Source organism: Vipera berus (genome assembly GCF_964194415.1).
Source record: "Vipera berus genome assembly, chromosome: 1".
Classification (NCBI taxonomy): domain Eukaryota; kingdom Metazoa; phylum Chordata; class Lepidosauria; order Squamata; family Viperidae; genus Vipera; species Vipera berus.
Window position 1 is genome coordinate 239,472,889 of NC_138202.1, and position 104,922 is coordinate 239,577,810.

The 104,922-nt window shown below is 39.7% G+C and overlaps 1 protein-coding gene across 1 annotated transcript; it reads right to left on the minus strand.

Moving 5' to 3' along the window:
- Positions 1-29,622: 29,622 nt before the first annotated feature.
- On the minus strand, positions 29,623-80,264 carry ELOVL4 (ELOVL fatty acid elongase 4). Its single transcript, XM_081342484.1, has 6 exons — positions 80,022-80,264; positions 59,434-59,621; positions 52,764-52,844; positions 35,332-35,503; positions 33,427-33,554; positions 29,623-31,247 (listed from the first exon to the last, which is right to left on the minus strand). The coding sequence occupies exons 1-6, from the start codon at positions 80,104-80,106 to the stop codon at positions 30,960-30,962; spliced, it is 942 nt and encodes a 313-aa protein (XP_081198610.1). The 5' UTR covers positions 80,107-80,264; the 3' UTR covers positions 29,623-30,959.
- Between the last annotated feature and the right edge of the window lie 24,658 nt (positions 80,265-104,922).

A 104,922-nucleotide genomic window follows, 5' to 3' on the forward strand; every position in this document is an offset into this window, starting at 1 on the left:
GAAAGGCAGCTAGATCAAATGCCCACTTTTCCAATGTATCATAAAGCTTCTGTTTGCCTAGGCATGTTAAGACATTTCTGATGCAGAAGAATGCAGAAAAGGATGCTTTGAAAAATTGAAGATGTCATCCAGGTAAACTACTACATGTTTGTCCACAGAATATCTCATTGATGAATCTGGAAAAGACATTTGGATACTTAACTAGATCAAAAGGCATTACAGTGTATTCTAATATGCCATAATGAATATAAAAGACGGTTAAGTATTGACTGTTAAGTCAAGGAGAGAAGCAACCTAGAACTAAGGAGAAACTTCCTGACAGTTAGAACAACTAACCAGTGGAACAACCTACCTCCAGAAGTGGTGAATGCTCCAACACTGGAAGTTTTTAAGAAGAGACTGGACAGCCATTTGTCTGAAATGGTATAGGGTTTCCTGCCTTAGCAGGGGGTTGGACTAGATGACCTCCAAGGTCCCTTCCAACATTATTATTATTATTATTATTATTATTATTATTATTATTATTATTATTATTATTATTATTATTATTATTATTATTATTATCTCTCCAAACTCTATGCTCCTCTCGATCCAATTTAATGAAAATGCTTGCCTTCTGAAAACAACCCAGAAGACCTGAAATAAGAAGCAATGGACAGTGGCCTCTAATAATTACCAAACTGAGAAGTTGAGGGTCATGAAGTGGTGTTGAGGAATTTTCTTTTTTCTTTTTTTAAAAATGGCACAGACGTAACAGATGAAAAATAGTGAATATATTGTTTCTTCAGATTGTAATCTGGGAATTCCTTTAAAGATGCTAATTCTTGAATAACCATGGGCTGTTGCTATTTAGCTGGGATTGGGGCTTGATGTAACAAGTTGATAGTACAGTCACATGCCTGGTGGAGGCAGCTTCCTGTTCTTAAAAACATCAGGAAAATTTGCATCCTTTTCTGGCAAGAAATGAGGTTTGGGCAACAGTTCAAAGGGGAGAGAAAGAAAAGAATCTAATGCCTGCAAGTGTTGTTGTTGTTATAATTGAGAAAGAAAATACTCCCTTGCTTCCAGCAGATATCAGCATTATGTTTCTGCAGCCAGTTTATTTCCAAGACAAAAGGAATGTGCAAGGAAGCAAACAAATGCAACTCCAAGAATTGTCTAAGGGGTTTGCCACTGCTTAATTCTTACGACTTATGACTGCAGCAAAGACTGCCGATTACCACTGCAAGTAGTGATGGCCATTAAGCGAGATGGCCTTGCTTAATGACCCCCACCCCCTGCTCTCCCTGATGCCATTAAATGAATGCATGGGTCACCAAGCACAGCATGGGGTGCCTTGGGGTGGGGGAAGCCCTGGGAGGCCTGGTGCAGGCCCAGGCTATGTTTTTAGGGAAGCCCCATAAACTCCACAAACAAATCTTGTGAGAATAGCATCTGCTTGCAGAATAGCATGAGGTTGTCATGAGGTAGCCTCTGTAGGAAAGCTGAATTTTGCATTGTATCATTAGGAAGCCTCTGCAAAAACCAGAAAGGTAAATTGGGTGCTCTGGGCCTCAGAACTGGCTGAGGAGCAGACCAAGTTCTGCAAGTTTCCTGGGTGATGGATAGGAAGTAGGCCTCAGCCTATAGGCTGTAACAGCCCCCAGGCTTTGGTAGCTTCTGCTGCCCAGCTTTAGGCTCCCTTGGATGACTGATTGGGAGCAGGCCAAAGGCCTGTGGGGACTCAGCAGGATAGGTGGATGGGATTGGTGTGCGTGTGCATGGGGGGATGGTGCAGCACTCTTGCAGTCAGTTGTAAGGGTAAACAACTGTTGAGGCATTGTAGTGGTTGTAATTTTGAAACTGAATTGTAAGTAACTTTGGGGGTGTTCTCTCGTAACTTCGACCTTTTTCTAAGGAACTGCTTATAAGTTGAGGACAATCTGTAAATGTCAAGAGACACTTGAAGCTGGCTTTGAGTTCAGTTATTCCTCAAGCCAGAATGTGAGTCAGCCACAAAGAACTGGCATGGTTGGACAGCTGTCCAGGAAGGTGTGAAAAACAGCAGAGTGCAGAAATCATGGGTGGACTGTCCTCGCATTAGTGTGTTAGTGTGTTGGTTACATGGCTGTGTGGAATGTTAGAGCAATGTCTGGGGTCAACACTTAACTGGATTAAAGCTGGACTTGGTCTTGGGCCTAAATTTGTTTGGGCTGTTCAGGATCCAACTCCTGGAGGAGCAGGCTGGAGGACAGGCCACGCTTGCTGCACTGACCACGGCTGTGGCTCTGGTGGTGATGGTGAAAACAGCCTCTGTAAGTAGTGTGTGCTTTCACTGTTGACATCTCTCCCTCTGCAGAAGCCATTTTGCCTTCCCTTCTGCTAGTCCTAGAGAGGAAAAAGACAATGTGTTGATTATTCATCATTTCAGTATGGATTCCCTCTACTAGTTAGATTGCTATGTTTTGTGGAGTAAATAATAAAAACCTCTACCTATGGAAACCATAGATTGTTGCTCAGATTAAGTTGTTCTGTCAGAGTCTTTTTCATCCAATAAATAGATTTATAACTTCCTTTTTCCTTCTCTAATATAGCTACTGGAGCAACATGTAACCATAATCAATGGCTGATTGCAAAATTCTCCATATCGTTTCACCTTTGCAAGTCCGAGAAGCGTTTTTGACTCAGAGGAGATTGGCAGTGAGACACCTAGAAACATTTGAAGGATTTCAAAGTTTTTGATTCCTTTTTTTCAGAATTATGGAAGTCTTTGAAAAGGGTGCCATGATTTGAAGAAGATCTGAGTGAAGCTGGTTCACAAAGCACCATCCCCTTTGCTTTTAGGAAGAAAGTATAGTTACTTTATTATTTCATTCTGCTCTGTTTCATGGCTATTGTTCGATAAAGTACTTGACAAAAGCCTCCTCTGCTGGAGAGGTTTGAGGCTATGCTGTCTTCTTAAATTTCTCCAGCAGTGTTGCTGAATCTGTACATGTTTCTTAAGAGAAGTTGCTTTACTTCTTTGCTTTGATAAAGAAAGCAATATTGACTCAAAACTCCCCAAGAAAATCTAAGGCACCAAGCACAGACTTTGTTACAACCACCCTTCCTTTCCTAGTTTCTCTTTGTGGCAATTTTTTATTTTGTTTACAACATAGAGCATAGTCAATATTGATTTATTATTGTGTACCATTCTCCTGGGTGTATCCAAAGTTTTTTGATATCCATGGGTGGATTTGCAACATACCTTGCAAATCTGTTGTGAAACTGATCAGCGGTTGCTGAAGGAAATCTCATTCATTCAAATCTCCAGGCACATATAAGCAAAGCTATTATGACAAATTCCTCTTAAACTTTATCATTTGAAACAATGGCAAAACAATGCAGGGAAAGAGATAAGATAAAACAATGTGGATAAATGCTACTACAAAAGGCAATTTATTTTGAATACAGAGGAAGCATTTCAAAAAGGAATGTGAGGTGAGAATTCAATAGTTATTTCCTCCCTTAAAAAATTATAGGAAGATTAGAGTCATATAATCATGATGATGTCACAATAATAATCATGAGGACATGGTTTATATGACTTTGATGAGAGCTGGGTGATCCTTTGTGAAAATGGCCATACAGAAAGTAATCCACCAAGATGGCAGCTGCCCTTTAATTATGTGGGATGCTGGCCTTTCTTTGTATGGCCTTTATCTGGTTTATATTTAATTCTTCTTTAGATTATATTCCATGAGTTATGTGCCAGTAAACAATCCTTTTAGCTACTCTGAGTGAGGTTGTGTGTGTGTGTATGTGTGCGCGTGCATGTGTGTGTCAGAGAAGAATTCTGAGTCATTAAACTCTCATATTACCTTAACTACAAGGGACAGGTGACTTACATCCCCCCAAGCTAACCCTTCTCTCACATCAGCCTGTGGGCATTATGATCTCTATGACACCCTGAGATGGTGCCAATGATAGTGTTGCTCTTCCTTTCCTCTCTCCAAATATACGAAAATACCATAAAGAATTCCAAAAGGAAAATTCCTCAAATAAGAACTTCTTTGTCTAAATCACTTCCCTTTGCCAAAATTAAAGAGACTACGTTACTAGGGGTGTTTTTTCTTCAATATGAGGATTCTGAGGCAACTTTACCTCTATATTCCCACAATGTCATCAATGTTGGACAACTGAACTGATTTATTTCCATCTCATCTTTGGGTCTTGTAAGACAGAAGATGAAAGTGATCAAAACCTTTTCTATTGTCTTCTCACATTATTTCAGCATTTTTGTTAAAAAAAATCTTACAAGACCTGACGTTCAATAGCCAGGACAATCTGGGAAGTAGAAGATTTTTCATCAGTAGGGAAATGTGTCCACAGTATCTAAAAAGTCCTCCTAGTTTTGCAGGGCTTTCAATTATACTGTACCTGAGATGAAAATAAATCAGCTCAGTTGTCTAACATTGATGACATTGTGGGAATATAGAGGTAAAACTGACTCAGAATCCTCATGTTGAAAAATCCCAGTGATTTATTATCTTTAATTTTGGTGAAGGGAAGTGATTTAGACATGGAAGCTCTTGAGGGATTTTCCTATTTGGTTTTTTTTAACACGGGGATCCTGTATATTTATCTGTTGAAGCACATATTGTTTATTATGGAACCAAAGGTATTAAGAGTATTGGGAGTGCACTTTTTGTTTCATATGCTTATACTAATTAGAATATAAGGAGGATTGCATGTAGTGACTTCTTTGATAGGAATGGCAGCCAATCTTATCTTTTGCAGCTGAACTTTTTCTTTACCCTCTTAAATTGTACTTTAACAAAAGGGGTTGGGCTAAAAAGGTTTGTCTTCTTCCAGTTGAAAGGGATTTATTTTGATGATGATGAAGTTATCCATTTAGTCATATCCGACTCTTGGTGTTTCTATAGCTAAGTCTCTATAGCAGGGGTGTCAAACTCAATTTCATTGAGGGCCGCATCAGCATTGCGGTTGCCCTCAGGGGGCTGGGTGGGTATGGCCAGAGTGGGTGTGGCCTACTGGGTGGGCATGGCTAGAGTACATATGGCCTACTGGGTGGGCGTGGCCAGCTCTACATCGTTGGCATCAAGGGTGCCTATGGGGGTCTGCATCTGCATGGAGGAAACTATGCAGTGGGATATCCTAGGGCTCTGTCTTAGCCCTAATACTCTTCAATATTTTCATCAATGATTTAAATGAAGGGATAGAAGGGGAATTCAACAAATTTGTAGACAACACCAAGGTGACAGGAATATCCAACGCTCCAGAAGATAGGCTCAATATACAGAAGGATTTTGACAGACCTGAACACTGGGCCCTATCTAACAAAATGAAATTCAATGGTGAGAAAAGTAAGATTCCACATTTAGGCAAGAAAAACCAAATGCACAGTTATAGAATAGGTGGTACCTGGCTCAATAGTAGTAACTGTGAGAGGGGACCTGGAGTCCTAGTGGACAATCACTTAAATATGAGCCAGCAGTGTGTTGTAGCTATCAAAAAAGCCAATGCAGTCCTAGGGTGTGTTAACAGAGAGATAGAATCAAGATCACATGAAGTGTTGGTACCACTTTAAAATGCCTGGGTAAGAACACACTTGGCATACTGCATCCAGTTTTGGTTGCCATTATATCAAAGAGTTAATAATAATAAGAATAAGAATAAGTTGGAAGGGACCTTGGAGGTCATCTAGTCCAACCCCCTGCTCAGGCAGGAAACCCTATACCATTTCAGGCAAATGGCTGTCCAGTCTCTTCTTAAAAACCTCCAGTGTTGGAGCATTCACCACCTCTGGAGGCAGGTTGTTCCACTGGTTAGTTGTTCTAACTGTCAGGAAGTTTCTCCTTAAGTTCCAGGTTGCTTCTCTCCTTGACTAGTTTCCATCCATTGCTTCTTGTCCTGCTTTCAGGTGCTTTGGAGAATAGCTTGACTCCCTCTTCTTTGTGGCAGCCCCTAAGATATTGAAACACTGCTATCATGTCACCCCTCACCCTTCTCTTCATTAAACTACACATACCCAATTCCAGCAACTACACATACCCAATTCCAGACTCTAGAAAGTGTGCAGAGAAGGGGAACAAAGATGATCAAGGGACTACAGACTAAAATGTACAAATAACAATTGCAGTTTAATGTCTAATTTTATGTTTAATAAAAAGGATTAGGGGTGACATTATAGCAGTGTTTCAGTATCTAAAGGGCTGCCACAAAGAAGAGGGACTCAACCTTTTCTCCAAAACACCTGAAGGCAGGAGAAGAAGCAATGAATGGAAACTAATCAAGGAGAGAATCAGCCTAGAACTAAGAAGGAATTATCTGACAGAACAATTAATCAGTGTAATGACTTGCCTCCAGATGTTGTGGGTGCTCTAACAATGGAGGTTTTCAAGAAGAGATTAGACAACCATTTGTCTGAAATAGTTAAAGGGTTTCCTGCCTGAGTAGGGGGTTGGATTAGAAGTCCCCGAAGGTCCCTTCCAACTGTTATTCTGTTTCTGTTATCTCCTACAGGCAACCTTCAAGCCAACTCTGTCGTAGTAACAGGCTGATTTTGTAGGACCATCATAGATGGGTCATTCTTATTGGCTTACACAAGAGTGTGCTGATTTAGTATCTCATTTAAAAAACTGAGGGCACTACACCTGCCCCACATTTGTGAAAAAATTATGCAATTGGACAAACATATAATTTGCCAGTTGATAAGATAATGGCCCTTACAACTCAGATCAGAAATTATATGGGAGTGTTAAAATAATAAACACTTGAAATTTGCATATACAATCACTGCATCTGATTTCATTTTTATTAGGTGATTTATTTATTTTTTGCTGTTACTTTTGGAGTGTGTGCCAGGATAGTAAATTCCTGTAATATTTTCCCCAAAGAGTTGTTTGTTGTTGGGCTAAGATATGGCCTGATAAATTGTTAAGAATCTCACATTTCCTCTGCTCTTCTTTTTAGACGTGTCAGCTCATAGATAGGCAAAGCGACACAAGAATTTCACAATTACATTTTTGAGGAGACCACAATAAAGTTACATTATCTCAGTCACTCCCAACTATTAGATTACAATGATTTCTGACCATGGGTACAATTGTGTAGTCAGTGCAGTGGCCAGAACTACACAAAAATTTACTTGAGATTGCTGAGATCCTACAAGATTTACCCAATTTGATTTATATAATTACTGATGTTTAAAGATTTATTTTCCTACTACTTTAAGATGGTTAGAACAGTTTTTCTCACTAGTTTCCAGAATGACCAGCATAGTTGAAATAGGAAATGATTTTTAAAAAGAGATTGAAAATATTTAGCTGCTATATATCCTCACCCTGTAAACATAGGTAGTCCTCAACTTACAACTGTTCATTAAGTGACCTTTCAAAGTTACAACATCCCTGAAAAAAAGTGACTTATGACCTTTTTCACACTTACAACCATTGCAGCATCGCCAGGGTCATGTGATTAAAATTTGGCAACTGGTTCGTATTTATGACGGTTGCAGTGTCCCGGGGTGATGTGATCCCTTTTTGGGACCCTCTGACAAGTAGTCAGTGGGGAAGCCAGATTCACAACCGTGTAGCTAACTTAACAGCTGCAGTGATTCACTTAACAACTCTGGGAAGAAAGGTTGTAAAATGGGGCAAACTCACTTAACAACTGTCTTGCTTAGCAACAGAACGTTTGGGCTCAACCGTGGTCGTGAGTCAAGGACGACCTGTAACACGATGCAGTTTTAAGTCTTTTCCACCATTACTGCCCAGATGCCAGCAAAATGTGACTGTTTTTGCATTCCAGGTCAAGTTAGAAGATTGATGTGAATCATTCAGGGTTTTAGGATTAGAAATATATTAAGGGACTGAGTGATGAAACATTAATCAAATCAAAATGTGATTACTGAACCTTAGCATTTTTTAAGATTAGTGATTAATCTTTATTGCATTATTATAATGGTTATTTGCTGCATTTCAGAATAACACTTTTAACAAGACCTTAATAGTATTATCAGTATATAATATGATTTCTAGCACAAAAAGGTATTTAAGTGTGGTGTTATCAAACCTCCTCCAGGATGCAGGAAATATCTTTGTATTTCCTGCATACTGGATCAGGTTTGGTTACCATATCCAGAATAAGGTTTCTCCCTATAATGATATTTCATACATCCTGGATGAGGTTTGATAATGCCATCCTTAAATACCTTTAGGTGCTAGAAGTTATATAATAGCTTAATAATAGTCATCATGGACTTGGTAAGTTCTTAGTTAAATTTATCAATTTACTTATTTACTTACTAGACTCTAGCAAATAATAGAATTATTATTGCAATATCTGGAAAGACACAGTACAGTTTCAAAATGATGTGATGCTGTAACATATATTGAATTACTTATTAATGGCTGTCCATTATCTTGGGTAATTAGTACCCCTTAAAAATCTGGGCAAGGACAGACATAATGTAATGAGGATATGAAGCTTTTTGTTAACAATGTACTGTATCATGGGTAGAGAGAATATAGCTTTATACTCCTGTTTATTTAGATGACTGCTTTAGATTTAGATAAAAGATGACTTCCTATCATTTTGCCCCTGGATGTAATATTTCCTTGGGTGTAATATCAAGAACAGATAGATTTTTTTCATGTAGCAGGTTCAGTTGTAGACAGGAAGGAATTAAAGGATAGGCTGTCCAACAAATACTACAAGCAGTGAAGGTGCTAGACTAGGAACAGTTTAAAGATGCCTTGCAGAATGAAATGGGCAGCATATAAACTTAATACATAAATAAACAGTGTAACCCAGATTCTAGTCTTCCCTTAGACATGGACTTTGGATCAGTCATTCTCTATCACATCTCTGGACTGGGAAGTGAAAAAAACATTCATTTACATACCCACACTGGACAACTGGGGTAGATTATGGCCCATAAGCTTCAGTGTAGAGGGTTGGGTTAATAATGATTATAATGATTATAATACAGGCAGTCCTAGACTTACAACAGTTACAATTTAGTGACTGTTCAAAGTTACAATGGTACTGAAAAAGTGACTTCGGACCATTTTTCACTCTTAACCACTGTTGCTGCATCCCCATGGTCATGTGATTATCATTTATGATGGTTACAATATCCTGGGGCCATGCGATCCTCTTTTGCTGACAAGCAAAATCCATGGGGAAGTCAGATTCACTTAAGAACTGTGCTGCTAACTTAATAACTGCAGCAATTCATTTAACAACTCTGGCAAGAAAGGTCATAAAATGGGGCAAAACTCACTTAACAACTGTCTCGCTTAGCAACAGAACTTTTCAGCTCAACTATGGTCGTGAGTCAAGGACTACCTTTATATGATAATGATCATGCACAATGGTGTTTGTTGATCTGAAATGCAGAACTTGCACCTGAGGGAATAACATTAAGATGATGATGATGATACACACACACACAAATTTATATATACTGTATGTACAGACATAGGTATACACACACACACACTCACTCACTCTAGTAGTGTCTTCACAAGTTACCTGAACTGAGTTCATATTTTACAAAAGATTGCTCACAGCAACTCTCTAAATGAAGTCTGTAACAATTATATCACTCGTATCTTACTTTTATTCACAGACTTGTGGGCAAGGGGCCATGAAACAGGACACCAAATGATATGTGATTAAGACTGAAATGGCTGATTAATACAGATAGTGTATATCACTGAATATTTGGCATTGCAAAGCAATTCTGATTTAATAACATATGGAATTGTGTTGCAATTATATAGCTTCTGTAAATGAACTGTATCTTAGAATATTGACCTAATATTAACCATCCACATATTTATATTTAAACATATTATCTAACTTTCATTATTTTCTGCTGTACTATTTAAGACATTCAGAAAACCATTAGCAGAAACCACACTGAGATTTGGAGTATCTATAGGAAAATAATGCCTCCTTCTTTCAGGTGTTTGACTGCAGCAATCATATCTCCCCACCTCTTCTCTAGGCCAAATATTTCGTAGATTTTTCCTCCTCGTATCTTTGTGGTTCTCTAATTTGCTCTTATTTGACACAGTTCTTCCTAAAATGCACTGCCCTGGGCATAATATTCTAGTATGATCTGAAAGCATGGAATATAAAATAATAATGGCTTATTTTGGTCTTTCTATTCACAAAGATTAGGATTAATTTCCTTTTTTTGCAGCTGTATTACATTGGCTTTTGTTTAGTTTGTGATCCACCAAGACACCAGATTCTTTTTACTCAATATGATTCTGTCACCATCTGATCGTCATGTCTTTTTTTCCTAATCATTTTTTTCTGTTCCTCAGTTGTAATTTTGGTTTTTAATTTGGTTTTAAAGGATGTTATTGGGCTTAATGATTTGGGGCTTGTGTTTATTGATTGTGTTTATTGGTTGTTTTTAATTATCTGAGCCATCTAGATTCACAAAGCAAGATGGGCAGCTATACAAAAGGAAGGAAGGAAGGAAGGAAGGAAGGAAGGAAGGAAGGAAGGAAGGAAGGAAGGAAGGAAGGAAGGAAGGAAGAAGAAGAAAAATGTGGATTTCTGAATGTGAATCTGAAGTGGAACCACCGGCTGAAGGAAAAGGGCCTCCTCTAGGTGGAGTAAAGGGACATTCCACTTTAGAGTCTGTTTGGGGGAAGAAACATCTGAGGTCAAACCCTTTCATCTATATTTGCTGTTCCCCCAAAGAAGGCACATAGTCTGGCAAGATTCTTCTAATATAGATGACCAGTAATAAAATATCTGCTTGGGCCTATCCTCAAGTGGTTCTGGTTACTTGTGCCTGACAGAAGCCAATCCATTCCCAGGCCTGTTGGACAATGTAAGGGCTTAAAGAAATTTAAAGGTAAGGTAAAGGTTCCCCCGCACATGCGTGCTAGTCGTTTCCGACTCTAGGGGCCAGTGCTCATCTCCGTTTCAAAGCGGAAGAGAAGCGCTTGTCTGAGGACGTCTCCGTGGTCATGTGGCCGGCATGAGTAGACGCCAAAGGTGCACGGAACGCTGTTACCTTCCCACCGTAGTGGTCCCTATTTTTCTACTTGCATTTTTACGTGCTTTCGAACTGCTAGGTTGGCAGAAGCTGGGACGAGTAACAGGTGCTCACTCCTTAATAATTGTAGTAGAGATAGAACCAGTGCCTTCTGGATTGGTCCTGAGTATAAGACCTGGGTATTAGTTAATAATGTTATGCCCCAGGAAATTGGATTGATTTAATGTTTAGTGCAATAAGAGTTTCTCAGAAATGGCCTTTAGTTGTAATTTCTAAGTCTATTTGGATCTATAGGCTAAGAGCAATGACATTTTGATGCAGAACTCTGCAGGTCTGGGCTACAGAATTTCTGGGTGTTCCAACTGTGAGTTTCTGAGCTTTTGAAGGACCGGACTGACCTGGATTTGAGCAAGCCAGATCTATGTGTTTAGACCATCTGCTAGCAAAACTCTCTCCCTTTCTCACAAGTATGACAGTTGATGCTTTACTAATGAGGTGAGCTGGGTATTAACAGGACACTCATACGTGATGTGGTGTGGTTTGCCACAGAATAAATATGTTGGTGCAACTTTTCTCAGCCAGATAGCAAAGCTGTGCTAATTCCCAGCTACAGGGTTTCAGTTCCCATAAAAAGAAAAAAAAAAGAAAAGGAAACTGAAATAATAATGGCAATTTCCCTTCCCATCTGTATTTGGCTCCAATAGAGATAAAAGTTTCTGCAGAGTCCTGGCAAAGTGTTACTCTTGGATTGTATCTGCAAGTCCCTTTTTAACATGGCCAACTGAGATTCTTTTGTTCCAGATTACATTCTGGGCTAGCAAAGTCAATACTTGTACCTACCCACTAAGCTCTTACTTGGCTAGAGTGGCAGATGACATAGTTGATGCTTGATGGGATCACTGAGATTAACTCTTGGCTGTGTCATAAAATTGACATACTTGTCGAAGACTGAGCTTTTCTTCTCCTGCTTATGCAACTCTCTTTGTATGAAGCCAAGTATAAACCATACCTCATGTCTTAGACTAAGCGAGGAAGATAATATATTTCCTAAGATTCCCATGAAGGAAGAAAATGGACATTTGATGTCTCAGGGCTATGGCTGATGCAGATTAGAGGGATTGCTATAGGAGATGTTGATAGCAGATTCTGTCCCAACTAGGGGGCCACCATAAGGGCTCTCTGAACCATTTGGATTATAATTTAAGTCTGATATTGGAGCAACACATTGAATAGTGGTCAATGGTTTGTAAGATTATAGGAAAATCTTTATCTATTATGTAAGCTTGACGTCAAGGCACATGCTCTTCAGCATATATGCACTGGGGCAAAATGTAGATCTTGTCATTCTGGGCTCAGCCAAAACTCTTAACTGTCTGGACACTTAACAACATACCCAAGTAATTGTTTACAGCAGAAGCCAAGACATTTGGCATTCTCTTCTCAGCCTTCTATGTACTCACAATGCATTTGTATAAAATAATGGCTTGGAATTTCATTCTCCTTCTTTAATGCCGCTTGGGGGGGGGTGAAAGCCCTAATAAGCAGGCATATACATAGAATGAAGGCTACTGCTAAGCTTGTAAGCCGCCCTGAGTCTTCGGAGAAGGGCGGGATATAAATGGAATTAAAAAAAAATTATAATCTCTCCCCTTTAAAAAATAGAAATATGTTCTTATTTCTACGTTTTTAAAGGGGAGAGATTATAAAAGGAGAATGACATTAGAAGCCATTATTTTATACAAATGCATTGTGAGTACATACAAGGCTGGGAAGAGAATGCCAAAATGTCTTGGCTTCTGCTGTAAACAATTTCTTGGATATGCTTCACATTGTTGTGATTGTTACTTGTAGAAATATTAGAAAAATGTTTATATTCAATTGTTATCTATTAAAATACTAATTTAAGGTTGATAAATGGGAATATTATTGGAAGAAGAAAAAATCAAGAAAAGCTACTATGTGTATTACGGAATTATAGAAACTAATTGTTATTAATTGTTTGTAATATAAACGCAGACAACATGCTGTTTAGCAAATATCAAGATGATTATGTTAAAAAAATTAATAAAATACATTTAAAAAAAATAAAATCATAGAAATATGTTTATGTCATTTGTTGTTATATAAAGTTGTAACCTTAAATTTATTTGCTAGGGATTAACATCAACTGGCCAGAGTAGGAACTTATTTCCAAGAAATTGTACATTAGGAAGACAAAATGGTGTTATCATTACATTTAAGAATAGAACAACAGGTCTCTTATATTATCCTTTTTTGTAATGCATATGTTGATATAATGTGGGAAAAGGAGGAAATACTAGAAGATGAATAGTACTGTTTATTTTATTTGTGGCAATTATATACAGTAATCAAAAATCCAAATATATGTTTTTCCCCTCAAAAAGAAAATCTGTTTTACAGACTAAATTTAGATAGGAACATAAAATGGCACATATGTTATTTGATTAGTCTTTATCCCTGATCTTTGAAAATAAGCTGCAGGTAACCATAAAACAGCAAGAAAATCTAAATATGGCTCTTGTCTTATTTGATTCAAGCCAAATCAAAAACACAATACTTTGTATAATTCTAGTTATATGCAAAACAAGCATATAAGGTCACCTCCTCTCATCCTAACTGTTCAATAATGAAGTAATTTTTACAAGTACTATGCACACTGATTTGACAATAATGATAGGTCTTTATTTGCACAACAGTGGGATTTCATTGAATCAGTTATTCAGTTGTTTCCAAGCAAAGTATATAAAGAAAATTATGTATATTATGGCTCTAGATTCTTATGTATTTTGTAATCCTACACAAGTCCCATTTACCTCTGTGGGATGATACAGGCATCCATCAGTGGTTGCCATATTATATTTTTACAGAAAGTTAAGTAAATATGCCATGATCATCTTTGGGCAAAAATTTAATAATAGCTATGGTCAATCACTGAAATGATTAAAGATTAGTGCTACTGTACCTGAACTGCAAAAATCCAGACAAGTGAGTGGCAGGACAGAGTTTTATGTCTGAGTGGTTATTAACATCAGATACCGTACCCTGATTTTAAAAAAGTGAAGCATATATTATTAGGTTTTTAGCAATGAATCTTTCTAATATTTATATACTTCTTCAAAACCTATATGTCAATTCCTTGCTCAATCTATCTATCTTTGCAGTCAAGGAAGCAAGACAAATGCATGATTTTAAATGGCATAGGTTGTAACAGTAAGTACTGTAATAGCTAAGAAATATTTAGTATATTTAGATGAATCATAAATAGAAACATCTGTTATTCAGGCCAATGTTTTAATTGAGATTTACATAAGTGAAAGTGGCCTAATAAGTTTTCCTTAATTACAGCTCTGCTTAGAATATTTTTATTTCAATACATGGAAGAACTTTTTGTCTCCAATTTTCTGAATTGGTTTCAGTTAGGCTTTGGGTCAGATGCTTCGAAAGCTGATCATTTAATTGGGAGGTTTATAAAATCTTTAGTTCTGCACAATGTACGATGCATATTTTTAAAGCAGCAAAAGCATTTACAAGTATTGTAGAGACGACAGGCTTAGCCTTTTCTCATTATAGAGAAAAGTAATATATGTAAAACTGCACCTAAAAATGGTTTCTTTAGTAACTTAAATGTCTCTCAATAATGTTGCTGTTTGTTTTCCCACATGTACATATTTTCCAGCCCTGTTATTTATATTGGAAATCTGCTTTCCATTGCTACAACCCCCCCACCCTCCCACCCCCCCAACCCCCGCAACTTTGAAGATCCAGCTGAGCATTAGTTCTGCATCAGACAGAACACCTGGCATAGGTAAATGCAATTTTTTGAAACTAAGTGTATGGATCATGAGGTCACCAGGATTTTTATGAAATCTGCTTTCAAGACAAAATGTAGTCATAATCTGATTTGCTTAAATTACCGTGAATTTCTGGATCTTTGTTGCAGTTGTGTTGTTGACATTTGTGGGACAGAATGGTGGAACTGCATGATTATGTTGACTGAGATATCAGTTGGGAAATGAAGGACAATTGCAAGGCAGGATTAGCAGATGGGGAAAATGCTTCATTTACAAAAGTAATACATAAAATAGACTACACAATTAGTTTGATTAACTGACTTTCAGGGGAACAGTTAAGTGTCTTGTTAATTTGGTAATCCCTCTAAACTATTGTCTTAGACTCATTTTTGCAATACAAAATAAAGACAGGATTGCCAATCCAATGTTTTTCTTCCAACTTAGGTTATATCTCTTAAGCACAACTAGGCTCAGGATTGCAGTCTTATCTATTGTTCTAGAAATAAATTAGAATAACTGATAAAGGAGAATGTTTGTAACTCAAGGTTGAAATGAGGGGTGCTTGATGCTTTCTGAGCTTGGTTGTTTTCTTGTAGACATTTCATTATTCAAGCACTGATGACATTACTTAGCTTAGATAATGAAATGTCTACAAGAAAACAACGAAGCTCAGAGAGCACCAAGGACCCCTCAAATCAAAAGTAAGCATCAGACTCTATACAATTAAAAATAAACACACCTTTCTCACATTCAAGATAAAGTTCTTCCTCATTCAAAAATTTAGACATTTTTCTTTGTATTTTTATAAAGAGCTAATCTACTACATTTTAGTAATAGTATTATTTTAATAAAAGCTAATGTATCAAATAATAATACGAACTGTTAGTCCTCAGTTTACAGCCTCTGTACTTAATTGTATAAGATATTAGAATTATAATGTAGGAGAAATATACAACTTTTCTTTTGTAAATAGACATATTTACAAAATGTAAACTGAGTATTATAACCAACCTGGAAAAAAATACTAGAATAGAATAGAATAGAATAGAATAGAATAGAATAGAATAGAATAGAATAGAATAGAATAGAATAGAATAGAATAGAATAGAATAGAATAGAATAGAATAAACAGCGTTAGAAGGGACCTTGGAGGTCTTCTAGTCCAACTTCTGCTTAGGCAGGAAACCCTATACCATTTCAGATAAATGGTTGTCCAATCTCTTCTTAAAAACTTCCAGTGTTGGAGCATTCACAACTTGTGGAGGCAAGTTGTTCCAGGAAATTTCTCCTTAGTTCTAGGTTGCTTCTCTTCTTGATTAGTTTTCATCCATTGCTTCTTGTCCTGCCTTCATACCCAATTCCAGCAACTGTTATTTATATGTTTTAGCCTACTGATCATCTTTGTTGTTCTTCTCTGCACTCTTTCTAGAGTCTCAACATCTTTTTTACATCGTAGTGACCAAAACTGGATGCAGTATTCCAGGTGTGGCCTTACCAAGGCATTCTAAAGTGGTATTAACACTTCATGTGATCTTGATTGTATCCCTCTGTTAATGCAGCCTAGAACTTTGTTGGCTTTTTTGGCAGCTGCAGCACACTGCTGACTCATATTTAAGTGATTGTCCACTAGGGTGTTGAGATCCCTCTCACAGTTACTACTATTGAGCAAGGTACCACCTATACTATACCTGTGTATTTGGTTTTTCTTGCCTAAATGTAGAACCTTACTTTTTTCACCATTGAATTTCATTTTGTTAGATAGCACCCAATGTTCACGTCTGTCAAAATCCTTTTGTATCTTAAGCCTATCTTCTGGAATGTTGGCTATTCCTGCCAGCTTGGTGTCATCTGCACATTTGATGAGTTCCCCATCTATCCCCTCATCCAAAACTTTGATGAAGTTATTGAAGAGTACTGGATCTAAAACAGAGCCTTGGGGTACCCCACTGTATACTTCCCTCTATGTAGATGCCGTTCCATTGAAGACCACACGTTAAGTGCATTTGGTCAGCCAGTTATGAAGCCATCTGGTGTTGATGCTGTCTAACCCACATTTTTCTATCCTATCAAGTAGTAGGTTGTGGTCTACTTTATCAAATGCTTTACTGAAGTCCAAGTAAATTATATCCACCTTTTTCCTTTGTTTTTGAGAACTATCACATTCTGAACATGCTGTGACGTGTCATATCTCACTGTGCAATCTGCTCCTGGAGAAAAGTCTATTCTGAAAAGCGTTTTCAATGTTCCAGAATGAGGGGCCAGACAGATTGACTGTTCCTACTACAACCAATAGAACTCACTCTCATTAATGCACGATCAGAGGAGCAGACTTTCTTGGTGCTCTTGATTAGCATCTATGATAAGGCAGGGCTTGTCTTTATCTGTAACTGTCAATCAGCAAACATATGCCCAATATATTGTAATAAATAGATAGATAGATAGATAGATAGATAGATAGATAGATAGATAGATAGATAGATAGATGATAGATAGATAGCAAAGGTAGTATTTATTTCTGTCACATCATTCAGCAGTGTCTGTACATAAATACAAGTTTTAGTAATAGGTATTTTTCAGCATCTTACCTTACTAGTTTTTACCAAGACATCTCATCTTCTTAGTCCCTATGTTCTTTTGATCATGGCTAATTCCACTTATTAACTGGTCCTTTTGGGATGTTGCAGAATATTTCGTATATTAAATTGAAATTTAATTTCTCACTAGGATTAAATAAACTAATTAGATACAGATATTTGAAATTGTCTATTGACAACTTTGTTCCATCCTGTCACCTAGCATTTGTGCAATTACGGCATGTGATAGAATTCAAACATAGCTGGAGGGCCTATTTTTTATACACGTAGTAAGTAAATGCACTTGTCCATATCCAAGAAAAAACTTCAACAAAGCAAAGACATATAAATACTTACGTAAGCATCAGCATTTCAAATTATTATGGGCATTAGAATATATTTTGAAATGACCTCTGGAGTTTTAATCCAGGCTGTCTGTGTATAGATACTCTTAAATATATGCACTGGGATTGTGTCTTTACATACATGCATACACCCAACATGGCATGCCCATAAATAATATTTAGATCTGTGCAAAGCATTTGTAAACATGCGTTGTGAAATGAAGTAAAGCAGCAGTGCATGTGGAGATGTCCAAGGAAAGCCCTTAAAATAGCCACAATAAGCCTTCTGTGGGAACAGGGATGAGGACAAGTGGTTTTCACTGCTCCTGTTATAGTTCTGTCAAAACATAAGAATATGTGCAGAATTATACAGTAAGGATGTTATTGATGTTCTTAACTGTTTTGCCCCACTTACTAGCAGGATCGGCTTGTTGCTATATTGTACTTCCTTGTTTTCAAAGCAAAGCTATCAATGCATGATGAGACAAGTTTTATTTTTTTGTTAGCGGGCTTAGCACAAAACGTCATGCTGAGTGTGGCTGAAAGAGAGTCACTTGCTCAAAGTCACCTGGCTACCTTCCATATCTAAGGTAGGACTACAACCTTGGTCCCTTGAACACCTTAACTACTATACTGTGCTGCTCTTTATATAGGAAGAATACTGGATTAATTTTCCATTGTTTAATGAGAGGAGAGCAATCCCAAATCCTAAGCAAACTTCTATCCTCTGGGCTATCATTTTGTAGCCACAGAGCTCCCAGATCATGATTGCTGACAAGTACCTGCATAGTTTCTGACATTTTGAGATGAGATGAACATTTTGGTGTGTGCCCTAAATAGCATAATGGAGTTAAAAGATCAAAGAAAACTTCCAACCATTTTGTGGTTTGTCTTCCCAAGAATTTTAACCATGGGTTGCCTAACATGTTTTCAACACGTTTTCACCTAGGCTAAGCAGGGCTTTTATGATTTCATATTCTAAGTGATCGAAAAACATACTCAATAATGTTCAAAAATTTTCATGAAAAGTTTTAATTAAGTGCTTTTCCTTATATTGCAATTAAACAAACCATTTTGTTTCAGCCCATTTAATTGCTTATCTACTAGAAACATTCTTTGTTTTTCTTCTGTGTAACCACAACTACCAATTCTGGTTTGCCATGAGCTTCTACCATGCTTGGTACAGTTAGGATTTTATATAAGAGAGCTGAATCTCAGTTGTGATAAAACTTTCAATGTATTAATTTGAATTTTGCATAATTAAATTTGTGTGGCAGTGAAAAAAAACAAGGGGTTAAATAAGGGGTTACAAGAGCAAAAGAAAGAGGAGGACTGGGCTCACCTGACAAAATTGTATTTTGCTATTTTGTTTGGATGAAAGAATGAGCATTGCAGAAAAATAGAAACCTTTTGAATTAACGGCATGAGATTTGGGTGGCATGGATATTTGTGGTACAATAAAGTCAAGGTTAATGTGGTTTTTAAAAATCATTACATTACACCTGCCATACTGAGCGTTTGATACTGGGTTCGTTGCTTCAATGATGAGACCCTCCCTCCTAGAATGTACATACATTATAATAACAAAAGGAGAATGATTACAGCAATACAAGCTTTACAGAGTTACAACAGTCGCATGCAATGTGCACATTTTTCCATACTTGCTAATACAGAGAGTTTCCTGGCTATCAGCACGTGAATGATACAACAACATTATAGGTCAGTTATTTCAGAACAAAATCTTGTAGATATGCAGGAGGCTTGTGAACCCTCGTGGAACGCCTGGGAGACCCAGCCCCCCCCCCCCGGCCTACCAGCTTGCCTGCCAGGCTGGGTAGACCAGGGTCCATAAGTTCCAGTGAGTCTGGCTGACTCGGAATTCTCTAGTTGGCTTTTTCAGGTTGACTGACCCCAGAGTCCAATCGCTCCACAGAGCTAGCGCAGCGGCTGTAGTGTTCTGGTTGGCTTTCTCCGTCAGGGGCCCCATGTTGCATTCCTGGGCTTTGCTCCTGTATGGCCACCTCTGCATTGCTCTTACTGCTTGGTACCTCAGAGCCTATGGATTGATCAGCCTGGTTGCCGGTTTGCAGTCCATGGTTGGGACCTGGGACGAAGTCCTTGCTTTGTGGCCGTTCTGGAAAATGCTTCCTAAACTGATCGATATGGCAACGGACGACTCGCCTGCCTCTAGGCCCACTTCGTATGAGAGAGGGCCTGATGTTTTGGTGATTTTCCCTGGCACCCACAAGTTCCCATGCCCATAGTTCCTGGCCCACACCCCGTCGCCCACTTGCAGTCCCCTTGGGGGTTTTGGGCGAGAGGCCTCAGCTGCCACCCGAACTGGGTGCAGCCTGTCCAGTTTCGTGATTAGTCACCTCCCCCAGCGCAGCTCTGCTGGGCTTTTAACCGTTGCCATGCATGGCGTGGAATGTTGGCAGAGCAAAAAGTCGGCCAGTCTGTGGTGCCAGTCCCCAGTCACTATATGCTTCAATGATTCTTTCGTGGTGTGCACCATTCATTTGGCTTGACCATTAGTAGATGGGTGAAGTGGAACCGATGTCACATGCCTAATGAGGTTTGCCCTCAGAGAAACCTGAAATTCTGCTGCAGTAAATTGGCCCCTGTTATCCGGCAGCCCGTGCGTTGCAAAGAGTTTCCTAAGCACCTGGATGGTCCTAGCAGTCATATTTGCGATTGGTATAACTTCTAGCCATTTAGAGTGGCTGTCGACCACTATAAGAAAGAGCTGTCCCTGAAAGGGCCCAGCAAAGCCTATATGAATCCTTGACCAGGGTGTGTGTGTTTCCTCCCACCTGTGGACGGGAGCATGTGGCATTTCAGGCCTAGATTGCTGGCATGTGTAACACCCATGCACTTGAGCCTCAATGGCTTTATCTAATCCTGGCCACCATAAATAGCTTCTTGCCAAAGCTTTCCTGTGAACAATACCCAGATGACCTTCATGAAGTGATTACAATACCCTGTCCCTTAATGAGGTGGGAACAATGACCCTGTTTCCCCAAAGAATACAACATTTATGAGCTGAGAGCTCATGTCTCCTTGTGAAATAGCTCTGAAACTCAGGACCTGGGCTTTTATCTAGCCACCCTGTGGGTACCCAAGAGACCACTCTGCTTAGAGTCTTATCTGCTGCCGTTTCTGCAGCTATGTCCCCCGCGTGGAGGGGAAACTCCGGCAAGTCCTGAATGGACAAAACGCGGGCCGCTGGGGCCGGATCTGGTTCAATTTGAGGCAGTGGAAGCCTGTTCAGGCCATCTGCATGGCCCATATCCTTGCCGGGTTTGTGAATTAGCTTAAAGCTGTAAGCCGATAAAAAAATGGACCATCTTAGCATCCTAGGGGATAAGATATGGGGTGTCTGTCTGTCTGTCTGTAGTGAATAACCCCAATAGCGGTTTATGCCATATAAGTAGTTGTGGAATTTTTTTACTCCAGCTACTATGGCCAGTGCCTCTTTGTCGATTTGAGTGTAATTATGCTCGGCGGAGGACAGTGTTCTCGAATAAAAAGCAATTGGAACTTGAGTTCCATCGCTCTCTAAGTGATTCAGGACAGCCCCCACCCCATATGGGGACGTGTCACATGCAAGGCATACCGGCATCGATTCCTTAAAGTGAGTGATCGTGGAACTGCTGGACACAAGAGCCTTCAATTCATGAAAGCTTCTTTCATGAACACTAGTCCACTTCCATGCAGCATTTTTGTCCAAGAACTGGTGTAACGGCTCTGCAACTGCGGCCTTGTTAGGAAGGAACACGTAGTAAAAATTTAGGAGGCCTAGGGCTCTCCCTTCATTTTGGGGCTATCTGATTGGCTTTTACTTTAGACTCGGCAGGGTGGATGCCACCAGCATCTATACGGAAACCCAAGAACTCAGTTGAAGGGACTCCAATACTGCACTTATTCTTTTTAAGCTTGAGGCCTGCTTTGCGCAGCCTTTGAAGGACGGCTCTGAGCCTCCTTGCTAGCACCTCAGTGGATTCCCTGGTGATGAGCACGTCATCAAAATAGGGGCAAACCCACGGAATGCCCTTGAGCGTCCGTTCCATAATGCCCTGAAAAATGCCGGGGGCTACGCTGACTCTGAATTGCAGGTGCTTTACTTTAAATGACCCCCTGTGGGTTACAATTGTCTGTGCCGCGGCTGTGGCCTCATCAACAGGAAGCTGTTGGTAGGCCTGAGCCAAATCTAATTTTGCAAAAATTGTACTGCCTTGCAAAGATACCAGGATGTGTCTTACTACTGGCACTGGGTATGCATGCTGTCTGAGTGCACGGTTAATTGTGCATTTGTAATCGGCACAGATTCTGAACTCCCCATTGGCTTTTAGTGGTGTTACGATTGGGGTCTCCCATTCACCCCCATCTACTGGCTGCAGTACACCCTGTTCAACAAGTTTATCTAACTCAGCGTCTGTCTTGTGCTTGAGAGCAAATGGCACCCTACGAGGTTTAATACTGACCGGCACTACTGTAGGATCTAGTTTAAATGTTATTGGTGGGCCAGTGTAAGTCCCCATAGCTGAATCAAACACATCTGCGAATTCCTCGCATACTGTCGCTAGACTCGCGACTTGCGTTTGGTTAATTCCGGTTACTTGGATGCCTAGTGCATCAAGCCAATCAAGTCTGATCAGACTCGTTCACTGACACCCTACTATGACAATGTCCAGGTGCCCAGAAAACCCCTTAAATTTAATGGCTAGTGTGGCCTCACCCTTGACTGCGACTCTGGCATTCTGGAAATCAGTTAGTATAATGTCAGAAGGCCTCAGCTTGGCCCATCTCTTACTGCGATTGCAGACGAAATTAAATGCTCAAGTGAAATGATAGATACTGCGGAGCCTGTGTCCAGCTCCATCTTGCAACTCCACCTGAAGTCTAAACTTCGGCTTAATAGGGCAGTGAGCTCCCGTACAGCAAATGCTTCTGCGGCTGGAGCAAAACCCCATGCTATACTGTCCCGGGGCCCCAGTACCTCTCCTGGTCGGGATGTCTGACTGGTGATTCGATGGCCAGTCCCTCTAGCGACCTCTGCAGATGGACACGATGTGGCAAGTCTTTCTGCAGGCCCGGCATGTGGCTTTATGGAACCTACAGTCCAAACGTTGGTGGTGGCCGCCACACCCTGGGCACCTAAGCACCTGCCTTGTAAGTTGCCCCTTGTTGTCTGTCGCTGTGATGCTGTTGGTAATTGTGTCTTTGTAGCTTGTCAACTTCTGTGTCATCTTCGGGGTCTTCTGTGTGCTTGGCATTCTTGTGGTGGATGGCTTTCTCATGCTGTGCTGTTTTGGTGGGCTGCATGGCTCATACGGCCCCACCGGCGGCTTCGTACGCCATGATTTCTTTCAGCGCGTCTGGAAACAACAGAGTCTCTTTGGCAAAGTTTTTGCTGTAACTCTCGATTCCAGAGACCGCAGACAAGTTGGTCTCGTAGTCTCTCCTTGACATTGGAGAACTGGCACAGGCATGCGGCCTGCCTCAAGTCCGCTATGAATTCAGACGCTGTTTCACCTGGTTGCTGAACTCTCTGTTCAAATGCGTGGCGCCAAGCAATTACCAACAGCTTGGGTTGAAAGTGGTCTCCGAGCTTATTCTTCAAGTCCGTGAACGTTACGGACTCCAATGGCGTCAGCATGAACAAGTTCTCTGTGATGTCGAACGTGGCTGGCCCACACACATACAGGAGTATAGTGGCCTTTAGGCCATCCTCGGCAACTTGATTTGCACGAAGATAGTTCTTGACCCTGGATAGATACGAGGACCATCTTTCTGGGTGAGCTATGTCAAATTCTCCCAGCTTTCCAACCTTGGTCATTTCTGCTGGTCTTTGTGGCTGGGACTCGTCTTCGCGTCCTGCTTCTCCGTGGCCCAGGGACTGGGTGCGTGGTCACTAGCATGGCTGTGCTAGGCTGACTGTAGGGGGGAAATTGCTTTTCCCACCAGGCGTGCTCAGCCTCTCACCTAGTGACTCTTCAGCTCAGTTGGAGGAGCAGGATCCACCCTCGTCGCCAGTGTTTGATACTGGGTTCGTTGCTTCAATGATGAGACGAGGTGAGTGAGTTCAGCAAAGATCATTGTTTATTGCTTGCAGGAACTGAACTGAGAATCAGGACTGCGAATGCAGCAATTTATACCCTGGTCTCTAGGCGACGGCCAATAGGTTTAAAGCAACCTATTGCCGCCCTAGAGGCAGCCAATGGCGGTGCTGGAGACGGGTTGTTTGACAAGCTGGGAGCCGTTAGCCAGCTTTCTGCTTGAGCCACCTTCCAGCAATTAACCCACATGATATTCCTTTAGCAAGACAAAGCCCAATGCATTACACTGAGAATATGGAATAGATACAGACCCAGAATGTGCCCCAAAACAGCTTTGTGGTTCTTAGTACAAGAAGCATTTTATAGATGAGAAATAATAGGCAAATACAAATAGCTAACTTATTGTGAGTTAGTAGAATTTTATCAAGGGGAATGTAAAATAAAATCAAGAAAGGAACTGGTGTCAGAGATATGTAGCTGTCAATGTTTGCCTTATTTACAGTTATTAGAAAGTTTTAAAGTAGACAAAATAATTTATGACTTTGAACATTGTAAGACTGAATTTGAAATATAATACAAATCTGTACATATAATGAATGAATAAATGATAAACATATAGTTGCTAAAATGTGTAAACTTTTATTGAAATTTGAAACAGAAGAACAAATGAATGTATGATAAAATGGGCTAAAATTTTTGGTTACAATATACATTATTCCGTTGGTACAGATGGAATAATGGGAAAACATGTGGCTTAAAGGATTGAAATTCGCATTGTGTTATAATTTGAAAGAGAAGTCTTTTAACATTATGTGCCATTGGTATATGTCAACAGAAAAATTGTTTAGAATGTATAAAGGCACTTCAAATTTCTTCTAGAGATATAAACAACAAGAAGGGACATTTTATCATGCTTGGTGGATGTGAAAAAGAGCTACAAAAATTCTGAATTCAAATATACTGATTCAGAAGATTTTAAAGATTAATGTAGGTAGTCTTTGACTTACGACCACAATTGAGCCCAAAATTTTTGTTCCTGACACATTTCTTAAGTGAATTTTGCTCCACTTTACAAGCTTTCTTGCCACAGTTGTTAAGTGAATCACTGCAGTTGTTAAATTAGTTGTTAAGTGAATCTGGCTTTCCCATTGACTTTGCTTGTCAGAAGGTCCCAAAAGGTGATCACATCACCCAGGGACGCTGCAAAGGTCATAAATGTGAGACAGTTGCAAAGTGTCTGAATTTAGATCATGGGGATGCTAGAAGAGTTTTAAGTGTGAAAAATGGTCATAAGTCACTTTTTTCAGTGCTGTTGTAACTTTGAACCATCAATAAATGAACTGTTGTAAATTGAGAACTCCCTGTATATAATTGAAACCAGTGGTTTTATTTTGGGATTGATGGACAAAGAGTTGGGAAAAAACCACGGAATCTTGTTTTTGTAAATGATAAGATGAGAGATGCAGTGAGATTATTGTCTGCACAAAAATGGAAAGATTCACTACTACCACAATGGAGGCATGGTAGTTGAAGATGATGGAACTTTCTGAGTTGGTTGATTTCTTTGATCAGAGAAAAGACAATATCTATCTTTATTGCTGAGTGGAAACACCTTACATTTTTTTTGCATAAAACAGAAAACAATGAACAAGTGATTTATAGTTTTGATGATTAGACAGAAGAGATTATAGAAAGAAGAGAGTTATGATGTAGCCGCAGAGTAAGAGGTAAATTTATAATTATGCTTAAAACCGATGTAAAAGAGATCAAAAGCTTATATCTTTTTTTCTTTTCTTTTTTCCTCCTTTTTTGCACTTTTAGCTTTTTTTTTTAATCCCATTTATATCTCGCCCTTCTCTGAAGACTCAGGGCGGCTTACAATCTAAAGCACAAATCAATGTGCTTAGCAATAGCCTTCATTCTGTGTATATACCTGCTTATTAGGGCTTTCCCCCCCCAAGCGGCATTATTACAAAGTCAGCTTATTGCCCCCAACAATCTGGGTCCTCATTTTACCTACCTCGGAAGGATGGAAGGCTGAGTCAACCTTGAGCCTGGTGGGATGCGAACCTGCACTAATTGCAGGCAGCTGGTGTTACTTAAGGAGGCATTAGCCCACTGCTCCACCAAGGCTCTTTCTCTTTTCTTTTTCTTACTTTATATTAATTTGCATTAGTTTCTCTTCTTTTTTTAAAAAAAATAATAAAGTTATACGCATGCAAAAAAGCAGACATCAATTTGTAACTTTTTAATTGACTGTGAAGGCAGGAAACTAGGTCAATTAGTGTAAATGTGTACAAATAGATTTGTTGAACGAGAATTTCTTATATTTTATAAAGGCTATTATGGTCTTTACATGTAACAACCATCACATACAGTATTTGTGCTGCTTTCTTACATGGTGGCTGTTTGCAAGTTGTAAGTAAAAAGCAAATTGACTTTTTTCTCTTATCTGCCATAAGGCCTGCATGAAAAATGCATGAGAGTTTAAACTAGCAAAGAAAATGAATTTCACCCCATCCTTTGCCTCCAATTTTTCAAAGAGCTATGGACTAGGACAGTCATGGCGAACCTTTTAGAGACCGTGTGCCCAAACTGCAACCCCAAACCCACTTACTTATCGTTAGGTGCCAGGTGGGCATGGCCCATTGTGTGGGTGTGGCCAATTGGGTGGGCATGGCTGCAGTGGTAAAAGCAGACTGGGTGGGACCAAAAAGTTCAATCAATCAATTTCAACTTTGCGAGATCTTTTTTTTCCCCCATGAGAAGTTGAAATTGATTGATTGAACCTTTTTTTTTTGCACACGGCAGTGGAGGCCTAAAGCGAAAAGGTTTTATAACACCCAGCTGAAGGCCTAGGACTTGGGCAATGGCACGCATGCCCATAGAGAGGGCTCTGCGTGCCACCTGTGGCACTCATGCCATAGGTTTGCCACCATGGGACTAGAAGAGAAAAAAAAATCATTCTAGCAATTTAACAATATATAGTTACTGACTGAGCTGTAATTAGCTGTACTAAATTTAGCTGTACTAAAATTACCTTTTAGTAAAAAATTAAGCAGAAATATTAGCTGAGAAGCAAATGACCACAAAAAACATGCAAATTCACCAAGGTGCTGTTAAGTATAGACTCTCAGCTCCATTAATCTGAAGTCAGGTGCTGTTGTTTGTAAACATGATGTATTTTGCTGTTTGATTTCTGTCATGTTACATTGCATTACAATGAAGGTTTAACCTCCTCTTGCCAGCCTCAAATGCTGTCTTAATGCTTGCAATATAGTCACTTATGGCACATAAACAATAAGCTATTGCTCCCAACCAAATTGCAATGTATCAAAACTGATTATGGCAATTCTGTGCAAGCCCAGCATATATCACCTAACTATTGAGAAGGGAAGGTTGATTTGACAAAAGTGAAAGATTAAAAGATCTTCAGGACACAACTTGTGCATTTCTGTTCTGCATTTTCCTCCCCAGCTATTGGCAAAGAGAATTTGAAAAGGTAAGGTGGTCACAGATTGAGAATTAATAATAACAACAACTCTAGAAAAAGGGGCAAGTAGACAGGATATTATAGGTACTTTAGGAGATTACGTGATTATGTCCCCATCAATATATGTTCTCAAGAGTTGTGGAGAAATGATGGGAGCCTAGAAATACAGAGGCCCCAATATTGAAGAATCACAATATAGGGGCAGGTCATGTGGTATCTGTGGAAATTTCTCTGTGTCCATCTAGCTTAATTTTTCATTAAGAAAAAGCTTACCAATGTAAACAAGTAACATAATGGGAATCTGGCACATTTTAAATCGAATTTATAAAGTGGGAAGCTAGGAAACTATCATCTGTAGCATTATTTTTATTTCCAGCGAAAATCCTCACATCCTTCTCATATTGTTAGATAACACCACAAAAAGGTGTCTGTAGTGTACTTGTTTTTAAAAAGTTCCTACCTACCTAGAAAAGTCACCATGGGAAATTGCATTGAAAGGGAGTAACCTGATAGGGTAGAGCTGGTGTCAGGATTACGGTTTGCCACTAAGCTGTTTTGTGGCCATCAGCTGTTTTGTTCAACAGGCAAACCTTTCCATGAGATCCATTTATGGAGTTATCTATAACATGTCTTTTGAAGGTCGCTATTGGCCCCGAAAGGTCATTTGCTCCTCATTTATTGATATTTAATAAAACTGAATTTCCAGAAGAAAGAAAGTAATACAATCAAACCAACAAAGGCAAATGTTGTCTTTTTAGGCAAATTCAAGGATGCATCCATAAGTAAATGGTCACTGGATGGCTTTCTAACTGTTGTACACCAATACTGGTAGTCCTCGACTCATAATTGTAGGTTGTGGTTGTAAAGCAAACAACAGTTATAAAGCAAACCCATTGTGCACTGTGGGTTGGCTTTCCTGAAAACCAGAAGTTAATGCCGTAAATGTGGGCTAGTTGCTGAGCGCTCAATACGCCATCATGTGATCATGGTTATGTGTGTGGCTGTCAGAACTTTGGAAATGGGTCATAAGTTGGGAAGGGGATCTGTTGTAATTTTGAACTGCTGCTAAGCAACATGTCATAAGTTTAGGACTACCTCATGGACAGTGTACAAATTATGTATACACGTACAAAAATGCAAAAAATAAAATAAAAATAAAAGATAAAAATGGAACAATCTGAAATCTTAGTCACTGTAGTATAGTTTTTCACAAACTCAAGCATGACAAGAAAGAACTTACTGCAGGTGTAATTCATACTTAAAAATACTTTCAGTATTAATAGCAGGTGCCTTACATCAACATAGGCCTTATGTACAAGAACTAAATCATCCAGAATTTCAATAGCAAACCTGAATTAGAATTACAGCTCAGAGTTAGCTGTACTCTCATGTATACGAATCTAGAATACATATAATACATGGAGATTTATCAAATTATGTCAGATGAAATCTGGCTGAAAATATATAGTAAGACTTGCTATAATCAGGCTTAACTATACTTTTCAATACTCTGCCATTGGATAAAAGTAATTATTCAGTCTGGATTATGACAGAACATTACACCACACCATAATGAAATTATAATATACTAAAAAAGGACAGAATACATCTAAACAAATTTTATTTTATTTCCTGGCACCTAAGTGTCTCTAGTCAAAATTATGCTCACAGACGTCCTACTGATTTCAGTGGAAGAACTAAGGAACTTTAGTGAAGGAACTTTATTTATTTTTATTTTATTTTAATTCCATTTATATCCCGCCCTTCTCCAAAGACTAAAGAACCAAGAAAAAACCATAATGCCCCCTCACTGAAATCAACAAAAATTCAAGTTATTAGTATGTGGCCCCATCATTCAGATAATATCTGCTATGTAGACCAGTAGTACAATCCTATATATGTAAATAAATAAGTAAAATTGAATTTATACAGACTTATTGCAGAGTATGTATGAGAGAACTGAAGCTTATCATATTTCATTGCTAAATTGGATTACTATGCATACAAGTCTTAGTCTACAGGTTAATCTGTTACCATCTTCAAAGCCAAGCTATTTACACAAACATTTAAATTACCTTTAAATTTCAAGTCAGAGACATTATGAATATCAAGAAATGTGATTTTGTTTTCCTGTTGTTTATTGTAGACAAGACAAGACAAGACAAGTAAAATAAAACAGAATATTCCGTGAGCTTCTATCTCAACTAAATAACTTTATTTCCATGATATAAAATATGCTGCTAGAAAGAACTGTTTCTCAAAAATACATGAAGATTGGCTCTTGTATTTAGAATGGAGAAATCTAAAGACCTTCTGGGTGATGCAGCTCTCCCTCAAAGTCACTCCAAGCTGGAGCAAATCATGACTTCTCTCCAAATTGCCTGGCTGTGCAAATGAAGAGACATTATTGTACTTTCTTCATTGTAGTGCAATATAATGTATGCAGTTCATAGTGGAGAACAGCTTGAGGTACTCTATCAAACTTTAGAGAGAAGCCACTATGGTGCAGCAGAAGGAATGAGAAGAGCATCCATGGAAATAAGACTTAGAGAAGCTGATATGGAAAGAATAGAATCTTTTTAGGAAACCATTATTGTTCTTGCAGGGATGCGATCGCAAGAACCATCAATACATGCACAGAGCCTGTTTTAAACACATGAATCTGAAGGTTTTACAGTACCAAAGAGCAAGATTATTGTGTGAATAAACAGTTCACAACAATATAGGTACAGTGCATCTGGTCATGGCACTGAAGTACTTGCTTCCACAGTTAAATCCCAGTGAACTATGGATTTCAAGCCTTCAAATGCAAAGTTCTTTATAGTTATGAATCCCTCTCCTCTTTATATTGAATTCATCCCATGCTAAATAAGTAGGCCGTTAGCAAAATAAAAATTGATTCATGTCCTTGATCCACCCACTATTTACATTTGATCATTGAAAAAGCATCACCATGCATTTCGTGCAATTGGATACAAGAATCATTAACAATGTCCAATTGTTGTTTTATGCTTGTTAATAAGAAAATGTATTTTGTTAATGTGAGACAAACGTTTTTTCTAAATAATATATTACGGGCTCCTTATTTCAGAAATGAATATTTAATAGTAGTTGTTATTTTTTTTACCAAATAAAGAGGTAGGCGTATTTTCACACAATGAACAACAATGTAACAGACATAAGGGAAAAATTAGAACAACCTAATACAGCAATACTGTATAATTTAGACTAAGAAAGTAAAAATTATTTAAAAAGAGAGCAAACCTCCCTCTCTATATTTTCATTGAGGGCTTTTTTTTGCTTAAAACATGGATTAGAAATGGCAGAATTTGTAAGCTCTCTTTTTCAAAAAGATGTCTGTTTCGATAAATCGACTGTATCCTTGGTTAACTGCAATTTTAACCATTGGATTGACAGTAAATAATATTGCAGCAATTCTTTCTTACAATACCAACACCCACAGTCTAAAAGTTTACATAAAGTTAACGAATCTCAATAATTACATAATTACAAATAGGATTTTTGTTGTTAAAACAATCTTCATAAATAATGTTTTCTATCTCTTCAATAACCTAAAGGTCAATTGGTAAAGACAGGAGAGTATTTCCTTTTCTTTTATTATCAGATTGAAGTATCCTCACTGCTCGCAATGTTTAAGGCTTGAATCAAGTTACTCTCCTTTGGCTTTCTTCTGCACTTTTCCATTTCCCATAACTGCACCGTTTTCTGATTTGCTTATGCCATTTGCTATTAGGCCATTGGTGATCTTGCCGTTCTTTTCTTTTTGCTTGAGCTCCTTGGGCTCCTTGGGCATCTTGTATGTCCGATAGTAGAAGTTACCAAACAGAACAATGAAAGTGGTGGCATAGAAAATGACACCCCAATGCATCCATTTAGGAAAGGGGCAATCAATATAAATAGACATGGCAGTGTGGCCAATAGTCACATGGAACTGGGCCTGAAAGGTAGAATAATAGAAGGTTCGTTAATCCTGATTAATAAGTTTATGTTACAGTTTCTGTGAGGGGTTGTTGTTTTTCCTCTCCTGAAAAAGTGCCTAAATACCTTTCATACATCTCTTTATTTACTTAAAAGCATGATGGGCTCTCCAATTATTAGTGAACTACGGGAAGAAGGATCATCTTACATCAGGAGTGTCAAACTCAATTTCATTGAGGGCCGCATCAGCATTGTGGTTGCCCTCAGGGGGCTGGGTGGGTGTGGCCTGGGTGGGTGTGGCCTACTGGTTGGGCGTGGCTAGAGTGCGTATGGCCTACTTGATGGGCGTGGCCAGCTCTACATCATTGGCACCAAGGGTGCCTATGGGGGCCTGGGCAGGAGTGGGACAGATCCGAGGGTCTCTGGCAGGAGGAGGGTCTCTGGGCCAGGGCCAAGGCAGTGGGGGCCGTTCCCTCACTGTTTCCAGGATGGCTTCACGGGCCGCATGAAACCACTTCGCGGGCTGGATCCGGCCCCCGGGCCTTGTGTTTGACACGTCTGTCTTACATTATATTGCTGAGAATGCAGTAAAGCGGTTGAAACAGGGAAATGATTGCCACCATTGCTTCAAAGGGGATGAGCAAGTGACTCCTGCCTTCCTCCTGAGGTTCTCCAGGAGAAGGAAGCATTTGCACATCGGAGTAACTCTGAAAAATCAGACTGATAGAGGTCACCGCTCTAGATGGAGCAGGTCTTAATTGCAGACACGAAGCCCCTGGATATGAATGAGAAATGAGAAGAGGAACAGGCTAGCAAGCTAACTGAACGTGACTTGGAACCCTAAGCTTGATTGTTGTTGCTTAGGGGTGTGGAGTGGGGCTATTTTTAAAAATTATTTTTATATCCTTTTATCCTTGTAAGCTCCCCAGAGTCACTGAGAGCGAGTTGGGCTGCCATATAAAATTTCTTAACTAAATAAATAAATAATTTCTTTTCAAGGACTTGCCCATTCTTAGGGTGCTGTCCGGGGCCAGATATACGTACATATTTTTTATTATTATTTATTTTATTATTGGGAGTTATATGCCGCCCTATCTCCCGAAGGACTCAGGGCGGCTAACAACAATAAAGTACAATGATACAAAAGTTAAAAAAGAAATTAAATTAATAGCCCCAATAGAATAAGTTAAAATTAAAGTTAAAAATTTAAAAAAAACATTTTAAAATCCCTGTCAGTCCAGGCCAGCCTGATGGAAAAGAAGTGTTTTGAGGCTGCGTCGAAAGGACATACATTCATATTTATTGGAGGGAAAAAACTCATTAGGATTATTATTTTTTTTACTGAGAATTGAGAGTGTACCAGAAGCGTGTGTGCTTATATGAACTGTACTTAAGTTTAGCAGATTTAAATAATTATAATATCTAAGCTCTCTCCCATTATTCTTAAAACATATATTGTCTGTACAGCCACTCCTCTTTTATTACCTTGGTTAGTGACCATTCACAAATACAATGGTAAAAAAAAATATCTAACTAATGTGCACATTTATGACAGCAAAAGCCTTTGCTGTGAAACTGATTAAGGTCTGATCCGTTTCAGGCAGTAGCACAGTTGGCTGGAGGGTTCTAATTAAGGTCACAGACCTGAGTTTGTTAACTTGTGATTAGCATTTTTTTTAGGGAGGTTGTGCCCTGGGGGGAAAAACAGCTCAGGAAGAGATAGCTTGTTTAAACAAAGACACCACCCTAAAAGCTGGTGGTGGTGGTGAATGAATGGGTCAGACACAGGACTTGTAAGACAGAATTTTATTTGAATGAAACAGCGTCAACTAGTGATCTTCGCTGCATCTTTTTCTATCCATACATGCTCACTTAGTGACCCTTTTGCTTCATGACATGATCGTTGGAATGGAGTGCAGTCAGTAAATGAGGAGTGATTGTATGGGAAAAGGGAGAACAGCTATAAAAGTTCTAGATGAGTATCTTGTTGCCATTCTTGTAATTCTCTATGTGCTGATGGCAACACATAGAGAACAGGCCAGGGTTTCTTTTGTGTGAGTTTCCTCATGTTGAAATAGAGACTCTCTAAAGGTGGTGTGTATGCGCTTACTACTTTCAAAGTTCTCACACGGGAAATATCCCATTTAAAAAATAACTGATAGATTTAAAAAAACAAAACAAAAACAGATATTACTTACTAATTGCATTATGGTCAAGTATCGTTTCCACCAAAGGTACTTGTGGAACTTTGGGCCACAGGCAGCTAGTCCATAATAGAGGTACATAACAACATGAATGAAAGCATTCATATGAGCTCCAAAAAATGCTGTTGGGTAGAAGAAACAAAAGAAGAACATTACCGAAATCATATCAAAGATAATCATATTCAATGATATTTAATCTTTCTCACCAAGGAGAAGAAAGCACAATGTCTTGATAGCAGTTTTTCTCACCGTCTTCTTATAATTTTGAAAAGTTATAATTTCTCAGCAGTAGATCAGAGGATAAGAAGAAGAAAAAAAGCAAGACTCTTCTTTTACCCATATAAAAGCCCACCTATGGGATGCTATAGGTAGCCACTATATAGCTTGAATGCATTGGTACAATTTAATTGCAAGCATAAATTGCTACAAATATCGGAAAATGGAATCATGTTCCCGCATCACTTGTTCTATGTGAAATGTGTGCCTGGAAAACTTATTTTGGAATTTTACTAGACACAGAACAACTAAGAGTAGAAATGTTTGGTGATTACATGTTCATTTTCAGTCCAGTTGAGGATAAGCAATGAATAACTCTTCCATACTCCTAGTTGTACAGGTAGTCCTCAACTTATGACCACAATTGAGCCCAAAATTTATGTAGCTAAGGAGTTTTGCCACAAGTGAATCATTGCAATTGTTAAATTAATAACACAGTTATTAAGTGAATCTGGCTTGCCCATTGACTTTGCATGTCAGACAGTTGCAAAAGATGATCACATGACCCTGGGACACAGCAAGTATGAACCAGTTGCTAAGCATCCAAATTTTGATCATGTGACCATAGGAATGCTGCAATAGTCATTATGAAAAAACTTTTTTCAGTGCTATTGTAACTTTGATGGTCACTAAATGAAAGGCTGTAAGTCATGGACTAGCTGTACTGATAACCTAGCGAAGAAATAGTCTCCACAGTTTTATTGTGCTGGACTGAACATGCAAATGTAAAACTTGATCATGTCAGAAAATTGATATTTGAGTTGGCTCCTTTTTCTAGACTGGAAGGATTGTTGACACAGGCAAATGTACATCTTTTCAAAGTATTAGTTTACAACTTTAAAGTATATAGGAACTGCAGAATAAAACAAAAGGTTATACTATACAATAGAAATTATGAATTTATTATTTAGTATGAGCATAAAATATCTGACATAGGGCAATCTATGGAAATGTATACACAGGGAAACATGCATAATTAAAGACAGAAAATGCAAACTAAGGCTAAGATTCTGATGTTGAGTAGTATGACTTAAGGAACCATAAAGAAATAATGGGGAAAGTGTGATAAGCATTACCACCTGATATCATAACCTTTATGTACAATTTTTATCCACAGAGTAAAATGAAACAATTCAAACTAGTTTTCACAGTGAACAAAAATAAAATAAATACAAGCGTTCTAAGCATAAGTGGAAGTCTTATTAAAATTGTTATGACTTAGTTGACTAGATTCTTTCATCACCATGCTAAATTAAGGAAGGAAGGCACAATCAAGAATTTATCTGCCTGTGGTTGCAGAATTTTAGCTAGGTAAGTTAGATCTATCTGTTGCTTCATGCAGTTCATAGACCTAAACACAAGGGGAAGAATGTGGATTTAAAATCTGAATCATGCATTTATGCTGGTGTGAAAAGAGTTTCAAAAGCCTATAGCAATATATCTTTACTCCCCCTCATTTCCCAGAGAAGGAAGAATATGCCCTTAAATTATTACCGCCACAGAATTAAGCACACACTCATTTTTATAACTGTAGTTTAAAAAATATGTGCATGCTAATACTCTATATGAATATTCATTTTCCTTTCAATATTCATTTTCCACTTAGTAGACAACTTTACTCACCTTGTCCTCCTGCAACCCACTTTATGCCAATCCACCATAAAGTAAACATAGTGAAATGGTGATAGACGTGAAGAAAGCTGATTTGATTGAATTTCTTTCTTAGGATGAAGAATATTGTGTCCAGATACTCAATCCCTTTGGATATGTAGTACCACCATAAAGCTCCTGCTATCTGTGAAACGAAACAAGAATATAAAGCCAGGGTCAGGCCAATGCACCATGTCATAGTATGTAAAGCTTCCACAATGGAAGCTTTAATTATTTATTTATTTATTTATTTGTTTGTTTGTTTTATATACCGCCCTTCTCCCGGAGGACTCAGGGCGGTGTACAGAGCAATAAAGTAAGAATACAATAAAGCAATAAAGTGAGAAAATTTTAAAACCCAAATCCATCAGGCCAGGCCGGCTTGTTGGAATAGATAAGTTTTTAGATCACGCCGGAAGGAGCGAAGGTCGGGGGCCATCCGGATTTCAGCTGGTAAGCGGTTCCAAAGGATTGGCGCACCCACCGAGAATGCTCTCCCCCTGGGGGTCACCAGTCGACATTCTCTGACCGGTGGCACCCTGAGGAGGCCCTCTCTGTGGGAGCGCACAGGACGGAGGGATGTTGACACTGGCAGTAGGTGCTCCCGTAGGTAATCCGGACCCACGCCATGTAGGGCTTTGTATGTCATCACTAGCACCTTGAATTTCACCCGGAAGGCAACTGGAAGCCAGTGCAGCTCACGGAGCAGAGGTGTAATATGGGAGTATCGGGAGACCCCCAAAAGCACTCGTGCAGCTGCACTTTGCACCAGCTGAAGCTTCCGAGTGGTTCTCAAGGGCAGCCCCATGTAAAGAGGGTTGCAGTACTGGGTTAAAAAGTTCCTGCATAATTTGCACAGTATTTATCTCTTCTCCCTGACTATTTGTCTCAGTTAGTAGGTATTTAAATGAAAAGTTGAACATTACTTTGTCAGGTTAAGACAAGAAATATGAAAACATTTTGTACTTTATTCTGTTAAAAAAAGTCTGGTGTTAAAAAAAAAACAAAATCTCCCACATTCTGCTGATTTTAGGCATTTGAAGTCTTATTATGGAACAAGCAGTTTTTGTGACGTGGAAATTAAGATAAAATCAGATATGCACACAACTATATCAGCCCTAGCCATCTTATACTACAAGAGCAGAAATATGATTAATATTTTTATTTTCATTTACACATTCACTCTCTCTTTAAAAGATAATCCCGTGTGTGTGTGTGTATTTCTCTCTGTGTGTTTGTGTGTATATGTGTGTGTGAGAGAGAATGTGTGTATGTGATTTGTTTTTATATTGCTATTTTTATTACTTCTAAGTTGTCCAGAATCAATCTGGACAACAAGGTGGGCAGCATATACATTTCATAGTAAATAAAAATAAATAAATAAATAAATATTATTGAAAGAATCAGAAACAAAATAAAAAATTAATACAAATAAAAATAGAGTAAAAATGAAAAAAGAAATAAATAAAAGAGAAAGCCAAAGTGCAAAAAACAAAGAAAAAATGTAGAAGAAAAATAGAAAAGAAAAAAAGATATAAAGTAGTTTTTGATTTTCTTTATAGCAGTTATAAGTATAATTGTAGAATTATCTCTTTCTCTAAAGTTATACTGTGAATCTATTCTTTCTATAATCTATCTTATTTAAACATTAAAACCATACATTTTGCACAGTTTACAGGCAGCAGTAAACAGATACTGTCTTTTCTCTAGTGAAATTAAAAATATCTCAATATTCCAATCATTACGGTTTCTTAACTGTTATTGCCTGAACCAAGGTTAGCAACTCAAGCATTTACTACTTTTCAGTTTCTGCCCAGAGTATAAGAAGTCAGTGCCCTCAATTTACAAACAAAGTGAGTAGGAGTGATGTTTATATGTAACAGGCTATCACCACTGCTTTTTTTGTAAAAGAAAAAGGTGCCGGAACTCACACATGTCATACAACCCGCCTTGCCTACCCTACAAGGTTCCATCCAAAAAAGGTGCCGGAACTCCGTTCTGAGCGTTCTATGAGAAAAAAAGCCCTGGCTATCACTATGTGAAACATTTTTAAAAATGATTTCTAACACACTATGCAAATATTTAAAACTTTCAGGATCTATAAATATTTCTGAAAAAGAAATATTAAGCTGGAAAACATGGAGCAAGAGTAGAGAATATAAGGTGTTATTTCAGAAGTATCTCTAAAATGTGAGTGTCCACAGTGGACATCTATCTGATGGCTCTCTTTTTCTTAAAAACATAAAAGTTACAGTTCACAGCGTCCCTATGGAACAACATCTTAACTGGTCTACAGCACTTGATGGTGTCCTTTTAACTCAAGTCACTTGCAACACATAACTAGAAGAAACAACCAGGCTTGGGAACCTGCAGGGGACACAAGAGGGGACAAAATGGCAAAATATGTGCGATGGCCTCATTCAAATGTCACAACTTGTATGCTTGCATCAGATGGTGGCATGCAAGTAAGTAATGACAAAATCTGTACAATGCTGCTGCACAATGTTGTCATTTTGCTGTCATCAAGATTTACCATGGACACTTCCAATTACTCTTCCACATCAGGTTGTGTTCATAAAACTATTCAAATATCGTTTAATGGCACAATGAAGACACAGTTAATCCTAATCGTAGGATCAGGAAAAGAATACTGACAAATGGATGAAACTTTCCTAAATATTTCATGTATCAGAAGACAATTCTGTTTAATTCTGATTATTTTATTTCAGGAAAATATTATAAACAATTGGTTTCCGCTGATCCCCACTCCTTAGAAGCACACTGCATGATTTTGCCTTCAGTCATGCATTCATTAATACCTTGCCTTGTCACAATACCTATGGTTGAGCTGCTTTGGAAGGCAATTCATGACTTTACACAAATTTATTTATTTATTTAATTTAATTTATATACCGCCCTTCTCCCGAAGGACTCAGGGCGGTGTAAAGGGCAATAAATACCAAAAGTACAAAATACAAAAATTAAAAACAAATTAAACAATTGTGCCCGAATACAATAAATTAATTAAAAACAGTAATTAAAACCCCAAACCCATCAGACCAGGCCGGCTTGTTCAAATAAATAAGTTTTTAGATCACGTCGGAAGGAGCGAAGATTGGGAGACATCCGGAGCTCAACCGGTAAACGGTTCCAAAGGTCTGGCGTGCCCACAGAGAACGCCCTCCCCCTGGGGGTCACCAGTCGACATTCTCTGACTGGTGGCACCCTGAGGAGGCCCTCTCTGTGGGAGCGCACTGGGCAGAGGGAAGTTGACGCCGGCCGCAGGTGCTCCCTTAGGTACTCCGGACCCATGCCATGTAGGGCTTTATAGGTCATCACCAGCACCTTGAATCTCACCCGGAGGGCAACTGGAAGCCAATGCAGCTCACGGAACAGAGGTGTAACATGGGAGTATCAGGAGACCCCCAACACAACTCGCGCGGCTGCATTCTTCTTGGGTACTTTTCCGGACCACAGGTTTATAACCACAATTAGGAGTGGAACTTCCATTGTTCAGCGAGATGATTATTAAGTCAGTCATGATGTTTTGATCACATGACTGTAGAGATGCTGTGATGGTCCTAAGTGCAAAGACTTGTTCTAAGTCACTTTTTTCACTTTTGAAAAGCCAGTAAACAAATGGTCATAAATCAAGGATTACCTACATGAATTTAGAACAGGTTGTGTTGTACCAGTAGAAGATTCAGAATAACATATTGTATCACATTGTATTAATTGCAGTAGGATTAATACATTAATACTATTTCTGGCATAATCTAAAACAGACCTAGGCATTTTACGGTCCCTGGGCTATATCTGCCCTTTGACTATCCCTGTCTGGCCAGCATGAAGTCAATTGGAAATTACAAATCAAATGTAAATAAGTGCACTGCAGGGGGCAGGAAAAGCTTCCAAGTCAGGTCCCACTCTGCACAACTGCCCGTGCACCCCTTCAATTGGCTGGTGGCCATGGGAAGGGGAGGAGAGAAAGCACTTTTCTGGTTTTACGCAAGGTTCACCCCTCACCTGGAAGAGGAGATGAGGTGGCAGAGTTTGAAGACATCAGATCAGATTGGTTTGGCCCTCCACAGCAATCCCATTTTCTCATATGATTCCTTAGGAAAATGAATTGCCCAGCCCCAATCTAAAGGATTACTACATTTGTATAAACATTTTTTTAAATTAAAATTGGTATCAGAGGCCCTTCTTCTTTCTTTGCCTATCATTCATAAGTGTTATAATTCCTTTAAGGACTTTAACATTGCTCAATTTTAAGCACTGTAGTTTTTAACTGAGATGATTCTGTTCAACATACTGCAGAGTTTAAAACTAATCATCTACACAATAATTTTACCATTCTCAACTTTTGAATGAATGATTTTGTAATAGTGAGCATTGTTTTCAATTTGATTTTTTAAAAATACTTAATTTGTTTTATTGTTGTACTATTTAAATGTTCATATATCCTTGTTCTAGGTCAGTTTTATTATTGAACTGCAATAATATTTTTATATGTCTGTAAACTGGCTTGAAGTAGGTAGCCTGGAAAGACAGCGTGAAAAGCATGTGAATAAAACAAATAACTTTTCCAGTTATTAAACAGCAATCTAGAAAGTTGATATTCTGCCACTATTTGAAAAAGCAGAAGTAATCTCTTCCTGATTTCTAAAACAGTATTTCATAGCCAACAATATTAATACACGGATGAAGGCAAATATACAAGTTTCAGGATAATGTTGCAAGATCCAATCTGGGTCTGTCACCAGGACCACAGATTTATTCTTCCAAGCCTTCAGACTTGGAGCCCATATTCAGGAAATGTCTCTCTCACAGAGTATTTGCTTTGTGTGTGGTATTTATATGGCGCCTCTTGTTACGTGGCTTTTTACATGTTGATTGGGGTGTTGATGGCTGGCTATGATTGACCACCAGCTTACCAAGTACTTAGGAGGTGAGGGCTTGGCAACAAAGCAAACAACAGCCAATGACTTAATAGCCAGCCATCAACACCCCAATCAACATCTAAAACGCCACAAACAACAGGCTCCAGGGGACCAACCGAGATTGGATTCTGCAATATTAATACATCCTTTCCCCGCCCCCATGTAAAGAGAGCCATCATTAAATGTTACTGTAAAATGAGCTTGTTAGTATAAATCAAAAATCTGTGGAGTTCAGCACGCTGTTCCCACAACTGCCAATTCAATGCCTAAGGGAAACAGCCAAGTACAACAGCAGAACAGACTCTTCCCATTTGTATTTTTCATCAACTGGTATTAAAGGGCAGAATGCATCGGAGACTGGAGGCAAAATACAGCCCACACAATAAATAGGTATTTTAGGTGCATTTGCTCACTGCAATGAACTATGTGGTTGACTGGCTTGTTCTTTTGTCAGAATGGCATGATTTCCTTTGTTGGTTTGTCATTAAGAATACATCAGCAACCACAGAACGGTATTTTGAAACTGTATATTAGCTCACTGCAAATCCCTGAGAGTTTTATACTGACAACTTGTTTGTTGGGATCAGGGAGAGAAGGCTGGCGTAGAGTCCCACCCCCAAAGGAGTTCCATCTGCAGGCATCTGCAATCATCCCCACACACTATGCAACAACCCCTGATGAATTTTTTAGCAGGGTAGTTTGATGGAACATTTGGGGGACATTAACTTTAGGCCTGCCTCCTGTTAAAACAATCACAAAATACAAGGTGGCAATAGTGGTACTGTCTGATGAGGAGTATCACTATAGTCCCATTGTGGTTTGTTGTTGTTTTAAAGTTTCTGTTTCTGTTTGCTATGCAGAATTGTTATGGCATGACGGAAGGAAGGAAGGAAGGAAGGAAGGAAGGAAGGAAGGAAGGAAGGAAGGAAGGAAGGAAGGAAGGACTACCAGTTACCCTCCCCAGATAAATACATCAGGGAAATTTTTCTCTTTTTCTTTCTCTGTCTCTTTCTCTGCAGATTGTGTTTTGATCAGCCTCTCTTTCAAACATAACTATTAGTTTGCTAGCTTTTCTCCCCACATCAAACTGGGTCCTGTATTGTTCTGTTTTTTCAAAGTTTATATTTATATTTCGGATAGTTCTTGATATCGCTGTAAGGAATGCAACTATGCAATAATTGCGTGGAAAACAGTTTTTGCTTTTGCTCAAATTATTCTTTCCAACCCAAAAAATGTTGGAAATAAATTATATAAGGAAACTCAGGAATTTGTCTGTCTGTATGTCTGTTCATCAGCAAGGTAACTCTCTAAGAAACACAACCAGAAAAAGTACGATAGGCATTGAGTTAAACAACAACAATAACAACAAACCAAAGTAATTCATTGTGGAGAAAACCATAATTGCTCCCTTCTAAGCCCCTCCCTCCTGGTCATGTGATCCAAAGCAAAGCATGCACAGTCTATTCTATGTTGTCTAAGGCACATATATCCACAAAACATAGAGATACAACATGACGGGAAAGTAGAAACACACAGGTTACATCATTATAGAGTAGAAAATCCAGGTACCTCTTATAGCCTCAGCTGTCCTGCATGGTTTCCCTAATTTATTTTAAATTAGATACTGAATGGTTGCCACTTGTCTTAAATGTCTGTGATACTGATTTTCAAAACTATTGTTAATGCTGTATTTGTTCACATTATTCACTATTAGAGACAATTCTCTATATAAGGAGAATTGCTCCTTTCTATATACAGAGTTTTACTAGGGCTAGGCTAGGGGAACCTGAGTTTAGATCCCACTTAGTTATATTGGCTACTCATTATCTTTGATCCAGCCGCCTCTTCCTTCAATTTAATCTCCTCACATACAGTAATACTATGAGGTTAAGAGGATGTGAGAAACCATGTGTGAACTTTCAGGAATACCAGATGATTTGAAAAATGTTCCTCAACCTCAGCAATTTCCCGTGCTGGCCAGGAAATTCTGGAAGTTGAAGTCCATATACCTAAAAGTTGCTCAGATTGACAAACACTGATACTATGGCACAATAAATCTAAAACGGAATAAAGACAATAAAATAAAGCATCAACAAATTTAGAAAATAATGCTTCCACCGATCACAAAGAGAGACCCAATTTAATCTTTATGGAGGAGAGAACTTGGAAACTCTCAACTGTAAAATATACTTTATGTGTATCAACTAACCACACTGCTAAAGGGAATAGAATACAGAGCATGAATTTATATTCAATTCAACTGTTAGATAACCTCCGCTCTCAATATGGAATATATATTTAATTTTCAATGTGAAGTACATTCAGTATTCATATATTCAATGAGAGCCATGGTGGCACAGTGGTTAGAACGCAGTACTGCAGGCTAACTCTGCCCACTGCCAGGAGTTCGATTCTGACCAACTCAAGGATGACTCAGCCTTCCATTCTTCCAAGGTCAGTAAAATGAGGCTCCATATTATTGGGGACAATATGCTGATTCTGTAAATTATTTAGAGAGTGCTGTAAAACACTATGAAGCAGTATATAAATCTAAGTGCTATTGCTATTGCTATTCAATATGGAATATATTTTTAGATTTGTGCCTACATTTTGAAGCTTTGAAAAGTATGCTGTTGAAAATAAATTTGGCAACACACAAATGTAAAAATTAAATTTACGTTATTATCCACCAATTTATTGTGGAAAGTTCTAGCAACTTCTACAGCAAAGGTCCCTAATCTATTGGGCGCCAGGGACTGGTTCCATGGAGAGAGGTTTTTCCACGGACTGGAGGGGTTGTGGTTTCATGTGCTGCCTGCATCCTGCAGATGGGTTTTTTGGCATGCTATGGCCTGGTGCCGGTCCATGGACTGGGGTTTGGGGACCCCTGTTCTAAAGAACATAATCTGTGCTAAGATTAATTAAGACAGGGTTACCAAGTTTGCAAATACCTGGATAATGATTAGATGGCAGCAAATGGGACAAATAACTTTATCTCTTTGCTTCTATCTAGTTATGGTGCAGATGCAGCCCAGATCTAACAGCCTTAATAAAGTGAGCTTTAGGACATAGAAATTAAAAAAAACACTGAGATCTATGCTATCTATCATTATTATTCATACAAAGAAATTGTCTTATACTGTATGTAATGGTATATCTTGCTCTTTTCTTCAAAGTAAACCTGTCGAAACAAATTCTAACAGAAGAGTGAGACATACAAACAGCCGGGTAAATCTTTGACATAATGAGTTTGCAGGGGTGATAAAACTCATCAGATGGATTAATATCAGACAACATATTATACAACTGTTCCGTACACATCCTCCCATCTCTGTCCATATATAGTATAAAAGCTGCAACAAGGTGAGACTTTGCAAAGGCACAAAGTTCAAAATATCATCATATGTCATTTGCATCGCTTCTCTAAGATGGTAATTGATACCAAATTCTTTGAAAAAATCTCTATAAATCAGAGTTCCAGAGGAAATATAGTGATCTGAAGACAGTTCTGTGGAAGCAGAGTTGACAACCACGGTAAAGACCAAAAAACTAGTGAGTAGAATGCCTCCTTGAAAGTTCTCCAGATAAAGAGAGGACAGGACATCATCCGCATGTGTTCAGGCTGGCTTCTCCCCATGAGGAGGTGACAGGACAGCAGTTTTCTGTGAGTTTGAGTGTGGGAAGATGATGGAACTAGCTATCTTGCTGCAACCATGATAGAGACTTTTAAAGGACACTAAGCTCACAAACCTCACTTTCTAATCACTTTCAGAAATTGTTCATTAACTATTGCTAAGCCGTTTTAAGGGTCTTCAGAAAGACAAATTTGAAAATACTGGGTGAGGCTGCCTTTAATCCTGAACAAAAGAAAATTTTAATCATCAGTGTAGGACTTTAAAGAATCTGAAATAAACAGCAAAAAGCTAAATAAGTTTTTCATCCTAGAAAGTTCAGATAAAATTGGCATATGGAAACTTTTACAATAAATTTTGGAATTAATTATCAAGTAAAAAACAGCATCTCTTGGGAATATAGAATATCAGAGTTGGAAGGGACTGTGGAGGTCTTCTAATCCAATCCCTGCTCAGGCAGGAGACTCTATATCATTCCAGACAAATGGATGTTCAATCTTTTAAAAATGCCAAGTGATGGAGCATCCATAACTTCTGGAGGCAAGCTGTTCCACTGATTGTTTTCATTGTCAGAAAATTTCTCCTTAATTCTAGCTTGGATTTCTCTTTGATAAATTTCCATTTATTAATTCTTGTCCTGCTCTCAGTGCTTTAGAACAGGGATCCCCAACCCCCGGTCTGTGGACCAGTACCAGGCCACGGCATGCCAGCAACCAGTCCGCACAAACAAGCAAAGCCCCATACACAGGATGCAGGCAGCACACAAAATCACACACACTCCGGTCTGTGGAAAAACCTCTCTGCACAGAACCGGTCCTGGTGCCCAAAAGGTTGGGGACCTCTGCTTTAGAAAATAGGTCAATCCCCTCTTGTCTGTGAGAGCCCCTCAAATATTGGAAGACTGCTATCATGCCATCACTAGTCCTTCTCTTCATTAGAGTAGACATACCCTGTTCCTGCAATCATTCATTATATGCTTTAGCTTGCAGTCCCATAATTATCCTTGTTGCTCTTCTTTGCACTCTTTCTAGAGTCTCAACATTTTTTTTTGTAGGTGTTTGTATTGTGGTGACCAAAACTGGACAAAGTATTCCAAGTGTGGTCTTACCCGTGCAGTATTAAGCAGTACCAACACTTGATACTATCTCTCTGTTGATGTAGCCTAAAATTGTATGGCTATTTTGGCAGCTGCAGCACACTGCGGGCTCATTAATAAGTAGTGGTCCACTAGAACTCCTACTTCCCCTTCACAGGTACTGAGGTTGAGCCAGATAGGTTGAGTCTATTATATACCTGTACATTTAGTTTTTCCCAATTAAGTGTAAAACCTTGCTTTTCTCACCACTGAATTGCATTTTGTTGGATCGAGCCTAGTGTTCAAGTCTGTCAAGATCTTCCTGGATCTTGAGTCTGTCTTCTAAAGTGTTGGCTATTCCAGCTTGGTGTCATCTCCAAATTCAATGAGTTCTCCTTCTATCCCCTCATCTAAATTGTTTATGAAGATGTTGAAGAGTACTGGGCCTAAGACAGAACCTTGGGTACCCCACTGTATGCTTCCCTCCATGTTGATGTAGTTCCATTGAGAACTACAGTTGAGTGCGGTTGGTCAGCCAGTTACAAATCTATCTGGTGGTGATGTTGTCTATCCCACAGTTTTCTATCTTACCAAGAAGTAGGCTGTGGTCAACTTTTTCAAATGCCTTGCCAAATTCCAAGTATACTATGTCTGCAGCATTTTGCTCATCCAATAATTTAGGCATTTTGTCAAAGAATGCAATAAGGTTTATCTAGCATGATTTCTTTTTGACAAACCCATGTTGACAAACCCATGTTGCTTAGTTTGTTTCATTCATTCATTTCATTTGTTCATTTCATTCTGAACCTTAGCTTTCCTGGCTTCATCTTTGGGCTATATGCGGCTTTAGTTATATATCCCTCTTTCCAGTTTTTATTCTGTCCTTTTTGTTTTTCAGTTAATGAGAGAGTTCTTTATGTAACCATGCTGGTTTCATCTGGGTTCTCTTACTTTTATTTTTTCAGTGGTGTTGTGCTAGACTGGGATTTTATAATCTTAAATTTCCCAAGCTTCTTGAATTGTTTTCTCCTTTACGATTTCCATCCAAGGAATTCTTCCCAAGCCCTCTTTAAGCTTGTTAAAAGCAGCTGTCTTAAAGTTTGACTTTGTTTTAATAATTATGTCTGCATTATGTTGAATTCCAATATGATATCATGACTCTCTCCCAAGGTCTGCACAACTTCACTCCTTCTCTCATTTCATCTCTGTTAGTAACGATTAAGTCCAATATAGTTGACCCTCTAGTTCCCTCCTCCATCTTTTGGGTGACAAAGTTGTTTGCTAGGTTTGTCGGAAACTTGTTTGATCTCCTATTTAGTGCAGACTTTGTCTCCCAGTTGATGTCAGGGTAGTGAAAGAACCCTATTACTATTGCAGTGTGTTTCCTGCACATCTTAGCTAGCTGATTAGCAAAACGTTCATCTATTTCATCTGTTTGGGTGGTCAGTAGTATACACCTTTGGCAATGTCATTTCTTTTTTCTTTTGTATTAACCGAAATGAGTTCAAGAAAGTTTTCAGCCTGTTTTTTTAATAGCATTGCTATAGAGATGTAGTTATTTCTTATCTATAATGCAGCTCCACATCCTCTTTATAGATCTTATTTTGTTTTTTACAACGTAAGATGGGTAAAAAAAAATCATGACACAAAGGGGACTAAAGATTTTAGGTTCAGGAAAGCCCATAAAGGTAAGCAACATTTGTTTATAGATAAGAAATAGCATAGGGTATGAAGAAAGAAATGTTTGTACCCTGAGAGTGAAGAATTAGTACATTTGTTTATACTTATTGCAATGAAAATTGGAAGTCACTACTTTGTATATTTCTTTTTTATTTCTTACTTTTTATTTTTTTCTCTTTTTTCCTTGCACTTTTTACCCCTTTCTGTTCTCTTTTCTTTCTTTTAGTTTGTATTAGATTTACGTGTGTGCGTACACACACACACACACACACACACACACGTCATATAAATTAACCTAGGAAATGAGTAAATTTCCAAGGATATGGGATTATTACAAATATATTAAAGAATTAAAGCTGTGAGTCATAAAACAATTACATATAAAAACACGTAAAACGTTATGTTTTCTTGACATGTGAAAAGGAGTTGGAAAGAATGAAGCTAATGTATTTCATGTTAATTAAGAACAAATGCTGAAAAAGTCTTTTAAAAAATAATTAAAATGACCGCATTGACTTTGATGTTACCTACACTGCACTGCTAACATATTATCAGATGTAAAATGACATCATCTTTACATCTTTCTGCTTAGGAACATTAAAAATATGCAAAGCCTTTCATGCTCAATTACATATATTTTGTTTTTATCTACTAGTCGCTTAGGAAATGTCAAGTTTTAAAGAGAAATGCAAGTAATTCAATTACAATATTATAGGTAGAAGCTGTTTTTATTCTACTTTTCGTGTGAGAAGAAAATAAATAAAACAATAAATCTCAAAGCACTTCTTAAGCAATTGCTGAAAGCTAGAAAAATAATCAGTGTCACCTATGAGAACGAAGCAATTTACATTTTGCCAGGTGTGAATAGACAGGTTGCAATCCTCAGTCAACTCCCTGGAGAAAGTTCACTAAATTGAACACTGTACAAGTGGCATGTGGGGAAATAGTAGCCAAATGACTCAGAGTATAAAGAGGTGTGGTCAAAGACGTGACAGGGAGGAAATCACCATACCTGGCAGCCAATTATCCTCCATATGGGCAAGGCCACTGGTGAGCAGATAGAGACTCTTATCTACTATGATGTGCTCCTAGTTCTTTTATCTGCAGTCTCCAAGTGAGCCTGCTTGGTTCAGTAGGCCTGCTTTATGCAGTGATTAGGAGGAAATCAGCCTAGAATTGTTAGGTAGCCACAAGTGTGCTGTTGGCCCTTATTTAACTCTAACCAAATGTGGGCTGTTGAAAAGATTCATGTGCATAGGCTTTAGCAATAAATCAGTTTAATTGAGCCTTCACTTGTGAACCTGGTCTTTCATGCCTGACATTACAGTAAGTATGCTGTAGAACAGGGGTGTCAAACTGCCGGTGTGTGGGCCAGATGCATCATAGCGAAACTGCGCCCACCCTATTGCCGGCAATAGAAAAAAAGTCACGATACGTTGTGACACGTCACATGACGTTGGAAGTTTGACACCCCTGCTCTAGAATGTACAATCTCTGACTGGGATGAATCCATGGCTGGGGAACCAGACATTATACAATCAGTAACCCAGGATATCAATTTTCTCATAATGGATTCAAGAGATACAACCTGAGGTCTTTCCCCTAATTTAGGACTACTAATTACTCTCATTGTAACTGTAATGAGTAAATTTATGGCCTCCTCAGACCACAGATTATTGAATAAACATCCACACTAAAAAAACCTGGAAGTATTCATTATTATATTCTGCTGTTGTCTTCAACTACATATTGTATAAACTACTCATAATATAAGCACCTCAACATTCTACATATAGTACATAAAACACTATAAATAACCTAACCAAATAAGTGCAGAAATAACAACAACAACAACAATGTTGGAAGGGATCTTGGAGGTCTTCTAGTCCAACCCACTGCTCAGGTAGGAAACCCTATAACATGAGCATCAAATTCGCCATGTCACATGACTTTTCGCAACGTATTGCAACTTTTTTTGCATTGCCAGAGCCAGTGGGCGCAGCCTCTGTATGATGCAACTGGCCCACAGGCCAGCAGTTTGACACCCCTGCCCTATAACATTTCAGACAAATGGCTGTCCAGTCTCTTCTTAAAAACTTCCAGTGTTGGAGTATTCACAACTTCTGGAGGCAGGTTGTTCCACTGATTAATTGTTCTAACTGTCAGGAAATTTATCCTTAGTTGTAGGTTGCTTCTCTCTTTGATTAGCTTCCATTGGTTGCTTCTTGTCCTGCCTTGCAGGACAATTATCAATTGCAGACTATTATCAACAAACATATATGTAAAGTTTGCTAAGACCCCAAATAATATAAAAATGTTTTGTTTACTATGAATAAGAGGCCAATAACCTCTATAATTTGTCTTCTAAGGATTTTTTTTACATTTAAACTTATTTTAACTAAATAGCTCTTTTTGTCTTTTGGTTCTCTTATTTTATTCTCTTACTTTATGCTAAATATAAAAAGTTTATTTTTGTGTGTTACTTCTATAGCAGAATTAGTTGATTGATGATTCATGCTGAGAAGTGCGTGTATGTGTGTGTATATATGTGTGTGTATAATATGCATATGTGATGGTGCTTTGCATCAAATTGGTATGATACATCAAATTTGTGTTTCTCTCTCTAAACATACATTCATTCATATATATATATATATGTGTGTGTGTGTGTGTGTGTGCGCGCGCGCGCGCGCGCGTGCACACTACACAAACACACACACACACACAGATTGCATTGAATATTAGTGTGGAGTATTTTTTAACTTAAATATTTTTAAAAGGGTTCTTTGAAAGTCTCTAGCTCATTTGCACTGGCAATTTATAATGTTGTTAAGCTATTGCAGAAGTGATACAATGTCACAATGATGGTGGGATGATGCTATAAATCCCTAATGGGCTATTCTATTTAATTCTCATTTTAACTTTTGTATACTGTATTTTTATTGCATTTTATTGCCCTGTACACCGCCCTGAGTCCTTCGGGAGAAGGGCGGTATAGAAATTAAATAAATAAATAAATAAATAAATAAATAAATAAATAATAAATAAATAAATAAATAAATAAATAAATAAATAAATAAATAATGTGTCTGCTATTACTGCTACTGTAGCAGATTTAACTAAAGGCTAGATGCTGAAGTGTACAGATTTTTTTTAAAAAAATATTTTTTTCTAGAATTTTGCTTCACAGATCTTTTATTTAGTTTCTAAAAGACAGATGGCTAGAAAAATGCAACATTTAAAAATAACATTGAGGAGAGAGAATTCTTGATCACAGAATTTTTCTTATCATCAAGCTTTTAGTATTATCTGCCTCAAAAAAATTTAAGACATCAAATAAAAAGAAATGCCACCACTTTAATAGTCTCACATTTGTATGTGTCTAAAATTTTAGTTCATGTGTAATTTCCATTGTATACAGCATAGCTATTATTTGTTTCAATTCTCAATGAACAATCTTTTCAGAGTTACTTGATTGGACTGATGGGCACAATGAAATTAACCTAAGAAGCCTTTAGACATATCTATAAGAATGAAACTGGATCATGTTTTTATCATTATCTAGACCAGGGGTAGGCAATCTTGGCGCTTTTATGACTCGTGGACTTCAACTCCCAGAATTCCTGAGCCAGCATGGCTCAGCAGGGAAACCCCTCCCTTCCCCTCAACATGGCTGGCTCAGGAATTATGGGAGTTGAAGTCCACGAGTCATAAAAGAGCCAAGGTTGCCTACCCCTGATCTAGACTAACATCTAGAATTAAGGCTCATGCAAATATCTTGAAGGCAAATTCATACAGTTCCTCCCTATTATATTATCAACTGGTATGGAAGTGATAATAGTTGTGATTATCATTAACTTCTAGGGGACGCGGTGGCTCAGTGGGTTAGGACACTGAGCTTGTCGATCAGAAGGTTGGCAGTTTGGCGGGTTGAATCCCGAGTGCCACGTAACAGAGTGAGCGCCTGTTACTCATCCCAGCTTCTGCCAACCTAGCAGTTTGAAAGCATGTAAAAATGCAAGTAGAAAAATAGGGACCACTACGGTGGGAAGGTATCAGCGTTCCGTGCACCTTTGGCGCCTAGTCATGCCGGCCACATGACCACGGAGACGTCCTCGGACAAGCGCTGGCTCTTCGGCTTTGAAATGGAGATGAGCACTGGCCCCTAGAGTTGGAAACGACTAGCACACATGTGCGGGGGAACCTTTACCTTTACCTTTACCTATCATTAACTTCTAGAAGGAAATAAACTATTTTTTTCAAAAAAAAAACAAACCTTAAAGAAGGCAATATTGAAAATATTTTAGAGAAATAAACTTTTAGGATTCTTACAACTCTTTTGCTCACATAATAAACTGGAACAGTCACTTTTCATGCATCCAGTAAAAGCGCATTCACTTCCTTTGAAAATATGATGTTGCCTGCTGTTGATATCTACTGCTCTGATTATTTTGTAAAAGTCAGTGCTTATAAGGCCTGATTCACACTGGCAGCCTGTAGCTTAGCATGTTAACTATACATGGTTCCTGCATGGTTCAGCACATTTTCATCATAAGCCTAAAGAGAAATTGCAATGGTATGATGAAAACTGGCTGAAGCTATCAGCATCTTATTGTAAGATATGAAACGTGATTAGCATTTAAATCTGAATCTGAATCTGCGTCTTTGGGATAGCTCTCAGGAATAATCTCAAATGTCTTTAGATCAGAGACATTCTATGAAATTCTAAAAAAATCAGTGTCAACTATTGTGTATCTCCATTAATTGGAACAAAGGGTTCTGGAAAGCTGTAAGAATATAGTATAGATAGTCCTTGATTTTCAGCCAAAATTTCCATTGCTAAGCAAGGGAGCAGTTAAGTCAGTCGACTTACAACAATTCATTCAGTCACAATGGCACTTAAAAAAAAGTGACTTATGACCATTTTTTACACTTAACAACCATTGCAGCATACCCATGATCAAAATTCAGATGCTTGCCAAATGGTTCATATTTATGATAGTTGCTGAATCCCAGGGTCATGTGATTATCTTTTGTGACCTTCTGATAAGCAAAGTCAATGGGGAAGCCAGATTCACTTACTCAACAACTGCAATGATTCCCTTAACAACTGGGGCAAGAAAGGTTGTAAAATGGGGCAAAACTCACTTAACAAATGTCTGACTTAGCAACATAAATTTTGGGTTCAATTGTGGTTGTAAGTCAGGGATTGCCCTTTTTTGCCACAGTTGTTAAGCAAACAGCATGCTCGTTAAGCAAATCTGGCCTCCCCCATTGACTTTGCTTGTTGAAAACCAGTTGGCACAAATGGTGATTATACAACCCTGCAACACTGCAACTATTGTAAATGCATGCTGGTTGTCAAGTACCCAACTTTTGGTCACGTGACCATGAGGATGTTGCTACAGTCGTAAATGTGAGGACTGGTTGTAGATCATTTTTTTTAGTGCCGTTGCAATTTTGAATGGTTGCTAAATTAATAACTTAAATTAATGTAAGTTAAGGACTGTCTGTCTTGGCTAATGCAAATTGCCTTCAATACTAAGAAAATGTTACTTAATTGCAAAATAAATTATATTAGAGGCATTTTCCACTTTTGCAATTGATAATATTTAGATGATATACCTCTTAAACTACACACATTAACTTGCAGTTTGTTAGTACAGGGGATATTATTTGTTTCTAAACAATAAAAACACATAATTCCAGAAGCAGGATATTACCTGTTTCATACTATTTCTTATATAGTATTTAAACCAATTTGAAGTATATAGAAAAAGATAGGGAGCATAATTTTAAATTTTAAATTGAGTGGGAGGGGAGAAATGGGAGGAGATATGGCTGGAAACAAGGGAAGAATCTCAATTCTTAAAAAGTCCTACATGTTTCTTTAAAATAAAGTGATCAGTTTAAACACACTTGTAAAAACTTCTTGAAAGAAACATGTAGCATAACTCTTACAAGAGCTCTTACAATATCTATATGCTGAAATAGATTTTCACTAGAGGTCAGGAACAGACATAGTAATATTAACCTATAAAAATAATTTAAGTGATACACATTATTTCTACTCACCCTAACTTCATGTTCATTATCTGAATAATCCACAGACTGGCAGATATAGCTGTATCCCCGAGCTCTTGATGACAAAAACAGCTGAAAGTAGGAATTCACAAATTAATATTGCAAAAATTTGTCACTTAAAAATAACCTTTCTAAACTAACTAGCATTGTTTAATAAAGTGTCTGTTTAAATTTCTGCTCTCCTTTTCCTCTCAAAGGGTGATTTAAGCTCAATGTGCCCCATAAGTTCTAGGTTGCTTCCTTTGATCTGGGGTACCCAATCCCTATGGAGGTACCATGGAACGCCATCACAAAGTTTTTGGGGGTGAGAGAATATGAAATATATGTTATTTATTCATTTAACTTGTTTTTTTCTATTCCACTGAAGACTTAAGCCTCTTAAGGCATCTTGCAACTATTACCACAAGAGGAAGAATACCTCAAATAAAAGCCTACAAACACCACAAGTGGAAGCATTCAAAGGATTGGGAAAAAAGGGGGCTCCTTGATGCTCTCTGAGCTTAATCATTTTCTTGCAAACGTTTCATTACCCAAACTAGATAACTAGGTAGCATTGACAGCACTGATGATGTTACCTAGTTTGGCTAATGAAACGTCTGCAAGAAAACAACCAAGCTCAGTGAGCACCAAGGACCCCTCATTTCAACCCTGAGCTACAAATATTCTCTTTTATTGGATTGGAAAAAACAGCTATCAGAGGCAAAAGAGACTAGTGGCCAAATGCAATCCTTACTCTGTGGCAGTTCAGTTTCTAAGCCACTTAAGACTTTCAATGCTAACACTTCAACACTTGTATTATGCCTTAAACCAACAATCATGTTACTTTAATTTATATATATATGTAACTAGATCTGTCTGTCTATCTATATTCAAACTAAATCAAACCTAAGTTTTTGTCCTAACCATATTCCTTCTCCTGGTCCTTCACAGTGTTTGGAAGTGGCCTTCAGCATTCCATTCAAAAACCAAGCGGGTCCTTTAGCCTGAAAAATACTGCTAATCCCTGTCTTAACTTCTGGGGAGTTCCTGAATTCTAGAAGGCACTAGGTTGGGAAAGGGTGCTTTCAGCAACTTGTTCCTTTGGCATAGCCCTTCCCCTCATGTCCAGATTACTCAGCAGAAAGAGGATTACTGCTGTAACAGGATCTGAGCAAAAGTAAGCTTCTTAATGCTCTGTGGTGAAGTGCAGCCTTGCCTTCACATCAATAATTTAGAAAGATGGCGTGTAGTAATCACTGCAATAAAACTGGACATTAAATGTATTAGTGAGGGATCATACCTTCTCTCATTATACAGGCCCAAATACTGGACTGTTGCCTTTATGTATGGGTGGGTTCATGCTAAGTTTGGTATAAACCAGGCCACCTTGGCTCTTTTATGACTCGTGGACTTCAACTCCCAGAATTCCTGAGCCAGCCATGCTGAGGGGAAGGGAGGGGTTTCCATGCTGAGCCATGCTGGTTCAGGAATTCTGGGAGTTGAAGTCCACGAGTCATAAAAGAGCCAAGGTTAGGCAGGTATAAACCTGGTATAAACCATCAGTAATACAGCTGCCTGGATATCTTACCAAATGACATTATAGACCATGATCAGCTACATTATGATAGCTATTACTCCTCTTATTGGTATTCCAACCATCTTTGTGATAGCTACTTAGAGCACTATGTTTGTTTGTTTTTGTTGTCTTTGGATTAAACAACATATGATAATCATAGCATAACTAGGATATGAGACTTTGTGCACAATGTGACAAAATACTGAGGCTCTCCCTATATTTTTAGTATTCTCATTTTATCTACTGTCTACACAGTAATAGGCTCTATACCAGGGGTCTTCAAACGTGGCCCTTTTATGACTTGTGGACTTCAACTTCCAGAATTCCTCAGCCAGGCACGCTGGCTGAGGAATTCTGGAAGTTGAAGTCCACAAGTCATAAAAGGGCCACGTTTGAAGACCCCTGCTCTATACCTTGTTATGACCCAATAGAATGTTTTTGATAAACCTATCTGGATGACCTCCTCATTATTTACCCCTTCATACTAGATTAGTATGTTAGCTGTAGTACCTCTGAAATATGGTCAGAGAATAGAAACAGTTTGGTTTACTGAACCACAGGTTCATGACTGATTCTTCCCCCTGTTGCTACTCAGGGTCAATTCAGCATACTGTAAATGTTGTCATAAGGGCTCTTTAAGCAATTCACATGTCTGGGGGGGGGCATCTTATGGGTCTGGTTCTAAATGTGACTCATAAGTGTATGGTTGGTTCCTTTTATTGCCACCACATAAAATGCTTAGAACAAATAAAAACATGTCAGGAATCTTAGTGGAACAAAGAAAAGAAGAAAGACAAAAAAAATTGATACTAACATTCCAAAATGATTGTTTATCTTTTTTTTAAAAAAAAACCTCGTGATAAAAATCTAATTATCTAAACATTTAATTAATTTAATTTCAAGAGTCAGGCAGCATTTTTTTTAATGCTGAAGACTAAGAGCAGCCCTAGATTTGCCTGCTCAGTTGGTAGAAAGTGGGAGTGCTGAGACAGCCATAGCCACCTGCTCTTCAGGTAGATGGCTCAGGATGTCTGGTTCCAAGTGAAAGCAAATTTGTTATGCTTTTGCATACTCTGCAAGATGCAATTACAAAGCACTGTTTGCTTATACTGTGCTTTGGTATAAGAATGTACCAAATAAAAATGCTGCCGGAATATTGTTGCAGATCTGATACTACACACTATATTTTGTTACCCTCAACCAGAGTTTGTTGATGAAACCTTAGGAAATTAATTCTCATATAATTCTTGTTTATCATAGTTTATGGTTTATTTCAAGTAACTGTGCTAAGCTGAAACCAAACAAATCATGTCATGACTTAACATAATTGGTGGTGCTAAATAATTCATGCATGTTCCTGAGTTTCAAATGAGCATTATTGAAAGAATTCACTGCAATATTGTTTCTTGTCCTCTGCAATAAGAAGACAGTTCACAAACTTCAAGTCTGCACACTCCTGCATTCAACCCAACAATTTCAATGAAATCAATAACTGAGTGCAGAGACATCCACCTGTCCAAATATTTGTATTTTCATCTGAAATAATGAGTCACAAGCAGTGGTGGGATTCAGCCAGTTCGCACCAGTTTGGCAGAACTGGTAGCTAATTTTTTTGTTGCCCAGGCCCAGAATGGACTTCCAGAAGTGGCATCCACACAGAGAACCGGTTGTTCACATATTTGAATCCCACCATTGGTCACAAGTACAGGTTGTCCTCGAGTTATGACTGTAATGGAGCCTGCTGATCCTAACCATAATTTATGATGGTTGTAAAGTGGGTCAGTCATGTGACTGACGTGATTTTATTATCTTTTTTTTTGCAGTAATCATTAAGTAAATGCTGTAGTCATTAAGTAAGAACCAAAGGTTTGCTATGGGCATGGTTTTACCAAAAATGGAAGTAAATGCTATTTTTCAGCAAAACCATTGTAACATGCAGTCATGTGACTGAAGGATGCTTTAAGTGACTGTAAATGTGGCTTAGTAGCCAACTGCTTGAACTACGGTAACATGATCATGTGTGGAGAGCACATCGGAACTTCAAATCCATGTAAGTGTCCCCTACGTATTTTTATTTATTTATTTATTTGATTTGATTTGTATACCGCCCTTCTCCCCAAGGACTCAGGGCAGTGAACAGTGACATAAATATCAAAACGTACAAATACAGAAATTGAAAATAAGTTAAACCCTAATGCCCAAATGCAGAAGATAAGTTACATTAAAACGATAATTAAAACAGAACCCGTCAGACCAGACCGGATTGTTCAAACAGATAGGTTTTTAGGTCGCGTCGGAAGGAGCGAAGGTCGGGAGCCATCCGGAGCTCAACCGGTAAACGGTTCCATAGGTCCGGCGCGCCCACAGAGAACGCCCTCCCCCTGGGAGCCACCAGACGGCATTCTCCAAATGGCGGCACCCTTAGGAGGCCTTCTCTGTGGGAGCGCACTGGGCGGAGGGAGCTTGACGCTGGCAGCAGGTGATTCCTAAGGTACTCCGGACCCATGCCATGTAGGGCTTTGAAAACCATTCCCAGCACCTTGAATTTCACCCGCAGGACAACTGGGAGCCAATGCAGCTCACGGAGTAGAGGTGTAACATGGGAGTATCGGGAGACTCCCAACACAACTCTCGCGGCTGCATTCTGTACCAGTTGGAGCCTCCGAGTGGTCCTCAAGGGCAGCCCCATGTAGAGAGCATTGCAGTAGTCTAGACGAGAGGTCACGAGTGCATGAGTAACCGTACACAGGGCATCCCGGTCTAGATAGGGCCGTAATTGGCGCACCAGGCGAACCTGGGCAAAGGCTCCCCTAGTCACAGCTATTATGTGGTCTTCCAAGGAAAGCTGTGAATCTAGGAGGACTCCCAAGTTGCGAGCCCTATCTACGGGGGGTAATAACTCACCCCCCATAGAAAGAGATGGAATGTTCTGAATATCCCGAGATGCCGGTACGTACAGCCACTCAGTCTTGTCAGGGTTGAGTTGAAGCCTGTTCCTCCCCATCCAGACCCGAACTGCTTCCAGGCAACGGGACATCACATTGAGGGCATCACTGATGTGGTTTGGGGTCGAAATAAAAAGCTGGGTATCATCAGCATACTGATGATACCCAACTCCAAAACCACGAATGATCTCACCCAGCGGTTTCATGTAGATGTTGAACAGGAGAGGCGAGAGGACCGACCCCTGAGGAACTCCACAAGTGAGAGGCCTCGAGCTCGACCTCTGCCCCCCTGCTAATACCGACTGCGAACGTCCCGTGAGATAGGAGGAGAACCACTGAAGAACCGTGCCTCCCATTCCCAATCCCCTGAGACGCTGCAGTAAGATACCATGGTCGATGGTATCAAAAGCCGCTGAGAGATCTAGTAGGACTAGGACAGAGGAACAACCTCTGTCCCGAGCTCTCCAGAGATCATTTATCAGGGCGACCAATGCCGTCTCTGTGCTGTGTCCGGGCCTGAAACCCGATTGGTACGGGTCCAGATAGTCAGTTTCCTCCAGAACCGAAGGGAGCTGATGTGCCACCACACTCTCAACAACCTTAGCAAGAAAGCGAAGGTTGGAGACCGGACGAAAGTTGTTTAATATAGTTGGGTCCAAGGTAGGTTTCTTGAGGAGGGGTCTCACCACCGCTTCTTTCAAGACGGAGGGGAAACAGCCCTCACTCAAGGAGGCAGATATCACCGCCTGGAGCCAGCTTCGTGTTCCCTCTCGGGCCGAATAAACCAGCCAAGAAGGGCACGGATCTAATAAACAAGTGGTGGAGCTCAGCTTCCTCATAATTCTGTCCACTTCCTTTGGGGTCACAGGATCGAACTCCTCCCAGATAACATCGACAAGACCACCTATGTCCTGATCGTCAGACTCTGTCCAGTTGGAGTCCAAGCCGGTCCGAATCCGAGTGATTTTGTCCGACAGATGTTGGCAAAACTCCTCGGCACGACCCTGTAAGGGATCCTCCTTCACCTCTTGATTAAGGAGGGAGCGGGTTATCCTAAACAGGGCGGCCGGGTGGTTATCTGCGGACGCAATGAGTGTAGCAAAGTAATTAGACCTCGCCATCCTCATTGCTGCGAGATAAGATCTAGTAAAGGATCTTAGTCACGATCGGTCGGATTCAGATCGGGTGGATCTCCAACAGCTCTCTAGGCCACGTCTCCGACGCTTCATCTCCCGGAGCTCCTTGGAAAACCATGGAGCGCACTGGGATCTGCATCGGGTCAGGGGCCGCAAGGGAACAACTCGGTTAAGTGCATCCGTGGCAGCCTTTTCCCAGGCTTCCACTAAGGCATCAACCGAGCTGTGAGCAAAGGAGGCAGGTGGAGACCCCAGCGCTGCCTGGAACTTCTCAGGGTCCATTAAGTGCCTGGGACGGAACCATCTTGATGGTTCCACAACTCCACAACGGGGGGTGGCATAGCAGAAGACCAGCCTCAGGAGATGATGATCGGTCCATGACAGGGGTATAATAATTGGGGAACCCCCACCAAGATCATCTAACCACCGTCTAGATAGAAAAAACCAAATCAAGCGTGTGGCCCCCCACATGAGTCGGGCCCCGAATTACTTGTATCAGGTCCATGGCCGTCATGGAAGCCATGAACTCTCGGGCTAACTCAGATGATCCTCCCAGGGATGGTAGATTGAAATCACCCAAAACTATAAACTTGGGGAATTCAACCACCAGCCCCGAGAGGATATCGAGAAGCTCAGGCAGGGCCGCTGCTGTGCGACTAGGCGGAATGTATACCAGCAGTAAGCCTAACTGCGACCTAGGGCCACATCTCAGGAGGAGGGATTCACATCCAGCTATTTGAACGATGGTGGACTCCTGAGGACAAAGGGTCTTCCTCATAACTACTGTATGTCCATTGCAATTTTGTATAGTGATTAAGCAATAGGTTATAAGTTGAGAACTACTTATAGCAAATCTGGCTACAGTCCTAAATATAAGCCCCTTGCAATTAGACATATTGTACTCAGTGGAACTGATAGGAGAAGAAGGAGAAGGAGAAGATCAGAAATATATGTAGCTATCTTTATATATCTATATGCGTATTACTGGCTTATCTTATTTATGTACAGCATTAAAGCAGAAATACCTCTTTGAAAATATAGAAGTTAAGTAGGACCATTCCAAAGTTGTAAAAAATCAACAAAAAGCGAAACTGGAAAGGCTCCCTTGTCTTCATCCATTTAGGCCCAAGCCAAACAGCGAGGAGGTAAAGTGTGCTTATTATCAAGGTTGGAAAAGGAGATTGCATCATAAGCCAGTTGTCAACACGTTTATCTGGAAGGAAAACAGAAAGAATATGTCTAAGAAAAGGCTTTTGCATCCTGTTTTAAAATAAATTCATATACAATAGGGAGCCTGAGGTGTTACCGTTTTAACCAATCAGTGGCATTTTCCCTCTTTCCCTTGGTTTTCTGTTTCCTCCCCTTTTTAATGGGACAATAATTCTGTGGGCTATGTGTGGAATTTTGCTTCCTCCCTGAGGATTTATTTTTTCCAAAGATGTTTGATACGAAATAGATATTGCCATTCCATGCTAAGTCATATGGACAAAACTGCAAACTAAGAGTTTTATATTTTGGATTACATTATAAATGTTATTATAGGGATGTGGTGGCTCAGTGGGTTAGGACGCTGAGCCTGTCAATCAGAAGGTCGGCAGTTTGGCAGGTCGAATCCCGAGTGCCGCGTAACAGAGTGAGCGCCTGTTACTCGTCCCAGCTTCTGCCAACCTAGCAGTTCGAAAGCACGTAAAAATGCAAGTAAGAAAATAGGGACCACTACGGTGGGAAGGTAACAGCGTTCCATGTGCCTTTGGCATCCAGTCATGCCGGCCACATGACCACGGAGACGTCCTCGGACAAGCACTGGCTCTTTGGCTTTGAAACGGAGATGAGCACCGGTCCCTAGAGTCAGAAACGACTAGCATGCATGTGCGGGGGAACCTTTACCTTTACTTCATAAATGTTATGTAAATTTACAAATCAGTACCACAAATATTTAAGTGGCTTTATGACTTGTAGTGGCAATCCTTTTTTCAAACATTTTCAGTCATGTGAGCTGGCCTTGTACGCATTAATATTTATACATACAGGTCATTTTAGAGTATTAACTCTGCTTTTGACATTAGAACTGTCATATTCTGTTGAACTGATGAGAAAGGATGAGAAAGGAAAGAACTTTTCTTTTTCTACTGCCTATATAAACCACATTAAGAATACACATCGTTTGAGCTAAGCTACATTTTTCTTCCAACTATGTGAAACCATGTGACATGTTATTTGTAGCCTGAACATGCATTACCATTTGTGCCAGTGACTTATTTGACAAGCCAATGGTCTTTTTAAAAATCCCACTGGTCAGTACAGAGCACAAGAAGTTCAAAGGACAGAGATCAGTTCATAAAACAAACATGCACATAATAAATACCAAAGAATTTTATCTGAGGATTACTATATGCTAACTGGTGGAGCACCATCAAAGCTGACATCAGCCTGAGCATAAAATAACTCAGAAAAGTACTGCAAGATCAGAAGATGTGGAGAGACCTGGCCAACAGAATCATCAAGAGTCAGACATGAATGAATGGATAACTTTATCATCATCAATTAGCAGAGGGGGGAAAATGCTTGGAAGAATAGTAATTCTTGGACATTCATTCGGACTTGCTTAAAGAGGGCACCCTTTGACAAATGTTTGAAACTAACTGTAGCAGGAGGGATGTAAAGTCTGGGAGGAAAGAGAAAGAGTGAGTGAGAAAGAAAGTTAAGGCATTAATATATTACTAATAGAAGGGGACGTGGTGGCTCAGTGGGTTAGGACGCTGAGCTTATCGATCAGGTCAGCAGTTTGACGGGTCGAATCCCGAGTGCCGCGTAGCAGAGTGAGCGCCTGTTACTCGTCCCAGCTTCTGCCAACCTAGCAGTTCGAAAGCAAGTAAAAATGCAAGTAGAAAAATAGGGACCACTCCGGTGGGAAGGTAACAGCGCTCCGTGCGCCTTTGGTGTCTAGTCATGCCGGCCACATGACCACGGAGATGTCGTCCTCGGACAAGCACTGGCTCTTCGGCTTTGAAACAGAGATGAGCACCGGCCCCTAGAGTCGGAAACGACTAGCATGCATGTGCGGGGGAACCTTTACCTTTACCTTTTAATAGAAGGGGAGAGACATCAATAGCATATGATTAACATAAACAGTGAAGAAAAGAGATTGGGACTCAATAACGCTATACCTGTGTGCCTGTAGTAGAGTTTACCTTGCTAATGATTTTCACACATTTTGATTATGCTAAGTGAATTCTGGGGAGGGTGATAACAGTTCACGCAATCTAACTAGGATATGAGAAATCAAAATTACTGTACAGTATATGAGAAAGAAGAAAAAGATAGATTTCGCTCAACAGATGTTGCTGGAAGGAAATGCTGTAGTTACCTCTCATACAGAAACTGCTGTCAAATTCCATGCAGCTGGGCAAGAGCAAGGAACCATGAAAACAAAGATTGTTCATCTGGAGTCAATGTATAATCTCGGAAACTGTAATAGGAATTCCCAGCCTAACTTATGTTAAGCAATTATCAACTGCTGCAAGGCCCAGCAGGAGGAATAGCTTGTCCACAGGGATTTAACAGATTTTGAGCACCTGAAAGCTACATAGATCCATCCAAAGCTATATAATGTGGGGCCACAATATGCTAAGGGCAAAATGGGAACATGATTTAAGTTATCAATGTCTCAACTACAAAGGGAAAGAACATGTACATTGTAATCTATTATTCTATGTTCACATTAAAAAAAACACCAGGAGCTGGTATTTAATCTCATTCATTTTGTGACTTCCTTTGCTGTCACAGATGATGACAAATCCTTCTGATCATCACTCAGTCAACAGACATAGTCAAAACATGATTTTGACCTAGCGAACTCTTATAATGTGGGGAATATATTTGCACTCTACTTTTCTGTTGGGCAAATAAAACAGCTAGTAAAGTTGAACTGAACCCGTTAAAGAAAAATGAGAGCTCAGATATCCTATTCATTTTGGAACATAAAGCTTAATTATATATTTACTAAGGAATAAATGCCAAGCTCAATGAATATAGAAATAAAGTCACATTTTGCGAGATGGGTGGCTATATAATGAATGAATAATGAGCTTTATTTGCTGAAAGTAAAGAACTCCTTTAAGTATGTTGATTTATCTTAGTCTTTCCAAGCAGGTCTCCTCTTGATTGTTGAACTGCAATAGTGATTACAACTTCTAGGAATTATTTCTGGAACTGCTAAATCAATCAAGAGTTTTCTTCAGCATTAGCTGACAGACACAGAGTTGCTCAATCCAACTCTGGCGATGGGCCTAATATAAGTCCTACCCCAAAAATAAGCCCTAGTTTTGGGGCAAGACGCACACCTAAAAATCAAGCTAGCGCGGGTTGGGGTGGGGGGTTGGAGCTTACCATTGCAGCCAGGCCTCCCATGGATCGACACTTTCCTCGCTGGCCTACTTTTTCTGCGGCCAAAGGAGCAGCTTCATTCTGCAGCTGAGAATGGAGCTCTGGCCTGCATTTCTCAGTCTTTCCGGAAAGCCTCTGTAGCGGAGTACTGAGCTATGGAATCCATAGCTCAGTTCTTGGCTGCATAGGCCTTCCAAAAAGGTCTCTGACTAAGAAATGCAGGCTGGAGCTCTATTCTCAGCTGCAGAATGAAGCTGCTCCTTTGGCCGCAGAAGAAGTGGGCCAGCTGGGCGGGGCTGTTGGTGAGTGCAAAAGACACCCCCACCGAAAATAAGACCTGGTTCCTTTTTGGGAAAATTAAAATTAAAATTAAAATAAGACCAGGTCTCATTTTGGGGGAAACACAGTAAGTGCCAGTTTTTGGCAAAATTGCCATAACACATAATCACATGACTGTGTGACACGTAAGTCAAGGACTACCTGTAGAACTCAGGATGAACTAGCATCCTGAATCCCCTCAATGCAATAGGCCAGACATGTCAAACACAAGGCCTGGGGGCCAGATCCGGCCTGCGAAGTGGTTTCATGCGGCCTGCGAAGCCATCCTGGAAACAGTGAGGGAATGGCCCCCACTGCCTTGGCCCTGGCCCAGAGAATCTCCTTCTGCCAGAGACCCTCAGACCTGTCCCACTCCTGCCCACGCCCCCATAGGCACCCTTGATGAGAATGATGTAGAGCTGGCCACACCCACCCAGTAGGCCATACACACTCTAGCCACGCCCACCCAGTAGGCCACACCCACTCTGGCCACACCCACCCATCCCCCTGAGGGCAACCGCAATGCTGATGCGGCCCTCAATGAATTTGAGTTTGACACCCCTGCAACAGGCAGATAGGCCTATAAAATATAATAGTGACAAAGCAAGATTACAGGAGGGAACCTCAATCCATTTGGTTTTACTTTGAGGGGTTGGGATAGCTGATAATAGTTTGGACTATTTTCCAACAGACGAAAAATAGACAATGTCTGCTTTTTATACTACAAATGCAGCAATGAATGTATAGATCCCTATTCTATGTTGCCATCAGAGTTTGGTATCCTGTAGCAGCCAGTGCACATGCAGGCATAACTTCAGTAGCTTCTGCAGTCACACAGTAAATGCTTGTTTCTCAAGTGGTGTATCAGCGTGATATGTAGAGGAAAGAAACCTCGCTCCTGCTTGCACAATGACTTCTACCATTTAACTATGTCTAAAGAGTGTTTTTATAGTGTCCCACATGAGTGAGTGCCAAATAGTTGCATCTGAGATGGAAAGCCATTTTTCAAAAGTATTTTGTCTTTTGATATGATGTATCAAAACTTTTAAAAGATGTCATACTGAATATGTACCAAGGAAAATGTTGTTTGATTGCATGAGGAGCATAAAGCATCAATCAATCAATTTTATGCTTAAAACATTTGTGAAATATTATGTTAGAAGTAAACTTTTAAATAATATTTTAAAATGTCTTTAAACTGGATTTTTAACTCTAGCATGCTTAATTGTATATGCTGAATTATTTTAACACAAAACAATAACCCACAATACAATAAATAAAATATTAATAAAAATATATACAACTAAAAATGATTTTGTGGGCGCAAGTAGTCATGAGTAAATGAGGATCATTAGGTTTACTGGCCTAATAAATTTCTGAATATAAAACATATAAAACTTACAGAAAAACAGAAGCAAAGAGAGCCCTGGAGCGCTATGGAAACTCCTCTCTTTATAAACCAAGCAGAATCTCAGACAAGTCAAAAGAATACTGCCACAAGATAAGCAGAAAATAATTTTGTTCCCACAATAATGGTGTCATCTCCATGAATGGGGAAATGTTATTTCAAATGTTATTTCAAGTAGCATTTCTGAAAGAGATTGGTGTTCCTCCCTGTACTTCAAGGGATGATCTCTGCTGTCATTGGAAAGGGTGCTTGACTCAAGCTTGTCTCCTGGCATCCCATCATAACAATATGTGCCATATTTGGGGAAAAGAACCAAAATGCAGTTACTGGAAGGTCACCATTAGGAATTTTGAAGACAACAGAGGTCTACCACCATAGGGAGCACAAGGAGAACCATTAGAAAAGGCTGGTCATTTATTTGCTCTAGGGTCCACTAGGATTGAGGTGGTAGATGAAAGAGGATTTTTTAAAATCTCATGTATTTTATTATTTGTATATATTTTAGCCACCAAGGGTTGTTGAGCATCCACATGATTTTTTCCCTCTACTAAATAAATAAAAAATTACAAACAGAACAAAAATTTAGAAATTTAGAAAACAAAACAAATATGAAGACAGGGAATTGATTGAGTATTTAAGCATAAACACATCATTAACTCAGTAGGGAGTTAATGATTGACAAGCAAACTCTGCTCAGCTGTTGGCTAGAATTGGCTGTTGTATTTGGCAAATTGCATAAATTTGCAAATTATAAACATAGCACTCCTCGGTTTGAATAGATCTGAAAATAGTTAAAACTGCTTGGGATCTTTTAAATTGGATTTGGAAGACTATGGGATGGAAAGACTGGCTTTCTTGAAATGTATGTTGACTATGCCTCACTTCTAATGGGGTGGTAGTTAGACTAGAAGCCTTCATCATATTCAGTCTCTGAACCACCGCTTCCACATGCTAGCCAAATCCTAATCACTTCCAAGCTTTTGTCTGGCCCGATTGCAGTTCAAATATCTAAGTAGGCCCAGAAGTTTGGACTTGAATCATGTAACATTCTTTACCTGATTTATCTTAATTCACTCCCCAATGGTTTACTACAATTACTACAAGCCTTGGTGGAGCAGTGGGTTACTCCTTAAGTAACACCAGCTGCCTGCAATTAGTGCAGGTTCGCATCCCACCAGGCTCAAGGTTGACTCAGCCTTCCATCCTTCCGAGGTAGGTAAAAGTGAGGCAATTAAGCTGACTTTGTAATAATGCCGCTGGGGTGTGTGTGAAAACCCTAATAAGCAGGCATATACATAGAATGAAGGCTACTGCTAAGCTTGTAAGCCGCCCTGAGTCTTTGGAGAACCGCGGGATATAAATGCAATTAAAATAAAAATAAATAAAAATTATTTCTCATCATTAAATTCCAGGTGAAGCATTCCACTGAGCATACTGTACCTAATAATTACTGTTATTGTTTATCTTTTGTATTTTTTGTTTATTTTTGTTATCTTTTTGTAAAATAAAATGAAAAATAGAAAAAATTGTATTCCCTGAATTACTTTTAATTTTCTAATTATTACTTTACCATAAATGTCTTCCTCAGGTATATTGAAATTATTCTTTTTGTTTCAAGTGATCCACTATGTTCAGATTCCATGATAAACAATGGATGAGACTAAATATTGTCCCACGGAAAGCTCCTACTGTATTCAGCATGCCAGCCAGCAGACTTCACTCTTCCCTAAGCAACTAAACTATTCTCAGAATTGCATTCCTCTGATTTTCTGTTTATATCAATTCAACAATTAAGTAGTATTTGATAGCCACTCTTTGGACTGATTTCTGTCACACACACCCCTCCATTTACTAATTGTTGTCTCATATTTGCAGCAAACTTTATATTCTCAATCATTCATTAATGCCTCACATGATTTTTTTCTAACTAGTTGTCTTCCATAGTTTTGCACCCCAGAACTGGTAGCAAGGAAGGGCATTGCACTGGGCAGAACAGTTTTGGATTTATTTTTATATTATTATTAAATAGTATTATATTTGTATTTTAATATTTTGTATTTATAGTAGATAACACCAGAAATATGAGTGCCCCTAAACCAGTAAGATTGCATATTGTAGTAGTAATAAATTTAGTTGCCTCTAACTTTCAATCTATATTTTATTACTCACCCTTTATTTATAATCAATTTGTTAAGGAATTCCAAAATCCAGCTGACCTCTTTCAGATAAATGAAAAAATACAACTGATGAACAAATAGGTAATTGGGCATATTCTATTTCTGCAACTTTTCAGAAGAAGGTTGGGAAGACAAGATGGCATGTTTGTCTTCTTATATTTTGTTTAAATGAGGTTCGTTGGACCTCTTTTAATGAAGAGCAAAATGGTATTATAAAATATAGTAAGGGCAGGTATTTCTTCTCCACTTCATACAGAAAATTAATGACTGAGCAGATATCTCACAGTACAATGTATGCTTTTCTATACTTAATAAGACATAGGTTGGTAGGGACTAATGACTAAGAAGGCCAACATAAAAGTTTTACATTTTTAAAAAAAATACTCCAGCCTTTTATAACATTCATAATTACACTAAGATATCTGCCTTTTGTGATAATAGAAATTCAGGCTGGCTCAAGATACTTTGTTAACTAAGGAAAAGATGGATTCTTCTCCATCCACGTAGAAACCAATTTCTGTAGGCCACTGATGGGATACATTATTTCTGGCTAGGTTAGATAATGCAGGAGAGACTGTAGGATATATACAGCTTTATTCTTCTAGAAAAAGAAGGGGCTGAGAAGCTCAGGTATAAAGGATAGGGGTTGCTGAAGTCGTCCATCATTTAATTCTTGAGGCAGTTGCCTGATTGTGATAATGCTAGGGTTGACCTAGCCCAGGGGTAGGCAACCTCGGCTCTTTTATGACTCATGGACTTCAACTTCCAGAATTCCTGAGTCAGCTGACTCAGGAATTCTGGGAGTTGAAGTCCATGAGTCATAAAAGAGCCGAGGTTGCCTAGCCCTGACCTAGCCTATGCTTTCTTCATTTCGCAATTAATGGCTATTTTCCCTAATTAGGACTGACACAAAATAGTAGCAAAATAGTTCAGTGGATTAACTCTTCTCTTGATGGTGCAGTAAACTATGAACTCTCATAGTTCAGAGACAGGTCTGATACCTTTATCTGAGAGTAATCAAATTGGATCAATATGACTTGTTTCTACATATATCTCATAGTATTAATTTACTAATTTTGAAATATATTGTACAGTATTATTTTACTAATTTTGAAATGATGCAATACATTTTAAAATTAGTAAATTAATAAAATAAGAAAGCAAATGGAAACAAAATTGGTACTTGGGAAATATTTTCAGTCTTTTTCAATGTGTTGGGCATGATGGTGTGGGCTGTTGGGAAAGTAGATTTCATTTCAGCACAGAATTTCCTTGACAGAACAGCATCCATCAGTGTAATAGCTTTTCTCTCCCACCACAACTGAAATCTGCTCTAAAGAGCTGGGAGATCTTCGGAAAATATCCGGGGAGGCTACATGGGAAAGAAGAGCACGGGAAAGACCTTTTCTGCAAATGAAAATATTCTCACACAACACTGACAATCATCTTCAGGATACTTTCATGCAAAGCATTTATTGTATAATTGCTCTGCCTCATTCTGGACTTTTATGGAATGTGAGTGTCCAGACGGGGTCTTCTCAGTTATAATCCTCCTGTATTTTTCCACCCTTTTTCCTTTCATCCGTTTAAAAAAATAGCAGAATAGTTAAAACAATTTGGTTTGGCTGGTAGTGTTACCAGTTGTTTGGAAGCAGTATAATGAGCTAAACAAAAGAAATCAAAACTTTAGCCAAGTATTTTAATTTCTACTAGTTTGGGGAAATTTAAGCATGGATATAGTCTTCTTAAACAAAAACTGAGAATTATTTCAATGAATGAGATAGTGGTAAGTTAAATAAATAAGTTAATAAAATAAATGCTGAATTCCAATGTTGGCTGGATTAGAGCTGGAAATTACATCAGGCATATTTTTTAAAGCTCTACTTCCATATCACTCAAAAGTGAATATTTTAAAAATGCATTTGGCAAATGTTACTATGCTATGTTAATTCAGCGTTTGTTGGTTCAATTTTAATTGAAGTAAATAAATTCCTAGCCATAAACTTCTACTTGCTAATTCACATGTGGAGCTTTACCAAGTATTAATAGCTATGGCTGCTATTTTTAGCACAAAGGCATTTACAGGGCCAATCTAGCACACCTTTTTATTCAATCAGCATGACCTCTTCTAATATCTGCAGTTGGATCACTAAGAGGGAAACATTTACTATAAATAAATCTCTATAGGTAGAGTTTGCTTTTCTCAGGAACTGCTTTTTCAAATTGTTGAGTTTCTCCCAGCAAGTATTACAGGTCACTGCAGAAGTTCCCCGAGATGGAATACCTTAAAACATTTTATTACACTACTATACAAATCAGGGGTCTTCAAACTCGGCCCTTTTATGACTCATGGACTTCAACTCCCAGAATTCCTCAGCCAGCATGTCTGGCTGAGAAATTCTGGGAGTTGAAGTCCATGAGTCATAAAAGGGCCGAGTTTGAAGACCTCTGATACAAATCCTGCTTATTTTCCAGCTCCTTTCATTAATTTTGTAACTCCACTGGAAATTTGTAATAACAATTATATCCCAATGATTCATGATAGTATTATATTCACTACACAGGCAGAAATGAATATTTGCTGTTGACTTTAACAGAAAAGTTTTACAAGTTTCAACTAGCATCCCCTAAATCAGGGGTAGGCAACCTTGGATCTTTTATGACTTATGGACTTCAACTGCCAGAATTCCTAAGTCAGCATGGCTGGTTCAGGAAATATGGGTATTGAAGTCCACAAGTCATAAAAGAGCCAAGGTTGCCTACCTATGCCCTAAATAATTTTACATGTATTTATAAGAACATATTTCCTTACACTTCTGAACAATTGGGCCTAATATGCAGTCGCAATAATAAATCTTCACAATAAAATCTACATGCTTATTATAACCTGAATAGCTCATTGTAGAAAAAATATCTCTTAATGATGAACATTTTGTTTCTAAGGGAACCAGTAAACTTAGCACTGGTGCCAATATATACCTGTGATGTAATTTTATCTTGACATAGCTGTTCTCTGATCTATAAGGTAAAGGTAAAGGTTCCCCCGCACATGCATGCTAGTCGTTTCCGACTCTAGGGGCCAGTGCTCATATCTGTTTCAAAGCCGAAGAGCCAGCGCTTGTCCGAGGATGTCTCCGTGGTCATGTGGCCGGCATGACTAGATGCCAAAGGCGCACGGAACGCTGTTACCTTCCCACCGTAGTGTTCCCTATTTTTCTACTTGCATTTTTTTACGTGCTTTTGAACTGCTAGGCTGGCAGAAGCTAGGACGAATAACAGGCGCTCACTCTGTTACGCGGCACTCGGGATTCGACCCGTCAAACTGCTGACCTTCTGATCGACAAGCTCAGCGTCCTAACCCACTGAGCCACCGCGTCCCTTTCTCTGATCTATATTTTACTACTTATTTTATTTTATTATTTTATTTTGTAAGAGGCGACTGCAGGGAAGGACTGCTACTGTGTCTGTACCTCAGAAAGTAAGAGCTACCCTATCTATACTTTATGTGCTTCAGAAAATAGGAACTCTCCCAGCTAGTTATACTGATGATACTGAGGCAGGTTCTTTTATATGCCAGGATATTGCCCAATTAATCTGATATTGCACTGTTTGTGGCATTAAAATGAATAACTAGCATTAGGCCTGGAGTTCTACCAGTACCCCAGGCAATGATTTTAAAATAGGAGTTTTGCACTGGTGGGACTGACCAGGTGGTATTCTAGCCTTGTGTTTTATGCCAGCTACAGCTTCTAAATTATCTCCAATGGCAACCCCACACAGAGTATGCTGCAATAATCCAGATGAAAGGTGATTAGGTTTGAATAAGCTTTCATGTGCTATTTAAATAGGAAGCCCAAGTTACGACCATGGAGACCTTTGCCCAACTTTGATTGTTGTTCCCTTGGATTAGAATTGTTGTTGCTTGGATTAGAATGTCCCAGAGACAATGTCTCATACCATAGTTACTATTCCAACAAATATGCATAGGACTAGATATGCACCTACAAGAGAAAGTATGTATTTTCTGTATCAAACCAGAATAACTAGTGTTGTTAGGATAATCACAGTTGTTAAAATGCCAAGTTATTTATTGATGAACAGTAGGTTTCTCTAAGGGACGCTGTGGCTCAGTGGGTTAGGACGCTGAGCTTGTCGATCAGAAGGTCGGCAGTTTGGCGGGTCGAATCCCGAGTGCCGCATAACAGAGTGAGCGGCTGTTACTCATCCCAGCTTCTGCCAACCTAGCAGTTCGAAAGAACGTAAAAATGCAAGTAGAAAAATAGGGACCACTACGGTGGGAAGGTAACACCATTCCGTGCGCCTTTGGCATCTAGTCATGCTGGCCACATGACCACGGAGACGTCCTCGGACAAGCGCTGGCTCTTCGGCTTTGAAACGGAGATGAGCACCAGCCCCTAGAGTCAGAAACGACTAGCACGCATGTGCTAGTCGTTTACCTTTACCTTTAGGTTCCTCTATTGTTCTGTTATTCATTTGTTGATGGACAGCCAGTTCATCACTGAAAGAGTTAATCTAAGCTGTTTTGCTATATCCAGTTCCTCACAACCTCCAGGAACTGGTTCAGGACTTCCCTAGCATTTCTAGCTCAGCCCAGAGGAAAATCCATGGGTGGATGTCATTAGTATATTGATGACACATTACCCTGACAGATCACCTCCACTATTGCTTTCAGGTAGATATTAAATGGCATAGAAGACAGCTCTGAGCCCTAAGGAACATACATCATAGTGGAATAATCAAGGACATAAGCACTTCTCCCAGCACTGGCAGGCCAGAATTGCCTGCTCACATAGCAGTGGTATCACTTTACTGTGGGACTTGTCTATTTACCTGTCTCTGGGATATATCTGGAGCAGCAGTCAAAATTGGGCAAAGGTCCCTCCTGGCCGTGGCTTGGGCTTCCTATTTAAATAGCACGTGAAAGCAAATGTCCCTCTCGTAATCCTTGAAAGCGGCCAGAGGATTCCATGGTTGATGATATCAAACACCACAAAGAGCTCTAAAAGTATCAAAAGGGCCCCATCTAGGTCCTGAAGTTAACGATATCTACCTAACTAATTTCTGCCTCATGTCTTGCTTGGAATTGTGAGTGAAATCCAGATAGGTTGTTTCATGTAGAACCCTCTATAGATGTATCCCAGTTTTACTGCTGAGAAATTCCAGCATCATATCTATCATCCACAAATATACATGGCACACTGAGGAAAAACCTATGCCTAGCAGGCTTGCGTGCCAGAAGAGTCTGGTTTAAAAAGGAAATTCTACAAAAATTTGGAGCAGCTTTAATGCAACAAACTATTAGATTAATACATTCAATAGGTGTGGTTTGCTTCTAATGAACATATTTTGCTCTAACTTAATATTCCTTAGCAAACCAGAACAAAGACCCATGTCTATGACAAATTTTAATAATAGTTGTAAGATATTGCATGAACCTCATATTAAAATTAAAGTATACCATGTACAGGTATTATATATTGCTTAGTCAGTATAACGAAATCATTCATATATCAATCATTTCCTTTATCTATTCCAGCAGTTAGTTTCATACTCCTGAGTATAGATGTTATCTTCATTTAAAGAATAGGCAGAATGTTAGGTGTGATTTGTTCATTCATCAGATAGTATTCTACATTATCTCTCAAATAAATCGAAAGTTGGAAGCCAAGTTGTTGGAATAGCAAGAAAACAGAGTTGAGTTACCCAATACTAATTTTTGCCTCACCATCTTCTCCCAAGCTTCCTCATTAATATTAAACAAATTCTGGCTTTATGTTTTATGCATGTATGTTACAAGCTAATTATAATTAACTGGCAGAGGGAATATGGAGACTTGATGATGTACCTCTGTACCCATAATTTTTAAATGGGTGGGCAAACCACAGTCACGGACCACATGAAACTCTTCAACACTCTGAGATGAGGTTTGGATTCTGCAAGAGCCTGGTGGTTAGAATACAGAAATGCAGGCTAACTCTGTCCACAGCATGGAGTTCCATCCTGACTGGCTCAAGGTTGACTCAGCCTTCCATCCTTCTGAGGTTGGTAAAATGAGGACCCAGATTGTTGGGGGCAATAGGCTGACATCGTAAACTCTCAGAGAAAGCTATACAGCACTATGGAGCGGTATATAAGTCTAAGTGCTATTGCTATTGCTACTGGATTCTGTTATGTCTGCACAGGTCTTGCAATACCAAACCAACTTGTTGTATTAAAATAAGGCTGATGTTATAAGAATGATGTGAATACAACAATGCCAGCTTTAAGGTTTTTTATCTTTTATTATTTATATATTTATACTTTTGTAAGTATAAAAGCTTTTATTTTCCATTTTTGACCTTTGCTTAGGAATTTGAAAATGGATTGATTTTGTAATGATTTGAACTTACTATTCTCCTTTCCAACTTTTTAAGAAAGAGGGAACTCTTTTGTTCTTATAGGAATCAAGCAATATTGTAAAATCATTATATTTTCATTTCAGTTTTCTGTGGCATTCTCTATACCTCAACAGGCTAATGTGGTACACTAATAAAAAGACGTCTAGAGAAACTGAAGTACCTAGATAATAATTAGCATATTATGTTCCACATTAGTTCAGAAGAAGGCCCAATAAATATAACTACTACTACTCCTGAGGAAACATATGTAGGATACCATTTGATAGCAGGGATTTAAAAGTTGCCCACCAAGCCCTTTCAGAGTTCACTATTTAAGACTAATTTTTACTGGGACAAACCAAAAATCATTGAATACTGTGGGTCAATTTTATTAACTGCAAGTTAATTTAATTATATCCAATTAATTGCATGCCAATCACATTAAGTTTAGTATTTGTCCTAGCCCCACTTAGTGCACTTTTTAGCATATTCACAAAAGTTAAGAAATCATCTGTGCACCATTTTTCTAAGAAATTAATGCTGGCATGATACTAACCCTCAATTTCTCAAGGCATGCATTTTGTTTAATATTTATAATAGTGGGAACTATTCCCAAGATTTTCAAGTTCACTCAGCTGCTCTCAGTAGCGATAAAGAGACCCCAATTATGCTTTCTTTCTCTTGTTGGAAATAGTTTCTCTAGTCTAGACCAGGCTCCTTGTATTAAAATGTTGCTATTGTATGTTATAGCAGAATATTTTGAGCTGTTGAGCAGAAACCCAAATTAAATGAAGCCCCAAACCTGTACCCAGTTCAAAGAGAACAACAAGAACAAATATTTTCAGCACAGAATAGAAAAGAACAGAGAATCTTAATAATTCTCAGAAGCGCCATTCTCATATGACTCATGACCAAGTACACATGGTTATAGATATAATTTGCATATATAAAACCATTGTACAATGGTCAGAAATCAGTAGTATGTGAAGTCATTTAAATTGTGGCATATTTTGCATGCTTACTGGTGGTGTTCACAAAAGTATCAATGTCTATGGAGATTCTCAGTCATCCAGATCATGGTTGCCTCAAAGAAGCTTTTTCAAAAGGCAACTCAACAAAAAATGTCTTCAAAGAAAAACAAATAAAGTTCAGTTGCCTTTTGAAAAAGCAACTTTGAGACACAAAAGTATCAAGCTTTTGAAAAAAATATATATTGTGTTTTATTGTTTTTCCTGGCACTGGAAACTTAGAAGTGAATTTAAATGAATTTAGAGTACATTGTCCTTGCAGTAAACAATTTTAAATTAAATTTTTAAAATGAGACAATTCTGCAAAATTAGCAGAAATAATCAACATATGCACATTGACAAATATTTTCATAGAGTAATGTTATAAGTACATTAAATAAATGAATAACATATTATATCCTACAAAGTGCCACAATAATTTTTTTGCATAAATTAGCCTCACACATGCATTTCCCTGAAGAAAAAGTTTCATTCATATTGCCGCCTTCAAAACAAAAACAAAATCAAGAACAAAGGCAACCTCTTAGATAAAAAATATAGATAATCCACTATTAACTTTGAAAAGTACTGAAAAAAAGAGATGGAGGGTAAATATGCACATCAGTACTAATTAATCAAGCAGTTGGACAGTGCCATTAATACTATTCTTGTTTTCATCTGGAAAAAAAAATCAGGCATCCATTCCCAAAGCAATTGTAAGATTATTTGTAAAATGAAACTAGTTGGACTTATTGGACTAATTGGACTCTATAACTTTGATCCATGCCTAGAGTTTAATTAATAAGAGAAGGGTTCAGAAATATTTTTGGGCAAAATCTCCTTAGTGTGGCATTTTCTGATGGAGAATATTTTGAATATTTATGTACTATATAACATCAGCCTAATGGTACTCAGTGACAGAAGAAGTTAGACATTTTATTTGCTCTTTATTTATTCTTTTTATAAACAATACAAGATGGTGAACATATCTAATATTCCTTGTTCGGGAGAGAGCGGGGGGGGGAGAGGGAGAGGGAGAGACTGGCTCAAGGTCACCCATCCAGTTTTCATGCCTAAGGCAGGATAGGAACTCATGGTCTCTTGATTTCTACTCTGATAGCCTAACCACATGCTCTCTAATTGTGGCATAAGTGTAGTAGTGTACAATTACAAATTTCACTGAGTAATAGCTCTGTGACAATACCTACATTTTAGATCTTTATGATTTTTTAAACAGAAAACAGGTTAGTTTGATATTAATAATGAAGCAATAAATTGGATGACATTTAGCATAAGTGTCACTTTTCTTGCAGAAAAGAGTTTCATTTTTTAATTATTCATTTTTTGGAAAAGTCATTTTGATTTATATTGCTGCCTACATCTTACATTCATTCTTGAAGCTAATTTCAAAATGATTTCTGATATTGCTTAGAATTTTGGTTATCTGTCTTAACACTACTGAAAGGGATCTTATATAAAAAAAACCCTCTTAAATGTTTTTATATATTAAGCTTTATACATACCGGTAGAAGACCTATGTTTTTCAGAAGTCTGTTTTGGGGGGCATTTTGAAATATATAGAACAAAATCAGTCTGCTGTATCACTTCAAATAATGTTACAAATCAACACCATTACATTACTGACATATTACTAATCTGTAAGCTATTGAATGTTTTTCCCCCAATACTTTTTGATTATCTGCACCCTGCAAGTTTTTAATTTATAGAAACAGTGGGAAATAAATAAATAATTTTGAAAAATAAGAAATGAACTATCCATAGATTTGGACAAGAAGTAAAATTCAAATCTTATATACTAGACTTAAAAGTTCTCTTGCTGGATTCACTTCCATCCCTTCTATTTCATCATAAAAAGGTTAGGAAGTACAATAATTACTCGAGATGTCCTTTTAAGCCTAGACCAAAATTTAAGCTGAAATTGCAGGGAAGCGGAACCATGACACACTCTTTATAACCAATTTCCAATTATTACACCATCACCTCACCCCCACAACCTAGTAAGAACACAATTGCATGAATTGGCCCTCTGGCATCTGATTAGAGTTGGGAAGGAATAGTTTGAGAATCTGATTTTAGAACTATAAGAATGTTGAAAACAATGAAGAGAAACTGTGTAGGTGTCTGAGAATAAAATTTCTTCATTTGTTGTGCAATGTGGCTGTATAGGGATGTTTGCAATGTGGTGAAATATTTCATGAGTTGAGCAATAGCTAAACATGGCCAGACCTTTATGATAGAGTTCCTGGGCAAGGCAAGAAAAGTCTTATGTTATAATTTTAAGATGTTGTTGATTGCAAATGTTGTGGTACAGCAATAGGTGTTACTGATTCATCCATTCAGCAGCACTATTGCGATTATCAGAGAATCCTATAATCAGGTTCAAAGAAAGCCACATTACTGCAGTCAGATACTTTGGGCATTTTGTTTTCAGAAGATTATATGGAATGTGTTCCTTTTTTCAATTGGTTAAAAGTGGAAGGTTGGAATCCAAAGAGCTGTTTGAAGGACCAAACCTACTACTTGTCCAGGGGAAGCTTCATTCAGATTAGTCTACTTTTCTAAACTCTCTCATGATAAAATAAAAAGAACTGTAGGAGCAAATCTATGGTGAGATTACAGGAGAATCACTCTTTTTCCAAAATAAAACTTAGACAAAGTAAAACTGATAACAAAGGACAGCAGTAGTTAAGAATATGAAGTTCTAAATAATAATAATAATAATAATAATAATAATAATAATAATAATAATAATAATAATAATAATAATAAAAAATCTTTAGCTATGAATTCACTGGGAAGAGTTCAAAAAACTATTTGTCCTATCCACTCTGCCAAGCCCCTTGTTAAAAATATATATTAATAATAATAGGAATAATGAATGGAATTACTGTTAACAATTATGTAAACAGCATTTGATGACAATGTCTAGAAGAATATTATGTGATTGGGCATAGTTAATACAGGCCAAAGTTGTTATTTAGAACAATAGGAAACAATCACTTCATTACTGTCATTCACACAAACAGATTTGTTTGTTTTTTTAAATTAATATCATTAATTTCAAAAGTCGATATAAACAGAAGTCATGCAACTCCTCCCATATCATTATGAAAACATTTTTATAACTCTATTGAATAGTACAAATATAGTTTTGAATATTACACACACACACACACACATACACACACAGATATAGAAGCTATATTAAGAATATACTGTAGAAACACACATACCCTAATAGCCTGAATCTACTCATATTCCTAATATAATTCCTTCATAATGAATCTAAAGTGTTTTTTTTCTACCACCAGAATTCAGTTTTAGAGCTGCTCTCTGCCTGCTCCCATCTTCAGAACGGAAGGAAAGATTTTTCTTAAATGTCCTACCCATACCAACCATACCATCATCTTCTTTATTCTCTGGAAGCTTTCCAAATCTCTGGAGCAGACTTTCAAAGGATTGCAAAGGGAAAGAATAGTTGAATGTATGATTTCTTGCCCACTTCAAGCAGTGAAAAGGTTTTACTGGATCAAAAGTCTTCCACAGACCAAAAAAAAAGTTTCTTTCTGCAATAAGATTTTGCTAGATCCAGCCCATTCGTCTGCCTAGGAATACAATGGAAGTTCTGTTTTTCTCCATCTAAATTATATCCACCTCATTTCAAGAGCTTCAAGATAACCAATACACTGAAAAATGTGTTTTAAGTATTGTAACTAAACATAATAAACTTTGGGAACATCAGATTATACCAGATATACATGTACCAGTCTCAGATGTTGCTTTACTACTTAATGGAGTACAAATTAGTCTGCTCAGCACGAGATGTTAGGCAACTTTTTTTAAATTATCCAGATGACAGCTAGGCTTTCTAAAGAGAAGGAAATAATACATTGTTTTCTAGCAGAAGACCATATTATACTACTCCTGACAGTTTAGAATTGTTATAGTTCATTGAGATTCTGGCAATGTAGTATGGAGTACTACAAAGTAACAATCACAAGGTAAAGCAGTTATTTAAAAAGTTGATAATTCCATATTATTAACAATTTGTTTTCAGAAATTATTAACATGGCTGTGAAAATGTAAAAAGCACAAGAAAGAAAGTGGCTCTGTGTAAATACATCACTATTTCATTCAGTGTTTAAAGTTTTGGAACAGTGTTGATGTTGGATGAATATATCTGAAGTATGACTAAAAGCAAAAGATAATACAGAATAGATGGTACACAAAACAAAGTCCCTGAAGTGAGAATGGCTTTGTCCAATAAGTGCCAGAATTTACTTACGAACTCTTAAAATTTATAACCCACACCGTATGAATTTTATTATTCCCTGTAGTGAAATCCATACAGTATGTTGCGGAATCATCCTAGCATTTAAAATTAGGTATTGGCCATTCATATATAAAATGCAGTCCTGGCATTTTATATCTGCAGTCATAAGCATGAAAATGTCAAACATCTGGTTATCCATGTATTGTTTCATTTATCATGCATGCAGAACAAAGCTATTTGCTGATGTATAAGACAAGAAGCAATCTAAGGCTACAACCTTAGGTAATTTATCTGGGGGTAAAGCTCACTGAACAAAGTTATTCTTCAGAATAAACAAGCCAAGTGATCATCTTGTTCTACTGTCTTCTTGCACCTGCCATACCAATCCTGAAAGATACCCTTACCCTGATGTAAGTCTATTAGCTATTTTTTGTACTTTTCATTCCTTTTAAATAAACTGTTAGTTTAGGATTAAACTTAACTACACCATGAAACTTAGAATGTATTATCAGGAATGATTTGACTACCATAAAAAAAGACAAATAGAAACATAAAACGGGGGGGGGGGGGGTTTAGGGAGGAGGGAGAAGGAAGGAAGAACATACCTAAAAATTTATTAATGGTACATTCACTTCACAGTGCAAAGGATGCCACTGGATCATACTTTTAGTATCATTTTCCCCAATTTGCATTTCCCGGTTTTCAGATGTATTGACTATCAATTTTCAGTAATTCCCAAGCAGCATAGCTAGTCAACGTGGCACCTCCCTAGACATGAAATTTATGGCTTGTGGAATTATGGTAAGCATATTTCAGATGTTACACTTACAGTAATTTCTCTCTCTCTCTCTCTCTCTCTCTCTCTCTCTCTCTCTCTCTCTCTCTCTCTCTCTCTCTCTCTCTCTCTCTCTCTCTCTCTCATGTAGAGCAGCTTGTCAGTAGCAGCTCTTCTTCCTTGGCATGTTCACAGTTAATAGGGTCAGTGTTTTAGAATAGCTCTGCCGCAACCACTAGCAGTCTTTGGCTATGATTTAGCACCAGCTTTCAGAGAAAGAATTTAGAACTCATTGTAAATGCTCGGTAAGTGTCCACTATCTACTCTCATTAGAAGGCTGTCTAATACAAAATTTAAAAAGGAGACGGAAGAGCATCCCTGGCCACAAACTGAAATGGAACGGTTATTTCTTGTCTACTTATGACCAGGGTTTCCCCCCCCTCCCTCCAAATGTGAGGATGAGGAAGAAACCCCCCCCCCAATGTCTACTAAAAGGATTCCATTTGAGTTTGCCGCCTCCTGTCACGCAGCCACCGGGTTTAGACGAGATAAGAAGGAGACACGGAGCCATTTTGACCGTTGTGTGACAGTGACAAGCAAAGGAGGAATTGGGGATGGGGCCGGGAGGGAAAAAGTCCCCTCTCGATAGCCTGGATGGCAAGGTGGTGAGGAAGGCAGAGACGGCGGCGGCGGGCCCGGCGGAACCGATGGCCGGGGTGGGGGGGGGGTGGGTGGAGAGGAGACGGCAGGTGCTGCATAGCCAGGAGCGCTAACGGGGGAAAACAGGCCAAGTGCCGGCGCATCGGGAGGAGGCTGAGGAGAGCCTAACAAAAGCTTGGCGCTTGGTTACCTCGGATGCTCCAGCTCCAGCGGTAAAACTCCAAGGTGTCGTTCACCACGTTGGCTATGAGGCCCGGCTCTCCGGCGTGACCCATGGCTGGCCAGCTGGCAGGCAGGCAGGCGGGCGGGCGGGCGACTTTGCAGCAGTCGTAGCAGCGGCGGCGGCGGCGGCGGCGGCAGCAGCAGCAGCAGCAGCAGAAACCGGCAGGCTTAAGCTTAGGTCAGCTCCGAAACAAGCGAGTCTCTGGCTCTTCGCCGGGGCTGCTGCTGCTGCTGCTGCTCCCCTCTTGGAGGTGGAAATGAAATTTTAAATCTCTTGTCTCTGGGTGTCTATCTTTAAGCCCCGCCTCTCCGGGGACGACTCCCGTGCCCGGGGCAGGGAGATGGAAAAGGCAGAAGAACCGGCACCGAGCGAGGCTGCAGCACCCTTGGGATGGACCGGGCGCTTACGCACGTGACGCCTCTCTTCTCCCGCCCCCTCTTTCCGGGTGGCATCTCCCGGCGCAGGCGCCCGCTCCGCGCTCTTCATCGTCGGTGCTCACGGGATGCTCGGGCGGAGGGACGGGGTCAATTCCGGCCGTCTTCTCTGAGGTTGGAGGTGGGGCCCCGGGTCCTCGAGGTACTTCGCGGTATCTTGCGAAGGCTCGCCGGTGCCTAGGCCCGCGCCCCTGCCACGGAGAAGTGTGTGGGTAGGTGGGGGAACAACCTTCGGGAATGCTGGACCTGCAGCCTTTCCCCTCTGTATTAATCCTCACCTCTTCCTCCGTCTCTGATTAAATGAAAGGCAACCAACCATAAAGGGACAATATCTGTATTTGTACATTTTGATATTTATGTCACTGTTCACCGCCCTGAGTCCTTAGGGAGAAGGGCGGTATACAAATCAATGAATCAATCAATCAATCAATCAATCAATCAATCAATAAAGCAATACATCACGTCTATGGACAAATATTGTCTTGGCAAAAGCCCTAGAACATCTTCTTCGAAAGGCTGTTTATCCTTCCGCCCACTCACTTGGTTCCACCTAAAAGTAAACCTTTAATGCCTTAAATGGCACAGCACCCAAATATAGTGATATACCCGAATTAAACCCCACCGGGTCCTGTCACCGAGAGAAGTCCTGCTGAAAGAAGGTTCCGTTCCCATTCTGGGGCAAGGAATAGCCCCCCCACACAGACACACTTTATGGAATACTCACCCGCACAAAGTATATGCAGCCTTCCCTTTTCTGAAGTTCTCTAAACAGATTAAATCAGGGGTCTTCAAACTTGGCAACTTCAAGGCTTGTGGACTTCAACTCCCAGAATTCCTCAGCCAGCCAAGGCTGGCTGAGGAATTCTGGGAGTTGAAGTCCACAAGTCTTAAAGTTGCCAGGTTTGAAGACCTCTGGATTAAATCTATTTTATTTCAAGATGCTTTGGGTTTCCAAGTGATCGAGGGTGCCAACCTTGCCTTTGATCCTTGTTTTTCTTTGTTGTGGATGATGCTCATTTGGATTTTTTAACGTGGCATACAGCCCAAAGGCCTTTGGGATTTCAATCATGTAAAATAAATAGAAAAATATAGGGACCCATCAAAGTCCTTGCCTCAGTGCCTTAAGGGGCTCATTTAGATACCCCAAGCTGTTTAGAATTTTAAACATTAATAACAATGCCTTAATTTGAGATAGGACGGGAATAGACAGCCCACATTTATTCATCAAAATTGGTATAGTGTACGACTGGTGAAACATGGTGGAATTTTTGCCCAATATTGCCCTATACTGAAATTTGCTGGACTGTCAAAGAAGCAATGGAGCAGTTGCAGGAATAGCTAATATCTGCATTTTTTGCCTCTTGCCAGTGCTTATTGGTGGAAAGTACACTTGGACACCATCAGAAGAGTTGAGCAGGAGAAAGATGGTAATGGCTGCTTATGAATTTTTTGCAAAGCATTTGGCTCAACCTTAAATCAATTTTATTGTGCTTTACTTTGACCCACAAGCTGTGGCTTTCTTCTTGACTTGGGCCTCTCAGAATCTGGTCTCTGCAAAAATCTAGTAGATGGACCAATACATTGACTTAATTCTTAAGAAATCAATATCATGTAGTTAGGACTACATACTAAGACATCTGTTCTTCCAACATCTTAAAGCAATAAATCCCATTAAATATTCAGTGTAATTTGGATTATTTGGATGATGTTTATCAATTACATGGTGTGTCCATATAAGCCTTTAAGATGTAAAACCATCCAATCATGCCAGTATAGTAACATTTCAGTCAACATAACAAAATCAAAATCAAGTTCCTGGTATTTTCTACATAGACATACAGCAACATAGTGTACATAAACACTAGATTTTTAATCACTAGAATGGTGCTACAGTTAGATTGATATGTGTTTTTCTTTGTCTTTTTCTAAAGTTGGCAAATACACAATATCATGTCCAATTTCAATTGCACAGCAGCAGAAGCATTAAATGATGTAATCAGATATTGGTTTACCGGTAGCTTTTCCAAACCATATCAACCAAGATTTGGAGCTGGTCATTCAACTGAAATAACAGTAGCTCAGGTATTAAATGATACTCTGGTGTATCAGTGTCCAGTTGTACTACTGGTTCTTGGGCTTCAATCACTGTGTGCGTTAAGTCTTTTGTGTCCTTCCATTATAGACAGTGGTACACAGCAGATTACAGTACTTGGGCCTTGGCTTCTATAGCAACAGGATAAGTGAAACCAGGAGATTGTTAACCTCTCATGTCAGGAGGGCTATTACTGATTATATGGTTATAAATTATAACTGTGGCCAGAGGCAATATACTTCTAAATACTATGAGTATATATGGGGAGCATTAATGCAACAGTGCTGGTCTCCTCATAGACAAAATAATTTTCGTATGTTTCTGCTAGGCCTCTTTCTTGCAATTTTCTTAACTGATTCTATTTATGCATTCATTATATTTATTACCCCCCCACACACACACACAGAGACGTTACCTTCAGGAGCTCAAAGCTATATACATAACTTTTCTTCCTCCAATTTTTTGTTGCTACATCAATCACTTATAAGATAGGATGAGCTGAGAGATGATATTTAGGTCTATATGAATCTGAAACTTTCCTGTCCTCATTTATTATCTAATAAACCACTAACCATACTGCACACAGCTTAACCAAAAATACCTGCTTTAGCATAACAAATCAAAACAATTTTAACTTGTAATGTAAAATACCACAATTCTTGAGGTTATAGAAATATATCTTAGGAAAATATTTTTTAAAATGGAGGGGAGGGGCAATGTTCTAATAATCCTCTACATAATATTTTAAAGGAAGAAAGGTCAACAATATGGACCTTGAAGCAGATTTTAAAGTTAGGGAGGCTTATATTTGAGAAGAGCCTTGGTATATACTAGTCCTTATACATTTAATTTAATTGATTTTATCAGAGCAAAAGAAGAAAGGTTAAAAATGTACTTTGAATAGTGTATATAATAATAATAATAATAATAATAATAATAATAATAATAATAATAATAATAATAATAATAATAATAATAATGTTGGAAAGGACCTTGGAGGTCATCTAGTCCAACCCCCTGAACAGGCAGGAAATCCTATACCATTTCAGACAAATGGCTGTCCAGTCTCTTCTTAAAAACTTCCAGTGTTGGAGCATTCACCACTTGTAGAGGTAGGTTGTTCCACTGGTTAATTGTTCTGTCAGGAAGTTTCTCCTTAGTTCTAGGCTGCTTCTCTCCTTGACTAGTTTCCATCCATTGCTTCTTGTCCTGCTTTCAGGTGCTTTGGATAATAGCTTGACTCCCTCTTCTTTGTGGCAGCCCCTGAGATATTGGAACACTGCTATCATGTCCCCCACTCGTCCTTCTCTTCATTAAACTAGACATACCCAATTCCTTATACGTTTTAGCCTCCAGTCCCCTAATCATCTTTGTTGCTCTTTTCTGTACTCTTTCTAGAGTCTCAGTTTTGGTTTAAGTTGCTAAAATGTGAACTATTTGAAGTCTCCAGCGATAGCATTGATATTACCTAAATATCTCTGGACTAGAATAACTGTGGAAAGTTCATGTTTCCATGAGAAGCTATACTGGAAGCCAGAATTATTTCCATAAGAATATAAAAATCGAATTTGGTTAATGTTAAGCCTTTTAATTTAAAGGAACACTGGACAAACTACCGTATATACTTGAGTATAAGCCGACTCGAGTATAAGCCGAGACCCCCAATTTCACCCCCAAAAACTGGAAAAAGTTATTGACTCGAGTATAAGCCGATCCGCCGTTCTGCAAGCCTCCGCCGCCGGCGGAGGCTGGATCCGCGCTCTGCAAGCCTCTGCCGCCAGCAGAGGCTCGATCCGCCATTTTGCAAGCCTGAATACACAGGAATACCCTGTGTGGCCGCGGCTCTCGGGGAAGCCCTGGCTGTCCGCTTCCTCGCTCCACGCTGCCATTCGGGGACCGCGCGTTCCCCGGGCAAATCGCGGCGCCCAGCAGGCGAGGAAACACGCCCGCTCCAGTCGCCCCCCCTTCCCTCAGGAGACGCGAAGCAAGTGACCGCCCGGAGCTTACCGAGGACTTGCGCGCGGCCGAGGCTTCGGTGCTTCCAGGATCGCGCGCACCTCTCCCAAGCCGCCGCCGTCCGGAGACCTGCCGAAGTTTGGGGAGGTTTGGGGAGGTGCGCGTGCACCTCCCCAAACCTCCCCAAACGTCGGCAGGTCTCCGGACCTCCGCGCCCTGCCTGCCTGCTTCTTTCCGCTGCGGAAAGAAGCAGGCAGGCAGGGCGCGGAGGTCCGGAGACCTAACGTCGGCAGGTCTCCGGACCTCCGCGCCCTGCCTGCCTGCTTCTTTCCGCTGCGGAAAGAAGCAGGCAGGCAGGGCGCGGAGGTCCGGAGACCTGCCGACGTTTGGGGAGGTTTGGGCACCTCCCCAAACCTCCCCAAACGTCGGCAGGTCTCCGGACCTCCGCGCCCTGCCTGCCTGCTTCTTTCCGCTGCAGAAAGAAGCAGGCAGGCAGGGCGCGGAGGTCCGGAGACCTGCTGACGTTTGGGTAGGTTTGGGGAGGTGCGCGCGCACCTCCCCAAACCTCCCCAAACTTCGGCAGGTCTCCGGACGGCGGTGGCTTGGGAGAGGTGCGCGCGATCCCGGAAGCACCAAAGCCTCGGCCGCGCACCGGTAAGTTTTTTTGTTGACTGCAGTATAAGCCGAAGTGGAATTTTTCAGCCCAAAAAGTGGGCTGAAAAATTCGGCTTATACTCAAGTATATACGGTATATCCCGCCCTTCTCCGAAGACTCAGGGCGGCTTACAAACTAGAGAATAAACAGTGTTCAACACTTTATTACGAAGAATCATTCCAAACTGTCATTGAAAGAGGACCTGGGAGAAAAATGCATTCCTCACTTTGGTGATAAATAGTGCTAATAAAAAATGAAAGATACAGAAAAGGTTATGATGAGTCCCTGACCTAAGACTGAATAGTAGCCTGAGTAAAAGCTTCCTTTGCTTGTTGTAGAAAATAAAAATACTTATCCTATGTCTGTCTACAGCCTATGAGGAGGGAACTCTATCTAAATAACTTTTCCTTTATGACTGAGCCTCATGGACACTGATATAACTTACAGTACCTAACATAGCAATAAGGATTGATGCATTTTTACACTGAAACTAAGTTTTAGTGTAAAATTATCAATTAACAATGCTAGGGAAATACATTTTCTTAATCATCCCATAACTGCATAATGAAGTTGCATGTAGTTGAATGTAGAGTACACCAGGATAGATTTATATGGACCTATCTTTGTATAATAGCCCAATTTGGGGAACAACTTTTCTCCAGATACCCATTTACAGCTTGCTTCAACCTTATCATAGTCATCACTATCATTGCCATCACCTCCTCCTTTTATCCTGGATGTTCTGAGATTTATAATCCTTGCCTGTGCTGCTGTCATAAAAGGCCACCAATCCTACAAGCTCTTCCCACAGATACTCCTAATCATAGGTGGTAAAGACTTGGCATTTCCAATTAATTACCCTAATCCATACTGCTAAATTGCATAAAGCTTGACACACTGTAAGTAATTCAATTGGTAGCAAGCAATGTTCCTAATGTTTCCCATCCCGTTTAACATTCACTGTATCTTAATTATAGGGACGTGGTGGCTCAATGGGTTAGGATGCTGAGCTTGTCGATCAGAAGGTCGGCAGTTTGGTGGGTTGAATCCCGAGTGCCACGTAACAGAGTGAGCGCCTGTTACTCGTCCCAGCTTCTGCCAACCTAGCAGTTCAAAAGCACGTAAAAATGCAAGTAGAAAAATAGGGACCACTACGGTGGGAAGGTAACAGTGTTCCGTGCGCCTTTGGCGTCTAGTCATGCCGGCCACATGACCACGGAGACGTCCTCGGACAAGCGCTGGCTCTTCAGCTTTGAAATGGAGATGAGCACCGGCCCCTACAGTCAGAAACGACTAGCACGCATGTGCGGGGGAACCTTTACCTTTATATGTTAATTAAGATGGCCATGAATGTATGCATCCCAAGACTACAAGATCAAGGCTATAAGCACCGCCAAATTATTGGTAGCACTTCAAATAATTCTCTCAAATTAAAATAATTTCTCAAGAGTGTTAAAGACACAGGTCTAGTCTAAAAAATACTAGTCTATTAAAAGGTTAAAGAAAAAGGAGTTTGCAAAAAACAACAACAACCTACAGTGTATCAGCAAATGAATACAGTGAGGTGGGGAACTTTAATAAGAATGTGTAAACCAGGAGTGTCAAACTCGCAATGTCACGTGATGTGTCGCGACGTATCATGACTTTTTTTGCCATTGCTGACAAAAATGGGTGGGCGCGGTTTCGCCATGATGCATCCGGCCCATGGACCGGCAGTTTGACACCCCTGGTGTAAACCAAAGCTTCCCAATTTTTTTCCTTCATTACCCAAATCTGCTTATCAGAAAATCCTTATTTAAATGTCCCTGCTGGGTAATGGGTTTCTGTGTCATTATACAAAGAAAAACATTTTTACTCAATTTTGGGTAATTTACCCCAACGTTGGAAGCATGGTACGAAAGATCTACTAGCTTGAATGCCTTGAAATCGCCAGGCCCTCAGGAAATGCACTCTAACAGAAGTGGTTGGGACAAATGGTTGTCTAATCTTTTCTTGAAAATCTCCAGTGATGGAACACCCACAACTCCAGGAGGCAAACTGTTTCATTGATTAATCATTCTTACTGTCAAGAAATTCCTCTTTATTTCCAGGTTGAATCTCCCTCTAATAAGCTACTACTCATTGCTTTCTTATCTTGCCCAAGGTACTATGGAGAATAATAAATCAACGTGCTCTTTCCTGTGATAGTCCTTCAATTATTGGAAGGCTGCTATATGTCTCCCCTGAGCCTTCTCTTCATTAGGCGAAACATGCCTAGTTTCCCTTTGCTGTAGCCTCTAGATTCCGTATCATCATGGTTGGTCTTGTCTGCACTTTTCCTAGGGCCTTCACATCTTTTCTGAATTGTGGTGACCAGGACTGGACAAAGCATTCCAAGTGTGATCACCAGTGCAGTATAAACTAGTACTATCGTTTCCTGTTCTCTTGATGCTGCTATTGGAAAAGATTTTTGTAATCACAAGGTGGTTTTGCCCTGTATGGCATCTTGGTAAAGGCTGGTAATAACTAGTTAATAAACATTGTTATTGTTATCTCCATCCAAAATTGTGCAGCGGAGTCCAAAACATCTTCCCCTATCTTCTTGTCATGTCAATGTATCACTGCATAGCCCCTCCAATCCCATTATCAGGTCTCAAGTTTAATTTATAGCTCAGATTAAAAAGACATTGTGCACACCTTTCCACTTCCAAAGATGGGGAAAGAGAACCTACCGTTCCAGGAAATTGGAGGTAACTAATCCATAGTGCTTAATTTATACCCTTTGAAGATGCCTAGAAACTGTGTTCAAGGCATTATTAAGGACACAGCTTCCATTTCATAACTTGATTACATCATGGGTATTGTGACTACATTTGTCCTGTCCCAGTCCACACACGCATACACCCAGTTTTAATGCAAGCCCCGAAAGTTATTCCCCAGGTCCCACTCACAAGAAACAAGTAATGTCCCAGTGAGTCAAAGTTTGCACAGCCAAGGCACAAAGTTAAAGTCAAATACAAAGTCTGAGGGCAAGGCACAAGTCTGTAAATCCACACACGAACTCCCAAAGTTCAGGCACAAACCCAAAGTCCAAGCACAGCCGCCAAAGCTATGGTCGAACAAAATCCAAGGTCCAATCATGAGGTCAGGAAACACAGCACAGATCAAGGAATCACAAAGTCAGAAGTGTTTCTGTGTATTTACCCCTTCACTCTTGAGTTCATTAAGCATTCTGGGGTTCATTAAGCCAGTGAGGGTAACAGGAATTTCGCTGCATGCCACACAACATCATAGAAGATTACTCTATTATCGTACAGAGATTTTATTTTTCCCCCAAGTAATTTTATTAAAGATCATAATTGTGATAGTAAAAACTAATGGAAACTAAAAGTAATATAGAAAAATAGAAAGGAAATTAGGCAAAAAGAAGAAAGGTAAAAAGAAGAAGTTTGTCTATGGAGATTCTCAGTCATTCAGGTCATTGTTGCTTCAAAGGTGCTTTTTCAAAAGGCAGCGGGACTTTCTTTGTTGAAGAAAGTTTTTCTTTTCATCCAAGTAGCTCAGGGGTGTCAAACTCAATTTCATTGAGGGCCGCATCAGCACTGCGGTTGCCCTCAGGGGGCCGGGTGGGTGTGGCCAGGGTGGGCGTGGCCTGCTGGGTGGGCGTGGCTAGAGTGCGTATGGCCTACTGGGTGGGCGTGGCCAGCTCTACATCGTTCGCATCAAGGGTGCCTATGGGGGCCTGGGCAGGAGTGGGACAGATCTGAGGGTCTCTGGCAGGAGGAGGGTCTCTGGGCCACGGCCAAGGCAGTGGGGGCCGTTCCCTCACTGTTTCCAGGATGGCTTCGCGGGCCACATGAAACCACTTCGCAGGCCGGATCCGGCCCCCGGGCCTTGTGTTTGACATGTCTGAAGTAGCTTCATCAGTTCTGACTGGATGGTGATTGGGGGTATGGAAGGATTAGTTCTTCATTTGAAAGACAAGGGTCACTCTTTTGAAGACAGCAAAGTCTGCATTTTGGATAGAGAGGACCATTGGTTTGAAGGAGGCCATCTGTGTTAGAACTGAACAGCCCTCCTTCAACACAGGGGGAGGAATGCAACACCATCTATCTTCTATCTACAAGACAGTCATTTCAGCAATTGAATGAATGAATGAATGAATGAACCTTTATTATCAAAGTGCAACATGTGTACAATATTAAGAAGATTCCAGACTCTGTTTGCGTTCTGATTCAGGTGACCCTGACGCGGCACAGATAAACCCCCAAGTGGCCTCAATGACTCTCAGAGAGTATTAATGACCAGATGACTGCAAAGAAATATAATCCTTCCACCACCACCCCATCCTTTCAGAACTAATCCTTCCATCTCCTCCACTATCCAGTCAGAACTGATGAAGCCTCTTGGATGAGAAGTGAAATGTCTTCAATGAAAAACAAAGAAAGTCCAGTTGCCTTTTGAAAAAGCATCTTTGAGGCAAGAAGAAAAGTTTAAAAAGTAAGAAAAAGGTAAAGAAAAAGGAAAGAAATATATAAAGAAGTCACTCCTAAACTTCATCACAAGTATAAATTTTACACTTCCTCTTAAATTACAACAAATAATCTCTTCTTCCCAGATCCCATCTCTTATCTATAAACAATTCCATAAATTGCAGGTTCGCGTCCCACCAGGCTCAAGGTTGACTCAGCCTTCCATCCTTCCGAGGTAGGTAAAATGAGGACCCAGATTGTTGGGGGCAAATTAAGCTGACTTTGTAATAATGCCGCTTGGGTGTGTGTGTGAAAGCCCTAATAAGCAGGCATATACATAGAATGAAGGCTACTGCTAAGTTTGTAAGCCGCCCTGAGTCTTCGGAGAAGGGCGGGATATAAATGGAAATAAAATAAAATAAAAATAAAAAATAAATAAAGCATTGTCATTTCAGTTTGGGTGCTATTTTTTTTAATGCCAGTTAATATCAAAAATAACAACATAAATCTCACACAGAGATTTTTAGTGGTTGTAACCTAAGTGAATTATCAATGAAATTCTACGCATGGCAGCATTGAAGACAATTTCATGGGGGTTCAAATGAGTTTATTCCTTGTAACTGTATGCAGAATTGCTACCAAGTTTAAATAATTATTCATGGTGATAGAATAGTTCAGCAAGGAATGAAAGTAATTGTCATATTGCTGAGATGGAAATTTATGTAGACAACTTCAGAAGACAAGCACAAATGCAACTGAAGTGAACATAATAGACTATCAAACTGTGGTTCAGTCATTGTTTCATGATTGGAAATGGAGCAGTTCTATTTACATATCAAGCTATTTAGAGCACAACTTGGAAGGAGTTGTGTAGCAGAGGTCCTCATTTATTTATGCTATGTTTGTCAGAGTTAATTAATCTCTATAAAGCTCTTTCCTTCCCAGTCTGTCAAAGTACAGGATTTGATCGGATGCTTTTATTCAGGGTGTTAACAGTTTTTATACAAGATTTGGCTCCTTTTTGCAGTTTTGCACAGTGATCAAAGTGCTATTGGTGGGGTAAACTACAATCAGAAACAGAGCCAAAATCAAAGAATGACACACATTCCTCTTTTCTCCAGTGTGTTGACAACAAGGGCTTGGATAATTATATATGATTCTATTGCAAAACATTTACTTAAAGACTTTTTCTTCCTTTAAGGTAGAAGCAGATCTCTTCCTGTGGCCTAAGATACCCATTGAATAAGTGGACTTAGAGATCATGGCACTGTTTCCAGAGAGGCAGGCTACAGTTTTCAGTCCTTGTCTATCAGACACACCCACTCACACACCATTATTTTCAGAATTTGTTTTGTTGAAAATAAAATAGACATCATAAACCTTTTGTAGGCTTATTGCAATGCTAATGATTTGACTGGGAGATTCGCAAGGAGGAACTGGATAGTGGTGTGTACGTAGTAGATAAAACTTTTTTATTGCCATGTAAGGGTTGAGTATGTAATACTGGATTGAGTAAGCATTTATTTTTAGTCATTAGAAGATTACAATCTCTTTTGTCCTGTCCTGGATATGGAACACCTGTGTACAGTAGGATGATCTTTCCCATCCTCAGTCTAAAACCTTAGAATAGTCTGATCCAGCAACAACCCCCCCCACCCCCAGTATAAACAAATACTTTTTAACTTTGTGATGTTCTCATTCTTCACCATTCGAAGAAGAATCCGATGAGATAATAGAATAACTGAGTTGGAAGGGATCTTGGAGGTCTTCTAGTTCAACTCCCTGTTCAGGCAGGAAACCCTATACTATTTCAGACAAGTGGTTGTCCAATCTCTTCTTAAACATTAGTGTTGGTGCACCCACAATTTTTTGAAGGCAAGCTGTTCCACTGATTAATTGTTCTCACTGTCGGAAAATTTCTCCTTAGTTCTAGGTTGCTTTTTCCTTGATTAGTTTCGATCCATTGCTTTTTGTCCTGGCTTCGGGTGCTTTGGACAATAGGTTGAGCCCCTCTTCTTTATGGTAGCCCCTTAGATATTGAACACTGCCATCTTTTCACACCTAGTACTTCTTTTCATTAAACAAGACATACCCAATTCCTGCAACTATCTTCATATATATTAACCTTCAGTCCCCTAATCATCTTTGTTGCTCTTCTCTGCACTCTTTCTAACGTCTCAACATTTTTTTTTATATTATGCCGACCAAAACTGGATACAATATTCCAATTCATATGGCAAGGGAATAAACACGAGTAAATATAAAATCCCCTTCATGGATTACTGCCTTGTCATGGTGAAGGGGCTTGCGTAATTCAATGAAGCTATGAGCTATGCCGTGCAGGGCCACCCAAGATGGAAAGGTCATAGCAGAGAGTTCTGACAAAACGTGATCTACTGGAGAAGGAAATAGCAACCCACTCCAGTATCTTTGCCATGAAAACCCTATGGACAGTACCAAAAGGCAAAACGATATGACGCTGGAAGATGAGCCCCTCAGGTCGGAAGGCGTCCAATATGCTACTGGGGAAGAGCAGAGGGCTAGTACTAGTAGCGCCAGAAAGAATGAAGCGACTGGGCCAAAGCCGAAAGGATGCTCAGCTGTGGATGTGTCTGGTGGTGAAAGGAAAGTCCGATGCTGTAAAGATTTTTTTCTCCATAGGAACCTGGAATGTAAGATCCATGAATCAAGGAAAGCTGGACGTGGTCAAACAAGAGATGACAAGACTGAACATCGACATCTTAGGTATCAGCGAACTAAAATGGATAGGAATGGGTGAATTTAATTCAGATGACCATCAGGTATACTACTGCAGGCAAGAATCCCTCAGAAGAAATGGAGTAGCCTTCATAGTCAATAAAAGAGTAGGAAAAGCAATACTGGGATAAAATCCTCAAAATGACAGAATGATCTCAGTTCGAATCCAAGGCAAACCATTCAATATCACAGTAGTCCAGGTCTATGCCCCAACCACTGGTGCTGAAGAGGATGAAATTGACCGGTTCTATGAATTCCTACAGCACCTTATAGAACTAACACCCAAAAATGATGTTCTTATCATCATGGGGGATTGGAATGCTAAAGTAGGAAGCCAAAAGATAACCGGAATAACAGGCAAGTTTGGCCTTGGAGTACAAAATGAAGCAGGGCCCAGGCTGATAGAATTCTGTCAAGAGAATACGATGGTCATAGCAAACACTCTTTTCCAACAACCCAAGAGACGGCTCTACACATGGACATCACCAGACGGTCAACACAGAAATCAGATTGACTATATGCTCTGCAGCCAAAGATGGAGAAGCTCTATACAGTCAGTAAAAACAAGACCAGGAGCTGACTGTGGCTCAGACCATGAGCTTCTCATTGCAAAGTTTAGGCTTAAACTGAAGAAAGTAGGGAAAAGCACTAGGCCACTCAGGTATGAATTAAATCATATCCCTGTTGAATATACAGTAGAGGTGACAAATAGATTTAAGGAATTAGATCTGATAGAATGCCTGAAGAACTATGGACAGAGGTTCGCAACATTGTACAACAGGTAGCAACCAAAACCATCCCAAAGAAAAAGAAATGCAAGAAAGCAAAATGGCTGTCTGAGGAAGCTTTGCAAATAGCTGAGGAAAGGAGGGAAGCGAAAGGCAAGGGAAAAAAAGAAAGATATGCCCAATTGAATGCAGAATTCCAGAGAATAGCTAGAAGAGATAAGAATGCCTTCTTAAATGAACAGTGCAAAGAAATAAAAGTAAAGAATAGAATAGGGAGGACCAGAGATCTTTTCAAGAAAATTGGAGAGATGAAGGGAACGTTTAATGCAAAAATGGGCATGATAAAGGACCAAAATAGCAGGGACCTAACAGAGGCAGAAGAGATTAAGAAGAGGTGGCAAAATTACACAGAGGAACTATACAAGAATGAGCTTAATATCCCTGATAATCACAATGAGGTGGTCACTGACCTCGAGCCAGACATCCTAGAATGTGAAGTGAAGTGGACCTTAGAAAAGCTGAGCAACAACAAAGCTAGTGGAGGTGACAGTATTCCAGCTGAGCTATTCAAAATCTTAAAAGACGATGCAGTAAAAGTGCTACACTCAATTTGCCAGCAAATTTGGAAAACTCAACAGTGGCCACAGGATTGGAAAAGATCAGTTTACATTCCAATTCCAAAGAAAGGCAGTGCCAAAGAATGTTCAAACTATCGCACCATTGCACTCATTTCTCATGCTAGTAAAGTTATGCTTAAAATCCTACAAGCTAGACTCCAGCAGTATGTGGATCGAGAACTACCAGAAGTACAGGTAGAATTTCGAAGAGGCAGAGGAACTAGAGATCAAATTGCCAACATACGCTGGATCATGGAGAAAGCTAGGGAGTTCCAGAAAAGCATCTACTTCTGCTTCATTGAGCCTTTGATAAAGCCTTTGGTAAAGCCTTTGATTGTGTGGATCATAACAAACTGTGGCAAGTTCTTAAAGAGATGGGAGTACCAGACCATCTTATTTGTCTCTTGAGAAACCTATATATGGGCCAAGAAACAACAGTGAGAACTGGACACGGAACCACTAATTGGTTCAAAATTGGGAAAGGAGTCCGGCAAGGCTGTATACTGTCGCCCTGCCTATTTAACCTATATGCAGAGCACATCATGAGAAAGGCAGGGCTAGATGAATCAAAAGTTGGAATTAAGATTGCTGGAAGAAATATCAACAACCTAAGATATGCAGATGATACCACTCTAATGGCAGAAAGTGAAGAAGAACTAAAGAGCCTCTTGTTGCGGGTGAAGAAGGAGAGTGCAAAACTTGGGTTGAAACTTAACATTAAGAAAACTAAGATCATGGCATCCGGCCCTCTCAATTCCTGGCAAATAGATGGGGAAGAAATGGAGGTAGTGACAGATTTTATTTTCCTGGGCTCCAAAATCACTGCAGATGGGGACTGTAGCCAAGAAATTAAAAGACGCTTGCTCCTTGGGAGGAAAGCCATGGCAAATCTAGACAGCACACTAAAAAGCAGAGACATCACCCTGTCAACAAAAGTGCGTATAGTCAAGGCTATGGTCTTCCCAGTTGCAATCTATGGCAGTGAAAGTTGGACCATAAGAGAGGCTGAGCACCAAAGAATTGAGGCCTTTGAACTATGCTGCTGGAGAAGACTTCTGCGAGTCCCTTGGACTGCAAGGCGATCAAACCGGTCAATCCTAGAGGAGATCAACCCTGACTGCTCTTTAGAAGGCCAGATCCTGAAGTTGAAACTCAAATATTTTGGCCACCTAATGAGAAGGAAGGACTCACTGGAGAAGATCCTAATGCTGGGAAAGATTGAGGGCAATAGAAGAAGGGGACGACAGAGAATGAGGTGGCTGGATGGAGTCACTGAAGCAGTAGGCGTGAGCTTAAATGGACTCCAGAAGATGGTAGAGGACAGGAAGGCCTGGAGGAACATTGTCCATAGGGTCGCGATGGGTCGGACACGACTTCGCAGCTAACAACAACAAAATACAAAGTATCACAAGATGCAAAGGGAAGAGGAAGACTGACAGGATTGAAGGCAAATATACATGTCCCAGGATAATATTGCAGGATTCAATCTGGATTGGTCACCAGAAGCAGAGGTTTAGTCTTGTGAGGTTTTGGACTTGTGCTGGCTCCAGTGACCAACCCAGATTGGATACTGATAGAATTTCTCAGCACATGAATGAATGAATCTTTATTGTCAAAGTACAACTATGTATACATTGAGATTAGCTGAGCCTCCCTTTGTGCTCCCACCCCCCCCAACACACAGTGACAACAAACCCTCCATCTTACTACACCATGTGAACCAACTACACCACACGCACATTATTGTCAAGCTGGAGAAATATACCCTAGATTTTCCTGTTTTGGATTATGTGGGCAGACATGTTTTTCCTGATGGCATTCAGATGGATCTATCCTTGTGACCTCCTAAAATGACAAAAATATGTGATGGGGGCATAGGAGAAGGTATTGTAACAAAATGCTTTATGCCCTACTCTACAGCTTGCACAAAGATTTTTATGTAATTTACAAAAAAAAGACCTCCCCTTCAAGTGAATGCTTGAAGTACAAGAATCTTTAAACCTCCCATCTCCTATTTCACCATCTGGATTCAGATCATCTGCTATTGTCCAAAGAAAGGCTTCAAATCTAGTCTTGGGAAAAATTCTCCCCTGAACAATTGGTGACTTGAATAAAGATCTAGAACAAAAGATGTCTTGCATTCTTTGTTCTAGACCAGGGGTGTCAAACTGGTGGCCTGTGGGCCGGATGCGTCATGTGCAGGCCATGCCCACCCCAGCTCGGTAAGGACAAAAAACATCGCGATATATCACGATACATCACGTGATGCAATCGAGTTTGACACCCGTGTTCTAGATGACCACTGCCTGGTAAAAGTTAGGATAAGAAGGAACTCTCAGAAGTGAGAGATGACTTTCAACATTCAACATTTTATACCTTTTGGAAGAAGCAAAATGCCCTATTCAAATCTAGATCAGCTACGAAACTGGAACAGCTACAAATTTCAGAGAAACTCATGCAATGTCAAATCAAGTATCCAGATTTTTACCCTTTATTTTGACAAATATACAACCTATGCTGCAGTACTGGCTCAAAACGTATTTTATTTATTTATTTATTTACAAGTTTTAGATGGCTGTCCATCTTAAGCAACTTTGGGTGGCAACAATAAAATAAATAAATAAAAACAGTAAAACAATAAAACAAAACCTAGCTATCAAATACCTTGACTGATATGCTATTCTGAAAGATGATTACTTTGCCTCTTATGTCTTGCCTCCTGCCTCTGTCAGGAAAAGCAGAAAATTTTGTCCTCCAACACTCAACATAATAATCAACCAGTGAGGTTGAATGGATGGATCACTCTTGACTTTGATGGTGTTACAGTAATACCTTGTTCACTGCATATGGGCACACCCAGGTCTTTGAAACATTTGCTGTACACCTGTCTGATCTAATCATCTGGCCAAGATGAAGCATGCATATATATATATATATATATATATATATATATATATATATATATATATATATATATATATATACAGTATGTGCTCATATTAAAGTTTTAAAAAGCACAAATTCAGCTCCTTACTCAATAACATTAATTTAAATTATAGCCATTGTATAGAAATTGTCATTAATGTCAGTTTTGTTGTTGTTGTTAGTTGCGAAGTCATGTCTGACCCATCGCGACCTCATGGACAACATTCCTCCAGGTCTTCCTGTCCTCTACCATCTTCTGGAGTCCATTTAAGCTGACGCCTACTGCTTCAGTGACTCCATCCAGCCACCTCATTCTCTGTCGTCCCCTTCTTCTCTTGCCCTCAATCTTTCCCAGCATTAGGCTCTTCTCCAGTGAGTCCTTCCTTCTCATTAGGTGGCCAAAGTATTTGAGTTTCAACTTCAGGATCTGGCCTTCTAAAGAGCAGTCAGGGTTGATCTCCTCTAGGACTGACCGGTTTGATCGCCTTGCAGTCCAAGGGACTCGCAGGAGTCTTCTCCAGCACCATAGTTCAAAGGCCTCAATTCTTTGGTGCTCAGCCTTTCTTATGGTCCAACTTTCACAGCCATACATTGCAACTGGGAAGGTCATAGCCTTGACTATACGCACTTTTGTTGACAGAGTGATGTCTCTGCTTTTTAGTGTGCTGTCTAGGTTTGCCATGGCTTTCCTCCCAAGAAGCAAGCGTCTTTTAATTTCTTGGCTACAGTCCCCACCTGCAGTGATCTTGGAGCGCAGGAAAATAAAATCTGTCACTACTTCCATTTCTTCCCCATCGATTTGCCAGGAATTGAGAGGGCCGGATGCCATGATCTTGGTTTTCTTAATGTTAAGAGTGTCAATTTAGTAATTGCTAATGATATATTATTTTATTTATTTAAAACATTTATACACCTGCCCACCTTCTAACCCACTCTGTGAGGCTCCCAATCAAACCTTAAAACAGCATATTAAAACTACAACATGAAAAAAGGCATATTGTACTGTATTTATTATATTATATTTCATATTATGATATTATAATTAAATTATTATTATTTCCCGTGCTTTATTTGTCATAGAATGCACCGGAATGGCGCTCCGTCACCTTTTTTTTTTTTGAAAGGAGGAACCGGCTTCTTCTAAGCCCCTAGCTAGCGCGAGTAAAGCTCTGGCTCAGTGAAAGGAAGCTGCCCGGGGGAAATTGGGGATATCGGAGGTCGACCCAGAAACACTTCCATGGCCCTGAAAGCAGACCCTCTTCTTTGCCTTGGGTCACGGGGCTCCCCCCCACTGCCGTCGCCTGTCCTCACCCTCGCATTGGCCGCCAGGGACCAGGAAGAGCGAATCTCTTCCGAGGGACCGGGCGCGTTGCCAAAGCAGCAGCGCTGCCGCTGCCTTGTTTGCTCTGGGCTCTGGAGGAAGGAGGACGAGGTGGCAGAAGACATACCGGCTCCGAACAAGCACCCTCTCAAAAGACGTGGGAATGGCGCTCTGGCTGATGCTGCTCACGTGATCTGCGCCTTGGAAGCTCCCTAAAGCGGTCGTCCCCCCCCCTCCCCCCCGTTGTGTAGAGGGGTTTTTGACTGGAGCTGGTGCTGGAGGCTTCCGCCAGTCCACTGGAGCTGTGCGTGAATTCCGGCACCTTTTTTATTTATTTACAAAAAAGCACCGATCATTGTTATTTTAATCTATATGTCACCATGCTAGTGTCCTGTCATTCGGCTGTTTGTTGTGTGGGGAGGCAAGTTGCTGGCATTCTTTACATGCTTTCGCTTTTGCTGTAATCACTTGGGAATTAGGGTGGGGGATTGTCTTTGGAGATGAAGCAGACTCCTTCTCAGCCGGTTGCAGCTTGGTTCCAAAGCCATCGTGTCCTGAGGATGACCTGTTGTCTTACCCAGCACCAGCACCTCAGTGTTATCACATTGGCTGTTGGTGGACTGCTTAGGGGGGGACTTTGGATTTGGGCAAAGTAAAAGAATTGCTTTGTGCTTCACGCAGGACCTTCAGAGTCTGCCTGATTTTTCTGGATCCAATTTCTCTCAATATAAGTTCTTTTGATTAACCTCAATGGAGTTGAGAGTTCTACTTTCCTGAGGGACCAGCTGGGGCAGATCCTTACACTATATTTGTGTTGCACTTGGTTATTAGCAGGGCTTTTTTTCCTCATAGAACGCTCAGAACGGAGTTCCGGCACCTTTTTTGGATGGAACCTTGTAGGATAGGCAAGGCGGGTTGTATGACATGTGTGAGTTCCGGCACCTTTTTCTTATACAAAAAAAGCACTGGTTATTAGTGTATAAGAAAATTACTACTGCTGCTACTATTACTATTATGATTGAATGGTGTAAACCAGGTTTTTCAAAGGCAGTCAAGGGCTAAAGATATCATTTTTTAAAAAATACAGTATGTACCATAAATTTGGAATCTTTCAAGCTGTGAAGAGCTTTGGTTACATCATGTCTGAATAATAGCAAAGAATAAGTTATGTATTTATAGAAGAATATTTATATCCCTGACTCTAAATATTGGTTTATTAATGAGATTTGTTTATTCTCGACTTTTGAATCAACAGAGAATCAAGACTGAACAATATAATTTTATGATATAGGTTCAATTCATTGTTTAAAAACTCAGTCACAACTTGGAAAAATGGAAGAAAGTCATATAGAAAATCAGGGTCCTTCTGAGAGGGAGACGGGTGGTTTCTAAATATGATAAATAAATAAAAAACAATTTTAGTAGTTCAATTTCTTTTCTTTTACAAACACACATATTAGATACTTAGGTGTTTTGCTTTGTTATCATGATTTTTTTTTTACTTTAAGATTTTTTTCCCCACCCTTTTTGAGGAGTATTTTTTATTATTTTGAATTTTGCTTGTATAGGTTTAGGTAAATATTATAAAATTGTAAAATATATGGTAGGTATTTTACCGCTATTTCGTTTTTTTGTAACATAATTAATTTTTAAAATAGGTTTAATTGTAAGGCTTTTGGAGTTTTAATAAATAAACAACACTATTATTACTATTACTGTTCAGTGTGCATGCCTGCAGTAACAGCTAGACATAAATGTATATGTTCAGATGCATGACCTCCAGGGATTTAGTCCCAAAATTTCACACACACACCTTTTTTTATAAAAGTTTTTGAAAGTCTTTCAATTGATCCACCAGATTCACCCATATTCCTTACAGTAGCCTGGTGTGAGATGGTCCTTGTCTCACCTAAGCAAGGAATAAATCTCTTTAAATGGGCCCACTGTGCAATAATATGTGGGTACAATAACAGTGGAGAAATAACTATGTTTTACTACTCTTATTGCCATGTAATCTCTAATCTAGGCTCATCACTGCTTGGTTAGGTTCACTTTTCATCTTCCATCAACAGCACCTTAGGTGTCTCTTTGGACATTTCATTTCCTCAAATTACTCAGAGTACTTTGGGATTTGCCTATGGGGATTCTCAGTCATCCAGGTCATGATTGTCCCAAGGTGCTTTTTTAAAAAGGCAATTGGACTTTGTTTTTCCTTATGCAGTACAATGCAGTTAGACATGTACATTTCTGTACATTGGAGAAACAAAACAACCACTTCACAAATGCATGGCACAACATATGTGAACAAACCCATCAGGGCAAGATTCAGCCTCCATCTGCATTTGAAAGACAAAGGTTACTCTTTTGAAGACAGCAAAGTCTACATTCTGGACAGAGGAGCACTGTTTGAAAGAGGGTCAAAGAGACCATCCACATTAAGACTGAACAGCCCTCTCAACAGTGAGGGAGGGATATGACACCACCTATCAGCAATCCTTTCAGCAGTTCCAAGAAGCCTCTACACCCATTTGCACTAATCAGGTGACCCTGAGGACACAGAAAAATCTCCAAGTGGCCTCAGTGACTCTCAGAAAGAGTGCTAGTGGCCAAGGAATATAAATCCTTCCATCACCCACCATTCAGTCAGAAGGCTCAGCCAATTTTAATGTATACATGGTTGTACTTTGACAATAAAGGTTCATTCATTCAAATGAAGAAGCTTCTTGGATGAGAAGCGAAATGTCTTCAAGGAAAAACAAAGTCCAGTTGTGTTTTGAAAAAGCACCTTGTGACTACCTTGGGATTTATCAACAATGAGAGGCCTCCTAGGAAAAATCCAATGCGAGGTCTTGGTTACATGCCAATTGTAGGCCGAAACCAAAGCCTCACTGAAACCCATCAGAGCCCCAGGAAAGACCCATGCTTCTTCTGGAACTTATAGGGTATCATTAGGCAGTAAAGATACATTATCCTTTCAGTGGAGTTCAGTATAATATGAGTGAGCATATTTATGAGATAAACACATAAACACATACACATACACACATACTGCAGTGCTTGCAGTTCTGGCCTCTCTGTTCCCTTGCTAATCTACCTTCCACCTTTCTCTCATTACAATACTTGATATATGTCATTCCTCACTGCAGAAAGTCAAAGCATGGTGCCAGATGTTGGAGCTGCTACACACTTACTAGAAATTTAATATTGGTTTTTGTTAGCATGGATTTCCTTACGTGCCCAACATTACAAGGAAATTGTTGTCAGAACTAGAACTGTTAAAAACAGTTCACATACATACAAAGCATAGCAACAGCACTTAGACTTACATACCACTTCACAGTGCTTTACAGCCCTCTCTAAGCTGTTTACAGAGTCAGCATTGTTGCCCCCCCAACAATATGAATAGCCCAAAGCAGTTATTCCAGTAGAAAGAAGTTCCCTTAGGATGGGCTCCAGCACAAGTCCAAAAGCTTGGAAGACTAAACTTCTAGTCCAGGTGACCGACCCAGATTGGATCTTGCAACATTATCCTGGGACACATATTTGCCTTCATTTGTGTTAGAAACAGTTTTTTTTATTTTGCATTGCATTGCAATTGGAAGACAAGATGTTTCTAAGAAAGAGAAAATTGTTGTTTGAATACATTGCATAAGGAAGGAGGCATTAGCGGCTTATAATATTTTTGCTTTCTCATATACTGCATTTAAGAAATTCTTTTGGAGTTGAGAATATAATTGCACTCTTGGTTACAATATTGTTTTTGAATGTTATTTCATTTGGAATTATTCCCAAACATAGGGAGATACTATTGCAACTTATTGCACAACCTAAATTACAGGTAGTATTCAACTTATGACCCTTTAGGAGCCCTGATGGGGCAGTGGTTAGAATGCAATATTGCAGGCTAACTCTGCCAAAGGCCTGGAGTTCTATTTTGACCGGCTCAAGGTTGACTCAGCGTTCCATCCTTCCCAGGTCAGTAAAATGAGGAACCTGATTGTTGGGGGCGATTTGTTGATATTATAAACCACCCATTGTAAAGTGCTATTGCTAATTCTATTTGTTTAATGACTGTTCAAAGTTGCAGTGGCACTGAAAAAAGTGACTTACAATTGCTCCTCATACTTATGACCATCTCAGTGTCTCTGTGGTCATGTGATAAAAATTTGAGCACTTGCAATGGCATGTATTTATTTATTCATTTATTTAAGAGAATTTTTATGGCGCTCATTCTCAGTCACTGAGTAGCTTATGAGAATAAAAATTCAATATACAAACAGTAAAAACAAAAATCATGATAGTTGCAGCCTCCTGAGGTCATGAGACCACCATTTGGGACCTTCCTAGGGTGCTTCTGACAAGCAAACTCAGGGAGGGGGAGCCAGATTCACTTAATAATTATAGCAAAAGTGGTTGCAAAATTGGGTGCAATTCACTTAATGATCACATTGCTTAGCAACTGAAATTATGGTCCCAGTTGTTGATTATAACTCAAGGACTACCTGTAACTATCCATTTTATTACATGACTAAATGATATGTAAAAGATCATACATTTAGTGTACAAACTTTTTAAGGAACCATGATGTCACCTTGGAAAAGACATAAGTAAAACACAACTGCAGTTACGCCAACATCTACTAAAATTGGATGTGACTCACTTAATGATCATATTGCTTAGCAATCGAATGTCCAGTCCTTTCTGGTTGTAAGTGAAGATGTCAATGCTGAGGGGCCCACTACCAACGGGGATCCAGCAACATCCCCCTCCGGGACCACAGGGGGGCCTACAGCGACTGAGGATGCCACAAACACCCGCAAACCAGCAGCAGTGGGGATGGCAGCAGCCCCAAACTATGCAGCAGCCACTGGGAGGTCTACAGCAACTGGGGGTGCAACTACAGCCGTCGCTGAGACCGGTGGGAGTCGTACAGCAATTGGGGATGCCACAGCCACTGGCAATGCAGCCACGGCCATGGGGGTGGCAAAAGTCTCCAAACGTGCAGCGACTGTTGAGAGGCTTGCAGCCTCTGGGGATGCAGCAACTGCCATGGGGGGGGCAGCAACAGCTGGGGGTGCAACAGCCACAGTGGGGAGGGCAGGAACCATTGACAGCATCACCTTTCAGGGCAACCTTCGATGGGGACCCAGAGAAGCTGATCTTCAACCAGGTGCGCTGTCACTTGAACCACTGTGCCTATTTCTATCCGAACCCAGCCGCTATGGTCGACGTGATTGCATCCAACTTGGAAGGAGAGGCATCCGAGTGACTGAACAATTTATATAACGAACAAGCACCCGAGTTGGAGGACCCCCATCTCTTCCTGCTAGGACTTACAGCAAGGTTCAAGGACCCATCCATTGCCTTCATAGTGGAGGAACAAGTCCACAAGATAAAGCAAGCTGGCAGGCCTGCATTGGAATACGTATGAGAGTTTCACAAGATAGCTGGTTGAATAGACAAGTGGCCAGAGCAATCCCTAGTCCATCACTTCAGAGTGGGACTAGATGACCACAGCTCGCCCGCTATAAGAAGCCACCCCCACCTGAAGCTGAGTTGAGGCCAGAGCAAACCAAACAGCAGCCACCCCTCTGAAAACCCCCAACTGCTATGGCTACTGAAACTCCCAGGCTACCTGTAGGTCCACCAATCAAGTGCTTCCAATATGGATAACAGGGACATCGAGCAGCAAATTGCCCAGTCCCTTACTCTCAGCAACAGAGTAGACCAGGACCAGTAGCAAGAAAGAAACCCGCCCACTAGCCAACAAAAGGGAAATCCAACTGGATCACACAGGAACCTGTTGCCCAAGTCATGTCCCCCAGGAGAGTGCCAAGACCCAAGCTGGAACCACCGCCGGCCTACCCTCCTACGACAGCGACAACAAAGCAGAGAACAACCTGATGGTGAGTCAACACGTCCCACCTTTCTCACTACCTGCCAAACTCATAATCCCTAAAACGGGGGCACAGGTAGATTTAAAATTGCTAGTCGACTCTGGATGCTCCCGGTGCATTATTAGCTTGTCATTTAGCAAGGCTGCTCTCCAAACCCTTGAGATTTGAGCAAGCCAGTGGCTCCCTAATGGGAGGAACTTTAGTCAAGCAATTGACTGAACCCCTATGTTTAGAAATAGGTGAGTACTGGGAGTTCATTCGTTTCCTGGTGGCTCTGAAAATGACTGAGGCTGTAATCCTAGGATTAGCCTGGTTGGACAAATGGAAGCCGTTTATCTGGTGAGAAGGAAATGAGGACTGTGAGGTTGCCTATAGGACCCAGCGAATACCGGGACTTAGCGGAGGCATTTAGTGAGAAAGAATGCAATGCCCTGCCTCCCCACCAACCCAATGATTGCTCCATCGAACTGTTACTGGGAGCCAAATTCCCACGACTGAGAATGTACGTTATGTCGCCCCTTGAAATGGAGGAGATGCAGTGATATGTGGACAAAAACCTAGCAAGGGGATTCATCGAATAGGCAAAGTCTGCTGTGGGAGCCCCGGTGTTGTTTAAAGAGAAAAAAGATGGGTTGCTTCATCTCTGCGTACATTATAAAGGTTTGAACGCGGTGAGTGTGGAAAATAAATACCCCCTCCCCCTCCTGAAGCACTTACCTGGCAAAAAGGAGTGTCTTCACTAAGTTAGACCTGAGAGAGAGTGAGGATAAAGGAGGGAGATGAGCGGAAGACTGCTTTTAACTGTCCCATGGGGAGCTATCAATTTAGTCATGCCATTTGGACTACAGGGGGCCCCAGCTGTCTTTGTGCAGCTGATTAATGAGGTCCTACATGACCATTTATACAAAAGGGTTCTGGTGTATCTTGATGACATCCTGATATACAATACAAATATGACTGACCATGTAAAACTAGTAAGAGAAGTGTTAAAGAAACTGTTGAATGCCAAACTTTATGTCAAACTATCAAAGTGTG

Excerpts from the sequence above, each read along its gene's own strand:
- ELOVL4 (XM_081342484.1), bottom strand. The coding sequence starts at position 80,106 with ATGGGTCACGCCGGAGAGCCGGGCCTCATAGCCAACGTGGTGAACGAC. Across the intron at positions 52,845-59,433 it reads ACTTCTATATTTTCAAAGAG|CTGTTTTTGTCATCAAGAGC; the intron begins GTATTTCTGCTT and ends TCCTACTTTCAG. Across the intron at positions 31,248-33,426 it reads ACTTGACCATAATGCAATTA|GCCCAGTTCCATGTGACTAT; the intron begins GTAAGTAATATC and ends TCTACCTTTCAG.